Source organism: Poromitra crassiceps (assembly GCF_964638095.1).
Source record: "Poromitra crassiceps genome assembly, chromosome: 30".
In the NCBI taxonomy this organism is placed as follows: Eukaryota; Metazoa; Chordata; class Actinopteri; order Beryciformes; family Melamphaidae; genus Poromitra; species Poromitra crassiceps.
In genome coordinates, this window is record NC_139652.1 from 6,446,586 (window position 1) to 6,590,764 (window position 144,179).

The following is a 144,179-nucleotide window of genomic DNA, read 5'->3' on the forward strand; positions in this document are numbered from 1 at the left end:
GGTGAAACAGCCGGTCAGCAGGCTCTCGATGGTGCCTCTGTAGAAGTCCCTGAGGATTTTGGGCCTCAGGCCAAATTTCTTTAGGCATCTGAGTCTGTGTAGTCGCTGTTGGGCCTTTTTGACGACGGTGGCGGTGTGGCTGGCCCACGTCAGGTCCTGGTGGATGTTGACTCCCAGGTACTTGAAGCATTCCACCCTTTCCACCACTGTGCCGTGCACACCGCCTAACTGTTGATTTGTATAAGTGTAGGCTGGCTAAAACATTTTTCAGATCTTGGGTAGTTGGAGAAATTAAGTTGTGGTGGTTTGAGTTCAGGCCGCCTGCAGGCTGTGATAGATTACCAGGGATCAGCATTTTGGCTGCTGTCCGTGGTGCTGATCAAAGACTGGTTTGCAGTGTTTGGAGGAGAGGGGTGGGTAGGGCCCAGAGCAAATATTTGCACCGGGGCCCATGGCAATGACGTTACACCACTGGTATGTGTAGGCCTATATGTATGAAGGTACATAGGTATGTGTGTATATGTGTATCCACCTTATTTCTGAATGCCCCGCTGTAAAATAATTATGGGCACAAGGTCCGGTCTAGAATGTGACTGATTGTTGCAGCTGGCGCATTTCCTCAAAACTCCGACGCTGGAAAAAAAGTTGCTTGTCACAACACTCGTTTGACGACTTATTTGAGGTAATGTAATAATGTTATCTATCACATCCGCTATTTCTGTTGCTCTTTGAACAACTCGGGATATTTATCGGCGAGATTTCTGCCCAAGCTGGACGTGATTTGCTCCGTTCGTGGTTCGCCTACCTGCCGGTTTGAAACATCGTTTACAGACGGTCTATGTTGTGTCCGTGTCAGCAACGTAACGGTGGGAGGGGGCTGGGAGGATCACACCGGAAGAAGCGTCCATATTTCACGTAAGGCATCATGGCAGCTAGAAATAAGGTGGATATGGATTGTGTGTGTGTGTGTGTGTGTGTTTGTGAACTTGAACACCTGGGAAATGACCTGTGTGCCTGAAGTTTTGTTTTAATCAGTCAAGCATCCATTATTGTTTAGGAACCCAGGGAGATGTCATCATCATAAACCTGACAATTTGTTTTTTACCCAGGTGGCCGGAGGCAGGAACAGTGGCCACCTGGGTAAAAAAGCAATGGCAGGTAAGGGTTTGACACAATGATGACATTTGGGCCTGGGGCAGTGAAATACAGGCTTACCAGGTGTTGTGTGGGAAATTAATTGCTTTGGTTAAATTAATTGAGTTGAATGGCAGGGGATCTTGCACTTTGAAAACAGGCTAACATTAATTGGCAACAGATACAGCAGGGTCATTATTCACCACATGCTACCTTAGTTTGATACTTGCAGAAAAACAACAATACATCAAATTAATATATGGGAATAAGCACTGTGCAGTTTCAAGAACTACATTGACCAAATATGTCAAAACACATAATTCAGTTCCTTACCTAATATCTGACAGAATTTCTTATTGTGATCAAATGTAATATTTTAATAGGTTAAACCTCAACATCCAAAGGGTATCAGAGGCTCATCATTCAGTGCCGAGACACAGATGCGCTGGTGTTACTTATTGTGTTTGCACACCAACTGAGCCAAGAAATTTGGATGAACGCAGGAACAGCCAAGAACCCACGCTACATCAAAGTTCATGATATCAAAATGCCAAATGAGATGCTTAACGGTCTGCTGGCATTTCATGCTATCACTGGATGTGACACTACCAGCCAGTTCACCGGAATAAGAAAAAGGACTGCATGGAAAGTGTTACAGCAGTGCCCTCATCTTCTTCATAACTTTGGTGAAGATGAAGTACCACGTCCAGCTACTCTATTCTCGGCACAACCAGGCCCGTATCCAGGGTTTCGAAATTGGGGAGGTCCAGACATGGCAAGGGGAGGCGGATTCGGATTCGGATCCGATTTTTTTGTTTTTGTTTTCCCCCTTTTTTAGCCATATTTAGAGTAATATATAATTTTAAATTAAAAAAAAATCTCTCCAGGTCTCTGCACTATCAAACAAAGGTTTGGAAACAGTCACCATAGTGACCCAGCCACAGCTGCCCTCACCAATCAATTGTGGTTGGCACATGATGGATGGTATGCTGGTCCCTCAGCTTTGAACCAAGGAACCTGTACAGGCCAGAAGCTTGGATCTGACCACCTGTGCATGCAAGGAAAGTGGAAGTCAGTGCAATACCAATTGCCGAATATATTGCAGTGGGGCATGTGGGTGTGCCTGTGCAGCTTGGTGCAAGAATACTCAGGTACAGCTAGCCACATCAATATTGAGTGTTGTCACGTTATATCCAATTGCATTGTTTCAGCCTATTTAGCATGACATTGTTCTAAATGCTCATATTTTCAGTCTTGTATTATTAGGCATTATGTTATCTCCCTTGGTGTGATGCATGTTTTGCACTGTGTAAGTAAATGTATACTCAAAACAAAACGGTAAATGTTTCTGTCCTGTGCCCTGACCAGGACTCGGACTGAGCACTTGGACTTGGTCCCCAGGTGCCTCCTGGTGGCTGCCCAGTGCTCCTGCAGCCCCTGCAGGACGACAGCTTGTATGGGTCAAATGCAGAGAAGAAAGTCTACCGGCGACCACTGAAAAATGTATGTGTTTGGAGTGTTGAATTTACCGTGTGGCCAATAAAAGTGACCAATAAAGGACCTGATTAACCATGTTTTTTTCCACACACAAAACCCCCCTAAAATAGGTTGTTTCAAATGTATTTTATCATACAACTAGTTATTGCTAGTAGTTACTAACCCTAACCCTAAACAAGTGAGACAGCAGTTGAATTTGCGTGATATTTATACTTATGATCTACACCTGAGTGATATGTCAGTGAAATATGATTGCAGTCTGGTACATGAAAAAGTCAAATAGCACCAAAGGCCACCAGAGGTTACCATCTACCACCCCACAGGTATTACCTTTCATTTGATACCAAGTTTATGTATATGGCCCTTGTGGTTGTGGAGATATTCAACATTTGTGGTGGGCATGTCATGTTGAGCAGGAAACCTGAAAATAGGCCTAAAAGTGCTCCTAAAAGTCAGATTTACTTTCCAACTTGACAACCACCCTAGAACTTCTTCTATGGGTCCCTTCTAAGACAAAAAATAAATAGGTTGTCAGCTTCTACCCAAACATGTGCACAGAAGTCTTAATGGGAGCACTTTTCTGAATTGGCCCCCTGACTATAGCCTTCATTGTAAATAGCTTCAGCAGTAGTTTATGACAAAAGCCATGACAATGATGCAATGTCCATTACAGTACAGTAACTGGAGACACCAGCTGATCCAATTTATAGTCACTCACTGTCTTCATTAGTCTAAGCATGGGTTGCACAGGATTGACCCTTCTGTCTCATCACTATGTGATACATGTAGGTGTCAGGTCTTAGAGGCTACACTGTCCCATGCTTTTTGGTTGTGCCCTTTGTGCCCTTTGGTTGTGCCCTTTGTGCCCTGCCTATCCGAATTCTGGGCCAAAATATTTATTTTCAGGTGTGGCTGATGGACATGATCTCTGTTATACAGATGGAGAGACTCAGGTCCCGGAGAACCAACTTGCTCAAAAGGTTCTCAACTAACTGGGACCTGTTTTTTGCCTACTTTTAAGAATGACAAGTGACTGAGGTTAGGGGTGGCTGGTGTCTCGGGCCCCTTGCGTGGGATCCCATGCACATTGTCTCTTTCAAGCACATGAGCACCTTATGCGGCTGGTAACACCACGTCGATGATGTATGTATTTTTTTCTTTTCCTGTGTCTGAGCCTGTTTGTCTTTTTCGTACTGTATATTGTTCTATAAAAAATTAAAATAAAATATTAAAGAAAAAATTGAGTGGACATGAGCGAGAGTCACCCGGTGTGTAGTAAAACTTGCAATTTTCAGCATGTAGCAATGAGCTAGTGTCGTCGTTGTTACACAGCGGCGGAGGCATTTCAGATCGACAGATTCGACACACAGGGAGCGGAAAGGAAATCCATAATGGTCAGAGCCGGTCTGTCGGAGCGGTTGGAGCCAATGGCAGAGCTTAGGGAGCAGGAGAGGGATTTTCTTCCACTGCCGACGGAGTGGAAATCTCTGGCCCTTGAGTTCCGGTTATTCAGGCATTCAAATGAGCCTGCCCCCAGAGGTTAGAGAAAAAGGTTTTTCTTTTCTTTTTTTTACCGTTTTTTTCCCAGATTGTGTTTTGTGTCACTTTCGTGACATCATCAGTGATGTCATTAGACATGACATAATCAGTGATGTCCAACACCTGTCGGATCAGGGGGATCAGGGGAACCGCATAGAGCCCGTCCCGGGGCCACGCGTGCGCCAGCGCGTCGTGACCCAGCGGGGGGCTGTCCTCTTGGATCAAGAACCACAGTGGGCAGTGCGCCGGGCGCCGCGATGCGAAGAGATCGACGTGGGCGCAACCGAACCTGGCCCAAATCTGTTCCACCACCTGAGGGTGGAGGCACCACTCCGTCTGACGGGGATTGCCCCGAAACAGCAGGTCGGCCCCGAAATTCAGCCCGGCCTGGCACATGAACCGCTGACAACGAGAGGAAACGGGGATACGCCCACAGGTGAATCTCCGCCGCTAACCGGTTCAGCGCCTCTGACCGCACACCGCCCTGCTTTTTCAGGTGGGCGATCGCAGCTGTATTGTCAGAGCGGATCAGAACATGACGCCCATGTATGAGCCGCTGGAAGTGAACCAGAGCCAGGCGAATTGACTCCAGCTCTAACACGTTTATGTGTTGCGAAGCTCCTGAGCTCCCCACCGGCCGTTCGCCGAAAAGCGCCCGCAAACCGCACCCCATCCCCAGAGGGAGGTGTCAGTGGGAATGACCAACCTGAGCGGGACAGGGCCCAACCGAGTGCCTCTCGAGAGGTAACGGGTGTCCGCCCATATGACCAGCGCCCACAGGGCCAGACACGTCAGAGGAACCCTGCGATGACGGTCCCTGGCCGGGTCCAGGCGATGCCTGAGAAACCAGATCTGGAACAGGCGCATGTGTAGCCTCCCCAGCGGGAGCACATGCACCGCTGAGGCCATCAGCCCCAACATGACTGTGCTCTGATGCACTGACACGGAGGGACACAGACTTAGCGTCTTTGCCGTCCGCACTGTGCGAGCCTGTCGCTCTGGCGAAAGGCGGGCCAGCATGGCCCGAGAGTCCAGCTCGAGCCCCAGGAAGGTCGCCACCTGCGCTGGGACGAGGCAACAGTTCACCAAAAACCCCAAGGTCTGCAGGTGATCTGTCACCATCTTGGTGTGTTCCATGGCATGGACCCTCGAGTCCGCCACTATGAGAGCGTCGTCGAGATAGAGGAAGACGCGAATCCCACTTGCGTGGAGGGGAGCCAGGGCTGTCTCCACGCACACCGTGAAGGTTCATGAGCTCAAAGACATGCCGAATGGCAGGACACATAATCCGCAAGCCTGTCCCAGGAAGGAGAACCTCAGGTATTTCCTGTGCCTCTGAACCACGGGGACATGGAAGAATGCATCTTTCAGATCCACGGAAGTAAAGAAATCCCCCGGGCCTCAACGCATTGAGGCGGGGGAAAGAGAGCATTCGGAAAGGGAACTTCCTCAGCGTCTTGTTGAGACGCCGAAGGTCCAGAATTGGACGCATGGAACCGTCCTTCTTTGGCATGGCAAAGTACCTGTGATAGAAACCCGAGCGCACCTCTGCCTTGGGGACTGAGCGAATCGCCCCCTTGGCAAGCAGCGAAGTAACCTCCTTGTGGAGTATGTCCAGGGACCTCCCCTCCACGGCCGAATCGGGGACACCGTCAAACGTGGGTGGAGGTCTGGCAAACTGGAGAGCGTAGCCCTTCCGAAGGGTGCGCCATAACCATGGGGTCGGAGAACATAGGAGCTCCCAGGCGCTGAGCCTGTCAACGATGGTCTCTCATAGCCAGAAAGAGCGGAAGCCGCACCTTTGGTCATGTGTATATTGTTGGGCACCGGGACCTGATCCGATGCCCCGATGGGGGGAGAAAATGGGGGGAGCAGGGCGTGAGAGGCTGCGCCCACCCGCCGCATGGCCCGCTCTGTAGATGCTGGGCATGCTGGGGGAACATCCCTTATGCAAACCCCGACTACTGACGCACCCCGTGGGTGCGCTGGATCGGAGTAACCCTCCCGCCGCGCGACCTTCGCGGGCTGGGAGGACTTCGGGGACGAAGTCCTCTTTCGAGCCCGACCGCACACGGATATGGGCCCTGATATGGGCACCGAGGATGGTGGGCTTGTCCCTAAAGGTACAAGCCGAAGGCTGGCCCCGAGGCCAGACCTTGGCGAGTTGCCGTCCCTGCCGGGCGCGTAGCGCCAGCAATGGGCGGACTGAGCAGGTCCCTGCTGAGCTCCAAGCCGAAGTTGGGCGCTGAGCTCCAACGACGGCAGGCTCATAGTCCCCCCCTCCCCCAAAGAAGGTGACTGGGAGGTGGCCGGATTCCCAGCCGCACGCGCACCCCCACATCCACGCTGCTGGGGATGAGGGCCGTGCATCCTGGTCGGCCGTGGGACCCAGGACGGGCCCACTGTGGCCGGGTGGGGCGTAGCCATTGAGGGGGCACGACCCTGGGGGGGCCGCACCCACTGGCGTGGGGCGGTTCGAGGAACGGCGGGCCCCGGAGGGCAGCTCAACGAACGCTCCTCCCCCGGAAACTGGCGGCCGTCCCCTCGTTGCCGTGGTGGCATAAGGGACCTGACCGCAGCGGAGTCCCATTGCTGCCTCTCCAGCTGTTGAGGGCCATGTTCTCTACTGATGGCCCGAAAAGGCCCTCAGGAGAAATCTTGGCCCCGAGCAGCCTCCTCTTCTCCGGCTCAGACAACTGCGTAAGGTTGAGCCAGAGGTGGCGGTGCGTGAGAACAGAGAAGGCCATCACCTTACCACTGTTCTGAGGCAAGCAGTCCACCATACGGAGGGCGTAGTCCGTGGCCATCCGGAGCTCAGTATACATTTCCGGAGATGGGTTACCCTGCAGCTCCCTCAGGAGGACACCCTGGTAACCCTGTAGGATGGCCAGGTTATTCGCCATGGCGGCGGACTGACCCGCCGCCAAGTAAGACTTTTCGGCCAGCTTGGCTGTTAACTGGCACGCCTTTGAAGGCAGTGTCGGCCTGCCGGAGGTGGAGGCCAGATGAGACGCCACCACTTCCTCCAGAGGGGGCATTCTGGAGAATGCCAGCCATCCCTCGCCGTCGACCGCAGGCAAGCGGCGCTGCGGGCGGGATGCCTGGCATGCCTGAAAATAGCACCCCTGTAGCACTGAGGCAGGGGGCTGGGGTGGGTCGGCCCAAGCGATGCCCAGCTTAGCTGCGGCCCTGGACATCACCCCGCTAAACTGCTTCTGGTAGGGCTCGTTCGCTTCCGCACGGGCTTCCTCCTCTGCATTAGGAGTGACGGTGGTAGCACCGTCCCAACCCTCTTCCCCGCCGGAAACCTCCTCCTGGGGGATATCGACTAGGGGGTCGTACGTGGGGAAATCCCCCCGCTCTATGAATTGAGGCATGGGCTCATTGCCCCACCTAAATTCAGACTGCTCGTCCTGCTCGGACTGGCCCTGAAGGCCATGAGCAGCAGGGGCTTCACCCACGACAGGGCGGAGAGATTCAACGGACGCGCTCCTCTCGAGAGGCGTACCGCTGGGAGGAATGTCCTCCTCAACAAAGAGCTTAGCTCTATGATGCAGCACGGCTATCTTGAAAACAGCACAGAGGCTGCAAGACCGAGGGTTCAAAAGTGCCCGTGCAGCGTGCTCGTGCCCAAGGCAGAACACGCACCTATCGTCCCGGTCAAAGTCGGCCAACGTAGCTTTGCGCACGGCGCACCCCCTCGCTGACTCTCCCTTCTCCATGCTCATAGCACGAGAAACAGCAAGCTAACTAGCAGCAAGCTCCCGCAGGCTATACCTGGTTAGCGGGAGTACCGTAAGAAGCTAGGAAACTAGCGTGAAGAAGCTAGGCAGTAAGCCACCCGGAGGCTAGCGAACATGCACGTGCAACGGTAACGAAAGCAGCTAATAGCCTGACCCGAAGGGAAGGCAGCACAAGTGTGAAAACCGAAGAAGCTAGGCAATAGGCCACCCGGAGGCTAGCGAACATGCACGTGCAACGGTAACGAAAGCGGCTAATAGCCTGACCCGAAGGGAAGGTAGCACAAGTGTGAAAACCGAAGAAGCTAGGCAGTAGGCCACCCGTAGGCTAGCGAACATGCACGTGCAACGGTAACGAAAGTGGCTAATAGCCTGACCCGAAGGGAAGGTAGCACAAGTGTGAAAACAGAAGAAGCTAGGCAATAGGCCACCCGTAGGCTAGCGAACAAGCACGTGCAACGGTAACGAAAGTGGCTAATAGCCTGACCCGAAGGGAAGGTAGCACAAGTGTGAAAACAGAAGAAGCTAGGCAGTAAGCCACCCGGAGGCTAGCGAACATGGACGTGCCTCGGTAACGAAGCGGCTAATAGCCTGACCCGTTAAGGGAAGGCGGCAACACGCCCTGCTGGAGAACAAGCGTGAAACCACTAGCACAGCTATCGTAAGCAAGAGAGACAAGCGCGAGCCAAGCTTACTAGTCACTCTAGGAATAAACTCCTCGGCCGAGGAGAAGCTAGTTGATGCTATTCGCACAGATGCAAGCTAGCTATCTAGTTAAGAACTGAGAGCGGCAACACACTCGAATTAATACCCTCAGATTCAAACGTTACTCCAGCCGGGGTGAACGCAGCCAGCTACACGGCGGTAGCCTAAGCAGAATGTGCTAACGACACAATAAAGGCAAGATGCTATTCGCACGGATGCAAGCTAGCTATCTCGTTAAGAACTGAGAGCGGCAACACACTTGAGTTAATTCTCTCAGAATCAAACGTTACCCCAGCCGGGGTGAACGTACAGTATGCAAGCTACACGGCGGTAGCCAAGCAGAATGTGCTAACAACACAATAAAAGGCAAGGCGCCCTTAGCTTTTGATGAGCTTGTCCGTCGCCGCTGGTGAAGAGATGCAGGAACGGGTCCCCGAAGCCTGAAGAACCTCGTCTACCGTACGCCTTGTTTAGTCGGGCAATAAGACGGAATTAGCTCGGCTAGAGAGCGCAAACGTCAAGTTAGCACATGGAGCTCAGAATAATACGTCCTCAGCGGGATGGAAGAACGAAGGAGTGGCCCCCTGGAATCTGGGCGGACGTGACGTCGTCACGGGGAAAGGAATGTGGGTGGCCGCCTCAGTTCCAGGGTTACCACGCCACCTGTGGGTAGGTGGTTTGGTTTTATATAAAGATCATTTTTGGAGCAAAAATAATATTCTTCCAGTGGCTGCGTGCGCAGCGAAGATGGCACTAGAGTGAGAGCTTGAGTTCGAAACGAAGTAAAACTGTGACTTGTAGTACAGGTAAAATATCTATTGGAAGACTGAATGTTATGGAATACAGTTGTATGTTCAAATTTATTACGATAAACCCCTTCAGATGTATCATCTCCTTTTCAATGAGGTCCTAACATGATATCACAATCACTAGGCCTACATAACATAAATACACTAACATAATAACACAATCACTAGGCCTACATAACATAAATACACTAACATAATAACACAATCACTAGGCCTACATAACATAATATCACAATCACTAGGCCTACATAACATCATATCACAATCACTAGGCCTACATAACATAAATACAATACTCACTCATTAGAATGTATAGGATTTATTTTAATGCCTGTATCAAGAACACCTATGACATGTATATCTACATTACAGGTAACATATATATGAATGTTATGGAATACAGTTGTGGGGCATTTCACCCATTTCTAGCCAAATTTTCTAGCCTTGACCGCTCCTTCATCCCCCATTATTTTTCAAATGACTGCAAATCACACATTCAAATATTGAATGCAAAAACGCCACAATTGTATGTGAATGAATAGGCTACGACTCATACAGTCAAACCTCATGAAGAACTTTCCAGTTTTGCACCTCCCTCCTCTGTCCTGTCCTCCCTGTGGAGCCATGGAACATCACTGTTCATGACTATTTGTCATACTTTAATATCTATAAATACTGACGCAAGCTCTGCCCTGCTCGTGTTAGGGTGCATCTGCTGCTGCGTCCACAGTTTGTGTCTTAAGGTCCTTACACGCAGTTTTTTCATATATTTTTCAAACCTACATCAGTCAATGCATGTTTTACTGAACGATAATGCGCCGTTTTACAGTATTTGTTCAGATCAGGGTCGATCTTTCAGAAGTTCGCTTCCCTCGTGTACTCATCTGTTGCTGTGATTGACAGGTGGGTTGAAATTTGCATCGCAATTTTGTGCTGTATGTATATTCACATTGCTCTTGTTGTGTAATGGCCTTTAGTGTGATGTCCACCCAAAGATGGCCAGAGCAGGGTTGTGCCCTTCTGCAGCAGCTGCTGCTGGTGGTGGCATCTCTCTCTGGGGCTGAGGAGCCGGTGTGTCGGCAGATAGGGGAGCCGGAGATCCCCCAGCTGTCTAAGAACGGGGACATTCTTTTGGGTGGAATCTTCCCTTTCCACAGCAGCTGGAAGGACAGACAGGACACCTACATGCACAGACCACCGCCACTGCAGTACACAAGGTAAATCACACTGCAACAAGCTGTTTGACATACTGTAAGTAAGATAGAAGATTAGAAGAACTGGGTAGATATACAAAATGGATTAAAAATAGGTTATGAAATAAGGTGTGAAATAAGAAATGTTTGCTCACATAGTTTCACTCACTGACTATAACACCAACTAGGGATGTCAACGGTTAACCGTTAATCGATTAACCGTCGCTAACGTCGTTGTTCGGTTATTGCTGTCGGTCTGAAATTTATAAGTTTATTGAATAAACTTATAAATTTCAGCAAAGCCAACAAAAAATAAAGGCATAATTCTAACACAAAAAGCATTAACATTTCAGCATCTAAATAGACACGCCTTGTTTGGGCATGAGCTCATTGAGTAAATAGACAAAATTTTTTTTTTTTTTTTTTTTTTAATATTAAAAAATTATGAATTAACCGATAGGTTAATCGATTATTAGCGTCGGTTAATCGAAAGTGAAATTAACCGAAAATTGACATCCCTAACACCAACTATTTATAACTGTCTGGGTCAAGTTTGGATTTCAGTGAGTTCCAGTTTGCTCTGGCTATGCTCTTTGCCATTGAGGAGATTAACAACAGCACAGACTTGCTGCCTGGCATCTTTCTGGGCTACAGGATCTATGATTCCTGTGGCTCACTTGCGAGGGCAGTAAGGGTGGCACTGGTCTTGGCTAATGGTAATGAGAATATATCCACAGCCTCCAAGGCACCCTGCACCAGACCGGCCCAAGTGCTGGCCATTATAGGAGAGAGCTACTCCTCTGCTTCCACGGCTATATCCACTGTCATCGGACCGTTCCATATCCCATTGGTGGGTCGTTTTTTGTTTTGCTTTATAATCATGTGCTGTAATGGACCGTGGCCACAGTTTAATCTATTTATTTTTGTTTTATTTTCTTGATAATAGAGTCATTATTATACTGCAATTTGTCTAACTGCCCTCAGTAAAGGCAGTTTTAAAAGAATGACTGTGCTCTCTGTTTTCCTGTGCACATTGTTTTAGAATTTTGCATCCTCATCTTGGGAATATTCCTTTCTACTCCCTAGATCAGCCACTGGGCCAGCTGTGCTTGTCTCAGTGACAAAGTCCGCCATCCATCCTTCCTCAGAACAATACCCAGTGACTTCCACCAGAGCAGAGGTCTGGCTCAGTTGGTCAAGCACTTTGGCTGGACTTGGGTCGGGGCAATAAGGAGCAATGATGATTATGGCAATAAGGGCATGGCGATATTTACAGAGACAGGCCAGCAGTTGGGCATCTGTCTAGAGTACTCTGTAGCCTTATTTAGAACAGATCCACCAGACAAAATACAGGCAATAGTTGACATTATCAAAGCTTCCACTTCCAAGGTGATTTTCACTTTCCTCTCCCCCCCTGATATCGAAGCACTATTACATGAGATGGCCCCCCACAACCTGACTGGGTACCAGTGGGTAGGCACTGGGGCCTGGATCAATGATGCCCACATTGTAAATATGAATGGACAGCACCACATCCTGGACGGTGCTATAGCGCTGTCCATCCCCAGGGTCCACGTCACAGGCATGAGAGACTTCATGTTGGATGTAAAGTCTCTCAGTTCAACTAGCGATGAATTGTTCACAGAATTATGGGAGACAATGTTTGATTGTAGGTTCAAGCAGGTGAAGGGCTCAGGAGGGAATCAGAGAGACTGTACAGGATCTGAAGATCTGTCTGGGCAGCAACACGTTTTCACTGATATGTCATACATGCCCTTTTTTAACAATGTCTATAAAGCAGTGTATGCTGTGGCTCACGCACTACATAGTGTTCTTGGCTGCAAAGAGATATGTGACAATAAGGTACAGCCAGATCCATTCATGGTGAGTTGAACACTGAAGTCTGAATTTTAATGCTATTGTTTAATAAATTATTGCATGTGCATCATTCTGCAGAGCAAATACGAGGTGGTTTAGATTGAATGGAATAAGTAAAGTATCATCTATCTACTTAGATTTTGCAGCACATCAAAAAGATTCAGTTCAAGACAAAGGAGGGGGAGGACGTTTACTTTGATGAGAATGGAGACCCAGCAGCAAAGTATGACATCATAAACTGGCAGCCGGACGAAAATGGCAGTGTGGAGTTTGTCAACGTTGGTTTTTACGACGCATCTTTACCTGCAGGAAAACAGCTCAATCTGCACACTAAGTCCTTAGTTTGGGCACAGAACTCAGAACAGGTTAATACTGTATGATCATTCATGGATTGTTAACCTGCAGGATTATTAAATGGTGACTTGTAAAGACAACAGCATATCAAAGTGTATCTCATGCTGCTTTTTTGTTCCTGCAGGTGCCTGTGTCAGTGTGCAGTGAGAGCTGTCCCCCAGGAACCCGTAAGGTCCTCCAGAAAGGAAAGCCGGTCTGCTGCTACGACTGTATACCATGTGCAGAGGGAGAAATCAGCAACACCACAGGTACTATTATTTAATGGATCAGAATATAACGCCTGTAAATTCAATATCAGCAATCAAATAAATATTAAAATATAATACCAATGTTCATACATTTATATACAGTAGAATTCATAGTAAAAATGAATTTCAGGGGTTAGGGTTAGGCAATATTCTGGTCGCTGAAGTGGGGCCTCCTCTGGTCATTCGGGGCGCGTGTTCGGAGGGAGGGGAACTCGTTGGAATAGCGTGATCCTCCCATGTGCTATGTCCTACCGGTGAAGCTTCCTCTGTCAGGTGAAAAGAAGCGGCTGGCTAACTGCCCATGTCTTGGAGGAAGCATGGAGCCAGTTTCGGCTCTCCCCAGATCGGCAGAGGTTGGACTTTTAGTGTGACGGAGTTTTAGGGCCATGCATGATGAAAAATAAAAATGACAGGAGCCCCCCCCCCCCCCCCCCCCCCAAAAAAAAAAATAAACATTTTGAGAAAAAAGTTGAAATTTTGTGAATAAAGTCGAAATTTCTTGATTAAAGTCGAAATTTCGACTTTAATCTCAACATTTCGACTTTATTCTTGAAAAAAAAAATAGCTCCTCTGATTTTTTTTCCCTCTTCTGTCTGGTGCTTAAATTTCGACTTTATTCACGAAATTTAGACTTTATTCACGAAATTTCGACTTTAATCTCAACATTTCGACTTTATTCACGAAATTTCGACTTTATTCACGAAATTTCAACTTTAATCTCAACATTTCGACTTTATCCTTGAAAAAAAACTTGCTCCTCGGATTTTTTTGTCCTTCTGTCCGGTGCTTAAATTTCGACTTCATTCACGAAATTTCAACTTTATTCACGAAATTTTGACTTTTTTTTCTAAATGTTTTTTTTTTTTTTTTTTTTTACTAAAAACAAAAATCCTGTAATTTTTATTTTTCATCATGCATGGCCCTAAAACTCCGTCGTAGGAAATCTCATATCTGTTTTGATTTTAACTTGTAGATTCCATCACCTGTGAGCGATGCCATCCTGAATTCTGGTCAAACGAGAAAAGAGATGTGTGTGATAAGAAGGAGACAGAGTTTCTATCATATGAAGAGACTATGGGGGCACTGCTCGCGGCAGCGGCCCTGTTAGGAACATGCATGACTGCTACGGTGGCTTTCAATTTCTTCAGATACAGGAACAGCCCCATAGTCAAGGCCAACAACTCTGAGCTGAGCTTCCTGCTGCTCTTCTCCCTGGCTCTGTGTTTCCTGTGTTCTCTGACCTTCATCGGCCGGCCCTCTGAGTGGTCCTGCATGCTGCGACACACAGCTTTTGGGATCACCTTTGTCCTCTGCATGTCTTGTGTTCTGGGGAAAACTATAGTGGTGTTACTGGCCTTCAGGGCTACACTTCCAGGGAGTAATATCATGAAATGGTTTGGCCCTGCTCAGCAGAGACTTAGTGTTCTGGCTTTCACTCTCATTCAGGTCCTGATTTGCATACTTTGGCTAACTATCTCCCCTCCTTTTCCTTACAAGAATTTTAAACTTGTTAAAGACAAAATCATCTTAGAATGTGCATTAGGCTCAGATGTAGGCTTCTGGGCTGTGTTGGGGTATATAGGAGTTCTGGCTATGTTATGTTTCTTTCTAGCTTTTTTGGCTCGGAACCTGCCTGATAATTTCAATGAAGCCAAATTCATCACCTTCAGCATGCTGATATTCTGTGCGGTCTGGATCACCTTTATCCCAGCGTATCTCAGCTCTCCAGGGAAGTTCAGTGTTGCTGTGGAAATATTTGCAATTCTGGGCTCCAGTTTTGGACTGCTAATCTGTATTTTTATTCCAAAATGTTACATAATCTTATTGAAGCCCGAAAAGAATACAAAAAAGAACATGATGGGTAAAATGCCATCAAAATCACCATGACGAGTGAATACAATAGGCATATTAGAATGACAAGAACTTGTTTCAATAAAAACACATTTAATCATGTATACAGTACACTATTTGTTGTTGTTTGGGTTAATTTCTCAGACTGGCCAATGAGCTCTTGCAAACCCAATGCATTTTCTTCTTTATTTGATTGAAGAACAAATTATCTATCTTACACTTGAATCAGAATGTCAGCCATTGAAACAGTACTACAGTATTGTATTGTACTATTTTATCTGACCAAAAAAAAAAAAAACGCTGCAGGTGTCCGGTAGGCTCCTGAGGCTGTGAGAGTTCAAAGCCCCTTGTTTTTGAATCTTTATAAGAGCCTTGAGCTGTAGAGCTGTTTAGCCTGGCCTGCACAGCAGAGCAGAGATATGCCATTGCTGGTGCTGCTCCTCTTGGTCCTGCTAATCGGGAGAGGAGACTGCGTGTGCCGGCTACAAGGGTGCAGGCTTTTACCTAACCCTAACCCAGATCAAATCAAGTAGATGAGCAAGATCAAATCTCAGGCTAGTGTGACCTGTAGAGTGAACATATATGTGCTTGTATGTGCTTCAGTGGTGGCTGAAGACTCAAAAAATTGGGGAGACAGGAGGAAAACCAACACACGACCCAAGAAAAAAAACCTAGTAGCCTATATGGCTGAGCTGGACCGTGTGTGATCTGTTTATACTAGGGGTGTGCATCTTATTATCTTCCCCTCTCAGATACCATATGCTTCTTGATAATAAAACAAAAAACATGGCGACACTAATTCGTTATGATTCCATCAATCTCAGACACCGTACAATTCCGTTTAATTCAACTAGTGGAGTGGACTCGTGGGAGTTGGACCCCCCCGTGGGAGTGACTGTGTTTCAAACACATCCAGGAGATACACCAGCATACACCACGTTTAACCAGTTATCTTAATATGACGTGAGGTTCAGTTAGCTTTGCAAAAAACAGCCGGTAGAAATACTTTTTACTTTTATACTTGAGTAAGAGCCTGTATTTTAATTTACTTTTACTTTTACTTGAATAAACAAGTTGAATCAGTACTTCTCCCCGGGAGCCTGGGACGCCTTAGGACGCCATCCAGAACGTCCACTCTTGCTAGAGGGTAACTTCCACACCCCACACTAAACTCTGAAACAGTGGTTATAGCCCTCGCTTCAATGATTGATTTTTCCAGAATTTTCATATGTGGGTACTCCTGACGATTTTTGCCCCTTTTTAGCAAGAGACCATTGTTGTCTGAATCCCAGAGGCCTTTAGACACAATCCACTGAACAAGCCTGTGTGGAGCAGAAGAGGTGTGTGGAAAATGTCAGCCAGGGACATCTGGTGGGGATCGAGGATGACAAGGATGATGAAGATCCTTCAACTTAAACTAAGTATGAACATGGTTTGAAACTCCCTGTCGTGGAAGATGCGGGACAATTTTGGTGCCATCAAGACTGTACTGTTTCTGTAGTGTTTCCTTAGTATGTGTGATACTTGGTCTTTATTTAATCATAATAATAATATTACTGGACATGTTAAAACAAAAAATCTATTAAATTTTTTCCCAGCAAAATCAAAACTATTATGTTAAATTTTTCAACAGTTTGAAGAAGAAAGTCATACAGAAAGGGTATTAAGACGTCTGTAAACTACTAATAAACATAATCACACGTGGGGACTTTCGGTGAACTTTATTTCATAAAACTAGTGATCATGGCATTAATACCAAATGTCATGGTGCTACTTAAGCAAATACAATTTGAGAGAGGTATAAGAAACTACAGTAGTCAGAAAAGAAGCCTGTGGTCCAACTCTGCTCAATTAACTGGAGACACCAGCTGATCCAATTTATAGTCACTCACTGTCTTCATTAGTCATGGGTTGCACAGGATTGACCCTTCTGTCTCATCACTATGTGATAGGTGTCAGGTCTTAGAGGGTACACTGTCCCATGCTTTTTGGTTTTGCCCTTCACTATCCGGATTCTGGGCCAAAATATTTTTCAGGTGTGGCTGATGGACATGATCTCTGTTATACAGATGGAGAGACTCAGGTCACGGAGAACCAACTCGCTCAAAAGGTTCTCAACTATCTGGGACCTGTTTTTTGCCTATTTTTAAGAATGACAAGTGACTGAGGTTAGGGGTGGCTGGTGTCTCGGGCCCCTTGCGTGGGATCCCATGCACATTGTCTCTTTCAAGCACATGAGCACCTTATGCGGCTGGTAACACCACGTCGATGATGTATTTTTTTCTTTTCCTGTGTCTGAGCCTGTTTGTCTTTTTCGTACTGTATATTGTTCTATAAAAATTGAAAATAAAATATTAAAGAAAAAATGGAGTGGACACCCTCCTCTCCGTCTTTCCTGAGGATGGTACTCCACTCATCCTTCTGGGAGACTTCAACATCCAGCCAGTAACCTTACAATCTCTGCCTTTCCTTAACTTCTTCTCATCCTTTGACCTTTACCTCTCTCAATCTCCTCCTACTCACAAAGCAGGGAATGTGCTTGACCTGGTCTTCACCAGATCCTGCTCCACCTCTAATCTCACTGTGACTCCTCTTCCTGTATCCGACCACCACTTTATCACCTTCTCCCTTCCCATCCCCCTCCCCTCCTCCCACCCATCTCCCCCTCACTCTACCACCACCCGACGCAACCTAAAAACTCTCTCACCCGACTCCCTCTCTTCTACCGTCCTCTCCCTGCTTCCCCCTGCCGAGCAATTTGCTCTCCTGTCCACTGACGAGGCTTCCACCACTCTTCTCTCCTCTCTCTCCTCCGCTCTTGATTCTCTTTGCCCACTCACCACTAAGCCTGCCCGATCTTCTCCCCCTTCTCCTTGGCTGACTGAATCTCTGCGAACTTATCGAACTGAGCTTCGGGCAGCTGAGAGAAAATGGAGAAAATCACATCTCCCTGAAGATCTCTCTTCCTACCACCTTATCCACTCCAACTTCACCTCTGCTGTCTCCAAAGCAAAAACCTCCTTCTTCATCTCTGAAATCCAGTCCTCTGCATCCAACCCCAGTAAACTGTTCTCCACCTTCTCCACGCTCCTCAACCCTCCCTCCCTTCCCCCTCCCTCCTCCCTCTCTGCTGATGATTTTGTAACCTTCTTTACTAAAAAGGTGGATGACATCAGCTCCTCCTTCCATCCTCCAGGCACCCTCACTAACACTCCCGACTCCAATCCTGCTTCCCAGCCCCCTGTCCCTGGATTTCCTTCCTTCTCTCCCCTCTCTCCCGATGAAGTGCTTAAACTCATCAGCTCGAACTGAGCACTGCCCCCTCGATCATATCCCTTCCTCTCTCCTCCAAACCATCTCACCTGACATATCTCCCTTCCTCACTACCTTCATTAACTCCTCTCTGTCCTCTGGTCTTGTTCCGCCTGCTCTAAAGACTGCAAGAGTCAAGCCTCTGCTTAAGAAACCCTCCCTTGACCCTACTGCTATTCAGAACTACAGACCTGTCTCTTTTCTCTCATTCCTTTCCAAAACCCTCGAACGAGCAGCGTCCGAACAACTTTCTCTCTATCTCTCCCAAAATGACCTCCTGGACCCTCTGCAGTCCGGTTTCAAGGCTTCTCACTCCACTGAGACAGCTCTTCTTGCTGTCACAGAGGCACTTCACACTGCTAAGGCCTCATCCCTCTCCTCTGTTCTTGTCCTCCTTGACCTGTCTGCTGCCTTCGATACAGTCAACCACCAAATCCTTCTTTCCACTCTGTCTGACCTCCGCATTTCAGGTTCTGCACTCTCCTGGTTTGCTTCCTACCTCTCGAACCGCTCATACCAGGTCTCATGGAGAGGATCCCTCTACAGATCCTGTCCTCTTACCACCGGTGTCCCCCAGGGCTCAGTCCTGGGCCCCTTACTTTTCCTTCTCTATATCAGATCTCTTGCCTATGTGATCTCTTCTCATGGCTTTTCTTATCACTGCTATGCTGATGACACCAAGCTTTTCCTTTCCTTCCCCCCCCTCCGACACTCAAATCGAGGTTCACATCTCTGCATGCCTCAAAGACATTGGCGACTGGATGTCTGCCCACCACCTCAAGCTCAACCTTGGTAAGACAGAGCTACTCTTCCTCCCAGGGAAAGACTGCCCTCTCGCAGATCTCTCCATCTCCATTGACAACACCACTGTACTTCCCTCCCAAACAGCTAAGAACCTTGGGGTGATCCTTGACAACCAGCTGTCCTGCTCAGCCAACATAGCTGCTACAGCACGCTCCTGTAGGTTCGCTCTCTACAACATCCGCAAAATCCGTCCCTTTCTCACAAGAGAAGCGACTCAACTCCTGGTCCAGTCTCTTGTCATCTCCCACCTGGACTACTGCAACGTGCTCCTGGCCGGCCTACCTGCCACCGACATCCGACCGCTTCAGCTCATTCAGAACGCTGCAGCCTGTCTGGTATTCAACCAACCCAAATTCTCTCACATCACTCCCCTCTTCCAGGAGCTCCACTGGCTTCCCATCTCGGCCCACATCAAATTCAAGTCACTGGTACTGGCCTACAGGGCTGCACACCAGTCAGCTCCCCTGTACCTGCAATCTATGGTCAGGTTCCAAACCTATCAGCGCTCCCTTCGCTCCTCCACCAGTGCAGGTCGCCTCGCCCCTCCTTCGCTATGGGGGCTCAAAAGTCGCTCACCCCAATCTGGACTCTTCTCATCCCTGGCACCTCAATGGTGGAACGAGCTTCCACCTTCGGTCAGGACGGCTGAATCACTGCCGATCTTTCGGAAAAGACTAAAGACTCACCTTTTCAGGCTCCATCTGGGCCCTTCTTTATCTAACTTCGTTCTCTCTCTCTTTCTTAAAAAAAAAAGATTTTTTTTTTATACTAACCTAAACTTGTACCACTAACCTAAACTTGTACCACTGTTCCTTCAGAAGTTGTAGTTGTCATAGACTGTACTCCATAGTTGATTGCTCTATTGCTGACAAACATGTGTTATTGTAAGTCGCTTTGGATAAAAGCGTCTGCCAAATGACGTAATGTAATGTAATGTAACGCACCCAGTTGAGTAGATAGCTAGCTTGCACCTGTGCAGTTAGTATCTTGTGTGCTAGCACATTAGGCGCAGGCTACCTCCGTGTAGAGCGCGCACGTTCACTCCGGCTGGAGTAACGTTAAGAGAGAGTAGTAGCTAAAGAGCCGTGCTCTCCAGCTTAGCTAGATAGCTAGCTCGCACCTGGCTAGCATCTGACATCTTGGCGTAACTCCTGCAATGAACCAGGTGGCTGCCAAGAGAAAGGGGGGGACAGCCAGGTGCTGTGAAAGCTGTGATGCTACGCTGGCCGGTTTCGATCGGCACGATGACTGTGTGTTCTGCCTGGGGCATGAGCATGCAGCTCAGGCGCTGCTGAAGGCTAGCTTCTGCAGCATTTGTGACGGCTTCAACCTGGGTGAATTGCGAGCAAGAGCTGCGCTCTTTGTCCAAGAGGACTAACCGCCCAGCGGCGCGCTCCCCGAGGGAGGTGCATCCGCGGGGGGCGCGCCGCGAGAGCTTGAGTTCGAAACGAAGTAAAACTGTGACTTGTAGTACAGGTAAAATATCTATTGGAAGACTGGATGTTATGGAATACAGTTGTATGTTCAAATTTATTACGATAAACCCCTTCAGATGTATCATCTCCTTTTCAATGAGGTCCTAACATGATATCACAATCACTAGGCCTACATAACATAAATACTCACTCACTCACTCACTGCATCGACTCAGGCCGGGATGGCCGCCGTCGGGCACGATGTTGGACCTTCCACACGTCTCGTGCTTCCATCAGGCAGCGTAGCTCCCCAGTTGTTACAGCTCCGCAGTCCTCTTTTAGGGTGTTGACCATGGTCTTAATTGGTCTTCCTGGGTTCATCCTTCCATGAGTTGGTTCCCACAGAATGACTTGGCTAGCAGGCAGCTCAGGGTGTCTGGCGCAGTGGCCAGCTAGCTGTAGTCGCCTGTCTCTTATTTTACTAGTGAGGGATGGTAAGTCATCATAGAGTTGCTTATTTGTGATGTGCTGTGACCAGCAGATGTTAAATGCCATTCGCAGCATCCGCGTGTAGCATCCGTCTATAGATCTTGATGTGGCCTTGGAAGGGGTCCATGTCTCGCACCCATAGAGCAGTATGGTCTCTATGGTAGCGACAAAGATCCTTTTCTTGAGCCCCCGGGATAAATTTGAGGTCCAGATCTTCTTGGTGTCATTGAGCGCCTTCCATGCGAATGCTCGTCGCACCTTTATGTCTCGCTCTGAGCTCTCCATGCGGGCGCCAAGATATTTAAAGTCATAGACTCGCATGAGTGGGGCTCCTTCCACGGTCCTCAAAGGGGCATGGTCCGGTGTGTTGTAGGCCATATATTCTGTTTTCTTGGCATTGAGGTGCAATCCCACTTTATTGCACTCTGTCTCCACTCTTGATAGAAGTTCCTGAGCATCTGTTATTTCGTCTGACAGCAAGGCGATATCGTCTGCAAAGTCCAGATCGGTTAGCTGTATCGGGCCAACTCTTCTGGACTTCCTTGGTGTGATGGTGAATCCCAAGTCTTCATGGTCATTGACAGCTTGCCGGAGGGCGTAGTCAAGTACCATGATGAAGATGAAGGGGGCGAGAGTATCACCTTGCAGGACTCCTGCAAGCAGCTCAAAGGTATCCGTCTCACCATCTGGGGAGACAACATGTGCTGTGGTGTTAGTGTAGGTGGCCTCAATGGCTCCAAGAAGACGTGGTGGGATTCCATAGGCATTCAAGATTCTTATCATTTTCCCCCGGTGTACAGAGTCAAATGCTTTCTTGAAGTCAATGAATGTCAAGACAGCAGGCAGGTTGTTCTTCTTTACCTCCTCTATGATTCTTCGTAGAGCGAGGATCTGCGAGACTGTAGTGCGTTTCTCACGGAATCCATTTTGGTTCGGCCTGAGTCTGGGGTCGATGGCCTCCCTTATCCTGTTAAGGATAAGCCTGTTGTAGAGTTTGGCCAGATTACAGGTTAGGCTGATGCCACGGTAGTTGTCTGTTTTAGATAGTGTGCCTGATTTGGGGACAGGGATGATGCTAGTGTGCGACCACTGATCTGGTTTTTCTCCTTCCATTAATGCAGTGTTGCAGAAGTTCAGGAGGATGTCATCCAGATCGCAGTTTTTCAACACCTCTGTGGGGATTCCATCTGGGCCGGGTGCCTTTCCTTGTTTTAGTGTGTTCTTGGCCTTTGTTAGCTCGGCCATGGTGAAAGGTCCGTCATTGATGCAGGGGTTGGTGAGGATAGTTGGGATCTCCTCCTCTTCATCTCTCACATTTGGCGGGTTTCCTAGCAGGTTCTTAAAGTGATTGTACCACTTCTGCACTCGATTTTCTGGGGTCTTACCCTCGATTTGGCCCCCCTGTGACTTCTTTCTCCCAGTCACCTCATTCACAAGGCGCCATGCTTCTCCATATTGTTGTCCCTCATTGGCAGTCTCTATTTCACTGATCCGCTGGGCTAGCTCTTCCTCCTTGAGCCGATCGTAGATGGTATAGAGGTTGGACTTGGCGGCTTTGATTTTAGTTTGGTGTTCTACTGACTTGCTCCTGCCAGACTCTCTATAGCACTCATTGATAGTGCTTCGTGCCGAAACGACATCTGGATGTTGAGAGATGAGGCTCTTCTTGATGTTTACTCTCTTTGGCATAAATACACTAACATAAATACACTAACATAATATCACAATCACTAGGCCTACATAACATAATATCACAATCACTAGGCCTACATAACATAAATACAATAATCACTCATTAGAATGTATAGGATTTATTTTAATGCCTGTATCAAGAACACCTATGACGTGTATATCTACATTACAGGTCAAATATATATGAATGTTATGGAATACAGTTGTGGGGCATTTCACCCATTTCTAGCCTAATTTTCTAGCCTTGACCGCTCCTTCATCCCCCATTATTTTTCAAATGACTGCAAATCACACATTCAAATATTGAATACAAAAACGCCACAATTGTATGTGAATGAATAGGCTATGACTCATACAGTCAAACCTCATGAAGAACTTTCCAGTTTTGCACCTCCCTCCTCTGTCCTGTCCTCCCTGTGGAGCCATGGAACATCACTGTTCATGACTATTTGTCATACTTTAATATCTATAAATACTGACGCAAGCTCTGCCCTGCTCGTGTTAGGGTGCATCTGCTGCTGCGTCCACAGTTTGTGTCTTAAGGTCCTTACACACAGTTCTTTCATATATTTTTCAAACCTACATCAGTCAATGCATGTTTTACTAAGCGATATTGCGCCGTTTTACAGTATTTGTTCGGATCAGGGTCGATCTTTCAGAATTTCGCTTCCGACGTGTACTCATCTGTTGCTGTGATTGACAGGTGGGTTGAAATTTGCATCGCAATTTTGTGCTGTATGTATATTCACATTGCTCTTGTTGTGTAATGGCCTTTAGTGTGATGTCCACCCAAAGATGGCCAGAGCAGGGTTGTGCCCTTCTGCAGCAGCTGCTGCTGGTGGTGGCATCTCTCTCTGGGGCTGAGGAGCCGGTGTGTCGGCAGATAGGGGAGCCGGAGATCCCCCAGTTGTCTAAGAACGGGGACATTCTTTTGGGTGGAATCTTCCCTTTCCACAGCAGCTGGAAGGACAGACAGGACACCTACATGCACAGACCACCACCACTGCAGTGCACAAGGTAAATCACACTGCAGCAAGCTGTTTGACATACTGTAAGTAAGATAGAAGTTTAGAAGAACTGGGTAGATATACAAAATGGATTAAAAATAGGTTATGAAATAAGGTGTGAAATAAGAAATGTTTGCTCACATAGTTTCACTCACTGACTATAACACCAACTATTTATAACTGTCTGGGTCAAGTTTGGATTTCAGTGAGTTCCAGTTTGCTCTGGCTATGCTCTTTGCCATTGAGGAGATTAACAACAGCACAGACTTGCTGCCTGGCATCTTTCTGGGCTACAGGATCTATGATTCCTGTGGCTCACTTGCGAGGGCAGTAAGGGTGGCACTGGTCTTGGCTAATGGTAATGAGAATATATCCACAGCCTCCAAGGCACCCTGCACCAGACCGGCCCAAGTGCTGGCCATTATAGGAGACACCTACTCCTCTGCTTCCACAGCTATATCCACTGTCATCGGACCGTTCCATATCCCATCGGTGGGTCGTTTTTTGTTTTGCTTTTTACACTGAATGTATAATCATGTGCTGTAATGGACCGGGGCCACAGTTTGATCTATTTATTTTTGTTTTATTTTCTTGATAATAGAGTCATTATTATACTGCAATTTGTCTAAACTGCCCACAGTAAAGGCAGTTTTAAGAGAATTACTGCTAATGTGCTCTCTGTTCTCCCGTGCACATTGTTTTAGAATTTTGCATCCTCATCTTGGGAATAATCGTTACTTTCTACTCCCCAGATCAGCCACGGGGCCAGCTGTGCTTGTCTCAGTGACAAAGTCCGGTACCCATCCTTCCTCAGAACAATGTCCAGTGACTTCCACCAGGGCAGAGGTCTGGCCCAGTTGGTCAAGCACTTCGGCTGGACTTGGGTCGGGGCAATTAGGAGCAATGATGCTTATGGAAATTACGGCATGGCGATATTCACAGAGACGGCCCAGCAGCTGGGCATCTGTCTCGAGTACTCTGTAGCCTTATTTAGAACAGATCCACCACACAAAATACAGGCAATAGTTGACATTATCAAAGCTTCCACTTCCAAGGTGATTTTCACTTTCCTCTCCCCCCCTGATATGGAAGCACTATTACATGAGATGGCCCCCCACAACCTGACTGGGTACCAGTGGGTAGGCACTGTGGAATGGATCATTGATGCCCACATTGTAAATATCAATGGACAGCACCACATCCTGGACGGTGCTATAGCGCTGTCCATCCCCAGGGTCGACGTCACAGGCATGAGAGACTTCATGTTGGATGTAAAGTCTCTCAGTTCAACTAGCGATAAATTGTTCACAGAATTATGGGAGACAATGTTTGACTGTAGGTTCAAGCAGGCGAAGGGCTCAGGAGGGAATCAGAGAGACTGTACAGGATCTGAAGATCTGTCTGGGCAGCAACACGTTTTCACTGATATGTCATACATGCCCTTCTTTAACAATGTCTATAAAGCAGTGTATGCTGTGGCTCACGCACTACATAGTGTTCTTGGCTGCAAAGAGATATGTGACAATAAGGTACAACCAGATCCATTCATGGTGAGTTGAACACTGAAGTCTGACTTTTAACAGTATTGTTTAATAAATTGTTGCATGTCCATTGTTGGAGAAAAATATAAGTTCCATGCCATTTCCTAATCAATAAGCTATATTTGCATACACATAATTATGCTATAAGTTAACATGACATCTGACACATAGATTCACCCATGACATTTCACACATATAGAATAGAGAGGACTTCTCCTTTTTGCTGAGACCTTGGTCACAGTGCGTCGTGTACCATAACAACTGATAACTCTCTCAGTCAGACTGGAGCAGCGCACACACATTTAACCCCCCCTCCTCTCTCTGTTTCTCTCTGCCTTCCTTTGCCTATAAAGCGTATGTCAAATTGTGACATCGCGGCTGAATATTTGACTCTGTACATTGATCAGAAATGTGTACATTGAGGTTCAGCCCTCTGACAATACATATATTGCAGAGAATGTTATGGTAAATAAATATACTTTTATGAGACATCTTCCTAGACTCATGGCTTCAATTTATTTGGTTTAGATAAGCTGTTATACATGTAGCGGATGTAGAATTTTATTCTCTATCATCCATCATTCTGCAGAGCAAATACGAGGTGGTTTAGATTGAATGGAATAAGTAAAGTATCATCTATCTACTTAGATTTTGCAGCACATCAAAAAGATTCAGTTCAAGACAAAGGAGGGGGAGGACGTTTACTTTGATGAGAACGGAGACCCAGCAGAAAAGTATGACATCATAAACTGGCAACCGGATGAAAATGGCAGTGTGGAGTTTGTCAACGTTGGTTTTTACGACGCATCTTTACCTGCAGGAAAACAGCTCAATCTGCACACTAAGTCCTTAGTTTGGGCACAGAACTCAGAACAGGTTAATACTGTATGATCATTCATGGATTGTTAACCTGCAGGATTATTAAATGGTGACTTGTAAAGACAACAGCATATCAAAGTGTATCTCATGCTGCTTTTTTGTTCCTGCAGGTGCCTGTGTCAGTGTGCAGTGAGAGCTGTCCCCCAGGAACCCGTAAGGTCCTCCAGAAAGAAAAGCCGGTCTGCTGCTACGACTGTATACCATGTGCAGAGGGAGAAATCAGCAACACCACAGGTAGCCTACTATTATTTAATGGATCAGAATATAACGCCTGTAAATTCAATATCAGCAATCAAATAAATATTCAAATATAATACCAGTGTTCATAAGTTTATATACAGTACAATTCATAGTAAAAATGTATTTCAGGGGGCACTGTGGCACAGTGGTAGCGCTGTCGCCTCACAGCTAGAAGGTCCTGGGTTTGATTCCCACCTGGGACGCTGTGAGCGCTGAAGGAGTGCGTGCCCGTCCGCATGTCCTCGAGTGCCCACCGCCCGTGTGGGGTCGTCAAAAGGGCCTTTCTGTGTGGAGTTTCCATGTTCTCCCCGTGCCCCCTGGGTGTTTCCTTCATATAGGAACCCCTCACCAAAACATGCAATATCCTGGTCGCTGAAGTGGTGGTGCCTCCTCTGGTCGTTCGGGGCGCCTGTTTGGAGGGAGGGGAACTCGTTGGAATAGCGTGATCCTCCCACGTGCTATGTCCTACCGGTGAAGCTTCCCCTGTCAGGTGAAAAGAAGCGGCTGGCTACTGCCCATGTCTCGGAGGAAGCATGGAGCCAGTTTCAGCTCTCCCCAGATTGGCAGAGGGTAGAACAGCAACCAGGATAAATAAATTAAAATTTGCACTAATGGGGGATAAAAATGGGATAAAAAAATATGGAAAAAAAATATTAATAAAAAAATGAATGTCATCATCACATTTGAATGTCAAATTTTGGATAACTGTGTACTGTAGTCTTGTTCTGATTTAGAGAAAATGGTTGATTAGCATTATGTGATTATAATGATTCCAAAGTTAGGCAAAACTTTGTCGAGGTAATTACTGGCATGTCCATTTTTAAAGGGGTGCCTCTCACAGTATGACATTTTCTACGGTATTCCCCAAGGTCCTGGTGTCTTAATGTGGTATTTTGGAGAGATTTTTGACCTTTTGTAATTCAAGTCCCACTTCTGATTGTTGAAATATCCTTTCTTGATGTGAGAGGTCATCCACGGCCCACTAGATGGCGCTCTGAGGCTCAGTGATTGAGAAACACTGTGCGCTGTTCGAATATGGAGAGAATAATTTTTTTCATCACTGTAAAGCCACAGCATAGTAAAGAGTATATTCATCTGATGTGTGTAGTTCTTCATATCTACTAGCCTCTTCATTTTGCTCTCAAAGTGCACCAGATTGATGCATTTTACTTTAAGATGTACAACATTTTCTTCACGGGGGGCACAGCCCCCTCGGACCCCCTGCTGGGTTATGCATTGCTATCTCATCCTGCACCCCCTAATTGCAAAGCCTACAATCAAAAGTGTTTAGTTTTTAAATTGATTTTTTAATGGCTCGCTTTGTGATGTACTGTCACGTTCAGGGCTGGACTGCAATGTAATTCTACCGGTGCAATGGCCGGTGGGCCGCTCGCTAGTGGGCCGGTCAGGTTGGTGAAAAAGTATGTATTATGTATTTGAAAAAAAAAAGAAAAAAAAAGAAAAAAAAAAAATTGGGGGGGAACTGAAATGTACCCAGGCCCGGGCCCGTGTGGCGATTCGAAATTGTGGGCCTGTCTGACACATGGCAGGTAGCTTTTTTGGTCCCAGTCCAGCCCTGGTCATGTTACTTGCTTAAAAATCTCAACAATGTAGGAATTAAGGTCTCTAAAGACCCAGACCCTATCCAACAAATGCTTCGTCGTTATCATGTCATTATCGTCGTTATCAGAGTGGGCCGACCAGAGATAAATATTCCCGGGCCACTTTTTTTTACCCCAGTCCGCCCCTGTCAGGAAATCTCATATCTGTTTTGATTTTAACTTGTAGATTCCATCACCTGTGAGCGATGCCATCCTGAATTCTGGTCAAACGAGAAAAGAGATGAGTGTGAGAAGAAGGAGACAGAGTTTCTATCATATGAAGAGATTATGGGAGCACTGCTCGCGGCGGCGGCCCTGTTAGGAACATGCATGACTGCTATGGTGGCTTTCAGTTTCTTCAGATACAGGAACAGCCCCATAGTCAAGGCCAACAACTCTGAGCTGAGCTTCCTGCTGCTCTTCTCCCTGGCTCTGTGTTTCCTGTGTTCTCTGACCTTCATCGGCCGGCCCTCTGAGTGGTCCTGCATGCTGCGACACACAGCGTTTGGGATCATCTTTGTCCTCTGCATGTCTTGTATTCTGGGGAAAACTATAGTGGTGTTACTGGCCTTCAGGGCTACACTTCCAGGGAGTAATATCATGAAATGGTTTGGCCCTGCTCAGCAGAGACTCAGCGTTCTGGCTTTCACCCTCATACAGGTCCTGATTTGCATATTTTGGCTAACTATCTCCCCTCCTTTTCCTTACAATAATTTTAAACTTGTTAAAGACAAAATCATCTTAGAATGTGCATTAGGCTCAGCTGTAGGCTTCTGGGCTGTGTTGGGGTATATAGGAGTCCTGGCTATGTTGTGTTTCTTTCTAGCTTTTTTGGCTCGGAACCTGCCTGATAATTTCAATGAAGCCAAATTTATCACCTTCAGCATGCTGATATTCTGTGCGGTCTGGATCACCTTTATCCCAGCGTATCTCAGCTCTCCAGGGAAGTTCAGTGTTGCTGTGGAAATATTTGCAATTCTGGGCTCCAGTTTTGGACTGCTAATCTGTATTTTTATTCCAAAATGTTACATAATCTTATTAAAGCCAGAAAAGAATACAAAAAAGAACATGATGGGTAAAATGCCATCAAAATCATCATGACGAGTGAATACAATAGGCATATTAGAATGACAAGTGCTTGTTTAAATAAAAACACGTTAAATTCATGAATGCAACACAATACTTTCTCGTGCTCACGAAAAAGCGAAAGATTTTTTTGTATTGCGTGCGCACCAGAAACGATCTCGTGCACACCAGAAAGTATCGTGTGCGCACGTGAAACTATTTTGTGCGGACCAGAAACTATCGCGGGCGCACCAAAAAGTATCTTGTGCTCACGAGATAGTTTGCTCAATTTTTTGCCCATGTTACTTTAAGGGCTCAGTACAATATCAACAGAACGGCACACTACATGCCTGACTGCTGTCACACTGAGCGACTGTTATCAGGGGGGGGGGGGGGGGACTATTGAAGACGGAAATACAGCAAGGCAGCCAACTAAGCTGCAGCAGCAGGACAGGGTTTGACAGGGCCAAGGCGAGTCCATGTGGACTGATGGTCCAAAACCTTCATGTGGACTGATGGTCCACATGAAGGTTTTGGTGGGCATGAACCCTGATGCCCTGACGCCTGCTGTTGCCTGTTGGTCGCTTGGTGCTTGCAGCTTGATCGGCTGCTGTATTTCTGTCTTCAATTGGTCAATTTCAAACTGGGCCCTCCTCTCGTCGCTGCTGTCCACCGCTCATCGCCTTGCAAAGCATGCTGGGATACCTGGCGATACGCCAAACGTCGCTGCAGTCTGCACGGTAGCGTGAGAGACAACAGCAACAGGATGAGACTGACTGATGATCAGTATGTATTTGAACCAGTTATGCATCGCAGGGAGGGAGCAGCCTGCAGCTTAAAGGGTAGCTAAACCCCAAAAACCTTTTTGGTAACGCTTTAGAATACAGCCCGCAAATAACCATGTACCTAGTCCTACAGGGTAACAAGACTGTAGTTATAGTGTAACTACAGGGTAACAAGACTGTAGTTATAGTGTAACTACAGGGTAACAAGACTGTAGTTATAGTGTAACTACAGGGTAACAAGACTGTAGTTATAGTGTAACTACAGGGTAACAAGACTAGTTATAGTGTAACTACAGGGTAACAAGACTGTACTTATAGTGTAACTACAGGGTAACAAGACTGTAGTTATAGTATAACTACAGGGTAACAAGACTGTAGTTAAGGGGTAACAAGACTGTAGTTATAGTGTAACTACAGGGTGACAAGACTGTAGTTATAGTGTAACTACAGGGTAACAAGACTAGTTATAGTGTAACTACAGGGTAACAAGACTGTACTTATAGTGTAACTACAGGGTAACAAGATCTGTACTTATAGTGTAACTACAGGGTAACAAGATCTGTACTTATAGTGTAATTACGGGTACCATACCGTTAGAGGAGGATCACAATGGAAATAAGCGTGTGGCTTTATTGTGGACTTAATCTTATTGTGGACTTAATCCTCGGCATGTATGTAAACTGTCTTCATTTGAAGCTTTTTTTATGTGGATTTTACATTGTGTCAAATAAACTACTACTACTACAGTGGAGCAGAAAATACAAACAAGAGATATGATCAAATCAGTGAAGTTTATGTGAAAGTAGGTCAAATCTACGTTTCCTTTATGCCTTTGGTTTGATGGAACGGACATCACCTGGAAGGCAGTTCCATAATACTATAGCCCTGTATATTACAGCCTTTCTTTGCAGGGGTGTTCATAATGCTGTCATGACACTGTCATAAGCACCCGTCATGAACATTAAGGAGGCTTTATGAATGTTCATGACTGTTGTCATTAATGTGTCATGAGATGGACGAAAATACATCAACAATTATTCTGATACAAATTACAAAATGTATCAAAATACAAATAGAGTGACCGACTCAGAGTCCGACGAGACGCAGCGGCCCCCTCGCGCTCCACTCGATAGAGGCAGACTGAGCGGGCTGCGGGGGCATGAAGGTTTTGTAAGAACGGACAACTGCAAGCTACTTTATGATGGGATATCCCCAAGTAGTCATTGGACGGTAGTCATTTCGGAGCGATAAGCACCGCCCACTTCAAACCCTGCCTCAGCAAAGGTACGGAGGAGGAATACTGTTTCTGGTGTAACGTGCGCTGTGTATATTCCCGGGCATCTCTGCTTGGCCGTGGTGTGTAGCACAGAATCAGATGATGTGGACGACAGCAGGCGCTCATAGAACTTTGAGAAAGAACAGCAACCATTAAGCAGGTGGAAACACTGGCTGGAGGGGGGGCTTTAAAGGAACACTCCGCCCATTTTCAACCAGCTTTGTATCATTAGAACATCAGTAGGATATCGGAAAACTGTAAACGGTTTTGAAGTCTGTCATTTCATTTGACAGTTATTGAGTGTTAAAGTGTGGACCAGTGACATCACTGGTCCACACTAACTCAAATGAATAACTCATTAACTCAAATCAACTCTCATTAACTGTCAAAGTATTCATCATTCATCTAGTTTGACAGTTATTGAGTTGATTTGAGTTAACGAGTTATTAATTTGAGTTAGTGTGGACCAGTGATGTCACTGGTCCACACTTTAACACTCAATAACTGTCAAATTAAATGACAGACTTCAAAACCGTTTACAGTTTTCCCATATACTACTGATGTTCTAATGATACAAAGCTGGTTGAAAATGGGCAGAGTGTTCCTTTAAGGCCTTCATTTCCGCAAAACATTGAAAAATGCTTTTTCATACTTTCTAATGACCTGCACTGTGTCTAGTGGGGAATGTTTGATCTTATCAATCATATCCTGGGCAGGAAGTGTGTGACGGTCATAGTGGGCGTGACTCTGTTGCCTCTCTTGCTCTTTCCAGTCTTGCCGAGGCCAATGTACATGCCAGGATGGGCAGCCGACTCATACGCATTATAATGGTTGGCCAGGAGTTGCTCCTTGAACTTGCACTCCTCACTGTAACGGCCCTGAGGAGAGGGGGGAGCAGGAGAGGGAGACCCGGACAGGGATGGAAGAATGAACGGACAAGAGAATGATGAGAAGAGATTATTTTTCACAAAAAATGTGTCTATATCAAATCACAGCCAGGTGTTGAAGCGGTGCAGGTTTGCACAGTTCGGCCCCTTCTCCCCCGCTCCCCTCTCCATAAGCATAGGCTACTGATTGGTCTATCCTCTTATGCTACAAGTGGACATCGTGCTACAAACCGGACACCTCCACGGCCCCTCTGAATCTAAATTTAAAATGTAGAATGTAAATTGTCTATCAAATATAATACATTTTTTACGTAATGTAATTTCACATAAGGTCAACATTTATTTTTGGCCCACGGCCCTCCATGCAGATACATTGTTGACCCTTCATAGGAAAGAATTTGGGCACCTCTGATCTAAGCAATATCACACAAGGAGTGCTGTTGTACTGTATATTGGCTCGTATCGGTCATAGAAGATGCCGGAAATATGGTGGCCTTGAAATCACAATGTCAAATTGGAAAAGACATCAAGAAATCAAATAAAAACCATACCAGACTATACACTCAAAAGTATTGTTTTAACACATTCACTGCCAGACGTTTTTTTTTTACTGTAGTTAGCTTCTGCCAGAGGGGTTTTTTGAGGATTCTGGCTCATCTTTCAAGACCCGAGGATTCTTTTCTGCTAAGATTTTGTGAACACACAATATCTCAAAAGAACTAATAGAATGTGTGCTTTCTCTGTCTAAAATAGTTAGTTTGTAGAGTTAGTAGTTATGTAAGCATTAGCAGTTGAATACAGCATGGTTTCAGCGTCAGAAAAATTATTCAGAGATAAACGGCTTTTTGTGAAATTCGATAGAACAGTCACTTTAACCATTCATTTTTGGCATCAGTAAGACGTCAGACATCTAAACAATAGTTTTGAACAGTAATTTCCTCCATAACAGCAGGAAACCCCCCTCTGCTTCCAACTCCTCCCTCCGTGGGCGTTCTTCTTGGCTGCAGCGGCCGTCACAAGCTTGTCACCAGTCTCACTGCTTTGCTGCTGCTGCTGCCTGTCTGCGCGGCCGCTGTTTGAGGAAGTCTGGATGGACTTGCTCGCTTCTTGGAGTTTTGGTTGAGAGCTTTGATAAAGCTTTTGCGATTCTGGTCATATTTATGCTGCGTGTTTCAAAGTGTGTTCCACCTGTAATCTATTATGCAAATTTGCAATCCCGCATCGCCAGCAATCAGCGCGAAAACGAAAGCGTTTTCCCCCATCCATTTTCATGAGAATGGCTGCTTTTTGCTTGCCTTCCTCTAGTCAGGAGAGCACTGTCGCCACTTAGTGGGTCGGTGGAATGGGTTGTAAACGTTCGGTGGCTCCAATAATTATATAAGAGATGTAAAAGGGTTAGATGCACATCCCACGGTCAAAAAAAAATAATTCATTTTTTTGACGGAGTAATACGTCAGTGGCAGTCAACCGTTGGATTTTTTTTGACGGAGTAATACGTCGTTGGCAGTGAACGTGTTAATTAATTTCACTTGGTTTGCAAGCAGCTAAACAAAGGCTTAAGCTGAATACATTTATAAATGCTTGGATGACTATTGATGACTACAAGCAACATGGACCGTGCGGTACTGTCATTAAAATGTTTGGATAAAGTAAACATGGAATTGGGAGGGGATTAGATCTGGATTGTCCTGCTGTACTCAGTTATGTAAATGTATGATTGTTTGCCAGTGCTGTAATTGAGGAGATATGGATGACCCCTCCTGTTAAGTTATTTGATTTATTGATTTGTTTTTGTATTTATTTATTTTTGTATGTATGCATGTGAATATGGGTTGTCCTGATGAGTTCTCACCGAGCCGTAGAGTTTCCCCTTGTTGCTCATGGCGACAAAGAGACGACTCCTCACACCAAACAGAGTCAGCACTCCTCGCTCCACCGGGGACATTTCTAGAAGACCTGGGATAAGAAGTGGGACAGTTAGTTACCAACCAATAGTGAAAGACTGCTCTCGCTCCTTACTCTGGAACAACAAAACATGGCGTGATAGACAGACAAAACATTATGAATGGCAGACAAGGTGCAGTAGATAGACAGTTTTGTAAAGATGGGACACGCAGTTGATTAGTTATGGCTAAAACCCTTGGGTGGTGTTCGGGTCTGTGGGACCCCTTTTCAATGTTTACTAAAATAAAATAAAACTATGCAATTAATTATTTTTTCAACCTGATACTCTAGGCTCACTTTCTGTGAAGGACATATTAAAGATCAAATTTGCATTTGTCTTTGAGTTCCCCGGAAAAGCGCTATATAAAACGTATGTATTATTATTGATCTGTGCAGTGTGCACGCCCCTACACACACACACATACAGTATATATATATATATATACCAACTGTACATGAACTTTTACATTTGTTGTCTGCGCAGCCCCACCACACAACAGCTTTTAGCTATGTTTAATTCAAGGAAAATGACGCTGGTGTGTGAACGGAGCTTTTCCGCCGTGATGGGCGTGGCCTATTTCATGCAGTGTCTCTATAGCCCCACGCTTTGTCTTTGTCTCTCCCAATCGAAACAGACAAAGGAATCAAAGAGTAGCTTACTGTATCTGCTTTCATGATGCACGCCTGTGATCTTCCCATCTGGTGAGACTTGGATGTGAAAGCCAATGCCCACGTTACAGTAGAGCCTCCTGAGTCTCTTAATGCCCTGCAGGTAGTCGGTGTCCTCGCTGTTGTCCCAGGAGCTGCTGTTGACTGTCAGGGCCACACTGTCTCTGTGAGCGCCGACGAGGACCGGGAGGAGAGGAGCCCCACGGGAGGAGGAGCCATACAGGAGGATCCCGTACACCAGCACAGGTAGCAGCGATGGTGGAGACGACATCCCCTGCTCATCAGTCCTCTGCCTGAGATACGTACTGTATACAGATAATGTACGTGTGTATTATTCCCGAGCAAAGGTTAGACCTGTTATGTCCAAACGTTGAAGGAACACTGCTCGGCTGCAGCCTCTCTCGGAGAGACGCCTTGATTTCAATTAGATCCTGCAACTGCACTCTCTAAAGCTGAGATCTGAAGAAACAAAGTAGAAGCTGGAGTTGAGATCCTTGGAAGGAAGTGTGGTCAAATCACTCTGGATCTCTGCTCGTGATCATCCCGTCTACGGTCCAAAGATGCTGCAGGAGAAATGATCATGTTCTTGACGTGTGGCTAGTTTTCATTCGACCAGGTGAGTCTTGTCCAGAGATTGTACAGGGGGATGCGATCCGTCTCCAGCTTCCCCACATTGCTTGCTCCTCAGGGTGCTCTTCAGCAGACAGACAGCACACTTATATATCCTCCATATGACATGCCACACCACCTGCTGTCTGTCTCTCTGTGTGACATCACACACACCGCCTGCTGACCGTCTCTGTGTGACATCACACACCGCCTGCTGTCTGTCTCTCTGTGTGACATGTGACATCACACACCACGTCCTACTGTCTTCTCTCTGTGATTCACACACTGTGGGAGGCACGGAAACACACAGAAATACACACAAACACATGCAAGTAAACATAAATATGTTTACAGTTGTACTGTACTGAAGTCCATGGTGAATGGTTCTGTTTTGGGTCCGCATGATCAGAACGCTAATGTGCTCACTGACTTGGTGAAGCAGATAGCGGTTAGCATTGGGGAGAATATCGTATCCTGTCTTGAGTCTAGAGTTTTGGGGGGCCAGTCAGAGCCGACCACCAGTGCGAACATGGGTCACTCGGCAGCGACCTTTCCAGGCTTAACTTGGTAGTTAAGGCTGACATTAGCGAGCCACAATCGTTCAGGGGGGAGGGGGCGGACAAGGTGTCTATCCACGAGTGGGAGGGGTCTGTTAGGCCGTACCTGAGTAAGAGGGGTGTAGTGTCCTCTAGTAAGAGAGTGGCGTCAGCGGAGGACCAAAATGCGAGACTCATTAGCCAATGAACAGCCAGGAATGGGTCTCGCACTACATTTGCATGATAAAATAAAGCTGATAATGTACAATTTGATTCAAGGGATGAAAAACCCTTTCAAAGTACAACACAAACTGTCTATTTTGCTGCAACTCGACAGTGCTGCTTTTTTTACTCAAGAGTTCCACTTTCTACTTCCTGGAAAAAAACTGGTCCATTGGAGTGAATGGAGATGTCGGAACTCTTCTATTATACGGCTCTGGAGGGGTGTGGCTCTAGGACCTAGAGCGACGCCCCTCTTACTACCTAGAGCTCTAGGTGACCAAGCTGCTGATGTGCTGGGCAGGTTACAGGGGAGGACACGTGATGTTGTCAGGATCAACCCCACTGTTCATCTCAGTTTGGGTCCTCAGTGACACAGTGACCTCTTTCATGCCCCTAGTGGACTTTTCTGACACAAAGCCCCGCCCCCTTCCCAATGAGAATGCGGTTGTTGATTATTGGATCCGGCTCAACAAAGCTATTGACAGCGCCGAGGATGGATTAAAGAGACAGGGCAAGGTTCTAGACCAGTGGTCCTCAACTGGTCTAGGCTCACGACCCACACTTTTCCTAGTCATTAAGTGGCGAACCAAATTTCAGATTCCTCAATGCCTATCTGCTTCTTCAACAAGTTGAAACCGGTGACGCTCGGAGCTACAGTAGCAGGACATGTTTGGTACCAATGGATGACTTAGGCCTTCTAGTTTCAGAGGATACCAGGATCTTCACTCGGGCTTTGAAAGTGAGGCCTATGAAAGACAGCAATCTTAGGACACCGGCGTTCTCAAAGAAGACGTCTTTTTCATACACACATCCGCGACCCACTCCAAATGGCGCCGCGACCCACTTTTGGGTCCCGACCCACCAGTTGAGAACCACTGTTCTAGACAACCCCTCTCGTGAAGTGACTGTTATGTTCATTTCCCACTGCCCTAACCCTGAGCTGGCACTCGTCTTCAGCTGTAGGCCGCTTGAGGAGGTGCAGCGCCTCCAGCAACGCCGGCCCACTCGGCCACCTTGTGTTGCCCACAGGGGTCTTCCTCAGCCATCCTCAGGCTGTGGGTGACTTACCTGCTGCTCAGCCTACGCCTGCTGCCACGCCCTTTTCCGCTGGAGGTCAGTCGCTGGAACATGCCAGCACCATGCTTCAGTCTCTCTGTGTCTAAGCATAGAGACACATTGCAAACAACAATCCATGGTCAGCACGCACACACACAGACACACACACACACACACACACACACACAGCAGTAAATGGTTGATATTATGTGACGTGTGGTGCGTCAGAGCATTGCAGGGCTCCTGCACCAACACAACACACTGAGACTCCAACGGAGAATGCAGAGAGAGAGAGATAGAGAGAGAGAGAGAGAGAGAGAAGGTCCAATGAGCCCACCAGGAGGGAAAGCTGATAGCTGTGGTGACGTGGGCCGACCATTTACCAACATTGCCGTGTTGATATCAAACCTCGTCAGCAGAGATCACCTAAGACGTAAAGAAGAAACGGTGACAGAGTGAGTGTGTTTACGTACGAGTGACGTATGCTTGGTGCGTTTAGGTTTTGTCTGTCTGCCTATAGTTTGGAGTGGACGTCCAACTTCCAACGTTGGAAACCCGCATTAGTCTTTTGCTTGCACCTGTGTTTACCCTGCCTTTTCGACAACAAAACGACATCGGTGGTGGATGAGTTGAGTTCCCTCCCTCCCCTGATATGTGAAGCACTTTGAGTGTCTTGAAAGGCACTATATAAATCCAATCAATTATTATTATTATTATTATTATTATAATTATTATTGTGATGAACCAAGCTTATCTCTACAATAGCAGACGGGCCCAGTGAGCCCAGCTGGATCTCCACAACAAATTGGTTCTTGGAACTTATCTGTGAGGGGTCCAGAGACCTCCTCCTGTGTGCCCGGCCGGATCTCCCCTACAGTAATACAATACAATATTCAGTTGAAGAACATACTCCCTATGTAGGCTTAACCCTCCATCCTCTTCCTCTTCTGGAACTCTCTTTTCCACACAGAGGTATAATGGTCCCCTCCAACCTACAGTTTTACACACACACACACACACACACACACACACACACACACACACACACACACACACACACACACACACACACACACACACACACACTATCTTTGCTGCTTGTGATGGGTGAGTAATAGGTTTGCCAGTGGCTGTGGTTATGACGATGCCAGTGTATGAGTCACACAGCTCCCATGGTGCAGCAGCTCAGTGAGTGGGGATGGGCATGTAGGACATGAAAAGTAGTCTGACTCAATGGAACTACGCTGCTTTTCAAAACTTCAAAGTACCTGTCGTCGCTCTCTAGGGTGACCAGATCCCAGCCAATCAAATGTGGGACAAACAGTTTCAAGTCTCGCGAGAGTTGCCTGCCTTTATCAGGAAGTGTCCAGCGCGCAGCGGGACTATTGCTATTCCTGTGACTCTGTTGTTTACCACAACTGAAGACAGGGGTAGCTAGTAGTCGCCTGTAAGATTTTGTGAAAAAAGGCTGAATAGTTTTCTGACTTCATGGATATAGATGATGACGATGGCCACCCTTATTTATTTGAGCTGCAGAGTGAAGATGAAGAGCTCATCGAAATTGAAGAGCAGACAAGGAGAGAGAGAGAGGAGCAGCAGCCCAGGGACAGACACGCTGCTGCAAGGCCGAAAACTGTGGTGACTGGTGGTGTTCCTGTGGATGCTGTGACCCAATGTCCACAGAGGAAGAATGAGGCCAGATGATGGTCTGGATGTGTTGCAGATAGTTGGACCTGAGGCCAGATGATTGAGGTCTGGATGTGTTGCAGATAGTGGGACCTGAGGCCAGATGATGGAGGTCTGGATGTGTTGCAGATAGTTGGACCTGAGGCCAGATGATGGAGGTCTGGATGTTTTGCAGAGAGTGGGACCTGAGGCCAGATGATGGAGGTCTGGATGTTTTGCAGAGAGTGGGACCCGAGGCCAGATGATGGAGGTCTGGATGTGTTGCAGATAGTTGGACCTGAGGCCAGATGATGGAGGTCTGGATGTGTTGCAGAGAGTGGGACCTGAGGCCAGATGATGGAGGTCTGGATGTGTTGAGGCAAGATGATGGAGGTCTGGATGTGTTGCAGAGAGTGGGACCTGAGGCCAGATGATGGAGGTCTGGATGTTTTGCAGAGAGTGGGACCTGAGGCCAGATGATGGAGGTCTGGATGTGTTGCAGATAGTTGGACCTGAGGCCAGATGATGGAGGTCTGGATGTGTTGCAGAGAGTGGGACCTGAGGCCAGATGATGGAGGTCTGGATGTGTTGAGGCAAGATGATGGAGGTCTAGATGTGTTGCAGAGAGTGGGACCTGAGGCCAGATGATGGAGGTCTGGATGTGTTGAGGCAAGATGATGGAGGTCTAGATGTGTTGCAGAGAGTGGGACCTGAGGCCAGATGATGGAGGTCTGGATGTGTTGCAGATAGTTGGACCTGAGGCCAGATGATGGAGGTCTGGATGTGTTGCAGATAGTTGGACCTGAGGCCAGATGATGGAGGTCTAGATGTGTTGCAGAGAGTGGGACCTGAGGCCAGATGATGGAGGTCTGGATGTGTTGCAGATAGTTGGATCTGAGGCCAGATGATGGAGGTCTAGATGTGTTGCAGATAGTTGGACCTGAGGCCAGATGATGGAGGTCTGACTGGATGTGTTGCAGATAGTTGGACCTGAGGCCAGATGATGGAGGTCTGACTGGATGTGTTGCAGATAGTGGGACCTGAGGCCAGATGATGGAGGTCTGGATGTGTAGCAGATAGTGGGACCTGAGGCCAGATGATGGATGTCTGGATGTTCTGCAGATAGTGGGTGCAACACATCAACACCTGATTGATCAAATGTTGTTCTGCGTTTTGCGGCTCTACAGTTTCCACTTGTTGCACCTCTAGTTCTGATCCCACTATATTGTCTGTTTATCAACAGAGTATTTCTGGGGCAAGGTTGTTTACACATTTAAAAATAAGTTTTATAAATGAAAAGTCAACAAAACCGTCAAAATTTAGTAGCATATATTTCTGTAGAATAAATGGTCAATGGATAGAAATTGATGTCCAACGCTGCACCCAATGTACAAATCAGGTTCCGTCTGTCATTTGGTGATGTGCTGACCAGCAGAACTGTACTCCATCTGAGGAAAATGTCAGTGAAACCTGTTAGCTGAGCATTCTATGCATTGAATTGAACGTTGAATTGATTGAAAGGATCTGTGCTGTTCCTAGTTGTGTCACTTATGTAGCTCTTTCTTCTTATTATTTTTGCTTTGCCTGCGTCTTTTAGTCTGTTGCAATACTGGTGTGTTAAAGGCACGTCAGATCTGATTTCATGTGGCTACATAGACCTCATACCCCAAATATAGCCATATCTATGAATGCCTTTCTTATGTAAATGTCAAGTTTCCCCTCTGGCATAAATAAACACTCCCAGTCCGTTTCAACAATACGCTCTAATGTGCCCTGGCCTATATTGTGATTGACCCATAAGCAACAAGAGTGTCAGCATGTGGTCCTCCCACGTCAGACACCCCGTCCAGACTACATACGTCAGCAGTGTTGGGAAAGTTACTGAAAATTGGTAATTAGTTACAGTTACTAGTTACTTCTCTCAAAAGGTAATTTAATTACTTTAAAGTTACCAGTTACTTCAAAGTAATTAGTTACTAGGGAAAATAACTTTTGCGTTACTTTTAAAAGTCCGCTTCGATTGTTATTAATGCACACATTATGTTAGTGTTGCTGTGCCACAGTGTGGCATTGAACATTCACTTATTGGGGAGGCTTATAGCCTATCAAGGTCCTTAGCCTCTGGGGCTCTGGCTGCAGCTCTCTCCCCGGACTAGGTCTGAGGATCAGAAACTGGGTAATCCTCTGAAGTTGTCCGTTATTTTCATGTCCTAAAGTAACTAGTAACTAGCCCAGTTACTATTTTAGTAACTGTAACTGAGTTACTGAATTTGAAAAAGTAATTAGTTAGATTACTAGTTACTGAAAAAGGTAGTTAAGTTACAGTAACTAGTTACTCCCAACACTGCACGTCAGCATGTGGTCCTCCCACGTCAGACACCCCGTCCAGACTACATACGTCAGAGTAACGCAGAGAGAGAGAGAGAGAAATCCCTGGGATTTCCCAAAACCACCCACACCCCACAAGCCCCCCTGGACTGGGAAAGGCCACTAGACGCCCCAGTTTTTTTTTTACCAATATTTAAAGTCTCCTGGAAGAACACGGGGGTGTTGTTTGACCGCCTACAGAGCACATATAATGACAGGAGGTAGTGAGCATCCCTGGGGATTCCTCCGTCTCTGCGTGTCATTTATTTTTGGAGCACTTACGTATGGTCAGGATGCTGTGGACCCCGTGAACATGCTGTCACTGTTGTTTATGTATCGGCCAGAACACATTTGACCACATTGCTGATTATACAGGGATTATTTATCCCAGAGGCAACATTTACAAACAAAAGACGATTACCGAGTGCTCACTGGTCGGCTCCAGGAATGTGAGGTGCTCCTGAAGTACAAATTTATATCCAAGGCTAAAGCATCAGCTTACTTCAGGCACTGATCTCACGCTGAGACAAGGTGTAAAGGTTGAAATGCCTTTGTTTTCTAGGGCATAATAAAGTTAAAATGATCACCGCCGACCGGTTTCAGCCACGCAGGGCCTTCTTCAGGGCGCGTAGGAAAGATCAGGAGTGACGCACAGTGATTTCCTATATAAACAATTAGCCAATTAGTGGCCAGGTGAGAGCAGTGAAACAAGATTACATTAGCTTATTCTCAATAAGTCACATGAAGAGAGATATTAAATAATATAACCATCAGGCTTAAAGAGACAAGTTAGTTAAGTTATCCTTTATTTATCCCCTTGGGGAAATTCATCCTCTGCATTTGACCCATCCTCTACTAGGAACCTTCCTAGAACTATGAGCAGTGGGCAGCCACTGTGCAGCGCCCAGGGACCAACTCCAGTTATTTTGCCATTGCCTTGGTCAGAGGCACTGACAGGAGTATTAACCCTAACATACATGTCTTTCTTTGATGGTGGGAGGAAACCGGAGCACCCGGAGAAAACCCATACGGACACGGGGAGAACATGCAGACTCCACACAGAAAGGACCTGGGACGGACCAGGGGTGACTTATTGAGAATATGCTAATGTAACCTTGTTTCACTGCTCTCACCTGGCCACTAATTGGCTAATTGTTTATAGGAAATCACTGTGGTTCACTCCTGATCTTTCCTACGCGCCCTGAAGAAGGCCCTGCATGGCTGAAGCCACGAGGCGGTGATCATTTTAACTTGATCGTGCACTAGAAAATAAAAGCTTTTGAACCTTTACACCTTGTCTCAGTGTGAGATCAGTGCCTGAAGTGAGCTGATGCTTTACCTTAGGAGGCAACATTTACACTTGTACACATGGCCTGTTATTGCATCAAAATGAGGCAGATGCTATTTGCGCCCGTGTGTAAATAGCTCCGTTGTAGGCTCGCCTTGTTTGAGTAGCCTACCTGCTCTACTACACAAACACAAGACCTCAAGTCAAGCCTTTACAAACCTTTTCAAGTCATCAAAGTACAAGTCAGTCAAGTCCCAAGTCACCAGAACCCAAGTCAACTCGAGTCTCAAGCCTTCTCTTCATGCAGCAATGCACTCTCATTCAAACTGTGAGTGGAGTTAGTCATGTCAGCGGCAGTCTGTCATACAGGCTTCTTCACTGAAAGAACAACACAGAAAAAAATATGATTTTTAATCCTGGGTTTATTATTGGTTATCTGTGTGTGAGTTAATTAAGGCACATCAACAGCGTGTTTAACATCCAACTCAGAAAATAAAATACTGTGGTACAAAAATAAGTAAGACTCGACTGATTCTGATTCGGTTTAACATCTATGTAGCGTTAATTAACTAAAAAAAGAGCGTGCGCTGCTGAAGACTGAGAACAGATCTGACAGTAAACCATCATATCAGATCATTACTGTACTGCAGCTGCTTCATATTTCCATACGGCTGACTGACTGCATGAAGATCTTAGATGAACGAATACTCTTATCAATCTGGACAGCCAGAGTCTATCAGTCTGACGTGACAACTGAACAAAATAAACCTGTCAATCCACTGAATCCAAGCTAAGGTCTAGTATTCAAGTAGAACAATAAATTCAGATCTAAAACCACATTCTGAGGAACCTGAAATAACCGTTTGTTTGCATCCCTTTTTTGTGAAGGCTAAAAGGAAAAAAGTGCATTAAAACCAGGAGAGGATCCACTGTGTGTGTTTTTAAAGTCACAATGAAAGTGCATTTTTTGAGATAATTTGGTGTCCGTAACTTGGCATTGGAGAGGGACAGGACATGGGGCCAGATCATTGTTGATGTTATGTGGTATCAAACGAAAAGGAAAGTCATGGCATTCTGATATAATATACAACAAAGTAAAATTTTTGTTTTTTTTGGCATTTGCTGTTAGCTAGCTGTTAGTCTCTGCCCAGACTCAAATATTACGTTGAATCGCTGCGCTCCGCATGCTACATAAATGAGTCTGTGCCACTTCACAGCCACTGCTGGGGGTTGAAATTGAATGGGTGACAGGTCGTAGCACCGATGAGAGAGCGGTTCGAAAAATGGGCTGCGCCTCCCGTGTCGTCTGATCGCAAAGTCGTTACTGATTGGAGAGGACTGAATCCACCACTGGCATATGACTGGCCAAGTGAACGGTTCCCTCCCATAAGCAGCCGGCTGAGGAGGAAAGTGTCCCAGACCCAGAGAGAGCTCTGCAGCATGCAGTAACGTAGTGTATCAGACCCAGAGAGAGCTCTGCAGCATGCAGTAACGTAGTGTATCAGACCCAGAGAGAGATCTGCAGCATGCAGTAACGTAGTGTATCAGCGTTAAGAACTCTCATCAGTCTGGCGTTGAGACTAGCTAGCTGTTAGTGGTCACGCAACATCCTGCAGCTAACTAACAGACTGAAGTCATGTCTGGTTTCATTATGACTTTAAGCAGTGCAGACCTGCAGCTTCAAGTCAGTGAAGGTAACTGGCTGCTGCTTTCTTCACCTGAAAACAGCTTCAGACTGGAAACTGATTCTGTCTCGATCAGTCTCTCTGTCCATGACTGTATCTGGAACTGCCTACTGCACATACTACTGACGAACACAGTACACAGGACATGCAACATACTGCGTTTCATAGTATGTAGAATGAAACTGTTAAATGGATTTAATTTGCAGTATGCTAGGCCAGGCTTAGCCAGGTTCTGGGTTTGGAAAGCACAAGTAAACAATAGCCCGGCTAATGGCTAACCTCCGCTACTGTGTGTACTGTAGCATCCCCTTATGCACTAAAAAAGAAGAGAAGTTATAAATGTGGGTTTTAGGATTTTCCCAAAGATGAATATTTTGTTGGAGTAGTTGGAGCTACTTCTCCCGGTGTTTATGTTGCTTTATACCATGGTCTGGGTGAATACTCGATTATGATTGGCTGCAGGGTGTCCATTCATTTATGATAATGTACACCTAGCTATTAAGTAGTTCCAGGCAAATGGTCTGTTCACCATTCATATCAATGTGACATGGGCTCGACAGAGCCATTTGAGCTCTATACCACCGTTAACTCATTGAGTGCCAATGACGTCGATCGGCGTCAAAGTCAATAGTAACGTTGAGTGCCAAAGACGTCGATCGGCGTCAAATGCGTTTTTTGACGGTGGGACGTGGATCAAAGCCTCAGGCATCTCCTGTACAAATATTGTAGCTATTGAAGGTGTATAACCTATTTTACGGACTCATTAGGTGGCGACAGTGCTCTCCAGATTAGAGAAAGGTCAGGAAAACAGCAAGAAAAAGCCCCGTGATGAAAGAGAAACCGCTCATGCTGCAGCCAGAGCCATATAGATTGCTCTGGCTGGAGCTGACGTTGGCTGCGAACAGCAGTCAATCCGTGCCCACAACTGAGTCCCTCTGTCTCTGCTGTATAGTTTCTCCACACGATTAGCCGCCAGAAAAGCAGCACCCGACGCCGAAGGGCCAAACCATTCTCAGAAGTCCGGTTTGGCTTTTCCGTGTCGCGCTGGGAGCCGGCGCACAAAAACGGAGCACTCCGAAAATAGACGCTGGGTGCGTGAGGCTGTGTGTTAGTGTGGGGAGGAGTTTGCAGCTGAGGGGGGGAGAGGGGGGTGGGGCACGCACGGCACCACACAACTACACCACGTCACTACATCAGAAAATATTAGCTTCAGACTCAGTGAATGTGCTTGAAATGCTTCATTTCACAAAAGGCTGAATATTTCAGCTTCTAATTTGAAACGCCTGTTTTTGCTTAAAACAACCTATATTCTCCGGCTCATAACTGAAGAATGGAAAATGGTATCAATAAACTTTTTTTTACTGATGATAAAATAGAGTCTCCTCGTTCTTTGTGCGTGTTCGGTGTTTACATAGTAATATCACACAATATTCTGTGGGCCTCGAGAAATCACTGAAAACGCTCTGAAACTCTGGCACTGGGAGCGTCCGTTCTCCAAAAGTGGCTGGCACTCAATGAGTTAAGGGTTAATATGGCACTTTTGTAAGTTTAGAGAAAAATTTAGTCGGTCAAAGTAACTATTTAGATTACCCCTGTGTGCTCAGTTTATCAAAATAACGGCTAGATTTTTGATTTTCGGAGATCTGATGTTTATGTTAGTCAGCTGACAGAAGCCGGCTCTCAGCTGTCAACTGTCAAACCCTCTGTTTACAACTGCAGCAAGCCAGCCAGGTGCTCTGGGAGAGCGCACGCGGTCTATCATTGAACGCACGCGCCTTTTACGTCTTACAAGACCCGCAGACGTTAACGTAATTCCCTGGAATGCTTGTTTAAGAGCCAGTTGCATTCTTAGACATTGCTGTTTGATTTATTTGGTATGTTACATACAATTGGCCAAATTATTAGTTAGTTTATTGTCTAGAAATTCTGCCAGGTGCACGCACTAAGCAGCCATTTTATCCAATGATAGCGTTATCTTGAGCAGCCGACGGGACTATTTTGTCTCGCTGGTTCTCAACTCATATTCAAGGTTATGAAAACTAGATTTTGATTGCAAAATGCATGAAAATATAAATGAATAGTCTTGTTTTGTTTCTTTGGCAAGTCACCATGGTATAAGCGGGTTAATGCACGACGAGGTGTCCATTATCAGAAATTAATGGACTTCGTGGAAACAACCGTCCTCGGCTTTCGCCTCGGACGGTTCACGCCTCCACGTCATCCATTAATTTCTGATAATGGACACCTCGTCGTGCATTAACCCTTACTTGGAAGCCAAACGGTATTCTTGTTTCAATCAAACTGGGTGTCTTTTCATATAACTTGCTGACAAATGGTGTAAATACACTGTAATACAGAGTACCGTAGATGTCCTCAATGCACAGTGCGCTTCACGTGTGACATCATCACCTCCGCCAAAGAGGTTACGTTTTCAGTGCCATTTGTCAGCAGGATTACAGAAGAACTACTGGGCAGATTCTCACACAAAAATTGTGGAAGGGTATATACTGTAGCATGTGCCACTCTCCAAGTGCACTTCTAGTTTGTCATGTATTTGCTATATTGCCTTTATTTTTGTTATTTCCCATTAACTCAGAAGTGATTTTATTTGGAAAAGACAGTAGAATATAAATTGTCCGAAAGGTAATGTACGGCAACCATTTTAGGGCATCCTCGTCATTCAGAGGTTTGGCTGTCATTCCTCAGTCTAAGCGTTGTCAGTTGTCATGTCTCCTAGTAAACCATGTCGAGTGTGCTCTGAAACACCTTCAGTCCTCACACGAAAACGCTGTCATTCTTCCTGCATTACTGTTTCACTCCTCACACGTCAGTCATCGCACAATACGGCGTCAGTCGTCAGTCCTCACTCGTCAGTCATCACTCCTCACGTCTCACATGGAAATGCTTTGCTCAATTCACGGAGGCATTCTTGCGGTTTCCCCATTACACACGGAAGAACAACCAAAAACAACGAATGACAGCGTTTTCATGTGAGACGTGAGGAGTGATGACTGACAGCTAGTTTGAGTGATAAGTGAGGCACGTTGCAGGAGGAATGACAACGTTTTCGTGTGAGGACTGAAGGTGTTTCAGAGCACACTCGACATGGTTTACTAGGAGACATGAGACATGACAACTGACAACGCTTAGACTGAGGAATGACAGCCAGACCTCTGAATGACGAGGATGCCCTAAAATGGTTGCCGTAGTAATGACAAAGGTGCAGTAGCCTTAACACAGAACACAAGGAGATAAACAAGTGATAAGGAGGAAGGGGGAGAGTATAACAGGAGGTTAGCTCCAGTCCAGAGGGCAAACAGGTATTACCTGCATTTATTTGCGTCTAATCATTTTGAGTTTATGTATTTGCTAACTTTCTCTTGCTAACGTCCTGGTGCTACAAGAGTTTGTGAACATTCCCCCCTTGGCAATATCTGCATAATTTCAATAAAAGATGTCAATGGTCTCATGCCTCCTGTCATTTCACTCATACAGTAGCATGAGTCGGTCTAATTAGGTTAGTCTGATAAAGTAAAATGTAATGAAATGAATGTATCAAGACAAACCTGTTACCGTCCCAGCACTTTGCATCGCTCACAGTAGGTGAGGTAGACTAATAGAATACTGGAGATTTTTTTCCCACTCAGCACGAAATCTGGGTATTTTTTGCATACTCAAGATTTTATTTTTGTTTGCATATTGCATACTACATGCTACATTTTGGCTAAATAAGCACGTACTGCTAGTATAGTAGGCGGTTCCAAATACAGCCTGTGTCTCTGTCTGTGTCTGTGTTAGCAGCAGGATGGAGACAGAGCTCCTCTAACCCGTTAAACTCCTGCAGTCACAGCGCGGGAAACAATACTCAAATAACCTAAACCTAACTAAACCTAAGGCTAACTTTACCTAACTAAACCTAAACTGACCTAACTAAACCTAACATTACCTAACTAACCCTAATACACCTGACCCACTCCACCCTCTCAACTCTCAGTTGAGTCTCAGGTGTGGGGTGCTGCTGTCTGACCGCCAGGCTCCGCCCAGGTTATGAGGTGAGTCCAGGGGGGGGGGGGGTTCCTCATTGAGTGGGCTGTTCAGTTGTTCAGAGAGTCAGCTGAGCTGTCAGTGTGTGATGTCATGCCAGAGGGTGGGGCTAGTGTGGGCGTGGCTAGTGTGGGCGGGGCTAATGTGGGCGTGGCTAACAGGTCCATGTTATCGGTGTCAGAGTGAGAGGAATCCGTGGAGCTGGGAGTGTGTTTGTCTAATGTCTCTCCTGGAGTGTGTGTGTCTGCTGACTGTGGTGTGTGTGTGTGTCCTCTCTCTCTCTCCTGGAGTGTGTGTGTGTGTGTGTGTCTTCTCTCTCTCCTGGAGTGTGTGTGTCTACTGACTGTGGTGTGTGTGTGTGTGTCTTCTCTCTCTCTCCTGGAGTGTGTGTGTCTACTGACAGTGTGTGTGTGTGTGTGTGTGTGTGTGTGTGTGTGTGTCTTCTTCTTTTTCTTTTCTGATTTCCCCCCCATTTTCTCCCCAAATGTAATTGGCCAATTTCCCCCTGCTCCACCCTCTGCTGATCTGGGGAGAGCCGTAGACTAGCACCATGCTTCCTCCGACACATGCGCAGTTACCAGCCGCTTCGTTTCACCTGACAGCGGGGAGCTTCACCGGCAGGACGTAGCACGTGGGAAGACCATGCTATTTCCACCAGTTCCCTTCCGCCCCAAACAGGCGCCCCAACCGACCAGAGGAGGCGCTAGTGCAGCGACCAAGACACATACCCCTAATCCTGCTTCCCACCCGCAGACACAGCCAATCGCGCCTGTACGTACGCCCGACCAAGCCGGAGGTAACGCGGGGGGTGAGGCGAACCTGCGACCCTCGTGTTGGTAGGCAGGGAATCTACCGCTACACTACCCGGACGGCCCGGTGTGTGTGTCTTCTCTCTCTCTCAGAGTGTGTGTCTTCTGACAGAGTGTGTGTGTGTGTCTTCAGACACAGTGTGTGTGTCTACTGACAGAGTGTGTATGTGTGTGTCTACTAACAGTTGTGTGTGTGCTCTCTCTCCTAGAGTGTGTGTGTCTACTGACAGTGTGTGTGTCTTCTGTCTCTCTCAGTGTGTGTATGTCTCCTGTCTCTCTCAGAGTGTGTGTGTGTCTTCTATCTCTCTCAGAGTGTGTGTGTCTTCTGACAGTGTGTGTGTGTCTTCTGACATAGTGTGTGTGTCTTCTGACAGAGTGTGTGTGTTTTCTGACACGGTGTGTGTGTCTTCTGTCTCTCTCAGAGTGTGTGTGTCTTCTGTCTCTCTCAGAGTTTGTGTTTCTTCTGACAGAGTGTGTGTGTCTTTTGACAGAGTGTGTGTCTCTTCTGACAGAGTGTGTGTGTCTTCTGACAGTGTGTGTGTGTCTTCTGACAGAGTGTGTGTCTCTTCTGACAGAGTGTGTGTGTCTTCTGACAGAGTATGTCTGTCTTCTGACACACTGTGTGTGTCTTCTGTCCCTCTCAGAGTGTGTGTGTCTTCTGTCTCTCTCAGAGTGTGTGTGTCTTCTGACAGAGTGTGTGTGTCTTCTGTCTCTCTCAGAGTGTGTGTGTCTTCTGACAGTGTGCGTGTGTCTTCTGTCTCTCTCAGAGTGTGTGTGTCTTCTGACAGAGTGTGTGTGTCTTCTGACATGGTGTGTGTGTCTTCTGTCTCTCTCAGAGTGTGTGTGTCTTCTGACAGAGTGTGTGTGTCTTCCGTCTCTCTCAGAGTGTGTGTGTCTTCTGACAGAGTGTGTGCGTCTTCGGGCATAGTGTGTGTGTCTTCTGACATGGTGTGTGTGTCTTCTGTCTCTCTCAGAGTGTGTGTGTCTTCTGACAGAGTGTGTGTGTCTTCTGACAGTGTGCCTGTGTCTTCTGACAGAGTGTGTGTGTCTTCTGTCTCTCTCAGAGTGTGTGTGTCTTCTGACAGAGTGTGTGCGTCTTCGGGCATAGTGTGTGTGTCTTCTGACATGGTGTGTGTGTCTTCTGTCTCTCTCAGAGTGTGTGTGTCTTCTGACAGTGTCTGTGTGTCTTCTGACAGTGTGCCTGTGTCTTCTGACAGAGTGTGTGTGTCTTCCGTCTCTCTCAGAGTGTGTGTGTCTTCTGACAGAGTGTGTGTGTCTTCCGTCTCTCTCAGAGTGTGTGTGTCTTCTGACAGAGTGTGTGCGTCTTCTGACAGAGTGTGTGCGTCTTCTGACATGGCGTGTGTGTCTTCTGTCTCTCTCAGAGTGTGTGTGTCTTCTGTCTCTCTCAGAGTGTGTGTGTCTTCTGTCTCTCTCAGAGTGTGTGTGTCTTCTGTCTCTCTCAGAGTGTGTGTGTCTTCTGACATAGTGTGTGTGTCTTCTGACATGGCGTGTGTGTCTTCTGTCTCTCTCAGAGTGTGTGTGTCTTCTGTCTCTCTCAGAGTGTGTGTGTCTTCTGACAGAGTGTGTGTGTTAGTGTGTGTGTTGTTCATATCTGTGGGACAGTCCTCAGCGGGGCAGGGTGTGTGGTCTGGTGTGTGGATGTGTGTGTGTTCCAGGCTGTGACAGCGCACCGGCGGCTCTCTGACGCGCGGCTCGGCAGGCGGTGGCAGGGTGTCCCCCCGCTTCAGACTCCGCCTCCCTGGAGCCACCTGAGGAAAAAGAAGACGTTGTCAGGAGACGACCGGTAAAGACTTAAAAAAGAACAAAGGAAACGACTGGGACTTTCTTATTGGGTGGGACAGAGCAGCAGGACAGAGCTGCAGGACAGAGCAGCAGGACAGAGCAGCAGCAGCAGGACGGAGCAGCAGGACAGAGCTGCAGGACAGAGCAGCAGGACAGAGCAGCAGCAGCAGGACAGAGCAGCAGGACAGAGCAGCAGGACAGAGCAGCAGCAGCAGGACAGAGCAGTGGGGCAGAGCAGCGGGACAGAGCTGCAGGACAGAGCTGCAGGACAGAGCTGCAGGACAGAGCAGCAGGACAGAGCAGCGGGACAGAGCAGCGGGACAGAGCTGCAGGACAGAGCAACAGGACAGAGCAACAGGACAGAGCAGCAGGACAGAGCAGCAGGACAGAGCAACAGGACAGAGCAACAGGACAGAGCAACAGGACAGAGCAGCAGGACAGATCAGCATGACAGAGCAGCGGGACAGAGCTGCAGGACAGAGCAACAGGACAGAGCAGCAGGACAGAGCAACAGGACAGAGCAGCAGGACAGAGCAACAGGACAGAGCAGGACAGAGCAACAGGACAGAGCAGCAGGACAGAGCAGCAGGACAGAGCTGCAGGACAGAGCAACAGGACAGAGCAGCAGGACAGAGCAGCAGGACAGAGCAGCAGGACAGAGCAACAGGACAGAGCAACGGGACAGAGCAGCGGGACAGAGCAGCGGGACAGAGCAGCAGGACAGAGCAGCAGGACAGAGCAGCAGGACAGAGCAGCAGGACAGAGCAGCAGGACAGAGCAGCAGCAGCAGGACAGAGCTGCAGGACAGAGCAGCAGCAGCAGGACAGAGCAGCAGGACAGAGCTGCAGGACAGAGCAGCAGCAGCAGGACAGAGCAGCAGGACAGAGCTGCAGGACAGAGCAGCAGCAGCAGGACAGAGCAGCAGGACAGAGCAGCAGCAGCAGGACAGAGCAGCAGGACAGAGCAGCAGGACAGAGCAGCAGCAGCAGGACAGAGCAGCAGCAGCAGGACAGAGCTGCAGGACAGAGCAGCAGGACAGAGCAGCAGGACAGAGCAGCAGGACAGAGCAGCGGGACAGAGCAGCAGGACAGAGCAGCGGGACAGAGCAGCAGGACAGAGCAGCAGGACAGAGCAGCAGGACAGAGCAGCGGGACAGAGCAGCAGGACAGAGCAGCAGCAGCAGGACAGAGCAGCAGGACAGAGCAGCAGGACAGAGCAGCGGGACAGAGCAGCAGGACAGAGCAGCAGCAGCAGGACAGAGCAGCAGGACAGAGCAGCAGGACAGAGCAGCAGCAGCAGGACAGAGCAGCAGGACAGAGCAGCAGGACAGAGCAGCAGCAGCAGGACAGAGCAGCGGGACAGAGCAGCAGGACAGAGCAGCAGCAGCAGGACAGAGCAGCAGGACAGAGCAGCAGGACAGAGCAGCAGGACAGAGCAGCAGGACAGAGCAGCAGGACAGAGCAGCAGGACAGAGCAGCAGGACAGAGCAGCAGGACAGAGCAGCAGGACAGAGCAGCGGGACAGAGCAGCAGGACAGAGCAGCAGCAGCAGGACAGAGCAGCGGGACAGAGCAGCAGGACAGAGCAGCGGGACAGAGCAGCAGGACAGAGCAGCGGGACAGAGCAGCAGTGGGCCCGACAGAGTTTACCTGTCGGCTGTTTGTTGAGCAGACAGATGAAGGACTGGACCCTCTCTTCCTCTGCTGGACTCTGCAGAGAGACACACACAACATCCACTTTAAAGGAGCAGTTCACCCAAACATTCAACTTCAGTCACCTTCCAGGAAACAAAGGAGGGACTGCAGCACACTGATATACTTGCAGGTTTTATTTGTGCAAACAAGTGAGTAACGTTTCACCACGACTGTGTCTTCATCAGAGTCACAAAACATGAAGCAACATAGTCCAGCCATTCCCAACCTGTGGGCCACGAATGTATTGCAAGTGGGCCACCAAATCATATGCAAAACATTGCGATCTTTGTAGAAAAAAAGTAATTATTATTATGTATGAGAATGCATTTCTCCATTGTTTAGATACCAGTAAAAAGCTCAAGTGCACAATAATAAAGTGCCTATGCACTGAATCAGTATCGCATGGTCAGATAACAGTATAAGACAATGATGTGTGTGGGAGATCTGGTGAGATGTATGTGTGTGGGAGATCTGTGTGTTGTGTGTGGGGGAGATCTGGTGAGATGTGTGTGTGTGTGTGGGGGAGATCTGGTGAGATGTGTGTGTGTGTGTGTGGGGGGGAGATCTGGTGAGATGTGTGTGTGTGGGGGAGATCTGGTGAGTTGTGTGTGTGTGGGGGAGATCTGGTGAGATGTGTGTGTGTGTGTGGGGGAGATCTGGTGAGATGTGTGTGGGGGAGATCTGGTGAGTTGTGTGTGTGTGGGGGAGATCTGGTGAGATGTGTGTGTGTGTGGGGGAGATCTGGTGAGATGTGTGTGTGTGGGGGGAGATCTGGTGAGATGTGTGTGTGTGGGGGATATCTGGTGAGATGTGTGTGTGTGGGGGAGATCTGGTGAGATGTGTGTGTGGGGGAGATCTGTGTGTTGTGTGTGGGGGAGATCTGGTGAGATGTGTGTGTGTGTGGGGGAGATCTGGTGAGATGTGTGTGTGGGGGGGAGATCTGGTGAGATGTGTGTGTGTGGGGGAGATCTGGTGAGATGTGTGTGTGGGGGGAGATCTGGTGAGATGTGTGTGTGGGGGGGAGATCTGGTGAGATGTGTGTGTGTGGGGGAGATCTGGTGAGATGTGTGTGTGTGGGGGAGATCTGGTGAGATGTGTGTGTGTGGGGGAGATCTGGTGAGATGTGGGTGTGTGGGGGAGATCTGATGAGATGTGTGTGTGTGAGGGAGATCTGGTGAGATGTGTGTGTGTGGGGGAGCTCTGGTGAGATGTGGGTGTGTGGGGGAGATCTGGTGAGATGTGTGTGTGTGGGGGAGATCTGGTGAGATGTGTGTGTGGGTGGGGGAGATCTGGTGAGATGTGTGTGTGTGGGGGAGATCTGGTGAGATGTGTGTGAGGGAGCTCTGGTGAGATGTGTGTGTGTGGGGGAGATCTGATGAGATGTGTGTGTGTGGGGGAGATCTGGTGAGATGTGTGTGTGTGGGGGAGATCTGGTGAGATGTGTGTGTGTGGGGGAGCTCTGGTGAGATGTGTGTGGGGGAGCTCTGGTGAGATGTGGGTGTGTGGGGGAGATCTGGTGAGATGTGTGTGTGTGGGGGAGCTCTGGTGAGATGTGTGTGTGTGGGGGAGATCTGGTGAGATGTGGGTGTGTGAGGGAGATCTGGTGAGATGTGTGTGTGTGGGGGAGATCTGGTGAGATGTGTGTGTGTGGGGGAGATCTGGTGAGATGTGTGTGTGTGAGGGAGATCTGGTGAGATGTGTGTGTGTGAGGGAGATCTGGTGAGATGTGTGTGTGTGAGGGAGATCTGGTGAGATGTGTGTGTGTGGGGGAGCTCTGGTGAGATGTGGGTGTGTGGGGGAGATCTGGTGAGATGTGTGTGTGTGGGGGAGATCTGGTGAGATGTGTGTGTGTGGGGGAGATCTGGTGAGATGTGTGTGTGGGAGATCTGGTGAGATGTGTGTGTGTGGGGGAGATCTGGTGAGATGTGTGTGTGTGGGGGAGATCTGGTGAGATGTGTGTGTGGGGGAGATCTGGTGAGATGTGTGTATGTGTGCGCGGGACAATTGTTCATGGCGAGAATTCCCGAGAGTTGTGATGTCACTTGAGCAATTGTCTTCTTATTGTGCCTTCAAGTTGTCTCGTATTTACCATGAATACGACATAAATCCTCTTGAACTCCCTCATGTGGTATTCACGACTTAGTATGTGGAATGTTTCTGAAAGCTTCGAAGATCACGACTTGTGACGTGTCTTGTTACGTTTTCACAAAATGGCAGACATGCAGACACCAACCAATTTTAGAAGAGGACAATTGCTCGAGTGACATCACTGATGACATCACAACTACTGCCTGATGACATCACCCAAATCCAGACCCAAATCTCGGGTGACAGTTGAGCAATTGCAAATGCATTCAACACACACACAACTGCCTGACTGACATCACTTCCATCACAGTTGCTCGAGTGACATCACTGATGACATCAGATCTCACGAGACTCGTGAGGCTCGAGTCGCCCAGGTGACTTTTCACAACTGCCTAACCCCCTTCCAGGTGACTACATCTCAGGTGAACTCTCACACAAAGTCACTCATAGAAGCGGTTGCACTGCTTAACAAAGCTTGAAATAAGGTCCAATTGTAAAAATAAAAATAAAATAAAAAAATAATTCTTCTTTAAAGTAACGTTAGCACACCACATCGCGAGCTGGTTTCATTTTGTAGTTTAGTTACAGATAAATACAAATTTCCCCCCAAAACACTTAAAACGAGGCTGAAGTTAATGCAACCTTATAAAAGTAACGTTAACTTCATAACCCAAACAATTTAAGACCTGGCAAAATCCTATTTAAGACATTTGATATAAATGCAGTTGAATTGAATTTTAAGGCGGCTTACCGGCTGCCGGATGGCGCCGACTTCTGCCTCCTCCTTCCGGACCCATCCTGCTGCTTCAGACGCTGCACGAAGGAGTGAGCTGTGCACACGCACACACACACACGCACACACACACACACACACACACACACACACACACACACACACACACACAAATAGATCACTGTATTAGGGTCTTATGTGCATCCTATAATAAGAATACAGTGTCTGTCGGTGAGTGTGTGAGCAGAACTGTGTTGGGCCACAGCTATGCCATTTTACGCGAGATCGGGCTGAATCTTTCAGGAAGTGTAAAGAGCACCCCTGTGGGTGACCTAACAGAACTGGATTTTTTAAATTAGTTAATTAGTGCCGATTAATTGCCCTAATTCCCTTCTTCTGTGGTGTCCAATGGCAGTTGGCATCCTTTATGTTGCACTACCGCCTCCTTCTGGATTTATCCATGCACTGCTTCCTTACATTTTGCCTGCCTGGTTCCCTCTTCCTCTCCTCTCGCCCTAATTACCTTCTACTTCTTCTTCTTTGGCATTTTATGGCAGTTGGCATCCTTTATGTTGCATTACCGCCTCCCTCTGCATAGGGGGCACGGTGGCTCAGTGGTAGAGCTGTCGCCTCGCAGTCAGAAGGTCCTGAGTTCGATTCTCGCCTGGGACACTGTGGGCGCTGTGGTTGTGTTCCCCCCCATATCTTCAGTGACTACTGCCCAGGTGGGGTATCTCGTCGTAAGGGTCTTTCTGTCTGTGTGGAGTTTGCATGTTCTCCCCGTGCTCCCCCAGGGGGGTTCCTCCGTATATACTGTAACCCCCCCCCCCCACTAAAAACATGCAGAAGATCAGATCGTCATCGTCATCCGACCAGTGACGACAACATCCGAAGTCGGTCCCCGGGCGCTGTACGAGAAAGCGACCACTGCTCCTGGCCTGCCCCAGGAGGAAAGGACAAAGCCAGGATGGGTTAAATGCAGAGGACAAATTTCACCGGCCACCATCAGCATGTGTGTGTTGTGGCCCTCCGTGCATGTGTTGTAGTGTGTTGTGTGACAATAAAGACGGGCTGCCGTCTGAAATCGTCGTTTAAAATCGTTTAAAAAAATCGTCGTTTATCGTTTAATTCATCCACCCACTGTTTCCCCACACTCTGTCCTGCTGGTCCTCTTTGGGTCTCTTCTTCTTCTCTTTGTCTTACGGCGGTAGCATCCAGCTTATTGGTGCATTACTGCCACATTCTGCTCCCAGTATGGATCAGACAATCGACTAAATGCCTAACACACACACACACACACACACACACACACACACACACACACACACACACACACACACACACACACACACACACACACCTAAACTACTTCATACCCTACTAAAATCCCCTTACAAAAGCTAATAGAGTCCTGCTCTGCGATCTCGTGCTCAATAATCCCTTTAATGTGATTTCCGCTGAAAACAGGGTGTAAATGACATCTTTTCAAGTCAACTTGGCATCTCGGGGCTTCTGGAGCCTTGGATTACGCCAGCCTTTTTTCAATATTCAATATTCAATATTCACTTCAATTGTTTAGGAGAATGCTGTTGAATGCTGTAACTGTTCCCCTGAAAAATTCCTACGGATGTTTTGTGGACTAAAAATGAATTTGTATTTGGGGGTGAACTTATCCTTTTAACATATTGAATGATCAGCTTCGGGTGTTGATTTATTGCCAAAAGGGAATTTTGGAAATGAAGTGTTTTTGCTCTTGGTTACCCAGAGTTCCTTTGGGCACAGAGAGGAGTTTGATTGGCTCGGCGTCAGGAGAAAGTCCCGAGGCTTTCTGCAGAGTCCGCAGGATCTCCGTGTTCTGCAGAGGAGAGCAGAGTGATGTGACTTTTTCATTAAGGATAACAATAGAAACAAAATGAAAAATAGCTACAAAATTGAATACCTCATAAAATGGCGATGGCCTGTGTCCACCTAGCGTCTTTTTCCGACTGTTAAACGCTGGGCGTGCGCTGGGGAGCGCTGATCCCAGCGCACAATATAAGTCAAGTCAAGTCAAGTCAAATTTATTTATATAGCACCTTTCATACACAAAGGCAATTCAAGGTGCTTCAAGGAAGCAAGTCTGAAAGTAACGTTAGTTCAGCTTGATAGCTGACAGCTAGCAAGCTAACAACACAGGTAGGCTACGTTATTAAAAGCAGTAAGCACAACACTCACCAGAAATATTAAGTGTCTAGCCAATCTGCTCCCACAATTGAGCCTTTCTGTCTCTGTTTGCGATAGTTTATCCATATGATTAGTTGCCAGAAAAGGAGCACCCGACACCAGCGTCTTTCTGAAAAGTTAAATTATTCTCAGCTGGAAGCGCTGGGAGTCGGGCGCACAAAAACGCCGGAGCGCTGTGAAAATAGACGCTGGGTGCAGCACATTTTCTTTAGACGTCCATGTGCGCCCGCATACGCTCTCCCCCCATTGGAAACAACTGAAAAAAGACGCTGGACCTGAGGAAAAGACGCTAGGTGGACACAGGCCCTAAGACTTTTAAATACTTTTGAAGGGCCTTAATTTTTACTACATTGATTTATTACCTTTTAATATTTATATACCTTATATTAGGAAAATGGTTCCGCGAAACGTGTTTTGAGGTGAGAAATCAACCATGCAGCGAATCTGTCTTCATTCTACATCCACAACAATTTCAATTCAACTTCTCTCTCCCTCTCTCTCTGTCTGTCTCTCTCTTCCTCTCTGTCTCTCTGTCTCTCTTCATTCAAGGATTTGAAAGGAGGCTTGTCGCAGCGTGACTCTCTGCCTCTGGAAACTCGCGTCCAAACTTTTAAACTAAGTGTTGTGGATTCAGCAACATGGCTGATTTCTCTCCTCCAATGTTTTCAGAAACACATTTCGCTGAACCGTTCTCCTAATATAAGAGAACGTTTCTAAATGAGCCGCCATGTTTTTACAGTTCCATGGTATCCTGGCTGTATTCGTATCAGCAGAGAAACATCACTAATATAAATCTGCGTTCCTGACAACTCAGGTCGGAATTTCCCAGTTGAAATTTCTGACGTTTCTAGCAGAAAATCTCGACCTCGGAGTTGTCTGGAAAGTAGGATAAATGAATGTGTGTACAGTGTGTATGTGTGTATATTTTGTGTGTGTGTGTGTGTGTCCCACCTTGCCTCCCAGCTCGTAGGCACAGTCCAGAGGTGTCCTCTGCCTGTTGTTCCTCAGCTGAAGCTGCGCCCCACCTGACACCAGCACCTCCACCAGCACCTGGTGCCCCCCCCGCACCGCCTCATGCAGGGCGGAGTTTCCTTGCTGGTTCACTATGTTCACCAGAGCATTACTCTGAGGGAGGAGCCATCAGATAATAATTCATTTCAATTACAATAAATATACTGTAAAATAATATTAACATATATAAGCTGTATTATATATACCGTATATACACGGATCCTTTCCAAAAAATTTGAATATCATGGAAAAGTTAGTTTTTTCCCATAATTCCTTTCAAAAAGTGAAACCTTCATAGATTATGACTGAGAAGTCATAACCTCAGTCCACTCCCTCTGAATCTCCGCCAAATTAATCGTCTTTGCTTGACAATCCGCGGAAGCCCATGGTCATCCATGGTACATTATTTCCATGATATTCAAATTTTTTGGAAAGGATCTATATATATATATATATATATATATATATATATATATATATATACTTTTCTGCAGTGTTTATAACTGGTTCGCTGGGGGGTAAAAGCTTAAGACATCCCCAAATGTTATCTCAAATGTTTTAGTGAGAGAAGTAGCTAATGGCACCGCTAATCAAGCTAACAAGCGAAATACGTTTCACTTTCTATACTGTACATACTTCACAATAAAAGCACCCTGTTAGTTTGTCAGAGGAAAACCTTTAATTTGAAGGAGCTGTGCAGGAAATAGACTTAAAAGCTCCAGGCATTTTTCTTTTTACAGATTTCCCCCCCATTTGTATTTGACCAATTCCCCCCCGTTGCCCTGGTTGCTGCTCCACCCTCTGCCGATCTAGGAAGAGCCTAAACTAAAAGTTCCAGGCAACTTGACTCTGTGGACGCAGACACCAAAAATCCATAGTGCAGGAACAGGCCTTCAGAGGGTGCTGTGTGAATAACAGCCAGCATTCTACCTATTAGAAGTCACTGTACCTATCAAAATGATTAAAAAAAAAGCTATATTAAGGTAAAAGAGTTACATAATAAGCCTTTAATTATATATATACAGTATATCCTATGCATGCACACACGTGTGTGAGTGCTAATGTCTGTCGAGAGAGAGAGAATACCTGTAACAGGATGGTGGCTGTATCCAGGTTTCCACGGAGACAGGTGTGAATCAGAGGCGTGTTGCCATAGTGATCCTTTTTGTTGACTTTGGCATTGAACTCCAGCAGCGACCGCACCACCTCCACATGCACACACACACACACACACACACACACACACACACACACACACACACACACACAATAAAGACCCCCACAGACTGAAGTTCTACTTGTGTCTTCTGTGTCTGCAATTCTTAAAATGTATTTTTCATTGTAATTTTATGTGTAACTGTTATAAGACAGCGTTATATCATTATAATAATCGTTACTATTATAGCACTATATAAAATAAATTCAAGTTAGGAGTAAAAAAGCCTTCATGTTTGTATTTGACAATGTTATACATCAGGAGAAGGAACTGATAATTTAAGAAGGTTGTGTATCTCCGAAAAGCCATGTTTTAAAGGAATATGCCAACTTTTTGGGAGTACAGAAACCAAGATACACACTATCTTTACCGTCACTCTCCATACAGTATACAGTCAGTGAGCTACACTCCTTAGTTAGTACTGGGGGAAACGTTACAGCCGTTCAATGTCACCAAAAACACACATACACAAACAGCGGCAAAAAGCTCTATGTACATGTTGTGACTCGGGTACTCACCACCAGATGAAATATTAATCCAAAATGCAGAGAAACAATCTTTTTTTAAGGGAAATAGGTAGCCGGAACTACTTTCTAAACATGGCCGCCAGGCGAACAGTGCATGCGCGGCATAAAGCGCATGCGTTGAAGCGCTGTGTGCAGGCAAACAAGGAAGTAACTCAGTGTGGGGATTTACTACGAAAGTGACGTTTCACGGAAATATGGATTTTTGCCTATAGAGACACTGCATGTAATAGGCCACGCCCATCACGGGGGAAGAGCTCCGTTCATTTCCACACACAGCGTCATTTTCCTTGAATTAAACATAGTTAAAAGCTGTTGTGTGGTGGGGCTGCGCAGAAAACAAATGTAAAAAATCGCCGGTTAAAGTTTTTTTGTACTCCTGAGCAAAACAAGGAAGCCATTGAGAATTGGCGAGAAGAAAAATGTGGATCTAGCTGTCAAGAAGTAAGTTGGAGGGTTCATCTTCCGTATATACGATCTTTCTGTGCAACACGCAACCATGCACGTGACATAGGAGAACGCCAGGATTGGAGGGGGGCTTTCTGTTTTCCCCCGTCTTGGGCGTGGCTTCTGAATGATGACGCGTTACGCAGTGTCTCTATGATTGATGCCTACTATGCCTTTTTGCACCCATGGGAGTGGCCAGACTGCCCCTGGTCGAGGCTGCATTTGGACTTTGCTGGGCCTTTTATGGGGCAGATGTTTATGATAATGGTGGATGCAAACTCCAAATGGATAGAAGCCCACATCATGAGCAACATCACTGCCCCCAGAACCTCGGGCTGTTCGATTTGGCTCAAAATATATACGGTAGTCGTAGCCATAGCAGTTTGGAGCTAGAAGTGTATCAGACCCAGAGAGAGATCTGCAGCATGCAGTAATGTAGTGTATCAGACCCAGAGAGAGATCTGCAGCATGCAGTAATGTAGTGTATCAGACCCAGAGAGAGATCTGCAGCATGCAGTAACATAGTTTAGAACACGGCTCTCTCGAATACTCGATTCTGATTGGTCAATCAACAATATTCACCGGTCATTATTTCTCGACAACCGACCGCTGCTCTGCCACACCTGGATTAATCAGTTGGTAAGAGCATTTTGTCCGCAGACGCTACTAATTAGGCCAACCAGTTGCAGCTGTGGTGTCTTGTGTGCCAATTACGAATGAAACCGCTTTGTGTTGAAAACGCTATTAAAAAATCTATTTGAATAATTATTTTTGTCAGATTATTGAATGATTTAGTTGTAGGCCGTGTTCTAAGCGGGATAATGTATACTGAGCCGGTGATTACTGGAAATAATGACCTTCAGGTGAATATTAAGCCCTCCGCTGCGCGTCGGGCTCAATCATCACCTGTCAGTCATTATTTCCACAGTAATCACCGGCTCAGTATACATTATCCCTTACTTAGAACACGGCTCTCTTGAATACTCGATTCTGATTGGTCAATCAACAAGATTCACCGGTCATTATTTCTTGACAACCGACCGCTGCTCTGCCACACCTGGATTAATCAGTTGATAAGAGCCTTTTGTCATTAAACACTACTAATTAGGCCAACCAGTTGCAGCTGTGGTGTCTTGTGTGCCAATTACGAATGAAACCGCTTTGTCGTTGAAAACGCTATTAAAAAATCTATTTGAATAATTATTTTTGTCAGATTATTGAATGATTTAGTTGTAGGCCGTGTTCTAAGCGGGATAATGTATAGACGGTTTTAACTTGACAACAAAAACATTCTAAATTGAACCCCCTCTCACTTCCTGTTGCAGTGTTTGCTATGGACATAAAAGAAAAAAAAACATTCAAGTGCAGGACTGACCATTCCGTGAAAGCCGTCTATACAGCTGAGCAGCGAAAACAAAAGTAACTATGTCGAGTGAATATTTCTGCAGTTTGCCGAATGCTGAGAAAAAGGAAGTGCTGTGGGGTTGTGCTCTGGTGAAAACCGTCTATATTGAGGCGGTGATTACGGGGGAAATAATGACCGACAGGTGAATGATTGAGCCCGACGCGTAGCGGAGGGCTTAATCGTTCACCTGACCCAGAGAGAGATCTGCAGCATGCAGTAACGTAGTGTATCAGACCCAGAGAGAGATCTGCAGCATGCAGTAACGTAGTGTATCAGACCCAGAGAGAGATCTGCAGCATGCAGTAATGTAGTGTATCAGACCCAGAGAGAGATCTGCAGCATGCAGTAATGTAGTGTATCAGACCCAGAGAGAGATCTGCAGCATGCAGTAACGTAGTGTATCAGACCCAGAGAGAGATCTGCAGCATGCAGTAACGTAGTGTATCAGACCCAGAGAGAGATCTGCAGCATTCAGTAACGTAGTGTATCAGACCCAGAGAGAGATCTGCAGCATGCAGTAACGTAGTGTATCAGACCCAGAGAGAGATCTGCAGCATGCAGTAATGTAGTGTATCAGACCCAGAGAGAGATCTGCAGCATGCAGTAATGTAGTGTATCAGACCCAGAGAGAGATCTGCAGCATGCAGTAACGTAGTGTATCAGACCCAGAGAGAGATCTGCAGCATGCAGTAACGTAGTGTATCAGACCCAGAGAGAGATCTGCAGCATTCAGTAACGTAGTGTATCAGACCCAGAGAGAGATCTGCAGCATGCAGTAACGTAGTGTATCAGACCCAGAGAGAGATCTGCAGCATGCAGTAATGTAGTGTATCAGACCCAGAGAGAGATCTGCAGCATGCAGTAACGTAGTGTATCAGACCCAGAGAGAGATCTGCAGCATGTAGTAACATAGTGTATCAGACCCAGAGAGAGCTCTGCAGCATGCAGTAACATAGTGTATCAGACCCAGAGAGAGATCTGCAGCATGCAGTAACGTAGTGTATCAGACCCAGAGAGAGATCTGCAGCATTCAGTAACGTAGTGTATCAGACCCAGAGAGAGATCTGCAGCATGTAGTAACATAGTGTATCAGACCCAGAGAGAGCTCTGCAGCATGCAGTAACATAGTGTATCAGACCCAGAGAGAGATCTGCAGCATGTAGTAACATAGTGTATCAGACCCAGAGAGAGATCTGCAGCATGCAGTAACATAGTGTATCAGACCCAGAGAGAGCTCTGCAGCATGCAGTAATGTAGTGTATCAGACCCAGAGAGAGATCTGCAGCATTCAGTAACGTAGTGTATCAGACCCAGAGAGAGATCTGCAGCATGCAGTAACATAAGTGTATCAGACCCAGAGAGAGATCTGCAGCATTCAGTAACGTAGTGTATCAGACCCAGAGAGAGATCTGCAGCATGCAGTAACGTAGTGTATCAGACCCAGAGAGAGCTCTGCAGCATGCAGTAACATAGTGTATCAGACCCAGAGAGAGATCTGCAGCATGCAGTAACATAGTGTATCAGACCCAGAGAGATCTGCAGCATGCAGTAACGTAGTGTATCAGACCCAGAGAGAGATCTGCAGCATGCAGTAACGTAGTGTATCAGACCCCAGAGAGAGATCTGCAGCATGCAGTAACATAGTGTATCAGACCCCAGAGAGATCTGCAGCATGCAGTAACATAGTATATCAGCATAAAAACCCATGGGTCTGGTGTTGAGACTATCCTCTACCCAGCATGCTGTGCTCCTACCTGGGAGTGGCTGTTCTGACAGGCCAGGTGGAGGGGTGTGGCTCTGTGGTTGTTGCGGGCGTTGACGTTGGCTCCGTGGCGAGCCAGCAGGGCGACCAGCGGGGCGTGGCCGTGCAGCGCTGCCACGTGCAGCGGGGTGAAGCCATCTACGCTGCTGCTGTTCACACCCAGAGTGCCTGCCTGCACCGCACACTGCTGCTACACACACACACACACGCATGCACACACACACAGAGACACGCACGCACACACACACACACACACACACACGCACACACAGATGCACACACACACACACACACACACACACACACACGCGCGCACGCGCATACAAACACACACACGCACACACACACACACACACACAGAAACGCACGCGCGCGCGCATACAAACACACACACACACACACACACACACAACATTAAAGCCCCCTCCAGTGTATTTAAAGCAGGACTAAACCCCAGCTTTTAACCATATGTCTTTGGGGGTGGTGTGTGAAGAATTCTGCTCAAAATTTCCACATTTGAGACCAAACTGTTGCCATTGTACCATTTGTATCATTTTCAGCAGCATAAGTTCCCTCTATAGGTCCTTACACACCGAGCACGTTTTTTTCGTGCGATTAATTCGCACGTCAATAATATTTTCCGAACCTATATCAGTCAATGCAACCGTGCATACCGACGGCGAAGTTTCGCTGAGCGTTATTGCGGTGTTTATTTTTTCGAACCACGGTCGATTTTTCAGAAATTCGCTTCCGACGTGTACACATCTGTGGCTGTGATTGACAGGTGGGTCAAAACTCGCATCGCAATTTCGTGCCGTATATTCGCATCGCTCTTGATGTGTAAGGACCTTAAGGGTTCAAACCTGCTTTTTTTTGTGCCCTCAAATGAATGGGATATTTGGTACATCCTGACGTCACGGTTACGCCAAAACCACCCCCAAATTGTGTTCTGGCGTAAAGCGAGTGGGTTTCAGGATGAAACAGTCTCGAGCCACTAACGTTATCTTTAGAGCACAATATTCCTGGAATGCAAGTTTAACTAAACAGTTACATGTCCTCTGCATTCTACATCAAATGAAGACATTACCGTTTGTTTTATTTTGTATGTTACATACTTATGGGCCAAGATATGTTACTTTATGGGGGAAGAATTCTGCCAGCTAAAGAAGGGAGTATAGGCGGCCATCTTGCCTGCAGAGTTTTCAAATCAAGTAGAATACAGTTTTGCCAAAAATCTGGGGGCTTTAGTCCATTGAGTTATATTTTAGTCCTGCTTTAAGATAGTAGAAACTGGATCTCTAGGCTTGATGCTCTTTTGTGTTTAGAGTATTAGAGAGGCTGGGATTCAAGCCTTGTACGCCAAGCACCAGGATAAACATCACTGCTCACCTGACAGATAGATTCTCATGGTCCCATTGTGTGGGACCTCAGGCCGAATATCTCTCACAAGCACATAGGCACGTTATGCAGCTGGTAATCACGTTGAAATATTGAATGTTGATGATGTTTTTTGTTTGTTTGTTTGTTCCCTGTATCTGAGCGGGTTCGTTTGCCTTGTTTGTACACGGTTCTGATAAACTGAAAATAAAATATTGAAAGAAAAGAAAAGGGGACAAGAAGCCACTACAGTATACAGTCAATGGTTCAGTGCTGACCTTCTGGTTGGGCGCGCAGGCAGGACACTGACACAGCGGGTGGCACAGTGCCGTCTGACAGGGCAAAGGCTCCTCCTCTTCCTCATCCAACCACTCCAACAGGTAGCGCACCTACACACACACACACACACACACACACATTCAAATTCAAATTTATTAGAAGGATAAACCCCTTGAGATGAACCATCTCGTTTTCGAGGGGGTCTTTAGCACAAATATACAGAAAGAAAACAGGTGTTACATAAAACAAACAACATACAAATACACTCATACATACACATAAGAAGCACTCCCAGGTCTAGCCACTCCCCAACCCCTTAGTCCCCAAAGATAGCATAATATATACAGTGAGAATACATACTGTAAGTGTACACATACCAAGATAAGGTGAAATTACATGCATGAAGTATCATGAGCAAGTTGTTTCAGCACGCATGCACACACACACACACACACAGGTGTAAACAGCATTGCAGTGTAAATGAATGGAGTGAACAGAAGTGTTTTCTTCGTCTCACCATCTCCACGTCTCCGTCTGCCACGGCTCGCAGCAGCTTCTCCACCTGCCAATCACAAACACACACAGCTTTATGCATCAGTACCACTACCTTAGCCAGCCTATCAGGGGGGGCTAGGCAAATCCCAGCCAGCCTATAGGAGGGCCAGTCAAACCACAGCCAGATGAGTAACGTCGCGTCACCAGGCTCTCTCAGAGGGGAGAGAGCCTGGTATGGGTTACTACAGGCAGGAAGACAGAAGAAGTCTTCCGGTGGCCTGTGCTGCAGTGTTTTCATTCCCCCACAGAAATGCAACAGTAGGCAGTCGCTATGAGTTAGAGTTAAAGTGTTTGTTTTTAGCCAACGCTAGTTACTCGCGTCGCCCATGTTTTCTAAACGGAATGCAAGAATTGAGCAGAATATTTTCCTGGAGCACAGCACTGAGCACGGTCAACCGCCCATAGCCGGAAGACTCTGAGCGAGGTTTTTCCATCCAGGCTATGGGAGGGCCAGTCAAACCACAGCCAGCCTATGAGAGGGCCAGTCAAATCACAACCAGCCTATGAGAGGGCCAGTCAAACCACAGCCAGCCTATGAGAGGGCCAGTCAAACCACAGCCAGCCTATGAGAGGGCCAGTCAAACTACAGCCAGCCTATGGGAGGGCCAGTCAAACCACAGCCAGCTAATAAGAGGACCAGTCAAACTACAGCCAGCCTATGGGAGGGCCAGTCAAACCACAGCCAGCCTATGAGAGGGCCAGTCAAACTACAGCCAGCCTATGGGAGGGCCAGTCAAACCACAGCCAGCCTATGGGAGGGCCAGTCAAACCACAGCCAGCCTATGAGAGGGCCAGTCAAACCACAGCCTCTGTAAAGTAAATAGCATGATCAATATGTATAAAATGAACTGTCAGAAGTGAAGTAACTGTAAGGTGGAGGCAGAGGTAACGTTAGTGCAGAGATGACAGCAGGTTGACCGGAAGTAAACAGACGTGCAGTTTGTAAGACAGATAGATGTCACACTACAGCAGGGGTCGGCAACCTATGACACGCGTGTCACCTCTGGCACGCGAAGGGTTAACCAGTGACACGCCAGCGCACAGCAGCATTTGAGTGTTTTTGTAGAAATGTTGACGCGCCTTGCCAAATTACCTATTTCACAACCATTTGCAGTTGCGCGGCCTGTTATTTAGGGTCTTTACGGTAGCGCCACAGTGTACTTAACTGCCTCTGATTGGTTGCCTCCTTGCAGCAGCAGAACTCAGACGCGCTAAGTACAAACAATGGCAGCTCCCCCGGCTAAAAGAGCCAGGCCTTTCCAGCCATCGTGGACAGAGGACTGGGGGTTTGTGCACATTAATGACCGTGCTGTGTGCACCTTATGTCTGGAAAGTGTTGTGCTCCGAACGACAAGTGTTAAACGCCATTTTGATACGAAACACAAGAACGTCTTCAAGGATGACACCGACAGTGCTGAGTCTGTAAAACGCTCCGTGTCCAGGTACGGGAAACAAACAAACACCCTCAAAACCTTTGTCACTGCTAAAAACCATGCCACGGAAGCAAGCTATCGCATTGCTCATTGCATTGCAAAACATGGCAAACCGTTCACCGATGGCGAATACATTAAGGAGGCTTTCCTGTCTAGCTCAGATGTTTTGTTTCATGGCTTACCAAACAAAGAGACAATAAAATCAAGAATAAAAGACATCCCCGTGTCAGCCAGAAGTGTTGAACGGCGCGTTGAAGAAATGGCAGAAAACGTGAGAGCACAGCAGACAGCTGGTTTGAATGAAGCCAGCGTTTTCAGCATCGCACTTGATGAAAGCGTGGATGTGAATGATATTCCACGTTTGGCAGTCATGGCAAGATACTGCGATTCAACTGTATTAAGGGAAGAGCTCTTCTGCTTAAAACCAATGCCTGAAACGACAAAAGGTGAGGACATAGCCAACGTTTTAACAGAGCATTTTCAGGAGCGAGGTGTTGACATTAGCAAGATTTTTGCAGTGACAACAGATGGCGCCCCCGCTATGGTGGGGAGACAGAGAGGGGCAGTCACATTCATTGAGGAACAAGTTGGTCACCCCATCATGAAGCTCCACTGCATAATACACCAAGAAAATCTCAGTGCAAAGATGTCAAAAACCGATCTTAATGACGTCATGGCTACCGTGGCGAAGATTGTTAATTTCATAGTTAAACGATCTGCTCTGACACACCGTCAGTTCCAGTCCCTGCTTGAGGAGTTTGACTCTGCATACAAGGATCTCCCTCTCCACTCAGCAGTTAGGTGGCTAAGCTGCGGAAAGGTTTTGGAGCGGTTTGTCAGCTGCTTTGATGCTATCAAAGCCTTCCTGGATGAAAAAGGGCAAGACTATCCAGAACTCGAGGACGAGAAGTGGGTTATGAAACTTATGTTTCTCGCGGATATTACTGGACACCTCAACAAGCTCAATCTCAAACTTCAAGGTGCAGGGCAAACTGTACTGGACATGTACGACACATGGGCGGCTTTTGTTGCAAAGCTGGCTGTTCTGTCAAGTGACGCTGCTACCTCAACGCTCCGCCACTTCAAACACTGCAGACAGCTGTCCGCACAGCACAACATCAACACCGCTGACATATGCAAATATATCAATGTGCTGGAGGCGGAGTTCAAAACACGGTTTCAGGAATTTCAGAAGTATGGAACCTTGTTTTCTTTCCTGATCAAACCCGACAGCTTTGATGGACATGACCTGGAGTTCTCTCTGCTGGACTGGCTGGACACACAGGACATGCAGATGCAGCTGATTGAGCTGAAAACGTCAACACTGTGGAAATCAAAGTTTGCAGAGCTACGGAAAGAGCTGGAAACCACAGCTGGGGTGATCACTGTGCTTGCATCGCCACCTGCTGGTTGTCTGTACCAGAGAAGTTCAGCTGTCTCAGGAACATTGCACTTGCTTTGCTGACAGTCTTCGGATCTACATATATGTGTGAACAGATATTTTCACACATGAAGAGTGTGCTCAGCCCCCATCGCAGTCGTCTGACCACCGACCACTCTGAGGCCTGTGTCCAACTAAAAGTGACGAAGTACGACCCCAAGATCACAGAGCTGAGCAAAGAAAAGCAGTGCCAGGGATCACATTGACTGGTAGGAATCCCTTTTATATTTGTAGCACACATGGCCTTGCAATCCATAATGAAAATGAGGAAATGTAAATGAAAACGGTATTAAATTGCAACTGTACATATAATTTACTGTGTGTTAAGTTGCTGGTCAACAAGACATGTAACAGCTGTCTGTTCTATCCCCGCCCATCTGGCTCCTCTCGCAGGTTAACAGACAGACGGGGAGACAATGGGAGAGACCTGCACTGAGAATGGACTCGTGTGTGTGTGTGTGTGTGTGTGTGTACTTTGTAAAATAGTGGATTTCATTGAAAAACTATGGGAGCTGTGCATATCTTTGATCTATTTTTGTTTTAGGTTATTGTTGAAGACCAATAATTCAGTAATATTTAGGGTCTTTACGGTAGCGCCACAGTGTACTTAACTGCCTCTGATTGGTTGCCTCCTTGCAGCAGCAGAACTCAGACGCGCTAAGTACAAACAATGGCAGCTCCCCCGGCTAAAAGAGCCAGGCCTTTCCAGCCATCGTGGACAGAGGACTGGGGGTTTGTGCACATTAATGACCGTGCTGTGTGCACCTTATGTCTGGAAAGTGTTGTGCTCCGAACGACAAGTGTTAAACGCCATTTTGATACGAAACACAAGAACATCTTCAAGGATGACACCGACAGTGCTGAGTCTGTAAAACGCTCCGTGTCCAGGTACGGGAAACAAACAAACACCCTCAAAACCTTTGTCACTGCTAAAAACCATGCCACGGAAGCAAGCTATCGCATTGCTCATTGCATTGCAAAACATGGCAAACCGTTCACCGATGGCGAATACATTAAGGAGGCTTTCCTGTCTAGCTCAGATGTTTTGTTTCATGGCTTACCAAACAAAGAGACAATAAAATCAAGAATAAAAGACATCCCCGTGTCAGCCAGAAGTGTTGAACGGCGCGTTGAAGAAATGGCAGAAAACGTGAGAGCACAGCAGACAGCTGGTTTGAATGAAGCCAGCGTAAATGGACTTCTATCGCTTCTATTTCTACAGTATAACAAGATTCTATTTTATTTTATAAGATTTTAATGATGCCTTCCAAGAAAACAGTTTGGAGTGAGATTGGCAGGTCTTTCTACTACTGCACCTGAGAACAGTAGTAGAACCTGAGGTCTGGTCTACTGCACCTGAGAACAGTAGTAGAACCTGAGGTCTGGTCTACTGCACCTGAGAACAGTAGTAGAACCTGAGGTCTGGTCTACTGCACCTGAGAACCATAACACAGGCAGACTATGGGGAGGGCCAGGGTTTCAAAATAAGAGTAACAGTTTTTTTCTTTTCTGTTTTATGCAGTACCTCGTTCATCTTGGCTTAATATATCCTAGATCCTACTGATTGGGACATGTTTATAGAATCTTCCTCGAATATTGATGAATTAACCGATGTTGTCAGTAGCTGGTCATCATACTGTGAAAATATTGTCATCCCAGTGAAAACTGTTAAAATGTTCCCCAACAATAAACCGTGGATGTCAAAGTCCCTCAAATTGCTCCTTAGCAGGAAAAAGAAAGCCTTTAGAGAGGGTAACCTCTTAGTTATGCGTGACCTGCAGAAAGAGATCAAACGTGCAATCTGGTCCGGTAAAAATAAATATAAAGTGAAAATTGAGTCTCAACTCCGTATGAATAACTTAGGATCAGTGTGGGACAGCATGAAAACAATCACTAAGGAGGGCGGCAGGAGAAACATCCAGTTAAATGGGTACAACTCCGATGTCCAGCTGGCTCAGAGTTTCAATGATTTTTATGGTAGATTTGATGTTCATGATTTTAGTGAGAAACACCAGGTGATCAGAGATAGCCTCCGCCTGGCTCCCCCTGTAAGCCCCTTCTTTGATGAACATGATGTTGTCAAGTGCTTTAAAGCGTGCAAACCCAAAAAAAGTCCTGGCCCGGACAATTTGGGTGGGCGACTTTTAAAGGTCTGTGCTGACCAACTAGGCCCTATTTTTAATTATATTTTTAGTTCATCACTTTGCCAGCAGAGGGTGCCATCCCTATGGAAACAGTCCACTGTGATTCCGGTTGCCAAGAGCAACAAACCAAAAACCTTGAATGACTTTAGGCCAGTAGCCCTAACCTTGCTTGTCATGAAGCAGTTTGAAAAGTTAGTAAAAACTGAGCTTGTAGCTAAAACTGAGTGCTTGCTCGACCCCTTTCAGTTCGCTTATCGTGCGAAAAGAGGCGTGCAAGACGCTACAGCCACCTTGCTGAACCTCCTGTACAAACACCTAGAGGGCAGCAAGAACCACGCCAGATTGCTTTTTGTTGACTTTTCATCAGCATTCAAGTCAACACCATTCAGCCACATGTTCTTGTTGAAAAACTAACTGACAGCTTTGGTCTAGACCCATGTTTGGTTGGCTGGATTTTAGATTTTCTTACCAACAGATCTCAACAGGTAAGAGTAAATGGGATACTGTCTAGTTTTCTAACATCTTCGACTGGCTCGCCTCAGGGTTGTGTTTTATCTGCGTTTCTGTACATTTTGTATACCAATGATTGTCATAGTCGCTATGCCGATAGATTCATTATCAAGTATGCTGATGATTCGATTATCGTCAGCCTGCTTGACGATGATGAAGTCGGCCATGGCCAAGTCATTGATGACTTTGTATCCTGGTGTGAAGATGCCTTTCTGCAACTCAATGTTTCAAAAACGAAAGAGATTTGCATTGATTTTAGACGCTCCCCCCCTGTTCCGAAAGGTAGTATTGTTAATGGTCAGATAGTTGACCTGGTCACTGAATATAAATATCTGTGCACTGTAATTGATAGCAGGTTGAAGTTCGATCTAAACACAGAGTCGCTGTGCAAAAAGGGTCAGCAGCGCCTTTTTTGTCTCCGGAAACTTGCCAAATTCCAGGTAGACAAGACCTTGATGAAATTGTTCTACAGCGCTTTCATTGAATCGGTGATCACCTTCTCTATTGCTTGCTGGTATGGCAGCCTCGACATCAAGAATAGGAACTCCCTAGGGAGAATCGTGAAAACGGCTTCTAAAATAGCCGGAATCCATTTTAGGAGCCTAGACCACATTTTCAACTTGCAGTTGCTGAAAAAAGCAAGGGCTATCTGCTCAGACAATGCCCATCCGCTGTGCTCTGAATATGAGCTGCTTCCATCTGGCCTTCGTCTTCGTGCTCCCTTGGCCAAGAAAAATAGATATAGGAATTCCTTTGTGCCTGCTTCGATTCAAGCTTTAAATGCTACTTAAGAGAACATACAGTAATGTAACATCCATTTGATGTTTTTATTTATTTATGTTCTACCATACAATAGTTATATTGTAGCATTTACTTTCTGTAATATGTAGCGCTGTGTAGCTAAGTCTCCTTCTTAGACTGCCTTGCATTTTGCACTTATCGGTCTCTAATGCACTTTAAACTACACTGGCACTTTTGAACTGAACTTACTTTGCACTATGTCGTGGTCTATTGTGTCTCCATTTTGTTTTTATGGTTTTATGGTCTTTTATGGTTTTTATGGTCTATTTGTGTCTGCACTTTGTTTTCATGTTTTTATTTCGAGTCTTGTGTGATTTTATGACTGTTTTGTTTTTTGCTCTGCTGCAACCCAAAGTGCCCTTCTGGGACATATGAATAAACTTGAACTTGAACTTGAACTATACACTTATTTGAATGTCCTTTCTGCATTGTGTTCTACTTAAAGTATCACTTGGTTTTTGATCTAATCTGAACTTGTGTTTGTGTTCTTGTTTTTTTTATGGATTTGGCGGTGAGCCGTTTGTAGAAGCCAGGTGAGATTTAGTCGTCGTACCTCTCTGTGTCGAACCCGTTCTCCGTCCGGTTTGACCTCCGAACCCAGAGAGGAGGAGCTGGAGAGAGACGAGTGACGACTACTGCAGTCTGAGGCCAGAGGAGAGCAGCTAGGAGACTGAGGAGAGGAGACAAGGAGAGAAGGGGAGAGGAAGAGAGGAGAGGAGACATGGAGGAGAGTGTCATTATCTGGTATGAACCATAGACTGATAGATAGATTCATAGATCTGAAACCGCTGAAGCTCGATTCCCAAACGAAAGAAAGAACATTTTTTAATTGATCGTTTCTTCGCATAGGGACATATACACATACAGTACATATAACATTTAGCAAGAAACGTCTGTCATGTATCACAACAATTGCCTAAGCTAATTTGCAATGCCCATGCCTAGATGGTATTAAAAGCACCTGTTAAAAGCAAAGTACGGTAAAATACAGTAAGACATAAACAAGGATATCATCAAATCAGTCACTCAGTCAATCAATCAATCAATCAATCAATCAACCAATCAATTAGTCAAGCAATCAATCAATCAATAAAACAACATAAACAATCATACACAACAGATATACAGTAGACACCCACAACACACAAACCATTCGTGGGGACATTGGCAGTTACTCTTCAGGAACTGCTTTAGGTTGGTTTTGAAATGACCCCAGCTACGATCCTGTTTAATGTGTGTGGGCTTTGAGTTCCATATTTTAACCCCCTGTACAGAGAGGGCTGTTTGTCCTAGGGAGGTTTTTCTAAATGACACTTCGCAGTTCCCTGTGACAGCACCTCTGGTGGTTGTGCCCGAGGCTCCCAGAGATTTTACCACATCGCAGACCTGATCATGGATACATTTATAGATGAGTTTTATATTAGCGAAACCAATAAATTCATCAAAACTTAGGATAGGATTAGTGGTTCAAACGTTATAAAATATTTTAGAACAATAGATATTTTTAGCCACGGGCAGCGGTCTCAGTCTTTCAGGGTTAATCAGCCTGATGTGAAGACTTGGGAAGAACTTTCTCCACCAGGTCACATGGGTCAACTCGGAGGTGTTGGATTTGTTAACGAGCCGGTGAGACAGAGGAAGTGACATCATCGGACTCACATCAGCTCCGCCCTCTCCGAGTTGGCGGCCATTCTGCTTCGACTCCAACAGCAGCAGAATCTACAGGGCACACACAGGAGAAAAAGAGTTCCATTATCTGTGAATATGAACCACACGTGTCTATTGTTTTCCCAACCCAGGTTGGATGAAACCACGCCCACTTCGGTATGACGTAAGCCTCGGATTTAAGCTGAAACAAGATGGCGGCTCATGTGGAAACTTTGTCTTGTGCCATTTACAGAGAGCGAGACAGAGAGAGCGAGTGCACACTACAGTGGACTGACCTTGGGGTTGAGTGCACAGTGCAGAGGACTGACCTTGAGGTTGAGTGCACACTGCAGAGGACTGACCTTGGGGTTGAGTGCACAGTGCAGAGGACTGACCTTGGGGTTGAGTGCACAGTGCAGAGGACTGACCTTGGGGTTTAGTGCACACTACAGAGGACTGACCTTGGGGTTGAGTGCACAGTGCAGAGGACTGACCTTGGGGTTTAGTGCACACTACAGTGGACTGACCTTGGGGTTGAGTGCACAGTGCAGAGGACTGACCTTGAGGTTGAGTGCACACTGCAGAGGACTGACCTTGGGGTTGAGTGCACAGTGCAGAGGACTGACCTTGGGGTTGAGTGCACAGTGCAGAGGACTGACCTTGGGGTTTAGTGCACAGTGCAGTGGACTGACCTTGTGGTTGAGTGCACACTGCAGAGGACTGACCTTGGGGTTTAGTGCACACTACAGAGGACTGACCTTGGGGTTGAGTGCACAGTGCAGAGGACTGACCTTGGGGTTGAGTGCACAGTACAGAGGACTGACCTTGGGGTTTAGTGCACAGTGCAGTGGACTGACCTTGTGGTTGAGTGCACACTGCAGAGGACTGACCTTGGGGTTGAGTGCACAGTGCAGAGGACTGACCTTGAGGTTGAGTGCACACTGCAGTGGACTGACCTTGGGGTTGAGTGCACAGTGCAGAGGACTGACCTTGAGGTTGAGTGCACACTGCAGAGGACTGACCTTGGGGTTGAGTGCACAGTGCAGAGGACTGACCTTGGGGTTGAGTGCACAGTGCAGAGGACTGACCTTGGGGTTTAGTGCACAGTGCAGTGGACTGACCTTGTGGTTGAGTGCACACTGCAGAGGACTGACCTTGGGGTTTAGTGCACACTACAGAGGACTGACCTTGGGGTTGAGTGCACAGTGCAGAGGACTGACCTTGTGGTTGAGTGCACACTGCAGAGGACTGACCTTGGGGTTGAGTGCACACTGCAGTGGACTGACCTTGGGGTTGAGTGCACACTGCAGAGGACTGACCTTGGGGTTGAGTGCACACTGCAGAGGGGACTCTCGGTTCTTGTTGCAGATGTCGGTTCTCGCTCCGTTCTCCAGCAGAACGTGGAGGATGCCCTCGTAGCCCCAGCGCGCCGCCATGTGCAGTGCCGTGTCGCCTTTCTCGTTATGCACATCCAGACACAGGCACGCCGCAAGGTCATAATACACCAGGGCCTTCACACACTGAGAGACACACACACACACACACACACACACACACACACACAGGCTCAGTGCATCTGAACACATCCGCTTACTAGAAAAGTGGAGAGTGCAGATCTCCGCCAGGCACCGCTACGGAAAATAACCAACCTGCACATTTAGAGAAAAAAACATCATTCAAACAACTTCACGTAGTGTGTTGTCTTTAATCTGCAGGAAGCATTTTCCAAAGGTAAACAACCCAGATTGATGATTTATAGTATAGACGTTTTTGTGAAATAGGCTCCACCCACCAAACTTTGGAAGTCGATTATATAAAACGGTGTTTTGTGCAGAAGAGTCCAGACATTATTTGTATAGGAGTAACAGAAAAGTAGTTTTGGACAAAATTCCAAATGGCGAGAAACCTCGAGGGCGGAGCTGGGCGGGCCCTCCATGGATAGATGTGGCTTGACCCAAGGAAAACAACAGTCAAGCAATAGTGTTTCTACGATTTACAACCACCGAGTTATGGCCTTTACAATTTTTAAATACTGCTATAGCACCCCCTATAAGCAAAATGACACCCACAAAATTGTACTGTACTAGCTCCAAGTACATACCTGTGCACCTGCACCAACTTTGGTTAGCATGGGACAATGCGTTGAGTTATGGGATTTTTGTGAAATAGGCTCCACCCACAAACGTTTGGAAGTCAATTATATCACAACAGTGCGGACTTTCAAAAAGTGCACATCAACTAGGCTTGCCGCGATATTAGGTGTTACCGGTGTTACACGGTGGTGAGGCATACACCGATTACATAACATACCCACCGGTAACACCTTCAACTCCACCCGCTCGTGACAGTTTCAACATGCGCTCAGCTGCGCTGGTGTATATTACAAGCGCTCCCTCTATCCTGGCTGTCTGAGTGCATCATATCTCTGGTTAGACAGACCAGCAACTGAGCAAGTAACGTTAGTTGTCCATGTTGTGAACACAATCCCCCCCTCATACACATGTAGGCAAGACCCTTATCTAAGCCTGGGTGTAATCTCTTGCCACTGCCATCTCTGGAAATGTGGTTTTAACAGAGCTAAATCTCCGCTAGCATTGATGCTAATATGTTAGCTAAACCTCCGCTAACATTGATGGTAATAGTTAGCATTGATGACTTAGCTGTGATAAAAGCACATGCTGATGCTACTCGGCTATCGTCATTGCCTGGCTTACTGCTGCTTGCTGGTCACGTTAATCCCATGGCCAGAAAATATCCCCAGATTTGTGGCTAATGATGTTAGTTTATCTATCTCCAGCAGGAGATCTGTCCCCAGTGTTTAACGTTATATGAGGCTGACAGACAGCGCTCACAACAGCGCGCAGCAGCAGGGATGGGAGGGGCTGACTGACTGGGGGAGAAACATGGGGTAGAAAGGACTGTGTGCAAAGTAGCCTAATTTATAGACCGACAAACGTAACCGCTCCAAACTATTCTCTGTGGTTAACCTGACATCCCTACCATGCTTGCATTGGTGACTATCTTGACGGGTGTGTCACTGAGAGCAGGTAAATTAAAAATACGGACCGTGAGGACTTTTTTTTACGGTGTAACCGGTAACACCGGTGCTGTCACGCGTTTATTACCCGGTGGGAAAATGTCCACACCGTGGCATCCCTAACACCAACATGAAACCTCTTTAAAGCACACCCGTTTTCTAAAGATGATGTAACAAACCAGCGTGATGGATTCAGATACGTTATGCGGAGTCTGCGCACCATACCTGCTGAATGGATGGCTCTGGATGTAACTTTGCTGCGAGCTAACATTACAGGTCAAGTTAACACCGTGGCTGTTCGTTGCTCTGTATTCAGAGTTGGCAACGTTCACATAATCTGTCAGAAAAGAGGTCAGGTTCAGCAAAGCGAAGCAGAGTTTTCTGTCCGTCTGTCTCCCTCCCAATCATCACAGGGCAGTCACTCGCTTTATCTTTCAGCCTCTGTTGTTGTGTGAGTCAACAGCGTGAAGCCCATCATGAAACTAGTTTTATTCCAAATATACCACGGATCTTTTCAATCTTTTAAACCTGCCGCAAGCGTAGTGACAGGACAGGAGTGTAAACACGCAACCTCAAACGCCTGATGCTGCTTCATCATCGTTAGGGAATGGTAAAAAAAATATATATATACCGATAGCAGCAAAGACCGTCCAGGACCTCCTCAATACTCCTGGTACCGACCAATCAGGAACCGGTACCAATTCAAATACCGGTGCTCTGTATCCATCCCTACTCACATGAGTGTAATTATTTCAGTTGAGAGCCTCAGTGGGAAACTTCAACCGTCTCAGAGTGTGTGTGTGTGTGTGTGTGTGTGTGCGCGCGCGCGGGTCTGTGTGTGTAAGTGTGTTTGTGTGTGTGTAAGTGTGTTTGTGTGTGTGTATGTGTGTTTGTGTATGACTCACGTCTTCGTGTCCGTACTTGCAGGCGAGGTGCAGCGCTGTGTTGCCATTGTTGTCCTGAGCATCTGTGTTGGCCTTGTAGTGCAACAGCAGCAACTACAGGAGAGACAGCAACACAGATACTTTACTCAGAGACAGCAACTACAGGAGAGACAGCAACACACAGACTTTACTCAGAGACAGCAACACACAGATACTTTACTCAGAGACAGCAACACAGAGACTTTACTCAGAGACAGCAACACAGAGACTTTACTCAGAGACAGCAACTACAGGAGAGACAGTAATACACAGAGAGACTTTACTCAGAGACAGCAACTACAGGAGAGACAGTAATACACAGAGAGACTTTACTCAGAGACAGCAACTACAGGAGAGACAGCAACACAGACTTTACTCAGAGACAGCAACACACAGAGACTTTACTCAGAGACAGCAACACAGACTTTACTCAGAGACAGCAACACACAGAGACTTTACTCAGAGACAGCAACACAGACTTTACTCAGAGACAGCAACACACAGAGACTTTACTCAGAGACAGCAACACAGACTTTACTCAGAGACAGCAACACAGACTTTACTCAGAGACAGCAACACACAGAGACTTTACTCAGAGACAGCAATACAGACTTTACTCAGAGACAGCAACACAGACTTTACTCAGAGACAGCAACACACAGAGACTTTACTCAGAGACAGCAACACACAGAGACTTTACTCAGAGACAGCAACACACAGAGACTTTACTCAGAGACTACAACACCACTACGCAAAGATGGAAGCAGCTGTGTAAAAAGTGATTTGAGGGGACGGGAAATCGACACTGTGGTTCCACTGATCACTACTGTGTAGACTCTGCTCCACTGATCACTACTGTGTAGACTCTGCTCCACTGATCACTACTGTGTAGACTCTGCTCCACTGATCACTACTGTGTAGACTCTGCTCCCAAAATGACGTCACCAGACCAAGATGGCAGCGCTCTGACCTGGGCTATTTTCACTTCACTTTTGATAATAAGTAGGAAGTGGAGACACATCGTCCATCTTGAATATGTCAATGATGACGTCCTGGTCGGCCCCTCTGGCAGGCTAGGTGTAGGGGAGACAGGGTATGGTATGTATGTTTATTAAAGATCCCTATTAGTCATTACCATAGTGATGACTACTCCTCCTGGGGTCCACTTCCTGTGTGTGTGTGTGTGTGTGTGTGTGTGTGTGTGTGTGTGTGTGTGTGTGTGTGTACCGTGACACCCTGGTGGCCCCTCTGGCAGGCTAGGTGTAGGGGAGACAGGGCATGGTAGTCTGTGGCGTTGACCGGCGCTCCTTTACCCACCAGCAGGTCAATTAGCTGGGCTTGACCTGGCACACACACACGCACACGCACACACACACACACACAGGCACACGCACACATGCATGCGCACACACACACACACACACACACATTTATTAAGTCCCTTTCAGACATGGAGTTATCTAGATGTTACCTGGGTGGTGGTGTGTATGTATGAACACAATTTGGTGAGCTATGCACACTCTCGAGACGCTCCTTTCACCCGGATCTGTCACTAGACAAGGGGGTAGTCTCAGGGGCGGGTTGGTCCCCCTCCCTATTAGGGATGGGCATCGAATTTCGAATTTTCGAATAATCGTTGTTATTATCAAGGTCGACTTTTATTATTGAAAGTCGAAATTCAAAAAAAGATTTTTTTTTTTTTTTTTTTTTTTAGTTAAATGTTGCATTGTCTCCCCTGATTCTAAGTAGAGTCGAATCGCTTGGTTTGAGCAAGTAAAAAATTTTTATAAGCATTTTAAGCAAGGTTTATGGAAAAATGAATGGCGGATGAAATCCCATGAAGAGGGAGAGGGGGTGACTTTGGCACCCCTTTGGCACTCAGACCTGAGCCTACTAAATATTTAATGAACCACTCATGATTGTCAAAACTGTTTTTTATTTTTGAAAATGTCAATGTCATGTAACATGTTCTTTACTTCAGTGGTGCAATGCTTGTTTGAGCTAAAAATCCACAGCAGAAGCTTTTTCTATTAATTAATAAAGCCTTAGACTTTTTTTTCTTTCTTTTTTTTTACATTTTTTTTCTTTTTTCGAATTTCGATTAAAAGTCGACTTTGGCCAGCAAATTTCGAATAGTGTTTTTGCTAGAAATGCCCATCCCTACTCCCTACTCACCACAGACAGCCCTACTCACCACAGACAGGTGTACTCACCACAGACAGCCCTACTCACCACAGACAGGTGTACTCACCACAGGCAGCAGCAGCATGCAGAGGAGTGTATCCTCGCTCGTCTCTGGAGAAGGGAGTGACGATGGACGGGTCGTTCAGCCGCCTGTAGACACACACGCGCGCGCGCACGCACGCACGCACGCACGCACGCACACACACACACACACACACACACACACACACACACACACACACACACACACACACACACACACACACACGTAAGTGTATAATCCTACTATCCTACTACAGAATGAAGGAAACTGTCTGTGTCATATGTATCTCCCCAACCAGTTGGCCAATCAATCTGAAAATTGAGTATTGGCAGAGGCAGGATCTAAAATTGTCCCCACATTTAAAGGGATAGTTCGGATTTTTTAACGTGGGATTGTACCACTGCATGAAAAACCTGCTTTCCGGGCAAGTAAATGAGCGCATAGGGACTCAATATGCGGACACTATGTGGTACTTTCCCCCACTTTGCCACAAAGACCTGCAAAGTGGATCTCTTTGCAGTTGTGCAAAGTAGGTTTTTGTTGCGGTGCTGTAGGAGGTACTTATGGATAGTCAGTGGCCTCCCGCGCGCGTGCGTGCGTGCGTGCGCGTGTGTGTGTGTGTGTGCGTGCGTGCGTGCGTGTGTGTGTGTGTGTGTGCGTGTGTGTGCGTGTGTGTGTGTGCGTGCGTGTGTGTGTGTGTGTGTGTGTGTTACCCGGACACCGTGTGGTCACACTGGTCACAGGAGCAGAGAGGGTGACACATCCTGACTTCCTCTTCACTCTCTCCTTCACTCAGCAGACGCTCCACCTCCAGAGCATTACCCCCTGCTATGTGCTGCACACACACACACACACACACGCACACAGACACACACACACACACACGCACACGCACACACGCACACATACACACACACACACACGCACACAGACACACACACACAATGTGGGAAACATGAGAAGAATATATATATATTTTAAAATGTTAACAATTGATAATCATGGGACCAATCACGGATCAGAGCAGAGCATGTGAGCAGAGCGGAGTGGTGATAATTACGGCTCCTCGCTCCCGGAGCGGTCCTTTCCACCCGCTCCAGCGCTCACGGCCGCTCCAGACCGCTCCACTCCATACAGATTTCACCCGCTCGCACTCACCGCTCCGCTCAAAAGAATAAAAGAGATAAAACGGCCAGGGTGTTGTAATTTGCGTTTAAACGCCTGGGCAATGGGCATTGCTTAATACAAATAACATGAGCTCGTTTCTCTTCCTTCTCGTCTCGCAGCAGCTGGCAAGAAAATAGTGGGCGTGCACATGGCCACGCACCGATGCATTCTGTTTCGAACATGTTGTGATTCAAACTGGAGCGGGACTGAGCGGTGCTGAGCGGGTGATCGGTGCCGCTCCAACTTTGGCTCCGGTACCGCTCTGGTCCCCGCTCCCCGCTCCCCGCTCAAGCCAAAATCCCCCCGCTCCGCTCCACGCTCCGCTCCGATGCTCTGGATCAGAGTGGCCACTGCCTGCATGGAGAGGCTGCTGCTGTAAATGTTGCTTATTCGTTGCGTGTTTGAATTCGGCAACCAGTCATAATAATTGTCATAATAACAGGTGAGGGCTACATTAGCCAAAAGTTTAAACGGGTGAGAGCTTCCAAGAGCTAACTGTAATTTTTACAGTGGATGGGCGTGGCTTCACTCAAACAGACAGTGGATGGGCGTGGCTTACCTCAAACAGACAGTGGATGGGCGTGGCCTACCTCAAACAGACAGTGGATGGGCGTGGCCTACCTCAAACAGACAGTGGATGGGCGTGGCCTACCTCAAACAGACAGTGGATGGGCGTGGCCTACCTCAAACAGACAGTGGATGGGCGTGGCCTACCTCAAACAGACAGTGGATGGGCGTGGCCTACCTCAACAGACAGTGGATGGGCGTGGCCTACCTCAAACAGACAGTGGATGGGCGTGGCCTACCTCAAACAGACAGTGGATGGGCGTGGCCTACCTCAAACAGACAGTGGGTGGGCGTGGCCTACCTCAAACAGACAGTGGATGGGCGTGGCCTACCTCAAACAGACAGTGGATGGGCGTGGCCTACCTCAAACAGACAGTGGGTGGGCGTGGCTTACCTCAAACAGACAGTGGATGGGCGTGGCCTACCTCAAACAGACAGTGGATGGGCGTGACCTACCTCAAACAGACAGTGGATGGGCGTGGCCTACCTCAAACAGACAGTGGGTGGGCGTGGCCTACCTCAAACAGACAGTGGATGGGCGTGGCCTACCTCAAACAGACAGTGGATGGGCGTGGCCTACCTCAAACAGACAGTGGGTGGGCGTGGCCTACCTCAAACAGACAGTGGATGGGCGTGGTTTGGCTCTGGCACAGCAGACTCATCCTCTCTCTGAACACAGCCGTGGTGTCGCTCAGCTCTGCTGAACCCTGCAACCACAGAGAACATGACCAGCTTCAGAACCTCCACCCAGCTGGACCCAACAGGACCAACCCACCTGCAGGGGGACATAGTGGGTCTGGGACCAGAGAGGGGACAGAGTCAGTCGGGGACCAGAGAGAGGACAGAGTCAGTCTGGGACCAGAGAGGGGACAGAGTCAGTCTGGGACCAGAGAGGGGACAGAGTCAGTCTGGGACCAGAGAGGGGACAGAGTGGGTCTGGGACCAGAGGGGACAGAGTGGGTCTGGGACCAGAGAGGGGACAGAGTCAGTCTGGGACCAGAGAGGGGACAGAGTGGGTCTGGGACCAGAGGGTAAGGTAGGACAGAGTCAGTCTGGGACCAGCGTGCATGTGTGCATGTGTGACCCACGCTGTGTGTCTGCTGCAGCTTGCCCAGGTTGATGTACTCCACAGCAGCCTCAAAGGTGCTCAGACAGTAGCTCAGCTCGTCTTCACTGGACTGACTGAAGCAGAAGTTCCTGATGTAGCACAGGTTGGCCATCCTGAAGACACAGACACACACACACACACACACACACACACACACACACACACACACACACACACACACACACACACACACACACACACACACAACCACTTTACACAAACTAGGCATCTGAGAGGTAAAAGCACTTCCCTACCACCCCAGAGACGCGGGTTCAATTCCCGGCAGCGGTACTTCCCGCTTGGTCAGGCGTTCCCACAGACACAATTGGCCGTGTCTGTGGGTGGGAAGCCGGTGGGGTATCAATTACCTCCGCCAGAGGTGAAGCCGGGGGAAGGTCATGTGATCGGTCGTGTGTGTGCGTCTGTCTGTTTGTTCCCTCCTCACTGGTGTTGGTGAGGATGCCTATAGGATAATAGGCTCACATCCAGACCCTATGAATCGCTATGCAAATTAGATTCATAGAGGTGGGACACCAGGCTAGACCTTTCCTGTCCTTCACTTCCTTGACCTTGTTCCACTAATTGTTGCTGCTGTGGCACCTGACTTTCTTCCAGGGACCAATGAAGTGCTATGTAATCGCATCTTATTTCTTTTCAAATACAACTGTACTAGTGCTGCTCCAAATATGCTGCATCCTGCTGAATAACCTCCATGTATGTTAAGCCTCTGACCTGACCTGACCTCGGTTTCCTGTCCAGGAGTCCCAGGGTCAAAGGTCACAGTGAAGCCCCTCCCACTCACCAGTTTGGGATCTCTGTCTTGACCAGCAGGTAGAGGATGACGGCCAGCAAGTCGTCAGCGCACACTGCCTCTATACTGACTGCAGAAGAAGAAGAGACATGGTCAGAGCACACCATCTCTACACGGAGTGCAGAAGAAGAAACACGCTCAGGGGTCAATGACAATAAAGCCTCTTTTTATATATATATTATTTTTTCAAATTCTCCACCCATTTTCTCCCTAATTGCATTTGGACTATTTCCCCCTGCTGCCCCGGTCGCTGCTTCTCCCGGCCCCAGACACCCACCCAGGCCAGTCCCCCTACCACCACCCAACCACTACCCAGCCCAGGTGCCTCTCTCCCGGCCCGACACCCAGGGCAGACCCTCTCTGCCGATCTGGTGAAAGCCATAGACTAGCCCCATGCTTCCTCCGACACATGCGCAGTTGCCAGCTGCTTCTTTTCACCTGACAGCGGGGAGCCGACCAGAGAACAAAAAATAACAACGGTTGTTATTTTTTGTTCTCGCTTAAACCAAATGTTTTATGGTCACTCAATTCTCTGGATCACGTGTTGGCTTGGTTCGAGCGTTAAAACTATATATATATTTGGATTTTTTTTTATTGAAATGTCTATGGCGAAAATGGACGCGGAACTTACTTCCGGGGCAAATGACGTCACGAAAAGTCACGTGCCTGTTGAGCTCTATGACTCATTGAAAATATTTAATATTAAATTTTGTATCATTATTTGAGAGAGATCTACAAATCTTTTCACTCAGTCATGAAGCTCACTTCAGTCATCTGATGCAACATTCTGTTTACTGTTATTACCTTTTTCCTTCACCCCTGACATTTGAGAACATACAAAAGTTGGGCAAAAGTTTTTCAATTATCTCAACAGCTTTAAAACGATTGGTATTTGTAAAATTGTGTTTATTTGAAAGGTTTCAAATTTAAAATAAGGTCATAGTACGGTATTTTATTTAGAATTCATTATCATTCAAATATAGTTTTGTCATAGTCTGTTAATTTGCAAGGACGGCCACCTGACATTTTAGAGGTTTGAGATGAAAAAACATCAAATAATAATAATGTTGTGAAAATGTATTCAAACTAAATAGGTTTTATGGAATAAAGTGACATGTCATGAATTGATTAAATCATTTTAAAAGGAATGTCATGTCCCTGACCCACACATTGTTGTGAGAAACAAATAAGGGCAGAATAAGTGTTTTTCACTATGCGTGTCTTATATAAGTTTGTTCAATTTGGTTCATTGATTGTGTTTAGTTAGATCTAGCTAGACACAGTAAAGTCCTCTGAGATATGCTTGTGAATTACGGCTATATAAACAAACTTGAACCTAGGGATGTTCATCAGTTATCGAAAATCGGTAATTGATCGTTAAGGAATGGAATCGATCATGTGAAATTTTTTATCCATTTTGTTATTATTAAAAAAAAAATAAAAAAAAAAATTGCGGACTAGGTTTGGGTGGAATTCGTTCCTCCTCGCCCCACTCCATTGCACAGCTGACTAACGTGAGGTGGAGCTTCATATAGTCTCTAGTTTTCTGGCTGGGCACGGGCCTTTGTGCCAACAAAACTGTTTTAAACATGGGGAATTCACACCGGCATGCGCCAGGGACAGCAGTGTTGGAGAGGAGACACATTGAAATAAAGAGTTCATTGAGGAGAGCACGTTGTCTTTCGTATTTTCTGCCATAGGCATTCATTTTGTAAAAAATAAATAATAATAATAATAATAATAATAATAATAATAATAATAATAATAATAAAATATTATTATTAATATGATCGATAATCGATAATTGATCGTTAATTTCCCCCGATTTTCGATTATGGAAATTTTTCAAAATGAACATCCCTACTTGAACCTGAATAGGACTACAGCAGTCCTGTACTGTATGTCAACAGGACACTCTGTCTGTCTGTCTCGCTACGTCCCAAATGAATAAATTGGTCCGTTGACAAACATTAAATCAGGAGGAGATGGTCTGCAGACAGACAGACAGACAGAGTTGTTTTGGGCCAATGAGTTTGGAAGGTTTCCAAAGCAAACTGGATAAACACATTAGTGTGTGACAGAGCCCGCATTCTGCCCACTGCTGATCTGATTAGAGAGAGGAGAGGCTGAGCCAGAGTTCAGCCTGCTGTCTGACACACAGAGAGGAGAGGCGGAGCCAGAGTTCAGCCTGCTGTCTGACACACAGAGAGGAGAGGCGGAGCCAGAGTTCAGCCTGCTGTCTGACACACAGAGAGGAGAGGCGGAGCCAGAGTTCAGCCTGCTGTCTGTCTGACACAGTGAAGGAATCTATTCTATATTAACCACACATCCTGTGAGATGAGCTGGCTGAGTTGAGTGGAGATGAGTTGTTGGTACCGGTGTGGCGTGGTGGCTGTGTGGCGGTCAGGGCGACCCGCCTCAGGCAGAGCATTTTGAGGAGGGGGGAGGTTTGCATGTTCAGCTGGCTCAGCTCCCGCTTCGCCCGGGGCAGGTTGATACTGGAGACAACAACAACAACAACAACAACAACAAGGACTTTAGTAATTGACCTATAAAAAGCCGGTATAGAAAGCAGAATGGTTTGAAAGGTTAATTGACAGTGGGAACAGCTCACCATGTCACCTGGCCAATTAACCTAGCAAGAATTTTCATGTTTTACTTCGTTTCGAACTCAGATTCTCACATCTGCTATAGCCTCCCCAGCAGCGCTGAACTGAATGCCTTTTTTCTCAAAAAGACCTTCCATAAAACCACCCAGGTGCCCATGAAGGCAGCCTGGGTCACCTCAGCCTGTGATTGGCGCAGCTGCCCACAGCCACCCACGTGTCACAGACACTATCTGCGCACACAGGGTGAGGATAGTTTGCGCGCATTCAGCCATCGCTGTAGGTGCCCTTCTCTGAGACCTAGCAATTAGCTTGTTATAACACTAGTTTACGTTAGCTCCCTCTCAGTCAAACGTCCGTCTCACTGCCCCCGTCGGATAAAGACAGCGGACGGGAGACCCTGACCGTTGCGCCTCCTCCGGCCAGCGGACTGCCTTCGCTTCGGGCGGCGGACAACCGACTCAGGAACAAAAGCTAAGTGCTATATATATTTTCTTCTTCTCACCTCGTGTTAGCTACTGGGTTCTGACCTTTTTAAGCTAACTCTTCTGCTAGCTTAACGATAGCCGGCCGGTTACTCGTTGTTAGCTAGTCTCTCTCTAGCTTGTCAGCTAGCTAGCTACCTCTGTCGCTAGCTTAGGCTGCTTCACCCCATTCGCTTAGCGAGGTATGGATCTGACAGTGGGACCGCTGCAGCTGTGCACCCAGTGCGGGGCCGGCTTGGTGCCCGACGACTGTCATAGAGCCTGTGTCACCTGTTTGGGGGCCAGGCACACGGAGCACGCACTCGCGGACCCGTTTTTCTGCATCCGTTGTGCTGCGTTGCCTCCCGCCACTCGCCGTTATTGGGCCTCCGTCTTCCACTGGGTTTTGCCCAGTGGCACCGCACCCAGCGCGGCCGCTGGTCGCCTCCGCGAGCCCGGGCGCTGTGACGATCCCAGCGCAGCCGATTCGGGGGTGAGTGAGCCGGCCGCTCACCAGGGGTTGGTGGAGTTTCACACCCAGCAGTGGTCAGAAAGCCAGGATGCACTTTCTGTAGGGCATGGGTCCACTTACAGCCCGGAGGATGTTGTCTACCTCCACCCGGATCTTAGCCAAGACAAAGTGAGTGCTATACAGGATGAGCCTGAGGCGGATCAGGAGGGTCCTGTCTGTCCTACAACCCAGATTTTCTGAGTGAGAACAAGGATTCTCACAAATTCGGCGTTGCTGCCCTTGCTTCACTTGGGGCGATGGCTGAATGCTTGGAGTGACTATCCTCAGCCTGCTGTGTGTGCAGATAGTGTCTGTGACACGTGGGAGGCTGTGGGCGGCTGCGCCAATCACAGGCTGAGGTGAGCCAGGCTGCCTTCAGGGTACCTGGGTGGTTTTATGGAAGGTCTTGAGGGGCATTCAGTTCAGCACCGCAGGGGCGGCTATAGCATATGTGAGAATGTAAGAAGCGTCTCTACCAGGAATCGAAATGGGGTGTCCTGCTTGAGAGTCCCTGTGGGCCACGTGACCCATAAAGTGACCGACCGACCGACCAACCGACGTTATAACGCCCCCACCAGGCCAATTACTGTCATGTTCTTAAAGGCCAGAACAGTGAAAATAATGCACTGTCCCTCCAAAGAGTGTGGTGATCTGACCTGAACTCAGGTTTGACTCCCAGCTCTTTCTGCTGCAGCTCCTGCAGACTCCTGCTGCTTTTGTTGAAGGCAGCGTCCTGTAAAAATCAAATCATGACATTTATGTTTTATACATAGACATAGATAATATGGACCTATCTATCCCATAGAGACACTGCATGAAATAGGCCACGCCCATCACAGGGGAAAAGCTCCGTTCATTTCCACACACCAGCGTCATTTTCCTCAAATTAAACATAGCTAAAAGCTGTTGTGTGGTGGGGCTGCGCAGACAACAAATGTAAAAAATCGCCAGTTAAAGTTTTTTTGTAGTCCTGAGCAAAACAAGGAAGCCATTGAGAATTGGCGAGAAGAAAAATGTGGATCTAGCTGTCAAGAAGTAAGTTGGAGTGTTCATCTTCCGTATATACGATCTTTTTGTGCAACACGCAACCATGCACGTGACATAGGAGAACGCCAGCATTGGAGGGGGGGTTTCCGTTTTCCCCCGTCTTGGGCGTGGCTTCTGAATGATGACGCGTTACGCAGTGTCTCTATTAAATGTCGTTTTCCTGGCGGAGTTCAAATGGTGGGTGTCACCATCTTGATTTTTCATCAGCAGAGTGGGAGGGAGTGGGTTGAGTCCTTCCGCACCTCACGTGAGATGGGAGTTTCCCAGAGCCACAGCTCCGCCTGCTATTGGTCCGTGATCAGCAAGCTGTGCGATCACTGGACAGGCAATCTGTCAATCACCCCCTTTTCTATCATCTATTTTACTCCAAAAGGGCGAGTTATATAAAATTTGACCCCCCTACAGTTGTTATGAAAAGGTGAAATTAGCTATATACTGTATATAGACCAAAACTGTGTTTCGCCCCTAACTGCTGCATCTGAACAAGCTGTTCAGTATGAAATGTATTAGGTTACATAATTAATGTATAATTTTTTTTTAAAGTAACACAAATGTACTTTTACTTTGAGTACTTTTAAATACGCTACTTTTTTCATCTTACTTAATTACGGTACGTAATTTCCTGGACTAGTACTTTTACTTGTACTTGAGTTAATTTTCACTAAAGGAACAATCCTTGTACTTGAGTAGGATTTGTCAGTACTCTTTCCACCTCTGGCCCTACCCAGGCCCTACCTAGGGAGCACGGTGGCTCAGTGGTAGAGCTGTCGCCTCGCAGTCAGAAGGTCCTGAGTTCGATTCTCGCCTGGGACACTGTGGGCGCTGTGGTTGTGTTCCCCCCCATATCTTCAGTGCCTACTGCCCAGGTGGGGTATCTCGTCGTAAGGGCCTTTCTGTCTGTGTGGAGTTTGCATGTTCTCCCCGTGCTCCCCCAGGGGGGTTCCTCCGTATATAACCCCCCCCCCCCCCCCCATTAAAAACATGCAGAAGATCAGATCGTCATCGTCATCTGACCAGTGACGACAACATCCGAAGTTGGTCCCCGGGCGCTGTACGAGAAAGCGACCACTGCTCCTGGCCTGCCCCCCGGAGGAAAGGACAAAGCCATGATGGGTTAAATGCAGAGGACAAATTTCACCGGCCACCGTCAGCATGTGTGTGTTGTGGCCCTCCATGCATGTGTTGATGTGTAACCGTGTGACAATAAAGACGGGCTTGTCCCTCTGAATCTTTTTTTTTTTTTACCCAACGGGCTTTTTCGGACCCGAGCTGAAACTGAGATCTCTATGCAGCAGTAACGCATTCTGATCATGTGTAATGAATAAACCTCTATGCAGAACAATGTGTTTAGTGTTACTGTCTATAAAAGAGAGAGACTCAAACCCACCTGACTAGCTTCAAGCGTTCCCACAAAGTTAAAGATTAGATCATGGATACCATGATGAAGATACATCTAGGAGACAAGCAGAGGACAGGCTAGGTTAAACACTGGATGGAGATCTGAGAAAACACAAGCAATGTTTGAGAGAACCAAATATATAAATATTTAAAAGTAGACATTTTGGCAATAGGTCTCTTTCATGGTAGTATATAAAGCAAGTAGCATGTACGTACAATAAATGTATAGGCAGTAAATCAAACAATAAACATTACAAATGTAAGAAGTAGGTGTCTTATCTATGAAGTAAGCACGTGGTCAGGGTCCAAAATTAACAGCCGCCAAGCGCCAAATGTGGGTACATTTTGAGTTTGGCGCATTAAAAAACTATAACGACCACACCCCAGATATATGCCTCCACCAAGAAGTGAGGAGTCAACATCCATGTCTGTCCAGAATTTGACATTTGAGCCAAATGCGAAGAGATTCCGTCAAGGCGTTACTGAGATATTGCGTTAACGAGCTTGAAAATGGCATTCGTGAGGTTACAGTGACCTTGACCTTTGATCACCAAAATGTAATCAGTTTATCCTCGAGTCCAAGTGGACGTTTGAGCCAAATTCGAAGAAATTCCGTCAAGGTGTTCCTGAGATATTGCATTAACGAGCTACCGAATGGCGTTCGTGAGGTAGTAGTAGTAGTAGTAGTAGTAGTAGTAGAAAACTTTAATGTCCTCCAAGGAGGCAATTTGTTGTACAGCACAGTACATGAGGACACAAACACATTAAAATAAAAACATACACAACTCATAAAAATCATAAAATCATCTGTAGTGGTCAAAAATACTACAAAAATACGCAATAATGCTGTGTATTAAAGTGCACGTGTTAGCAGCCCTGCATATTTAAAGTGCACGTTAGCAGCCCTGCATATTTAAAGTGCATATCTGATAACAATAAAACAACAAATAAAAACTTCAGCTTCCCTGAAACTCACATCTTATTTAGCTGGATAATTGACATGGGGATAAATGAATGTTTCGCTCTGTTGGTTCTGATCTTGGGGTATGTGTACCTCCGACCAGAAGGGAGTAGCTGAAACTCTGCTGACAGTGGATGGGTTTTGTCTGAGCAGACCTTGTCTGCCTTCACGGTCAGCCTAGTCAAGTACAGGTGGTACAGGTCAGCCTGCTGTTGCCCCATGATTTTTACACAGATCTTAACAATCTTTCCCAATTTATTTTTGGGAGTAACTTTGGAATGTCTGTACCAGCATACAATACAATAACAAAGAATACTCTCAATAAAGGACTTATAAAAAAGTCCTCACAGTGACCTTGAACTTTGACCTTTGACGACCAATAGGTCTGCATAATATGTTTGCATATCCCTTTAAGCCACCAAAAAGGTAATTATTTTTTAGTCAAATAATACATGATGCCGTTTTATGGCCGGTAAAAAATATTTCTGTCCGGTAACTTTTCTCAGGTTACCTGCCGTTGACAGATGAGCGAAAAAGTTAATTTGGGACCCTGCACGTGGTTATCTGTTGAACCTGACTGACTGCTATGGAAGACAGGAGTAGAAAATAAAAACACTAGAAGAAGTAAAATGTCAGGTGACTCATCGAACCTCAACCGCCTGTTTGAGCAGCGTCATATGAAGCTCCTGCTTCGCCAGAAGTTTCTAAACAAAACACAACAACACACAGAATAATCATCAAACCAGGAAATACCAACAAACAGGAAGTTATGTAACTCTGCGTGTGCTGCTGAACCAGTGGTGGAAAGTAGAACTAAGTACTTGTACTGCAGTAGGACAATGTGGTTCCACCGCTGCTACTCACCAGGCGAGAGTCTCTCAACAGACACTGAAGACATTTAGTATAGAGGCCGTTCACCGTGTCCTGAGGACACAAGACAAGAGACTCAAGTTCACTTTCACTCAGACAAACAGATTTATGCTCCAGCTCTCCTCACTGTCAAGAGGGAAAATCCCCCTAAGGCCACGTTTAGATGACAACGGTCTCTGCATGAAACGGCAAACTGTCGTTGCGTTCTGTCCTTTGATTCCGTGTATATACACAGCGTTTGTGATAAACGAGTCGTGTGCAGACCGGAGACGCAAATGTCAGCACCGACTCCAAGCAGCGTGAAGTGAGCCAGAATAAAACGGAAACTTACGGTTAGAACCTTCACAATAATGGCAGTTAAAGAATATCCTTATCGAGGCACACTGCAACGTTTTGATCCGAAACACACAGAACACTTTGGAGGAATATCTGCTGCCTTCGAAAAGTCCATTTTAACCGACTGCTCCGATTTTTATTCACAGTACCAAGGAATAGATTGATGCTTTTATTTTGAAGGTAAAAGCACGTCGCTTCTGGGAACTTTGTCTATTTCTAGCGGGATTGATGCAGCTTTATAGGACTAAACTTCAAATGAATTATCTACATCATAGAGTGACACGTTTGGTTACATTAAAGCAGGGGTTTTCAAAGTGTGGGAAAGTGAGCCTCCCCTCAGAGAACATAATATACACCTGCCGCTCCCCCCCCCCCCCCCTCCCCAATTATTATTGCCATTATTACCATTATTGTTGTATGGTCCACTCGGGCATGAAAATGTGCCGACATCTTTATCCTATATTCTTAAAGATTTTAAAACATATCAGGCTCTATCGATAGGCTCTATCGTCGCAAAAACGCTAATTTAGCGTTTGCGCTGGTTTAACGCCGCGCGCAATGCAAATTGGGGGCGTGCACAAGCGCATGCCTCTTAGAATTGTACTGGACATGCATGGGCGTGTCACATGCCAAACCAGGCGTTTCGGCACAAAAATGTGTTGACAGATGGCATTCTCCTATCGTCAGCAGCGCGCAATTATTATTCACTTTTTTCAGTTGTATTTATTTGTTTTTCTCTCTTCAGTTCTGTATCATGTAATTTTTTTATTTATGCTTGTGTTTTTGTGATAAGTTAATTTTATATTTTCCCCCACACTCCCTGTATTGTATTGTACATTGCTATGTTGTTAATAAATTTGGAGGAGAGGAAAGTCAGCAGGAAGCAGTAGGAGTAGAAGAAGAGTAGGCAGAAGGTGTTGGGTCATACGATAGTGTGTCTGAGGCCCCTCCTCTCCTGCTCTCTGAAGCTCTGTGTGAAGCCGTGGATCAGCTTGTCCAGTTTGAGAGTGTGTCGGCCCAGGAAGTCCCTGACGTCCCTCAGGCTGGTCAGACAGTACGGGGCCGCGGGTTCGAGCCCGGTCGGGCCTGGCGCCTCCTCCTCCAGAGGCCTAGAGATACACAGCAGGCTGAAGCTCTGCTCGCGCTCCGTGTAGAAGGTCTCCTCAAACAGGATGGGCACCGCAGAGCACGCCACGGGGAAGCCCGCGCCCAGCAGGAGGCGCCGGTCCTGGATCCTCACCTCCTGACACACACGCACGCACACACACACACACACACACACACACACACACACACGCACACACGCACGCACACGCACACAGGGTGGAATGCAGTGAGGATTCAATCTGATACAAGCAGCTCTACACTGGAGTACATCAGTAGAAAAACTCACATCAACAGTAGAAAGGAATGTAATACGTAAGGCTGAGTTCACAGAGTTTTACATTAAAACCAACAACAACAACAACAACAGAAATGGAGAAACTGATTAGATGTGTGTTGAATATCTGTCTGCTTGCCTAAGGCCGTGTCCACAGACAGCGTTTATTTCATGCCAGAGCACTTCCAACGCGCACAGACACACAGCGCACGGAGCTGACGCTGACAGTTAGTAGCTAACGTTAGCTAGCTAGCTAGCATACAAAGTAGATTAGCGAGCTAACACCAACCCAACAAGGGTTGGACTGGACTGTGAATAAAGTGAATGTGATGACCTGAGACTGGACTGTGATTAAAGTGAATGTGATGACCTGAGACTGGACTGTGATTAAAGTAAATGTGATGACCTGAGACTGGACTGTGATTAAAGTGAATGTGATGACCTGAGACTGGACTGTGATTAAAGTGAATGTAATGACCTGAGACTGGACTGTGATTAAAGTGAATGTAATGACCTGAGACTGGACTGTGATTAAAGTGAATGTGATGACCTGAGACTGGACTGTGATTAAAGTGAATGTGATGACCTGAGACTGGACTGTGATTAAAGTGAATGTAATGACCTGAGACTGGACTGTGATTAAAGTGAATGTGATGACCTGAGACTGGACTGTGATTAAAGTGAATGTAATGACCTGAGACTGGACTGTGATTAAAGTGAATGTAATGACCTGAGACTGGACTGTGATTAAAGTGAATGTGATGACCTGAGACTGGACTGTGATTAAAGTGAATGTGATGACCTGAGACTGGACTGTGATTAAAGTGAATGTGATGACCTGAGACTGGACTGTGATTAAAGTGAATGTGATGACCTGAGACTGGACTGTGATGAAAGTGAATGTGATGACCTGAGACTGGACTGTGATTAAAGTGAATGTGATGACCTGAGACTGGACTGTGATTAAAGTGAATGTAATGACCTGAGACTGGACTGTGATTAAAGTAAATGTAATGACCTGAGACTGGACTGTGATTAAAGTGAATGTAATGACCTGAGACTGGACTGTGATTAAAGTAAATGTGATGACCTGAGACTGGACTGTGATTAAAGTGAATGTAATGACCTGAGACTGGACTGTGATTAAAGTGAATGTGACCTGAGACTGGACTGTGATTAAAGTGAATGTAATGACCTGAGACTGGACTGTGATTAAAGTGAATGTGATGACCTGAGACTGGACTGTGATTAAAGTGAATGTAATGACCTGAGACTGGACTGTGATTAAAGTGAATGTAATGACCTGAGACTGGACTGTGATTAAAGTGAATGTGACCTGAGACTGGACTGTGATTAAAGTAAATGTAATGACCTGAGACTGGACTGTGATTAAAGTGAATGTAATGACCTGAGACTGGACTGTGATTAAAGTGAATGTGACCTGAGACTGGACTGTGATTAAAGTAAATGTGATGACCTGAGACTGGACTGTGATTAAAGTGAATGTGATGACCTGAGACTGGACTGTGATTAAAGTGAATGTGATGACCTGAGACTGGACTGTGATTAAAGTGAATGTGACCTGAGACTGGACTGTGATTAAAGTGAATGTGATGACCTGAGACTGGACTGTGATTAAAGTGAATGTGATGACCTGAGACTGGACTGTGATTAAAGTGAATGTGATGACCTGAGACTGGACTGTGATTAAAGTGAATGTGACCTGAGACTGGACTGTGATTAAAGTGAATGTGATGACCTGAAACTGGACTGTGATTAAAGTGAATGTGATGACCTGAGACTGGACTGTGATTAAAGTGAATGTGATGACCTGAGACTGGACTGTGATTAAAGTGAATGTGACCTGAGACTGGACTGTGATTAAAGTGAATGTGATGACCTGAAACTGGACTGTGATTAAAGTGAATGTGATGACCTGAGACTGGACTGTGATTAAAGTGAATGTGACCTGAGACTGGACTGTGATTAAAGTGAATGTAATGACCTGAGACTGGACTGTGATTAAAGTGAATGTGATGACCTGAGACTGGACTGTGATTAAAGTGAATGTAATGACCTGAGACTGGACTGTGATTAAAGTGAATGTGATGACCTGAGACTGGACTGTGATTAAAGTGAATGTAATGACCTGAGACTGGACTGTGATTAAAGTGAATGTAATGACCTGAGACTGGACTGTGATTAAAGTAAATGTAATGACCTGAGACTGGACTGTGATTAAAGTAAATGTAATGACCTGAGACTGGACTGTGATTAAAGTGAATGTGATGACCTGAGACTGGACTGTGATTAAAGTGAATGTAATGACCTGAGACTGGGCTGTGATTAAAGTGAATGTGACCTGAGACTGGACTGTGATTAAAGTGAATGTAATGACCTGAGACTGGGCTGTGATTAAAGTGAATGTAATGACCTGAGACTGGACTGTGATTAAAGTGAATGTGATGACCTGAGACTGGACTGTGATTAAAGTGAATGTAATGACCTGAGACTGGACTGTGATTAAAGTGAATGTAATGACCTGAGACTGGACTGTGATTAAAGTGAATGTAATGACCTGAGACTGGACTGTGATTAAAGTAAATGTAATGACCTGAGACTGGACTGTGATTAAAGTGAATGTGATGACCTGAGACTGGACTGTGATTAAAGTGAATGTGATGACCTGAGACTGGACTGTGATTAAAGTGAATGTAATGACCTGAGACTGGACTGTGATTAAAGTGAATGTGATGACCTGAGACTGGACTGTGATTAAAGTGAATGTAATGACCTGAGACTGGACTGTGATGAAAGTGAATGTGACCTGAGACTGGACTGTAATGAAAGTGAATGTGACCTGAGACTGGACTGTGATTAAAGTGAATGTGACCTGAGACTGGACTGTGATTAAAGTGAATGTGACCTGAGACTGGACTGTGATTAAAGTGAATGTGACCTGAGACTGGACTGTGATTAAAGTGAATGTAATGACCTGAGACTGGACTGTGATTAAAGTGAATGTGATGACCTGAGACTGGACTGTGATTAAAGTGAATGTGATGACCTGAGACTGGACTGTGATTAAAGTGAATGTGATGACCTGAGACTGGACTGTGATTAAAGTGAATGTGATGACCTGAGACTGGACTGTGATTAAAGTAAATGTAATGACCTGAGACTGGACTGTGATTAAAGTGAATGTGATGACCTGAGACTGGACTGTGATTAAAGTGAATGTGATGACCTGAGACTGGACTGTGATTAAAGTGAATGTAATGACCTGAGACTGGACTGTGATTAAAGTGAATGTGATGACCTGAGAGTGGACTGTGATTAAAGTGAATGTGATGACCTGAGACTGGACTGTGATTAAAGTGAATGTGATGACCTGAGACTGGACTGTGATTAAAGTGAATGTAATGACCTGAGACTGGACTGTGATTAAAGTGAATGTGACCTGAGACTGGACTGTGATGAAAGTGAATGTAATGACCTGAGACTGGACTGTGATGAAAGTGAATGTGATGACCTGAGACTGGACTGTGATGAAAGTGAATGTGATGACCTGAGACTGGACTGTGATGAAAGTGAATGTGACCTGAGACTGGACTGTGATTAAAGTGAATGTAATGACCTGAGACTGGACTGTGATTAAAGTGAATGTGACCTGAGACTGGACTGTGATTAAAGTGAATGTGACCTGAGACTGGACTGTGATTAAAGTGAATGTGACCTGAGACTGGACTGTGATTAAAGTGAATGTGATGACCTGAGACTGGACTGTGATTAAAGTGAATGTGATGACCTGAGACTGGACTGTGATTAAAGTGAATGTAATGACCTGAGACTGGACTGTGATTAAAGTGAATGTGATGACCTGAGACTGGACTGTGATTAAAGTGAATGTGATGACCTGAGACTGGACTGTGATTAAAGTGAATGTGATGACCTGAGACTGGACTGTGATTAAAGTAAATGTAATGACCTGAGACTGGACTGTGATTAAAGTGAATGTGATGACCTGAGACTGGACTGTGATTAAAGTAAATGTAATGACCTGAGACTGGACTGTGATTAAAGTGAATGTGATGACCTGAGACTGGACTGTGATTAAAGTGAATGTAATGACCTGAGACTGGACTGTGATTAAAGTGAATGTAATGACCTGAGACTGGACTGTGATTAAAGTGAATGTAATGACCTGAGACTGGACTGTGATTAAAGTGAATGTAATGACTTGAGACTGGACTGTGATTAAAGTGAATGTAATGACCTGAGACTGGACTGTGATTAAAGTGAATGTAATGACCTGAGACTGGACTGTGATTAAAGTGAATGTAATGACTTGAGACTGGGCTGTGATTAAAGTGAATGTAATGACCTGAGACTGGACTGTGATTAAAGTAAATGTAATGACCTGAGACTGGACTGTGATTAAAGTGAATGTAATGACCTGAGACTGGGCTGTGATTAAAGTGAATGTAATGACCTGAGACTGGGCTGTGATTAAAGTGAATGTAATGACTTGAGACTGGACTGTGATTAAAGTGAATGTAATGACTTGAGACTGGACTGTGATTAAAGTGAATGTAATGACCTGAGACTGGACTGTGATTAAAGTAAATGTAATGACCTGAGACTGGACTGTGATTAAAGTGAATGTGATGACCTGAGACTGGACTGTGATTAAAGTGAATGTGATGACCTGAGACTGGACTGTGATTAAAGTGAATGTAATGACCTGAGACTGGGCTGTGATTAAAGTGAATGTAATGACCTGAGACTGGGCTGTGATTAAAGTGAATGTAATGACTTGAGACTGGACTGTGATTAAAGTAAATGTAATGACCTGAGACTGGACTGTGATTAAAGTGAATGTAATGACCTGAGACTGGGCTGTGATTAAAGTGAATGTGATGACCTGAGACTGGACTGTGATTAAAGTGAATGTGATGACCTGAGACTGGACTGTGATTAAAGTGAATGTGATGACCTGAGACTGGACTGTGATTAAAGTGAATGTGACCTGAGACTGGACTGTGATTAAAGTGAATGTAATGACCTGAGACTGGACTGTGATTAAAGTGAATGTGATGACCTGAGACTGGACAGTGATTAAAGTGAATGTAATGACCTGAGACTGGACTGTGATTAAAGTGAATGTAATGACTTGAGACTGGACTGTGATTAAAGTGAATGTAATGACCTGAGACTGGACTGTGATTAAAGTGAATGTAATGACTTGAGACTGGACTGTGATTAAAGTGAATGTAATGACCTGAGACTGGGCTGTGATTAAAGTGAATGTGATGACCTGAGACTGGACTGTGAATAAAGTGAATGTAATGACCTGAGACTGGACTGTGAATAAAGTGAATGTAATGACCTGAGACTGGGCTGTGATTAAAGTGAATGTAATGACCTGAGACTGGACTGTGATTAAAGTGAATGTGACCTGAGACTGGACTGTGATTAAAGTGAATGTAATGACCTGAGACTGGACTGTGATTAAAGTGAATGTAATGACTTGAGACTGGACTGTGATTAAAGTGAATGTAATGACTTGAGACTGGACTGTGAATAAAGTGAATGTAATGACCTGAGACTGGGCTGTGATTAAAGTGAATGTAATGACCTGAGACTGGACTGTGATTAAAGTGAATGTGACCTGAGACTGGACTGTGATTAAAGTGAATGTAATGACCTGAGACTGGACTGTGATTAAAGTGAATGTAATGACCTGAGACTGGACTGTGATTAAAGTGAATGTGACCTGAGACTGGACTGTGATGAAAGTGAATGTAATGACCTGAGACTGGACTGTGATTAAAGTGAATGTAATGACTTGAGACTGGACTGTGAATAAAGTGAATGTAATGACCTGAGACTGGGCTGTGATTAAAGTGAATGTAATGACTTGAGACTGGACTGTGAATAAAGTGAATGTAATGACCTGAGACTGGACTGTGATTAAAGTGAATGTAATGACTTGAGACTGGACTGTGAATAAAGTGAATGTAATGACCTGAGACTGGACTGTGATTAAAGTGAATGTAATGACCTGAGACTGGACTGTGATTAAAGTGAATGTAATGACCTGAGACTGGACTGTGATTAAAGTGAATGTAATGACTTGAGACTGGACTGTGAATAAAGTGAATGTAATGACCTGAGACTGGACTGTGATTAAAGTGAATGTGATGACCTGAGACTGGACTGTGATTAAAGTGAATGTAATGACCTGAGACTGGACTGTGATTAAAGTGAATGTGACCTGAGACTGGACTGTGATTAAAGTGAATGTAATGACCTGAGACTGGACTGTGATTAAAGTGAATGTGATGACCTGAGACTGGACTGTGATTAAAGTGAATGTAATGACCTGAGACTGGACTGTGATGAAAGTGAATGTAATGACCTGAGACTGGACTGTGATTAAAGTGAATGTAATGACCTGAGACTGGACTGTGATTAAAGTGAATGTAATGACCTGAGACTGGACTGTGATTAAAGTGAATGTAATGACCTGAGACTGGGCTGTGATTAAAGTGAATGTAATGACCTGAGACTGGACTGTGATTAAAGTGAATGTGACCTGAGACTGGACTGTGATTAAAGTGAATGTAATGACCTGAGACTGGACTGTGATTAAAGTGAATGTGATGACCTGAGACTGGACTGTGATTAAAGTGAATGTAATGACCTGAGACTGGACTGTGATTAAAGTGAATGTGATGACCTGAGACTGGACTGTGATTAAAGTGAATGTAATGACCTGAGACTGGACTGTGATTAAAGTGAATGTGATGACCTGAGACTGGACTGTGATTAAAGTGAATGTAATGACCTGAGACTGGACTGTGATTAAAGTGAATGTAATGACCTGAGACTGGACTGTGATTAAAGTGAATGTGATGACCTGAGACTGGACTGTGATTAAAGTGAATGTAATGACCTGAGACTGGACTGTGATTAAAGTGAATGTAATGACCTGAGACTGGACTGTGATTAAAGTGAATGTGATGACCTGAGACTGGACTGTGATTAAAGTGAATGTGATGACCTGAGACTGGACTGTAATGAAAGTGAATGTGATGACCTGAGACTGGACTGTGATTAAAGTGAATGTAATGACCTGAGACTGGACTGTGATTAAAGTGAATGTGACCTGAGACTGGACTGTGATTAAAGTGAATGTGATGACCTGAGACTGGACTGTGATTAAAGTGAATGTAATGACCTGAGACTGGACTGTGATTAAAGTGAATGTAATGACCTGAGACTGGACTGTGATTAAAGTGAATGTAATGACCTGAGACTGGACTGTGATTAAAGTGAATGTAATGACCTGAGACTGGACTGTGATTAAAGTGAATGTGATGACCTGAGACTGGACTGTGATTAAAGTGAATGTAATGACCTGAGACTGGACTGTGATTAAAGTGAATGTGATGACCTGAGACTGGACTGTGATTAAAGTGAATGTAATGACCTGAGACTGGACTGTGATTAAAGTAAATGTGACCTGAGACTGGACTGTGATTAAAGTGAATGTGATGACCTGAGACTGGACTGTGATTAAAGTGAATGTGACCTGAGACTGGACTGTGATTAAAGTGAATGTGATGACCTGAGACTGGACTGTGATTAAAGTGAATGTAATGACCTGAGACTGGACTGTGATTAAAGTGAATGTAATGACCTGAGACTGGACTGTGATTAAAGTGAATGTAATGACCTGAGACTGGACTGTGATTAAAGTGAATGTAATGACCTGAGACTGGACTATGATTAAAGTGAATGTGATGACCTGAGACTGGACTGTGATTAAAGTGAATGTGATGACCTGAGACTGGACTGTGATTAAAGTGAATGTAATGACCTGAGACTGGACTGTGATTAAAGTGAATGTGATGACCTGAGACTGGACTGTGATTAAAGTGAATGTAATGACCTGAGACTGGACTGTGATTAAAGTGAATGTAATGACCTGAGACTGGACTGTAATGAAAGTGAATGTGATGACCTGAGACTGGACTGTGATTAAAGTGAATGTGATGACCTGAGACTGGACTGTGATTAAAGTGAATGTGATGACCTGAGACTGGACTGTGATTAAAGTGAATGTAATGACCTGAGACTGGACTGTGATTAAAGTGAATGTAATGACCTGAGACTGGACTGTGATTAAAGTGAATGTAATGACCTGAGACTGGACTGTAATGAAAGTGAATGTGATGACCTGAGACTGGACTGTGATTAAAGTGAATGTGACCTGAGACTGGACTGTGATTAAAGTGAATGTGACCTGAGACTGGACTGTGAATAAAGTGAATGTGATGACCTGAGACTGGACTGTGATTAAAGTGAATGTAATGACCTGAGACTGGACTGTGATTAAAGTGAATGTGATGACCTGAGACTGGACTGTGATTAAAGTGAATGTGATGACCTGAGACTGGACTGTGATTAAAGTGAATGTAATGACCTGAGACTGGACTGTGATTAAAGTGAATGTGATGACCTGAGACTGGACTGTGATTAAAGTGAATGTGATGACCTGAGACTGGACTGTGATTAAAGTGAATGTGATGACCTGGGATTGGCCCTCACCTTTCCATCCACAGTCCGGTAGCCGCCCTCCAGTGGCTGCAGCACATAGCTCTCAAACTGGGAGTCAGTGAAGGAGCTGAGGGTCAAACTCCCACAGCACGGAACCAGAACCTGCAAGAACACAAACCACCACGAGTAACCCAGGAGTCTGATATCTAACGCTTACTTTCATTACTGTTAACTAGTAGCCATTCTCTTTTAATTAATTGATTCATTAAATAATTTAGTCTTTGAAATGTCAAAATAATCAAAGTTCCAAAAGTGACTGTATAGCTTTCTCCCTGAAGACAGAAGGATGAATTTATTAAAGAGATGAAACAGAAAAGCAGCAAATCTGTGAAGCTGGAACCAGAAAGGGTTTGGGATTCTCACTGATAAATGATTAAACCATGAATTTACTCCTGGTGTATTTATGTCTTACAGAGTGTGTCAGTGTATAGTATATATATATAGTATAGTCAGTGTATAGTATACCAGTAGAGATGGTTTTCACGGAATTGTTTTGTTCGGGAACATTTTGGAAGCCAGCTTACGTCCAGTATAATGTCCTGTCAGCTATTCTACCAGCACACACTGCAACAGGAAATCAGATTGGGAAACGTAGAGTGTTGAAACCATCTGTAGCAGAGGGGTTTCTGTTGAAACCATCTGTAGCAGAGGGGTTTCTGTTGAAACCATCTGTAGCAGAGGGGTTTCTGTTGAAACCATCTGTAGCAGAGGGGTTTCTGTTGAAACCATCTGTAGCAGAGGGGTTTCGCAAGTGTGGCAGAGTGAGCCTCCCGAGAGAACATGTAGACAGCCGTGCCCCCCCCCACCCACCCCCCCAATTATAGACCCTTCTCACGGGGGCCATTTTGTGTCGAAAAGGCAGGGTAAACACAGGTGCAAGCAAAACACTAATGAGGGTTTCCAACTTCCATGATTGGAATTTGGAAACCCTCATTAGTGTTTTACCAGTTTTTTTTTACCGTCGTACCGAAATTGGTACCGAGTACCGTGGAAATTCACTAGTACCGGTACCGACTACTGAATTGTTGGTACCGTGACATCACTAACGCACACACACATGCACGCACACACACACACACACACACACACACACACACACACACACACACACACACACACACACACACACACAGCCTGATATTTTACATATGCTGTGAGTTCCTTGAAAAGCGCTTTATAATTCAAATCAGCTGTTCTATATGAAGATGATGATGATGTGTTGAAGTGCAGCTGGCTGTGACTCACGATGCCGTGCTGCTCGGCCGCTCGGCTGCACAGGTCTGGCCTCTGCTGCTCCAACGCCACGAAGAACGGGTTCTTCAACATGTTCTCATCATACACAGCCATAAGGATCTGTGTCCGATCCTGACAGAGAGAGAGAGAGAGAGAGGTGGGAGGAGGAGGGAGAGAGGAGGGGGAGAGAGAGGGGAGAGAGAGAGAGAGGGGAGAGAGCGAGAGAGGGGGAGAGAGGGGAGAGAGTGCAAGTTTTGCCACCTTGAGTGATACTGACAAGTGAAATTTTGAGCTCTGGCCCTCTCAATGGACGACCTCATTATATTTCTCTGTATGTAATGTGGCCCACCCCAGCTGTAGTCTGCTCACCCCAGCTGTAGTCTGCTCACCCCAGCTGTAGTCTGCCCACTCCAGCTGTAGTCTGCCCACCCCAGCTGTAGTCTGCTCACCCCAGCTGTAGTCTGCCCACCCCACCCAGCTGTAGTCTGCCCACCCCAGCTGTAGTCTGCTCACCCCAGCTGTAGTCTGCTCACCCCAGCTGTAGTCTGCTCACCCCAGCTGTAGTCTGCTCACCCCAGCTGTAGTCTGCTCACCCCAGCTGTAGTCTGCTCACCCCAGCTGTAGTCTGCTCACCCCAGCTGTAGTCTGCTCACCCCAGCTGTAGTCTGCTCACCCCAGCTGTAGTCTGCCCACTCCAGCTGTAGTCTGCCCACCCCAGCTGTAGTCTGCCCACTCCAGCTGTAGGCAGTTTTTACTTGACAACATAAACATTCTATTTCTAAATGGCCCCTAACTTACTTCCTGTTGCAGTGTCTGCTAATTTATTTTTATTTTATTGAACCTTTATTTAAGCAGGTAAATCATTAAGAACAAATTCTTATTCACAATGGCGACCTGGCTAAGACTGCTGACAGGAAATAAGTTAGGTTTCAAATTAAGCAATAAGCCCCAAGAGGCCCTGGTTTAAACTTTACACAGTGACTTTACAACAGCTAAGAGGTGTTCACCGTTAACACCTCTTAGCTGTAAACTGTCTGTATAGTGTCATGCAAATTAGCATGTGACGCCAGTTAACTTATATTCATTGCATACACTGCATCCGGAGCTGCTGAGCCACCCCAAATCACCACAGGGGAAATTCCTTGGCCGTGACCTGACAGCCTGAGCGGAGGTCTCTCACATGCAGAGCGTGACCGCCTCTCCACCTCCTCAGGCTCAGCACATGACTCCACATGCAATCCCCAAAACCACACAGAGCCACTGACAAAACCAGACAGAGCCACTGAGCAAACCACCCAGACCCACTGAGAAAACCAGACAGAGCCACTGAGAAAACCAGACAGATCCACTGACAAAACCAGACAGAGCCACTGAGCAAACCAGACAGACCCACTGACAAAACCACACAGACCCACTGAGCAAACCAAACAGAGCCACTGAGCAAACCAGACAGATCCACTGACAAAACCAGACAGAGCCACTGAGCAAACCAGACAGACCCACTGACAAAACCACACAGACCCACTGAGAAAACCAGACAGAGCCACTGAGAAAACCAGACAGACCCACTGACAAAACCACACAGACCTACTGACTTCATCACTGATCCAACCACACATCGTATTAAATTAGGATTTAGGATTTGAATTGAGGGAGATTAATTAAGTTCCAAATGAGACAAAGCCTCCCACCTGCTCTACACTCATGTCAGTTAGTGTAAAACCAGATGTGTAAGACCTATTGCAAAAGACACGGGTAGGCAGGGCCGTGTCTTAAGCAACGGGGTCATGTGATTAAGCAACGGGGTCATGTGATCCATAAACGCCTGTGAAAAGTGCAGCTGTATATAGGCATGTGTGTAACTTGTGTTGTGTTGACAGTACTGGCAGCAACCCATGTAAAGGGCTTGCCCAAAGGTTGGGGCGGGATTCGATCCACCGACCTCCTGCTTCCAAAGCGCACACGCTAACCAACCACTATGCCAAGAGGCGGTTAACGTGCCTTTATACTGGGGGAGTGAGTTTACCCAAACTACTCGCTAACACTCGGGACTCACAGTCATTCCGTTACATTATGCAATATGCCAATAATGACATTATGCTTTCAGGTTGAATCAGCTCTTCTGACTGAGGACAAGACCTGAATCTGAGTCATAATGCTCGTTAGTGGGCAGACGAGGAGCCACAACTTGATCTCTAGACATGCTTCTGCTTCTGATACACCACCCCACCAAACACTCTCTTTCATTAAGATGTCCGCTATAAGAAGTGATGCTCGTTGGCCCGATCCATGATTTGTTGTGTTGGAATAACCCAGTGGGACAGTGAGTGAACCCTGTGTAAAAAAGGTGTTGAATCGATGAGCAAGGCAACAGTAAATGGCAGGTTTCTGAATGGATATTCTCTCTAGCTGGGATGATGTGCTGCTGTTGTTTCGACACAGCAACTGACCGATAAGTTGCTTTAATACTCTCAGCGATTACAGTGTGTCTCTGAACAGATCAAACTCTGATCTCTGATCTGTAATCAATAACAACACAGTATGTCTGAACAACAGATAAGAGCTATCTCTGATCTGTAATCAATAACAATACTGAACAGTTATTGTTCTGCTCTGTTTGAACAAAGTGGTGCCAACTGACACAGAAGAAGTTAACGTGAACTATAATTGCAGCACTGATATTTAAGCTGTGACACAGCAGCAGGTGTTATACCACCTAACGTTATATGGTTATATTAACGTGTCAGGTGTTTTGGCTGTTAATGTGACACAGGACCGTTTTCAATAGCGTTATAACGTTAGCTTGCTGCTAACGAGCTGCTTCCCGATCAAACGCACCGACAGGACAGGACAGCACAGGGCTGACTGGTGTTTAGCTGGGGACACCAACTTTAGCCTGTCAGTTAGCATTAGCTCTGTTAGCTACAGCAGTTTGTTATTTCTTAGCTAGTGCTACAGTACAGACAGAGCTGCTGCAGCCCGCTAACAGAGAAGCAGACAGACAGCTAGCACAGTCTCACCCTCACCTGTCTGTCTGTCTGTCCAGCAGTCAGGGAGTCACGTCCTCAGCTCGCAGGAACACACAATATGACACGATACATCTGAGATAGGATAAAGATCTTAAGAGCTGTTTACCTCCTCTACCAGCCAGACATGAGACAAGCCTTTAGTCTGGGTTGCCAGGTCAGCTGCTAACCAGCAGCACCCAGCCTTTGGTCTGGGTTGCCAGGTCTGCTGCTAACCAGCAGCACCGGCTCAGCCTTTGGTCTGGGTTGCCAGGTCAGCTGCTAACCAGCAGCACCGGCTCAGCCTTTGGTCTGGGTTGCCAGGTCAGCTACTAAGCAGCAGCACTAGGCTAGCTCAGCCTTTGGTCTGCGTTGCCAGACACCAGGGATTAAACACGTAGCCTAATCTAAATTGACAAAAGAATACAGATCTGTTACCTTGCTAATTGCTTAATTTACAGACTTTGATATTTCTTGCATACTCTTTTTTATTGTGAAACATCCTAAACATTTTTTTTGAACCAACGAACTCTGGGAACCAACGATTCTTCAAGATTAAGAATAAAGGATTTTTAATATAATTCAGAGTGGTATCCCTGCTAGAATAAAGGATTTTTAATATAATTCAGAGTGCCTCTGATGTCTCCTTTTGCTGCCTTCAACACCTGGGGAATTTCCTGCAACCACACTGGACAGCTACCTCTTTTTTATCTTCAAGATTAAGGTTTGAATGAAATAAATTGCATTTCGTTTTTTAAACTGTCCTGACTCCACGCTGGGAGTGGGCTACACTATAGTATTAGAAAGAACAAGTGAAAAGAGCTCCATATTTTGAAATGGTATGGTACATAAATCAACGTGTCACTGTGTATCTCAGTGAATGATTAGCACAGCATGCTCCCATGCAGGAGACCTGGGTTCAAATCCTGGACATGGCACTGTTTTATTTACTTATTTTAATGTGTAAATTGGTAATCTGGACATAAATTATATTATAAAGCTGCTGAATGAACGTCGTCATGATGTAATTTTGCTTGTTGGGATAGCTTGGTGGCACATATTTGGAGCCCTCAAAGGGTTCTATAGAAGACATACCAGTAGCCTACAACAATAAGTAGTCCACACCAGTACACAAAATAAACAACAAAGATCACACCACAAAATAAACAATGATAATAAAATATTATAGGGATATATGATTCAGTTTCTGTTGTTCTAGTCTCACATCTAGTCTTGTATATGGGCAACTGAAGTTGATTTATCCACCTTTTTTTATAATGGTGCGACATGCGAGAAAACTGCCTCAGAAATGTATAGTTTACCCACCTTTTATGACCACTACAGCACTGCTCCACAGAAAATAAAGAGCTGAGCGACTTTTATAATCGACGTTCATTTAACACAAGCCAATAAGTAACGTTAAAACTCTATTTTCACCTCCAACTGAAATTCTCTGCTTAAGTCACAATGTATTAAAATAGAAACATTATGGAACCTTTTCCCTTAAACCTCTGACTGGATATGTTTATTTGTGTACTCCCGTTTGTTTTTATGTAATTATCTTGAGTTTCCCTTCTATGTTCTTCATATGCAATACATGCTGTTAATGTTTACCTGCATGTTTGTATATTGTCCTTTTGCGGGATGGGGGAACGATCCAGGCCATTCTGTTGAATGCAAAATATGTCAAACTCCATTCAACTCAACTTTATTTGTTTAGGTGTGCCTTGGGCTAGTCACAATAAAAGGCCCCTCTAAAGTGCACAGTTTGATCACAACATCACAATGACACAGGTGTCACAGGTTGTGAGGGAGCGCAAAAGCATGCTGCCTGCAGGAATGTCCTCCAGAGCTGCTGCCCGGGAATTCAATGTTCATGTCACCATAAGCTGTATGCTGCCTTCAAGTGACATGTTACGACATGGGAAGTCACGTATGAATCAATGGAAGTGAAGTAGTTGAACCACATTGTAGGGTTCTTAAAAAGTGTTGCAAAATGACAGAAACAAAGTAACAGAGCAAAGCCAGAGGCATAACTACCTCCTCTTTTAGTTTTTATTTGTATTTGACCTTTATACAGGGGCGGCCCTTGAGAGCGAGCTCTCAGTGTCAAGAGCACCCTGTTACAGCAAAAACAGTTAATAACCAGCCCTTCTCGATTGATTGATTTTATTTGATAATTGATTAAAAAAAAAAAAAAATGTAACATACAACTGCCCAGCAGGAATACATACATTTAAAAAAATCATAGAGGTTGAGAACACAAGAGAACACAATAAAACATCAGGGACCATGTTGGAAATAAGTGTTTATACTTTTACATGCTATCCCTTGGATCTTTTATTGTCTCTATCATTAATCAATCAAAAGTCTTATTTCTATTGTGGACTTTTTCTTACCCTATTAACTTAACCAATCATCACTCATCATGCCTAAACCATAACCAATCATCACTCTGCATGCCTAAACCTAACCAATCATCACTCCTCATGCCTAAACCTTTGCATGTGAAAGTTTTTGTCATTGCCTTGTAGTATTATGGCTATATATATATATATATGTATATTCTTTGGCCAAATTCATTTAAAAACTACATTTATTTTGAATGTGCTCATGTGCCATATCTGGTTTTATTTGGGGGAAGGGGGCGGGGATTTAAGTATAAAGTAACTCTGAAATCATGAAAATCAACTATTTTCTTAGCACCCCCACATATTGGTCTAGCCTGCCCCAAGCACCCCTTTAGAAAAAATCCTGGAGCCGTACCTGATCCTGCACTTTAAATCTGAGCCAGATGATTCGGGCCTATCCCAAGTGTTTTTATAGTGCTTTTATATTCAATTGTTTTTACATCATTGTCGTTGTGATTTTTCATGTTTGCTATGTATATTTTCTAAGCTCCTTGCATCCCAATTCCAATGTAGTTTCTACTGCAAATGGCAAATAAACGGACTGACTCTGATCAAACTCTCCAGATCTATACGACACTGACTACAGTATACACTCAGCCCCTCTTTATGTCACCACTATTGTATCAACAACTCTCCAGATCTCTATGTGGGATCTCATGCTCACATTGTCTCTTGCACATAAGCACCTTATGCGGCTGGTAGCACCACGTTGTAATGATGAATGTCAATGATGAATGTATTTCTTTTCTTTCTTTCCCTGTGTCTGAGCCTGTTTGTCTTGTTCGTATGTTGTTCTATAAAAAATATAAATAAAAATATATAAAAAAAACTCTCCAGATCTACAGTATGACACTGACTACAGTATACACTCAGCCACTGAGCTTGAACAGTAAGCAGTTAAGTATAGAGCAGTGGCTTTTCACGTCAAGGACCCTTAACTCATTCATGGCCAGTTTAGGACTGCCAATATTTAGCACAGGCCAAAGATTTTCATAATTGTTGGTCATCTTTCAAGACCCACAGTAAATTATCTATTAGCACCAAAGTGATTTGCAATACCTCAAAATGAAGATGTACGTCTCTGGGTTCACCAGGGAAAAAAAAGTGAGCTTTTAGCATGTTCTGTACTCTACTTATAGCCATTTATATACACCCTGTTTTCACCAAAAAGGTCTCCCTGAGAAGATAAACAGGAGAAAAGGCCATTTTTGTAATCTCAGGCAGAACTCGCTCTCAATTCTTTTATTTTGAACTGTATTGACATCAGACATGTAAATATTATTCGTTATGACACAAATGACAAAAAAAAAATATATATATATACACATGATGTGCTTTTTTTTTTACATTCAACAATACAGTTTACTCAGTGTGAGTGAGCAGACAGACAGACAGACAGACAGACAGAGAGAGACACACACACACACACACACACACGATCCCCCTTTTATCTTCGTTGCGTGATTTCTAACCCCACATAGGACAAGCAATAACCACGCCCTGTGGCGCCGGGATTGGCCAGGAGCAACACTGGAGGGCACGCAGCCCAGCGATTTCATGAACCAACTGAATAGCTCTTGAGAACGGACAGCGGGCTGCTGTGACTGCCGCTTCTGCCTTGTTAGCTGTTCGTGTGTTTATTTTGTTTTGTTCTGGTCCACCCGTCCTCGCCCATGTCTCCCTGTCCTATCCTCCCTGCTATTTGATCGTTCCCGTTTTCCCCTCGGCTATTCAACACGTCCTCACCGCCCTCTGGATTACCCGTCAAACTGATTGATCATTTCCTCATTCCTCCGATGATCAAACACATCTCTGGATTACTTTCTCCCGTTTTCTCCCGGCTGGCACACAGGAAGGCGACCAGCTCGTGCAGCGCGCCGAGGGGCGTTTCAATGGCGTTTCTCCTGTCTGCACAAGGAAGCGTTTATCCGTTTTCTGATTTTCCTCCTGCTCAATTTCAAAACAACAGCTGCGGTATGTGTTTGTTCACGTGTTGTCGGCTTGCCTTAGATGCCAGGGACCTGATACAATGTCACAGGCTGGGGAAGTGTTTGAACTACGCGCTGTACTAATAAAAACAAAAACACGTCATTGGCTGGGAGGGCTATTCCTGATAACACGTCAAAGACGTCTTTGGCCATGAATGAGTTAAACTGACACAAAGTAGACCACGGACCCCCATTTGATAAGATTTTGTCCCAGAGTCTCCATCTGATATGATTTATTACAGAAAGTGTATGAAACCAATGACCAAATTAGTCCTACTGTACATTCTGTCATTGTGTTGCTGATGGATGGAATTATAATGAAAATAAAGTATTTGCCTTTTTTCTGGGGATCCCCACTTTGAGAACCACTGGTATAGTCATCTGCTCCATGGTGTCACATATATCATTCATTCACCAAATAAATACAACATAAGACAGTTTGAGTTATGTTTAACATATAGTGTCAAAGAACATGTTTCAATCTGTTATGGTGCAACAGCAGATTGTCTTGTTTTGCATTGTGATGGGCAGAGCCCACTTTGACCATTTTGCATTGAGGCGTTACGCCACAGAACAAAGCATCAAGTTAAACATCAGGTCAAGTTTACAGAGGATCATTAAAGATAAAAGACATTATATAATAGTATATATTCCATGTAGTTAATGAAAAACTTTGATGTTTGACGTTCTCTGTCATTTCAGTTATTGCTGTTGACAAAAGGTGGTAACAAATGGGTGAGCCAGAAGATACTCTGTCTGGAATGTGCACATTTCTGAAGACCAAGAGACTAGGCAGCCATATTGTTCTCAAACAGCACAGACTGTGGTCAAATAAACAGATTGACTCAGTCATTTGTGTTTGTCAGTGCTGTTTGAATCAAAGGGTTAGGTTAGGTTAACAAACTAACCTAACCTAACCCTTTTTTTTACTGATTAATAAGTAACTCTTTTGCTGTCATATCAATGAAAGATTCCCTTCATTTACCAATAGTCACATGGTCTTTCAGACACCAGCGTACTGTAGGCGTATAAAGTCTCCCATCCTCTGTGGACTCTCCAACACACTCACCAAACGACCTCTGCAAGGTAAGTGAAGAGGCGGCCTGGAATAAATGTACTATCATGTAACCTTATACATTCTCTGTTATGTATCCATATTTTTATTGGAGAACATATTTGCGCTTGGTAATTTGAAAATGCTATTTTATGAATATTAGGGACGCACGAAAAAACCCTCCTATAGTGGAATTAACACATTATTATGCCTACAGTATGACCCACTGGCAAATGGGGACATAAATACTAGGGGTGGGACAAAATATCAAAATGTCGATATATTGTGATACTTCCTCTTGCGATACATTATTGATACACTGGCACTCGTATCGTGATACCATATTGTGATGCCATATCATGACATTTTATCCTGAAATGTGTATTTTTTGCATTCTTTTTGTTGTAAGTTTTTTCATATCAGTCCTATGAATAAATACATATTTACATAATTCCTGCTTTTTGCCTTTTTACGGGTATGTTTTCCTCTTCAGTTACACAAATATCGTGATAGGTCGCAGATGAAATTTCTTGCAATCTATAGATTATGGCAGAATCGCTGTATCGTGATACCATCGTTATCGAAAGCCAAGTATCACAATAGTATCATATCGTGAGTTACTCTGTGATTCCTACCCTAATAAATACAATGCTTTAATGTACACACTCACTGAGCAAAATAAGAAAATTACTTCAACTTTATATAAAATGCCATATTTTTTATTTATGTAACATTTTATTTCAAACAAAAAGAAGAGGCTTGGATGATGCTCTCCCTGAGACAATCCTGACAATATTGTGTTGGGGACACGCGGCATCGAGCATTTAGTCAAGCATGGAGCATTTGGCCATAATTACATTATCATTTTATCGGCCTGTCGTATCGGCAGAAATGTTCGTTTCGATATTTCATTTCAAAGCCTTCATCGGCCGATACCGACGACGTGCCGAATCTGCCGATATCATCATGCATCCCTAATGAATCTGGATTTGTCATTGACTGACCAGCTCAAGTGAGTTTGCAGTTGATCTAGATTCCTCTTCCATCCATTTCCAGCAGGTTTGTGTCTGATGTGCTGGATGCTGCTGATAATGAGGGTGACCGCCCGGGGACTGTTGTTAGTCCTGTTCACGCAGATCGCAACAGGAAGCACGGCAGGTAAGCGCACGCCATCTTGGATTAGACCATTTAAATTAAAGACCAGCCTGATGTTTTTCAATTCCTAACAGAAAATAGAGATTTTCTGTGGGTTAGCTTCTCCACACAAATCCAATATACAAGCAAATAATGGTAAACATGTCATCTCCTACCAGTGATGTAGTTCCTTGGGTCAGTCAGTAAAGAAATGTTATAGCGCCACCTAGAGGTGAAATGACACAAATTATTTTATAGTAGCTCAGCGTACATACCTGCACATTGCACAAGTATATGAAGTTTGGTTACCATAGGACAATGAGCAATTTTTGGTGAAGAAGGAAAAAATAACTTGTTTTAGACAATTCAAAATGGCGGAAAATCGTGTAGACGAAAATGTCCGGGCCTATATAGACATGGATGCAGAATGAACGGAGGAATCCAGGGAGAGTTGAAATTTGATTGTGGCCCATACGGTTCAGAAGTTATAAGCCAAAATATAAAGTTGCTATAGCGCCACCATTTGGTCGACACATGAGGGTCTGGCCTTAGTGGAAGGGGGGGGGGGGAGCATAGGAACCCACCTGCCGAATGTGGTTGCTCTGAGACTTTACATTTGGGACATTACCCAGCGAGCATTTTTCAGTTGAAAAGATGTTTAAAAAACGTTTAGGGTCAACATTGAAAAAGCATGCAAGGAAGGTTTAAAAGTTTACGTTTTTTCACCCACTATTTGCAGACGTTGATTGAACGTTCACATTTAGACAATATTTCACCAGGATCTTAATTTAAAAATGCAACGCCTCCCGCCGATCTCCCACATTCAGACCACTGTGCTCTACCAGCTGAGCTATCTATCCGTTCACTGAAAACATACAGGGCGCCAGGCACATAATACTCTATCTCTATCTCGTACACAACTTGTACATGATTGTATGGAACCACAGGCTAAACGATCATGGGACAGGTGTATTTCATATCATGTGTACCAGACTATTATATTATCTAACAAGACTGCCCTCTCCCGGGTGGTGGCGGGCGCCGCGCACCATGGGGCTCGATTACGCCGGCATGGCTGCAGACCAGGTCGGTGATGCTGGCATGCATGCTTATCGGTGGGCAGAGACTGGGCTAGAGCTACAACATGTGGTGTTTAGCGACGCTGGCACCACGCTCCTCTGCGACGTCTGGGTCAGGCCAGGCCCATGGTTCCGGTCGGGTTGCGGCGGCGGCGGGTTTTTGACACCATCCATGGCCTTTCACACCCGGGTGTGAAGTCGTCCGCAAAGCTGGTGGCTGCCAAGTTCATCTGGCCTGGACTAAAGAAGGGCATTAGGGACTGGGCTGGCCTGGACTAAAGAAGGGCATTAGGGACTGGGCTGGCCTGGACTAAAGAAGGGCATTAGGGACTGGGCTAGGTCATGTGTGGCCTGCCAGCACGCTGAGGTCCATCGTCACACCAAGGCCCCCCTTGTCCGTATTCCTGAAAGTCATTTCAACCATGTCAACGTGGACTGGGTGGGACGCCTTCCACCCTCGCACGGCTTCACCCACCTCCTCACCGTAGTGGATAGGACCCCCCGGTGGCCCGGAGGCGGTTCCGTTGTCATCAACTACGTCCGCGAAGGTGGTCCGGGCCTTCATCGGGTCCTGGGTCGGCACACCAGCCGACCGACCTCACCTCCGACCGGGGCCCACAGATCATGGTGGAACTGTGGAACACCATGGCAGAGGGGCTGGGCACGAAGCTCCATCCTACCACGGCGTACCACACGACGGCTGTGTGACTGTGCGAGCGGTTTCACTGTTCCGCCATTCGGGCCAGCCTCATCAGAGTGGGTTTCGGTGGACCGCCTCAAGCGAGCCCATTTGGACTTGGGCAAGCGGGTGGAGGTGGCTCCCAAACTGCCCTTTACCCCCCTTCAGCCCCACCTCCCGCCGGACATCCTGACCCGTCCGGGCCTCGGGGGTCCACTGTCACATTCACCTTATCTGGGTTTCCGTGATCCGGTAATTGCCGGACTTTTACCGTTATAATTATTCAAAGTCCAACAAATTAAAAATCTGCCGGTCACCAAATCCAGTGACGATAATCCCTTCTCTCAGCACAATCCCCTCTCAAATTACATTTCCATGCAGCTTCTCATATTAAATCGCACAAATGATTATTTCTATGTATAGGTTATAGTGTAGGCTACAGAAATGCATAGCATGTAATGTATACAGTTGGAACGATGGGGTAAAAGCAGAGCTATGAAAGGAACACACAGCTTAAGAAAAATACATCAAGATAAAAAAAAAAAAAAAAAAAAAAGCCATTGCATAAAAAATGTGTTTTGAGGAGAGACTTGCTGTTTTGGTTTTGGTTGGAAAAACTGCTGGAAATTCACAAGCGCATGGCAACTGTTGTGGCAACTTTTCGCAGAAACACTCTCCGATGCCAGATCGAGCCATGCCGACTTGGGCACCGCGCCCCGCTCTGTTCAGTCCCTCTGCGGCGGCGTGTCTTGTCCTGTCGGCACGGACTGCACCCGGGTCAACGGGACCCTCCTCTGCCCAGACCCCTGTGAGCACTACAACATACTGAGCGACGCCTGGCGTGCAACAGATAACCGACTACACGGTGTCGCACGGTGTGACCGAGACGTTAACTGGCGAGGCTGGTATCGCCTGTTCCTGGGCCAAACCAGCGCTCGTATCCCAGAGAGCTGCGTGGATAAAGACATGTGTGGAACCGAGGCTCCTCTGTGGATGACCGAGGCTCATCCCACACGTTCAGATGGAATTGTACAACGCAGCGTCTGCGGCCACTGGAACGGAGACTGCTGCCACTATTCCTCCCCTCCTATTCATGTCAAATACTGTTCTGGAAACTACTACGTCTACAAGCTGGTGACGCCAGACTCTTGCTCTCTTGCTTACTGTGCAGGTAGGCTATCACTCCAATCAATGTAAATATGTATTCATGTTAATGTTACAACAAAATACATCATATCTAATCCATATCCAAAACACATCTCAACATCTGAACTGTGTGAACACTCGTCAACTGAACTATGACACGTTAACAGTGTTGAGGAGCAGTTAACTACATGTAGTCGGGCTGCCTAAGTGAGGATTGGCCCGCCCTGCTGCTCCCGTTGGGAGGAGCAAAGAGGATTCCGAGCAGCCGAAGATGGCGAGTTCCGTCCCATGGGACAGTGTGCCCTCTGACAGCCGACACCTACCACATAGTGGTGAGACAGGATATATCTTGTGTAACGTTTGCTTGGAGTAATGAAGACGGTGAGCGACTTTAAATTGGATCAGCTGGTGTCTGCTATTAATTGAGCAGAGTTGGACCACAGACGTGGTCCCATCCTGTCCCATATCATTTCAGATAGATCAACACCAAGTTCCTCCTGCCACGCCTCTCTAATCCTCTCGGTGGGGGCCTCGATGCAATCGTAGAACAAACACGCAAACCTAGAAATAAGATGCCTGGAGTGGGGAGGGCTTAACAAAACCTAAAAAAAATCATGTTAATTTGGGACAACTTCAAAATCGTGAACCTTGGATCGAACACAATGTCTAGTTTGTATATATCTATAAAGATGTGTTTGGGGCAACTCAAATGTCCTCTTCAGAAGATCAAAGGATGCAAATTGGTCATCAATATACAGGTCTCCAATGGAGACCAGGCCCTTCTCACTCAGCTGCGATGTTCACTATAATGGTGGCCAAAGTTTTCTGTCGGTGGTCCACGCTTTCCTTGGCAGTCCCTTCTAAGATCCAGTCTACGTCCTCATTGAACTGCTGCCACTCAGCTCTCTTTGTGGATCGGGGCCATTGAATCCTTGGTTTGGCTGGTGGAGCAGAGTCAACTGATGTGGATGGTGCTTGGCGGCTCTGTGCATTGCAGGCCAAAGGAGTGACCAGTGGGCGACACTAGGAGGCTCTGAGCACTGTGGTTTGTCTCCGGGCTCATCCTGTGTCTCACCAGAAGTTGCTTCTGTGCTTTGTGTCGTCACCTGCGCTGTCAAGCATCTCATCCTGGCCTGGTGTATCCTTAAGCTCCTGATGTTCTTGTAGGCCTTGCCGCAGATATGCACTACTGTATTCTCAATGTCATTAGTCCATTGTCCTGTGTCACTAACCTTAGGTCCGGTTGGGGTGCTCATCACCCCACCCTCTCGGGCACCCTTGGGGCTATTTTGTCTTTGTGGCTTCTGTAGCTTGCTTGGGTTCTTCCTTTCAGAAGATGTGGTTTGGGCTGCCAACCCTCAGTTTCTCCAGCTGTCACCTCTCTATTCGTGGTCGTCATCCAATCCATTCCTAGTTGTCACTGGTGACACCAGAGTGTTTTTTTTTCTTCCTATATCTTCTGATGCTCATACTTGGACAGATCATATCAAGTCGCTAGTAGTTTGGGAAACTTTCACCAACATTACTTGCTGCGCTGCTTGTTTTTTCCATTTTGAATAGAAGTCAACAGGACAGCAGCACCTCCAACAGGACCTCCGGCAGTCTCTACCCCCACCCAGGTGACAGCCGGCTGCAGCAGCAGCAGCACCACACCAGACACAACAGCCTCTGAGGGGCAGGTCCGCCTGGGCGATGGAGGGAACAGCTCCTGCTCTGGCAGAGTGGAGGTCTTCCACGCTGGCCAGTGGGGCACGGTGTGTGACGATGCCTGGGACCTGAATGATGCCCGGGTGGTGTGTAGACAGCTGGGCTGTGGCAGGGCGCTGGCAGCACCGACTATGGCACACTTTGGCCAGGGCAGTGGACCGATCTGGCTGGATTACGTCGGGTGCTCAAGTGAAGAGTCAACGCTCACAGAGTGCACCCACCCAGGGTTTGGATTCCACTACTGTGATCACCACAGTCATCTGTGAAGGTGAATACAAATATGTACAGCTGCAGTACTGTCTCGCTATGCGACAGGCTGACAGTTGCATAACTTCTAGTGGAAAGGATTTTCTTTGCCACCTGCACCATAAACTGCTGTCTGCACTGTCCTCGTCTGTGAGCAGAAGATGTCCATTATAGTTCAAATGATGCCATCATCATGATGAAGTCCTTCTTCAACCTGTGTCTCCTATCCACAAAAGTGCGTTTCATGTCTTTCTCCGTCAGCTCCGGTGAGGCTGGTCAACGATTATTCGGACGACCGCTGTTCTGGCCGAGTGGAGGTCTTCCACGCTGGCCAGTGGGGGACGGTGTGCGACGACGCCTGGGGTCTGAATGATGCGCGGGTGGTGTGTAGACAGCTGGGCTGTGGCAGGGCGCTGGCAGCGCCGACTATGGCACGTTTTGGCCAGGGCACTGGAGCCATCTGGCTGGACGATGTCGGCTGCTCAGGAAGCGAGGCATCGATAACAGACTGCAGACATCGAGGGTTTGGGTCCCACAACTGTCGTCATAACGAAGACGCCGGTGTGATCTGTGAAGGTAATGTGTCTGCATTCTTTTCAGGGCTGATCCTCGAGGTCCGTGACAGGGCCCATATCCAGACCCTTGGCAGATTAAACAAAGATGAAACTGAAACTTAAACACAATTTAAAGGACGGCTTTACCGGTAATCAACCCACTTTGTATCATTAATAATCTTGGTAATATAAGCACATGAGCAGTGTTTACCTTCTCTCTGTGTTTTGCTCACGGAGATCGCCCATTTCCTCTTCTGGCAAAGCGCTCCATTTTGACGCGTTACAACGCGCCAGAACTGCTGGAGAGGCAGAATCTGCTCCGAGGGCGGCTGTTATTGTTTATTTGTATTTTGTAAGCATGCGCACATCCACGGAGAATCACATGGAGAGCCTCAACAAGCAATGAATGAATGAAGTGCAGCAGCAGCAGGAGCATTTTCTCCGTGAGGTAAACAGAGAGAGAAGGTAAACACTGCCCATGTGCTTATTACCGAGATGAGATACAAAGTGGGCTGATTACAGGTAAAGCCATCCTTTAAACTAATGTCCTCTAGAGAGAGTGGCGTCAGCGGAGGACCAAAACGCGAGACTCATTAGCCAATGAACAGCCAGGAAGGGGTCTCGCGCTACTTTTGCATGCTAAAATAAAGCTGATAATGTACAATTTGATTCAAGGGGGGGGGGGGGGGGGGGACCCTTTCAGAGTACAACACAAACTGTCTATTTTGCTGCAACTCGACAGTGCTGCTTAATCCAGGACCTTACTTCCTGGAACTCTTGAGAGTAAAAAAAAACTGGTCCATTGGAGTGAATGGAGATGTCACGACTCTTCTATCTACACGGCTCTGCTTTAAACAATTCAACCTCAAAACAATATAGATATCCTTAGTTTCTCTAAAGCCATGTCCCTTGGTGTAACAAAGTTCAGCTCTTTGGTATGGCAGCCGGTTGTGAGTGGCAATCCAAGGTGGTTGCCACTGTACACTACAGTAGTTCTTGCTCATGTATAACTGGTGAATTGACTTAATCTGTGAACATTCATTTAAGCCACACAGAGTGGACATCATCTTGCAGCACCATAAGCCAAAATGGCAGTCAAATGAATAGATGAAACCATTACTAAATACAGTTGAGAGAAAATGGATGACACCTACTAGTTAGTATATGCACAAAATAATCAGGTCAAACTAGACTGTGGAGCAGTGAAGAAATGGAAGATTTCCTTGTTAATTCTGGTGGCACTGTCTGGGACTTGCCGACGACAGACGCCTTGTGGGTTCACAGAAACTTTTCTTCCCGGTTTCGACCAGCAGGCGACAACACCACAGTCACGACAGACGCACCTCCAACCACCGCTGCCTCCTCCGCCCAGGTCACAGTCGGCACCAGCAGCCCGGCCGAGGGGCAGGTCCGCCTGGCCAATGCAGGGAACAGCTCCTGCTCTGGCAGAGTGGAGATCTACCATGACGACCAGTGGGGGACACTGTGCGACGCGTGGGACCTAAACCATGCCCAGGTGGTGTGTAGACAGCTGGGCTGCGGGAGGACTGTGTCAACAACAAGCATGGACAGTGTTACCAGTGTTACAGGCCAATCCATCTATCTGAATGATGTCGACTGTTCAGGAAATGAGCCATCCTTAGCAGACTGTAGGAGACATCAAGGGTTGGAGTGGCTCGCCTGTGTGGCGATCGTCTCTGTCGTTTGTGAATGTAAGTTATCTTGGTTTCTCTTTAGGAATGTATTGAAAATAAATCCTATGAGTCAAGGTTTCAGGATCTGCCTTCAGCAATGCTCTCTCACTTTGGTCTCACTTCTCGTCTTTTCTTGTTTCTCGCTCCAACTTCCTCTTTCTTTTCAATCTTTAGTGCCGCACCCTGTTCTGCAGGCTTCTCAGCTGGTTTGTGGGCGTGACCGGCTCCAGATAGGTCTGCGTTTGGCTGGCCTGGCCTCCTCTAACCTGAGCGCATTCTCCGCTCACCTGGCAGACCCCCGCTGCGCCGATGTCAGCGTGCGCGACGGGACGGTGTGGTACGGAGTGGAGCGCCGGGCGGGCATCTGTGGGAACACACTGACGGTGACGATCCGACCACTAACTAACTACTATCCTGCTCTTATCAGAGTACTTTGGAAACGAACCCTAGGGATAATCAACAAGTAGGTGTGCGTTAAAACGGTTTTAAGGCACAAGGAAGGTTTGCCTCCGCGTCGTGCCTTAAAACTGCTTGACGCACACCTACTCGTTTATCCCGCTTATAGCATGGCCATTTGCCAACAATATGAAGTACATTTTGTTTCTGGAAGGTTTTGCACTCACAATCGAAAAGGTTATGAAGCCAGAGGTTACTGTTGTCATGGCAACGAATAATTCTAGTCCATTTTACAACCAAGCTACAACAGTGTAAGGTTGGCTCCATCGCCGTACGCAGGCTAGTGTTGTTGCGGTCTCTGGTTTAGCTAACAAGTTTGGTAGTGTGTTATATTTGCTATTGGCGCTGGAAGTACTTTTAGGTAGGGGGTGCTGCAAGGCCGTAGCCACCGATTCAACTGGGGGGGACGGCTGCCGGCGCCCACAGGAAGCCGGAAAATTTGGCGCGACCTTAAATTTTTTTTGGCCACTTTGTCGCCAGATTAGAGGAATATTAACATTAAGATTAGACTGTTGTGTCATTATTCAGTCACCTTTTCTCACTCATCTCCATGTCACCACTTGCTCCCACTGCTGTGTTGGAATCCTCATTCTCTCTCCCACCCTTTTTGGACTTTCAGCCATATTTAGAGGAATATTTAATTTTAAATTAACATTAGGATTATACTGTTGTGATGTCATTATTCAGTGTCTTCTCCTCTTCTCTGCAGTATTACTCAATTTACCCTCAGGAATCAGGGACAGTGATAGCCTACCTGCTATTCCTCCCATATATCCAGGGCCAGATTAATAGTACCATGGGCCCCCGGGGCTATTCATTTTCTAAGCTATTCATTTAGCCTTTTAGTCATAAAGATTATATCTTCCAGACTGAAATGTTATAACAGAAGTGGAGTATTGGCCAGAATTACATGAACATTTGGACACTTATTCAGCGGGTATTTTGCATGTTGCGTTCAGGTGCACTGTAAAAAAGAAAAAAAAGAAAAGAAAATTACATCTCTTGCCACCAGGGGGTGCTGCAGCACCCACCGCACCCAGCTTCCCGCGCCCTTGTGCTATTGTGTTTATTCCTGCAGCATCCATTATTACAATGACTAATATCATTTATACCATGGTGTGGGTGAATGCTCGTTTCTGATTGGCCGGCAGGTGTGCATTAAAAGCGTTTTAACGCACACTTAGTCCAGTTCAAATGTAATCACATGCTCTAAATTAATCCGCTACCCAATCAAACAGCTGTTTAATCAAACAGCACAGCTAACATTATTCAACTCGCTACCTCAGCTTCTAGGAGCTGAGCGGACTAGATTCCCTGCACCATGCCGGCTCATATCCAAGGTTCATCCTATTTACTGGAACAGTGAACAACGTTTCTATTGCATGAGAAGCTGACGGGATGGTACTGATTGTTGCAGTTATTATTTGGTTTCCCCAAGTGTTGCTAGGTAAACAGTTATGGCTTGTGTAAAACCTGAGATTTTGATTGCTAAACTTGCACAAAAAATTCACAAATGCTTTAATTTTATATTGTTGGCAAATGACCATGGTATAAGCGGGATAATCAACTCCTAGGTGTGCGTTAAAACGATTTTAATGCACTTCGCAGAGGCAACCACCCTCCCTGCAGCGTCGGGTGGTTCTTCGCCTCCATGTCATGCATTACAATTGTTTAAGCTTTTTGTGGGGCTGCAGGTAGGTCAGACTTAAGGGCAGATGTTTTCAAACACCTTGAACCCAGGTTTCTCTAACCACTCGGCCACCCTGCTGCTTATCACCTGATCCTTCCATTCACTGATCATTCGATCCACCTCTATGTTTCAGACCAACAGCAGCCATGCCATCTACTCCAACAGTTTATTTGTCTACCCTGTAAAGAACCTATCCCTGGCCCTCCCTGTCAGTGTCCCCTTCTCCTGTGCCTATCCCTTGGACACCGACACCAGCCTGGACGTGGCTGTCGGACCCTACCTAGAGTAAGGAGTCCTTTCTCATTTTGTTCATGACTGGGACTACACATTTTAATACAATGAGTGGTGGAATGAATCTTGGATGTCCTACTCAAGTACAATTACTGTTATTTTGTTGATATTTTACTTGAGTAGAATACATCATCAGTGATGTCACAATGCCTATGTATGACATCACTGATGACATCAGGGATGGTATGACATCATTGATGAAATCACTGATGACATAGGTAATTAGGGCAATCACCGAATTAAAAAATCTGGCTCCGTCAGGTCAGCTCTTTACACCCCCTGAAAGTTTCAGCCCGATCGCACGTAAAACGGCATAGCTGTGGCCGGCACAAAAATGTAAACAGATTGCCCACATTGCCAAATTAATATAGATAGATTCATACCACATACATTTTTTATCCTTTCCTTTTTTAATTTTTTAATTTCAAACTCGGCACCTATAATAATTGCAAACATGAGAAAATGGCTCCATCTGGTAGAAAATAGTAAAAACCACAATTTTGAAGCCCAGAGTACAGGATGAATGCCTAACATAATATAATTCACAATTTTATGCTGTAATGGCAGTGGGGTATTTTCTTTTAAATAAATGTCTCTTTTAATATACATTAATTTCTAAGTGTGGTGTTTTCTTGACAGCCTCTCAGGTGGTGTTTCAGGCTCGGGTATCAAAGCCAGTGCCTCCATGTCTCTGTTCCGCACCTCCAGCTACACTGAGCCCTACCCGCCGGGCCGTGTGGCTCTGCCCCTGGGCTCCCTGCTCTACGTGGGTGTGTCCGTGGACGAGAGTGAGCCCAGCTTTGTGGTGGTTCTGGAGGACTGCTACGCTACTCACTCCTCCAACCCCGATGACCCTACTAGATACTCTCTCATTCACAACAAGTATGGCTCCTCCCTCTTAAAGCATACCTCATTGATTTTGGACTTACGGTATATAGGCCCAATTCCAATCCGCCCCCTTACTGCCTCAAGCCCTTAGAGGCGCGTTCACGTTAAGGGAGTGAGGGTTTAGGGATGTCCCACGGTGAAATCGCAAAGTGAATGAGGGCTCGGAGTGAGCCCTTTCTGCCCCCTTACCGTAAGGGAGCAGCTATGGCCACAGGGAACTGCCCACAATGCATAGCGTTGTGACGTATAAAACGGGGAAGGCTGCAAATATCTGTCAAAAAAATAAAAGAACACACGCGCGAAACGAACGCGGTGTTTGCGAGTGCGCTGGAATGCCTTAATTGACAATGAAACATTACATTAATAGGGATTTCAGATTAGACAAAAATATTATATCAGAGGAATGCAAGTAGTTATTTTACACAATCCTAGAATAATCATCGATCATTTCTATTACAATTGCAATCCACAACTTTTTTGATGAATGAGAAATAGTTTTACCGAATCTGTAGGCTATTGTACAGTATTGACATTGTGTATAATGTTGGGTGACATGTCATTATTATGCTTATTTTAATTATAATTACACATGTTGCAGATTGCAGATTTCGCAGTAGGCTACATTTATTTTTAAATGACCTGTTGTCCACTCTGTAGAGCCAGAGCCTGGATGAGAACAGACTCATCAGGGAGTATATCCCTCAAAGTGTCTTGACAATAAACAATATATAGCGAACCCCAAACGTGCCAGAGTCAACATCATCTTGTCAAGTGCAAAGGGCTCTGCTGTCCCAATCCTCTTATTTATCCAATGTGGATCCCTTCCACACTTGATGACTCAACCACTTTCGGCCATTAGAGGGACTGAGGGTTGAGGGCTTGAGTGTTTAGGGGGCGGATTGGAATTGGGCCATAGAGTAGCACAGGGATGACTTGGTAGGCCAAAGCAGAAGTTAACACTGCCTGGTTCCCTCGTCTGGATGGGGATTTTGGTTAACCCATTGATACCTGATGCAGCATTTGTGTGTGTATCCCTTTAAGACCGCGTGACGCGGTTCGCGGTCTTAAAGGGATACACACACAAATGAGGGATATACACGCAAATGCTGCATCAGGTATCAATGGGTTAAATGCCTGAAATAAAGACTGTGGTTAAGAAAAGTTTAGGAAACTGCGATCTTTGTGTTCAGCAAGAAAATGCTTCAAAAATCATAAAAGTTCATTTGTGAAGATGATCTTGCTGAACAGGTGGCCCAGTGATCATCAATCTGTCTGTCTACCTACCTGTCTGTCTGTCTCTCTGCAGGTGTCCCAGTGACCGCCGACGGGTGAGAGTGGATGAGAGTGGCGCCTCCTCCCGGGCTCGTTTCTCTGTCCTGCTCTTCCTGTTTGAGAGAGAGTACCGGGACGTCTTCCTCCACTGCAGCCTCAGCCTGTGTGAGCGCACCAGCGCCCCCTGCAGCCCTGTGAGTCACACGCTCATCGAGTCACACACTAAGGCAGGCTTTCCCCAACCTTTGGGCAGGCTTTCAGTATTTTACACTGATGAAAATCTGATAATACGCTACCTGGAGAATGCCACACCTAAGCCCCTGGAGGGTTTTTAGGCAATTCTCCTGCACATTCAATGCTGATTATATATTGTATTTTTTGTAATAGTTTTTATATGCGTAAATAAACAACAACAACCACCACCACCTTGGGGCGAGGGGACCCCCAAGTGGGGTCACATGGAATTCAAATAGGATTGCCTGAGATGTCCAGTAATTGATCAATACAAATGATTTAATCATAATAATAAAAGCACCATACACAATTTAAAAGAAGTGAAACAATCAGCAAAATGTAAATGTAAATATGCATAATTGTCATGATAGAGCCATAACGTCTGACCCCCCCGCCTCCCCATTAATAGAAAAGTCTTCAGTAGGGAGGTGCTGGAACTGAGCTTTAGGCCTATTAGTGGGGTCTGTGTTAACCAGATATAGTTCATATTTTTAGCCTACTTAGCTCTTTTTAAATTTTCATTATTGCTTAATTTGAGTCGTTATTTCATTGTTCTGCATTCATTTGCAGTAATTTGTAAACACAAGCTCACCTGTACATATCTACCCATCCATCCATCTTCAACCGCTTATCAGGGGTCGGGTCACGGAGGTAGCAAACTTCCCTTTCCCTGCAGGCCACATTAGCCAGCTCTGACTGACAGGCCAGCGGGGAGATATCATCTCTCCACCTAGACCTCTGTCTGCCCCGTGGTCTCCTCCCAGCTGGACGTGCCTGGCTGGAACACCTGTACAGGTGTAGCCTCAGCAGGGTGGGGCATCGATGAGAATGAGGATGACTCAGAGGAACCAATACAAGGGTTTTATTGAAAGTCAAATCCCTTGTGCTTGAGGATGTTGATGGCAGATGGTGACAGATGTATACCAGTGTCAGATCAAACAGAAGATATACAGCAGCAGATACCAGTGTCAGATCAAACAGAAGATATACAGCAGCAGATGTGTCAGATCAAACAGAAGATATACAGCAGCAGATAGCAGTGTCAGATCAAACAGAAGGTATACAGCAGCAGATACCAGTGTCAGATCAAACAGAAGATATACAGCAGCAGATAGCAGTGTCAGATCAAACAGAAGGTATACAGCAGCAGATAGCAGTGTCAGATCAAACAGAAGGTATACAGCAGCAGATAGCAGTGTCAGATCAAACAGAAGATATACAGCAGCAGATAGCAGTGTCAGATCAAACAGAAGATATACAGCAGCAGATAGCAGTGTCAGATCAAACAGAAGGTATACAGCAGCAGATAGCAGTGTCAGATCAAACAGAAGGTATACAGCAGCAGATAGCAGTGTCAGATCAAACAGAAGGTATACAGCAGCAGATGTGTCAGATCAAACAGAAGGTATACAGCAGCAGATGTGTTAGATCAAACAGAAGGTATACAGCAGCAGATGTGTCAGATCAAACAGAAGGTATACAGCAGCAGATAGCAGTGTCAGATCAAACAGAAGGTATACAGCAGCAGATGTGTCAGATCAAACAGAAGGTATACAGCAGCAGATTTGTTAGATCAAACAGAAGATATACAGCAGCAGATGTGTTAGATCAAACAGAAGGTATACAGCAGCAGATGTGTCAGATCAAACAGAAGGTATACAGCAGCAGATGTGTCAGACGGATGATTTGGAGTTCAAATAATGCACCTGGAGGAAGAACCACCAACAAGGGAATGGCAAACACAGCAGACACAAAGCAGCCTAGTGCAGGTGTAATCAGTCTAATTGGTCCAGAATTAGGGGCAGGTGTGCTTGTGTGAGGGAATGGTGGGTTATGGGATTTGAAGTCGCGAGAGTCACTTTTGTACAGCCGGCCCCACATTCACCTGTGAATATGTACTATAACAAGTGACTGAAGAAAGAGGAGTTTAAGGTAGAGTTCAGCTGACCTGGCCGCCCCATAGAGGCTGTGAAAGAAAGGGGGCAGGACGGCTGAAGGGGCACCACGGGTCCGGAGGGTGTCCAGGGGGCATGCAGGGCAGAAGGGTGGAGCAACCCATGGACGATGGCCCGGACACCGATGACACAGGCAGCACCCTTCCGGAGGCCGACCCGAATGCTGGTGACGCCGGCAGGTGTGCTCAGGGGGCCAGCCGGGATATTGGCAACTCCAGCTGGACCGTTCCGGAGGCCGGCAGCGAGGGCTGGGTGTCATGGGAGGTCGGCGACGAGGGCTGGGCGCCACGGGAGGTTGGCGATGGTGAGGGCTGGGCACCCTGGGAGGTCGGCGCCGAGGGATGGGCGCCACGGGAGGGCTGGGCACCACGGGGGCAGGTTAAGGTGCGGGGGGCACCTGGCCTGGAGGTGCCTGGGCCACCAGGACTGGAGACATGGGGGGCACCAAGACTGGCAGTGCGGGGGGTACCGGGACTACAGCTGAGGGGGCCACCGGGACTGGAGGTGCGGGGGGCACCTGGACTGGATGCTGGATGCTATTTGACCAGGAAGCCTTGTATTGTATAGTATGGACTAGGGGTGTCACAATATATCGTCCCACGAAATTTCGCGATAGTAAAACGTCACGATATGTATCGTTGAGATGAAATATCATATCGCAAAAAAAAAAAAAAAAAAAAAAAAAAAAAAATTTTTTTTTAAATAGACTAAGAAACGTCTTTGTTTGTTGAAGTTCAATGTGTGGAAAGTAGTTCAGTTGAACAAGTCTCTGAAGAGACACATGAGAAGTTATACAGGAGAGAAACCATTCAATTGAGTTTCTGGCAAAACTGTTTACTTGACAGGAAAAACTGAAGATGCCTAAAAAATAGATTAAGAAAAGTCTTGTTGTTTGAGTTTGAAGAAAAACTGAAGATGCATAATGAGAATTTATACTGCTGAGAAACCTTTTAGTTCAAAGTAAATCTAAGTGACGGTGTAACTCATTCTATTTCAAGATAAGCCTTATCTCCAATCTCATGTTTTTTCTAGTTGTTATTGTAATAACAATTTCCCACAACAGCATGTTTTGTATTTGTGCATTTCAAATAAAATACTACTTTTCCAGTCATATATTGTCATTATTCAAGTTTAAAAAAATATTGTTAAAATCGTATCGTATCGTATCGTTATCGTGAACCCAGTATCGTGATACGTATCGTATCGTGAACTGAGTGTATCGTGACACCCCTAGTATGGACCAATTGGAATGAGGCTGGGGCGTCATGTGATTACAGTGTGCGGGCAGAGCTGCTAAGCGAATAAAATAGTTGTATATAGAGCTCAACAGGCACGTGACTTTTCGTGACGTAATTTGCCCCGGAAGTAAGTTCCGCGTCCATTTTCTCCATTTCAATCAATCCAAATATACGTTTTAAGGCTCGAACCAAGCCAACACATGATCCAGAGAACCTTGAGTGACCATAAAACACTCGGTTTAAGCAAGAACAAAAAACTAATATGGGGGGGGATCAATTTAGTTCCCGTTGTTATTTATTGTTCTCGCTTAAACCGAATGTTTTATGGTATAACCTGTTGTATAACCCCCCCCCCCCCACAGGTTTGCTCCAGACGGCCATCTCGCTCCGTTTCCACATCAGCACCCATTGAGCCCCTCACCATTGGACCAATCACCTGTGAGTATGAAATACCAACGCAATCGCCAGAATAAAACCTCTGCATATCACGTGTCTGCAAAGCAGGGATATGTCGAATATCAATGTCAATGTGAAACAAGACGTTTCTAAGACGTTTCTAAGACATTTAACCTTTCTGCAAACCTGCAATCTCAATGTCAATTTGAAACAAAACGCCGGTACATTTGAAAACCTCACCTTTCCAACATTAAATGTGAACAAAACAACTTTGGTTATGTTTAGGCAAGTGAAACAACTGTGTAAAACAACCTAAAATCATGTTTCAAGATGTGCATAAAATACTCTACTTTTAATAATAATTTGTGTTTGATGGTTTTCCCCACAAAAAAGGTTAAATTATCTTATTAAAATCCTGAAAATTGACTTCCCCTCCTTCTCCCTCATTTAAAAATCCAAAGCAACCAATCATGGTTATCTCTAGAACATAACATAACAAAACTAGCCAATCACAGCATACAACTCACAAGAGCATACTGGGAGGTGTCCATATATGTATATATGTCAGTGGTTGTATCTAAATACAGTCTGTTACTGATGAGGGTTGTTGTGTCAGTGTTGTAACTAAATACAGTCTGTTACTGATGAGAGTTGTTGTGTCAGTGTTGTATCTAAATACAGTCTGTTACTGATGAGGGTTGTTGTGTCAGTGTTGTAACTAAATACAGTCTGTTACTGATGAGGGTTGTTGTGTCAGTGTTGTATCTAAATAGTCTGTTATTGATGAGTTGTGTCAGTGTTGTATCTAAATAGTCTGTTACTGATGAGGGTTGTTGTGTCAGTGTTGTAACTAAATACAGTCTGTTATTGATGAGTTGATGTGTCAGTGTTGTAACTAGTGTAGTGTCCATAACCATGTGTTTTTCTCACTTTTTTCCGGATCTTCAGGGGAAAAGCCACTGGACTGAGCCGGCAGACAGTCACATTCCACTTTCCTGTAACGATATTTAATCTCAGATGTCTTTTGATTAATAAGAGAACAGAACATATATTTATATAAAAAAAAGATGAATTGTATGAAATGCAATCACCCCGTTTTATCGTTTCTGTTATGATGTATGTAGGCTACAGTATAGCCTACCGTACATGGATCTGTTTTAGCTTACCCCTCATCAGTTTATGAAGCATTCAATATATTCATTCTATATAAATGCAGCCCATGATAATTTGGCTGCATGATGCATCTATGGATCAGAAAATTGAAAAATAAACGAACGAATATGATTTGGTGAAAAATCGCTTCCTAAGTTATGATTAGAAAAGGGCGGAATGGATGCAGAAAGGGGAAAAAGGTTCAAAATTGTGATTGTCTTTAGTTATCTTCCTACTTCTTATCTCTGTATATTGATGTGACCGCTACGCTGCATACAGACACTAAGACAAATTCCTCATATGTAACTTGCATACTGTGGCAATAAAAGTGATTCTGATTCTGATATTACTGTGGTTTAAAACCAAATTCTGAAAAGTGTAACATTCTCAGGATTGGGGGATTGAAAGGGACAAATTACAAAATACCATGTATCGATTGTCTGGATGGATGGGCCAGTTAATGTCTTAGGTGTTGTACTTCCAGAGAATGTATAAGACCTCTGAGTAACAGATGACCCACGCGTCTGGATTGATTGAACAAGTAACCGGCTCTTTTAATTGGATTTCAAGGTTACCAATTAGCAAATTATTATAATTAACACAAAACAGGCTGACAGCAGGTCTTACAGTAAAAACAACAAAACATTGTGAGCCTACAGTCAGCACAACACTGCACCACTTATTTCACAATTTCTCTATAAAACTAATCCAATAACAACAAAGAAAATAACTCACACATTTCTGTGCTGAATGAATGAATGTTCAACTCACAGCATCATCCATCTATAAACCTAGTGCAATAAGGAACTGTGGAGCCCCCCAGTGGTCACTTGGTAAAAAAAAGAGAAGGGAAATCAGTGGGCATGTTTTCTTAGCATTAAGTAAACTAGTGCAGTGCCTGTTCGCACCACTGCTGCACAGAGCACTGTTCGCTTGTTTACTCAAAGCTTACTTACTCAAAGAGACACCTTACCCCTGCTCACAGAGTGGCAGTGACCTTCAGTTGGTGTTCCCAGCCCAAGCCCTCACAGCTGCCAGCCAGCTGCCGTGCCAAACAATTTAACTTTCTTACACCATAAGGCAGAGGTTCTCAAATGTTTTTCAGCCAAGGACCCCTTACAAGATAGGAAATATACCAGGGACACCCTCATTCTGATTTGTGATTTTGGGCTAAGCTTAATTGTTTCCACGGTAATGTGCTTGACTTTTAAATTGATAGGTTTGTTAGATTAGAATGTAATCCATGAACCATTTTAGATTTAAAGCATAAAATATTTTCGAACTATGAAGCTTTTGCAAAAAAAAAAAAGTTTTTATTTTTATTTTCCTGAAAACTTTTCGCGGACCCCCTTGCAAAGTGCCACAGACCCCTGGGGGCCCCCGGACCCCCATTTGAAAACGTCTGCCATAAGGGACATTGCTTTAGAGCAGTGTTTCCCCAACTTGTTTGTGCTTCTGGGGAGCCACTTTTTAAAAATGACAAACATCACGACCCAATTCCCAATAGGTCTTATCTATAAATCGTGAGAAGAGCGAATTTGCGCATAAATGAAGGTTCCTGACAAGTTTTACTGCCATTTACGCTTGCTCTTATCTTGAATAGGTAAACCAACCATTTTGAAGATATATACGTTTGATAAATCACAACTTAGTTGTATGCACGTTATTGAAAACATATACACATTCAATATTTTATAAATGAGACCAAATAAATGCATTTAGGCAAGGTAAAGGCCTAAACATGGTCGTCCGTCCGCCTCGAATTGGAGCAGTCTCGCCGTCTGCCGGCGCCAGCTAGCCCTACATGCTCGGACGCCACTACGCCCTCCCTCCCTCCCTCCTGTGGAAGCTCCGTGTGAAAATGGCGGAGATTGTGTGCCAGGCAGTCTGAATGAAATTGAATGTAACGTTCCCAAGTCTATGTATTCAATGCTAAAAAACGACCCTCAACATTTGGGAAGGCTAAGCCACACAACTAGTTCGTTATAATCTAACATCATGCTTTGAAATGCGACTTTACGACGATAAGCCAGGGCAACGGCCAATCACAACTCTCCTGCAGCTGACGTCGCGCACGTATCGTCGCCGTGAAGTCACATTTTCGAGCAGCCCCCGTCAGCCGACGGGGCCCCCTCCCCGTAGGACGGCGCTCCACCCGCCGTCATACGGGGAGGGCGGGGCGAGGCTCTGACGGACGACCATGTTTAGGCCTTTACAGGCTATCTAATTGTTTTTATTTGCTCTCAGTAAATAGACAAAAAGACTGTGGAAGAAATTCTGCTAATTTATTTGGCAACCCAAGTAAAATCTCCTGCGACCCGCCTGTGGGTCCCAACCCAGTCTTTGGGAATGACTGCTTCAAGCAGTGATTCCCAAAGTGTGGGCCACTAGTGGGCCGTGGAGGTACTTTTCACGGGCAATCAAATGGCTGTAGCAGGGTCATTTCTCAAGCTACATTAAAGATCCTGTTAGAAGAAACTAGAAGACCTGAGGCATCCATTGCTATCAAGCATAACATGCTAGCTTGTCGGGAAGGGGGATAAATAACGCTCCAAACGTACACTAGATTTTGGCGAGGGAAAAACTATTTCAAAGGCGCCCCTTGACCTCTCGGCTCGAATAAATAAAAAGCATTAATAGCTTGTGGATTGATTTTTTCTGTTGTTGCTCATCACAGTTTGTCTCTCAACAAAATGTGTTCTGCACGCAAGCTTCTGATGAGTATGGGGGGGGGGGGGGATGTTTGTCTCAATTGTTGTATGGATTATTAATTATGATTTATACTGCTCTGTTAATTAAATTAAATATATAGGGAAATGCGTAATCTTAGTCGCGTATGTTAATCAGAGTTGTGATTGAAGGGTTGGGTGGATTTTCAGATTTCAAAGTGGGCCGCGGCATTCTTAAGTTTGGGAACTGCTGCTTTAGAGAAACCAATGATAGCCATACTGTTTTTAAGAAGTTGAATTGGTTTAATCTGCCATGGACCTGTCAGGGACTCAGAGGCCAATTGAAGATTGTAGTGAGCTGTCATCACCACCTAGACCAGGGATACTCAACTTGCTTTGCCCGGGGGCCGCTTTCGTGAAATGATAGAAGGCCAGGGGCCAGTTAATAAACAAACAAATAATAAATTTTTCTGTAGCGGATTGTAGGTTTTTGGGGTGTCAGCCAGAGTTTAGTCTGACAATGTTGTGCACACCGGATAGTTAGTTAGGTTAAATTAGTTAGGTTAAGAAGATACATAAGTGCCTGGGTAGCGAGCAGACGGCGGTACTTGACAATTTAGCAGCTAAATCATAGATTATTGAAAGATATTCTATATTCCAGACTGAAATGATATAACAGAAATGGAGTATTGGCCAGAATGACATGAACATTTGGACACTTATTCAGCGGGTATCTTGCATGTTGCATTCTTGTGCACTGTAAAAAACACACAAAAAAAAACACAGGGGTATCACAAGTTGAGTATCACTGACCTAGACCTTATCACCATCACCTAGACCTTATGTGAACCATAACCAGTATGTACCTTGGAGGCATAGGACCACAACCACACTAAGCCAACGGGCTCGGGGCACTGGCGGGGCATCCTCACTTGAGGTTTGTGTAGCAAGTGGGTTTTTACAAGGTGGAGTAGCCACACCCCCTATTAACCCTAACATACATGTCTTTGATGGTGGGAGGAAACCCACATGAACACGGGGAGAACATGCAAACTCCACACAGAAAGGACCTGGGACGGACCGGGGTTCGAACCCATGACATTCTTCCTGTGAGGCAGAGGTCAGCAACCTATTAGCACGGGTGCCACCTCTGGCACGCGAAGGGTTGCAATTGAAGTGCGCAATTGAGATTTTTGAATAATTGAATAATTGGGATTTTTTGTATAAATGTTTAAGTGCCCTGTCAAATTACCTACTTCACAGCCATTTGCAATTGCGCGGCATGTTATTTAGGTAGTGACCCACTTTGTGCCTCTGATTGGTAGGGGCAGAGAGCGGGTCACTACCGTAAATATCCTAAATACATGGCTCTGGGCAGCAGAAAGCAGATGAAAAATGCCAGCGCGCAAGACAGAGAAGGACCGTGCTGTGTATCTTGTATAGTGCTTTCATTTCAATGTGCTGATTTTGGAATAACGTACACTGTTGATGTGCGAGTCATTAATCTTGGTGTGGCACGCTGATTGACAAGCAAAATTGAAAATGGCACTTCATATCAAAAAGGTTGCCGCCCCTTGAGGGACAGTTCTAACCACTGCTACACCGTGCTGCCCAATCACATCAGTAGGTCTAAATTATGATCCCATGTGTTTTGGTGACAATATTAAATCTATTTACTCCCTATAACTCTGTGGGTGGCTGTGGTGTCCCTATTTGACTTTATTTTCTTTACATTATTATTATTTTTTTGTTTGTTTTTCAGACCCCCACCCCATTTTTCTCCCCAATTGTACTTGGCCAATTTCCCCCTGCTGCCGCGGTCGCTGCTCCACCCTCTGCCGATCTGGGGAGAGCCGTAGACTAGCACCATGCTTCCTCCGACACATGCGCAATTGCCAGCCGCTTCTTTTCACCCGACAGCGGGGAGCTTCACCGGCAGGACGTAGCATGTGGGAGGATCACGCTATTCCCACCAGTTCCCTTCCCCTCCAACAGGCGCGGCGACTGGCAAGAGGAGGCGCTAGTGCAGCAACCAGGACTTAATACCCTCAATGTCACTAGCCAATCGTGCCTGTATGGACGCCCGACCAAGCCGGAGGTAACACGAGGACACGAACCCGCGACCCTCGTGTTGGTAGGCAGGGAATCTACCGCTACACTACCCCGACGCCCGTATGGATTTCCATATCAAATATTTGTTTCTTACCAGGTGACCACTGGAGAGCTGTGTACAACAACAACAACCAAAGCAAAGACAAATTTTTATGCAGTCACTCAGTGAGCCAGTGCTTCATCAGTTGGCCTCTAGAGGGCGTCTGTGGCTAAGAGATGCGCTTCCCATACAGCAGCACACAAAATCAAAAGTCGGTCAATGTATAGAAATTAATCTACATCCATCTCTAATGCAAGGTAAGGCAAGCACAAGGCAAAAACTAGACAAATACAATGTGCACATATAATGATGTCTGATGTCATCACATCATTGAACTGAACTAGGGTTGTCAAAAAGTATCAATACAAAAAATTGGAAACAGATACAATACTAATTTGCAACAGGTATCGATAGTATCAGTAAGTATCAATACTGTACAACATTTTTGAAATGGATACAATATTCATTTGCAAAAGTATACCGGCAGTGCTTTCTTTGAATGAAAAATGAAACATACTAGTGATTTTTCTATCCCTACCATTGGTGGGTATCTGTTGCTTCAACAAGCTCAAAGTGTTGTGATAGGCTGATGACTAGAGCAGGGGTAATCTGCTGTGTAAGTGCAAAGTTTTATGAGTTTTTTCGGGCCTAGACTATGGAGAAGTGTGCGTCTTTCTGTCCATCTGTCTTCCTTTATTTTTATGCCTCTTGATGTGTAGTCATTTCCCCCTGTCGGAAATTAAACAGTATCGTTAAATCCCTAAACTGAACACGCACTGTGCAGGGCTGTAAAGGATCTGTGCTCGTCTCAGACCACAGGATCTGACTCAGGCCAGGCAGTTTGCCAGTTGGACCTGTGCTGTCTGTGTATCTTCCTGGGTGTGGGTTTGTGGTTTTCAGGCTGTTCTTCCAGACAATGGCAGCGAATGGAGAGAGAGAAAACAATGATCCAGTCTGCTCTACTGGACCAACAGATCACAGACTCACTGATTTCTGGCTGGAGGGGGGGGGGGGCTACAAAGGCTGTCGCTGAGTGAGTGATGAAGTTACACTATTGGTAGGGATTGACAGTTGATGCACTACATCCATGTGCCGTTAGCTACAGATCGATAACTGCTAAGTGTTAGCTACAGATCGCAAGCTGCTAACCGTTAGCTACAGATTGCAAGCTGCTAACCGTTAGCTACAGATCGCTAGCTGCTAAGTGTTAGCTACAGATCGCAAGCTGCTAACTGTTAGCTACAGATCGCTAGGACAGGAACGCCCTGCCGCGGCTACAGAATCGGCGCCAGATGAGTTTGAAAACAACAAAGCTCAACAACCCTCTACAGGGAATGTGACGTAAACAGGATAGCGTGATAGGGTGCACGGTGGAGGCTAACGCCCTGTAGCAATTTCCCTCATAGGCTCTCATTCCCTCATATGTGTAACTTAACGGTGCCGTGTCTATGTCTACAGCCCGCAATGCCTATAGCCCACAAGCAGAACCAGCTGAGCGAGGCAGCGTGTCGGTGGACCGGCTGGAGCTAACCTCTTCCACTCCCCACGCCTAAACCTAACCTCTCCCACCCCCCACGCCTAAACCTAACCTCCCCCAGACCCTAACTTTAACTTTCCCACCCCCCACGCCTAAACCTAACCTCCCCCAGACCCTAACCCCTCCCACCCCCCACGCCTAAACCTAACCTCCCCCAGACCCTAAACTCTCCCACTCCCCACACCTAAACCTAACCTCCCCCAGACCCTAACCCCTCCCACCCCCACCTAAACCTAACCTCCCTCAGACCCTAACCCCTCCCACCCCCACCTAAACCTAACCTCCCCCAGACCCTAACCACTCCCACCCCCCACACCTAAAACTAACCTCCCCCAGACCCGAACCCCTCCCACCCCCCACGCCTAAACCTAACGTCGGCATTGCGGGCTGTCGGCACTGCGGGTGGACCTCAACTTAACGTCACATCCTAAACGAGGTTGCTTTCACCTCCCGTTCTGGTTATTGATAGTTGTTAAACTGGCTGATGCTAATGCTAATCTCGGTAATATAAGCACATGAGCAGTGTTTACCTCTCTCTCTGTTTTCCACACGGAGATCTCCCATTTCCTCCTCTGCCAAAGCGCTCCGTTCTGACACGTTACGCGTCACAACGGAGCTGCTGAAGTTGTGCTGGAGGCAGAATCTGCTCCGAGGGCGGCTGTTATTGTTTATTTTTATTTTTTAAGTATGCGCACATCCAGGAGAATCACATTGAGAGCCTTAACGAGCCCTGATGACTTGCAGCTGGTGGGGGCGGAGTTTCTGCAGACAGGAGGAGGAGCAAATTCCCCATGAGGTAAACGGAAAGAGAAGGCAAAACACTGGCCATGTGCTTATTTTACCGAGATTATATATGATACACAGCGGGTTTATTACCGGTAAAGCCATCCTTTAACTTACTCTCTAAACGCCACTGAGTGACTGAAACATTAAATTTTGGTCGTGTTTTACGAATACCAAATGTACTAGCTAAACCGGAGACAGCCTGTGTTGCTAGCTGCTGTAACTTATCCTACGCTGCACTGCCTCGCTCTATGTGCAGGGAGCCAAGAGGGGCTATTTTATTTTGAACACTATTATTTATGAATAAAAAAGTTTTAAATTGGAGTGTGTCTATTACTTTCATATTGCTGACGCCATACTTTGTAACCGTTTTATAAAAGCAATAGCTCACGACAGGCGCCTGTCGTGTTTTCGCCCTCCACCTTTAGGTGCACGTGCACGACAGCTTACACGCACGTTCAACAGGCGAAGCACGACCCTTAGCTGTGATATAATGAGCATATACAGTAGCACGGCCTGTCGTGAGCTACTTCTTTTATAAAACAACCTTTTTCCTTTATTCCCTGTGTCAATTATGTTTTTATCACCACTCAATCAAAGGCTACAATTTCAAATGTAAACATGGGGTTTTTGCTATGGCAGGCACTGGGTTGCTATGGTGAGTAATTAGCTCGTTAACACTGCCAGAGCCTTTTTTACACACTCTCTCCCTCAGCATGAGGTTGGCCTATAGATGCGCCGTCTCTCGGAGCAGATCAAATGAATGATTTGTATCTGTAATTGATATTATTCCATAGCCTAATTTTGATAGAAGTAATATTCATATTGGTTTAAGTAAACATTTTGTTGGCGTGTTGGCTTTTATCATGGAGGAAGAGACAAAATCTTTTATCATGGAGGAAGAGACCAAACTCAAGACACTACCAGAGTCAGTGTTTTCACATTGGTCTGAGATTAAACAATTGGTCAGACAACCGGCAACAAACAGCAAAGCAATGATGCCATAATTTTTTTGGGAAAATGTTTATGATTTAAAAAAAATTATAGTCTAGTGAAAACATCAAACTCCATGCAAAAACCTGCCAATTCAATAGTCTTTGATATCGGCAAAGAAAATAGGTAGTAAAAGAACCTTTTAGGAATCGTTAGGATCTACTGGGTGACAAGTGATCCACTGAGGAAGTCAGACCTAACAGGAGGTCACACCTAACGGGGGTTAAAAAAATAAAATAAAATAAAATGCAATTTCCAAACCTGTTAGTGTCGTTTGGAACAAAGTGGATTTGTGAACAAGGAGTTTGAGTCAAAAGCTTCAGGCTCAAACTCAGTTAATCTGCCCACTGAAATGATTTAAAGAAAAGTGATTTTGGGGGAACGGGGGGGGATCAAAGTTCCAAAAACAAAAACTTGAATCGCAGTTTAAATCACAATACATTATTCGAACAAATAATCACAATTCGATTTTTTTTTGTCTGTATCTTTCAGCACAAGATCCAGATAAGACGTCCACTGAGGTGGACAGAACAGGTTTCAGTTAGTAAGGCCAAGGGTCAAGATGACCTGTGACCTCAGAGTGATGATGATGATGATGATGGCGGTGGTCTTCAGTCGCTCTCACTGCAGCTGTCTGAGTCCACGTAGAAGCTGTCTTCTCCTGTGTTCTCCAGAAAGTCAACGCCTGCAGGACACAACATGACATCACCCAACCACTCAACCACCTAGGGCCAACATCGCCGAGATGTTCTGAGAGGGATCAGCTCAGCACAGTGGAGTCAGCGCGGACTAAACAAGTGCAGCACCTTGGTAGAACACTCCAAACAGCTGTTTGGAGATAATATCTCCATGGTTTGAAGTAGGGATGTCCCGATACGGAGCCGATTCTGGCCTATTTTGCTGTACTCGTACTCGCCCGATACTGACACGGCCACGCGCCCGATACCACTTTACACCCACGGCATGCAACGTGACATTAACCTCAAAGTAGCAAGCCAGCGTCAGGCTCACACAGCTGTTAATGCATGCAGAGAAGCTTCACTATACCACCTGTTTGTTTGCATCTCTACCTGGAGCTCTTTGTGAGGATAAATAAAAAGCTATCAGGTCAGTAATCAGCTGATGGGGCTACAGCCTGCACCGCATCGCTCGCCCATTCACTGTCTGACTGCGTTAGCTCTGCAGTTAGCCACGTAGCCTGCAAAAGCTAGAAAACTTTCTGTTCAACTTACAGGTTAACATTAGTTGCTCTTCTAGCAGACAACACAGTGCTATGGAACAAGCAAAGGCTTACCAGATCGTTGTAATACATGCTACGTGTCCCGTAATTCATACTGCCTTAAAGTTTAACATTTTAAAAGTGGAACGTAACGTTAATGTCTGTGAACTTCGCAAACAATTGTCACAATTTCATTTCCGGTTTATTGGTTTTGCCTTCAAAATAAAAGCATGATAAAGTTTGTTTTTTACACTAAACATTAAAGTAGTAATCTAACTACAAGACCCAACATAATGAACATAAGAACACGAGGAACCTCTATTTTAATGTTTGAATGAAAATAGACCAGCAGAACAAATACAAAGGAGATGCACAGATATGTGGTTTAAAATAAATGGTTGATTCAGCATACTTCTTTATTTAATTGGAAACCTTATTTCCTTATTTAATGGGAAACTTTTGCTTCATAAGGCATCAAGAGAAGAGACTATCAAGTATAGGTGATACCATTATGCGAAATGTGTGTGGTCTTGCGAAAACTAGGTACTTCTGCAGATAATATATACTAAAGAAAATGACTAAAACCCATAATCTTGAAAAGTTATCTTTTAATTAACCATAAGGCGTAACAAAAAACGTTGTCGACCCCTAATTAAATACTCGGTATCGGTATTCGGTATCAGCAAGTACCCAGATGTCAGTACTCGTACTCGGTCAGCAAAAAAGTGGTATTGGGACATCCCTAGTTTGAAGGTAGGTGTGTGTTTATTTGTGGCTTTATAACATAACCGCTATGAAGCTATCAGAAAAAAAACTTTTAATCCCTGCTTTTCAACGTTTTTTTGGTGCTCTCTCTCCCCATGTATTGTCAAGCTCACTCGACCACAGAGTCTATGTAACCAAAGAAGAGTCCGAGTCGAGTCCACATTACCAGAGTTCGAGTCCGACTTAAACGCTACAGTGACTTAAACGCTACAGTGACTTAAATGCTACAGTGGCTCAGGACTGCTTAAGCTGTGTTCACACCGAGATATTTATTTTTCGCTCTGTCGCTTGATTCAACCCTTTGGAATCGCTCTGTTTAAATCGCTCGTCAACAGGCACACGAATTGACGGACATGTGGGGGCTATAACGTTACGCAATGTCATGATGTTTGTCCACTACGAGCCACCGTAGATGTTTACAAGCTAAGCCTATCAGCGTGCTCCTAATGCGAGCTCCATTCCGGTAGTACAGACTTCACTTCATGTCAGCTGTCAGCCTGTCAATGTGGTTTGTTGCCACACAATAAACCAGCGGTTTGTTCCAAGCCAGAGTGATCCTTGACTCGCTTTCACACGGCAGCCAATCAGCATTGAACAGCGAACGACTGATGCCAGCGTATTTTCGCTCGAGTTGGGATATTTCATCTGGGGCGACGAGCGAATTTTCTCCCTATCGCTCTGTCTCTGTCGCTCGGACGCCCAGCGATTTTTCTCCCGGGCGAATTATACGCTCAATCGCTCATTTGCATTGACTTTGTATGTAAACTCGATGCCAGCGAAAAACTTTAATAGGTCGGTGTGATCGCAGCTTTAGGTGTGACTACTGCAGACTTAAAGTGCATCATGGTGCAAAACATGAATACAACTATCTATCCCTGTTGGAGAAATCTTCTAGTGAATTAACAACAGAAGGGTCTCTCTGTTTTCTGAAAGACGGCCTTCATGTCTGCAGTGCAAAGCGTGGTTCTTCTTACCATTTGGTGTCTGCTCTTCCTCCTCCTCAACGTGTTCCATGTCGTAACTGACAAAAATACTCTGTGGAAACAAATATTGACCTTTTAAACTTTGTCACAGCTGTACTGTGTACTTCCGTATGGTAAATGTCCTGCAATTGTATAGCGCTTTTATCCAAAGCAATTTACAATGAGTAGGTACAGTACATTCACCCAGTCACAGAGACATGCATACACCGATGGCGGCAAGCTACCACTTGCTGGCACAACCATCCGGAGCAATTTGGGGTTCAGTATTTTGCCCTAGGACACTTGGACATGCAGACTGGAGGATGGATCAAACCATCGACCTCTTTTATCAAAAGCGGACGACCCACTCTACCTCCTGAGCTACAGCCGCCCCCTCATATGTACTAAACAGACTCGATATGAGACAGTATATGGGCGGCATTAGTGAAAATGGGCTGCAGTTCTGAGATGCTACATCGCAAGGGGCTACCCTTTAAATAAAATCAATATGTTCCAATTCAAAACTAAACGGCTTTAGCTCAGGAGGTAGAGCGGGTCGGCCAATGACGCAAGGGTTCGCGGTTCGATCCCCGCTCCCTCCCAGCTGCTGTCGCTGTGTCCTTGGGCAAGACACTTAACCCTCCTTGCTCCCGATGGTGTGTAGGCACCCTGCGTGGCAGCCTGCTGCCATTGGTGTATGAATGGGTGAATGTAGACTATCTACTGATTGTAAAGCGCTTTAGGATAAAAGCGCTATATAAATGCAGGCCATTCATGGATATATTAAATCTTCCAGGTCAGGCTGTAAGATGCAGGATATGCTTCTCGTTTTATGGGTTGATCATTTTAGATTTGTCACTGGAATATTTTAGATTTTGAATGTATTCAGTGTGTGGTTTTAATCCAGTTGTTTTAATCAGTCTATTTACTGTATGTAAAGCACTTTGAGGTGGTGGGTCTGGTACCTTGTGTGTGAGCAGTCTGGCCCAGGGTCCCGGCTGCTGTTTGAGCAGCCTGAGCACCGGCTGGTTGGACCTCATCTCCCAGCAGCAGCACTCGGCGGCGATGTGGGCGTGCAGCATCAGCGTGGCTCTGTAGTGCCGGCCGCTCACTGTGCCGCTAACAAAAGAGAGAGAGAGAGAGAGACATCAACTCACATGCTAACGCTAACACTGTGCCGCTGACAACAGAGAGAGAGACACATCAACTCACATGCTAATGCTAACAGAGCAGTCGCGTGGTTTGGTTCTTAGCGCAATGAGATCTCGTAAAGATCTATAAACAATATTTGTAATAATGCACCCGGTGTCATGGTTCAATTGGTTGGTAGTCGTGTCTGTCACATGTTGAGCAGATAATTGGCTATGTGTCTGACTTGGGGGTGTAGCCTCTCACTTTGAGGGGTCATGTTAATGACTTGCCATTTGTACTTAAAGTGTAACTAACCCCCAAAACACTTTTTTTCAGCTTTTAACCAATATATATGACTTTGGGGGTGATGTGTGAAGAATTCTGGTCAAAATTTCCACATTTGACACCAAACTGTTGCCATTTTACCATTTGTATCATTTTTCAGCAGCATATCTGGCATAAGCGCCCTCTAAGGGTCGAACACTGCTTTTTTTTTTTTTCTCAAATGAATGGGATATTTGACACGTCGTGAAGTCACGGTGTTCCCAAAGACTATGGGATTTCAAGATAATTACTCCCCTACCCCCCCTGTACCCTTTCGGCTCCTCAGAACTCCAAGCCTATTCCTATTGAAGTTTGCTCTTAAAATACTGAACCAAACGTCGTCAAAGTTGGCACATGTCTTAATTATAGTTAGTTTCCCGCTGAATGTGTCACTACTTTATTAATATCTTACCTGGATAAGCTCGAATGATGATGTATATATTATCAGTCCGAGTTGGAAGCAGCTGTCTCCAGCCCAGGCAGGCGAGAGAGAGTCGTACTGTAAAACCTCATGCACTAGCGCCAAGCTCCGGGTGCGCGCACAGCAGAAGCTGGGCTCTCTCGGTGTGTCTGTGTGTGTGTGCTCCAAGTCAAGTCAAGACTCCGTTTTGCTGCGCGGATTGGGTTTGACCGTTTGATCAAGCAAGTAGCTCCTGTGCTCTTAAAATACTGAACACCACGTTGTCATATTTGACATATGTCTTCATTGTAGACAGTTTATCGCTGAATGTGTCATTACATTATAAATATCTTACCTGGATAAGCTCTAATTATGTTGTTTATATTATCAGTCCGACTTGGAAGCACTTTCTCTCGGCCAGTCAAACGGGAGAGTCTGCACTCTCATGCACCCGCGGGGGCGCGCACACGCCGCACAGCAGACAGACTGTGAATGGGCGGAGGAGGAGGAGGAGAGATCCGACAGGCTACTCAGCTACTGTGCCCGTCTGTGAAAAGCGTCCTGTCCAGTCGCACCTTCGCAAAAAGATGCGGGATTCCCTCAATCGCACAAAGAAAAATCGCACACCAGCTATTTCTGTCTGTGTTTGTTTGTTGCTCCGTGAGGTTACAGAGCGCCCCATGCATGGAGGAGCCAGGCTGTTTCGCCAGCCAGGGCGCAGCCTGCAACTGCGCTGAGAGGAAAACTTTTGCACAACTTTCAACAAGAATCACGAAAAGCCCCAAAATGCAAATTAAAAACGGATTTCATTGCGCGGTTTATCTCTAGTTAGACGAGGGAATTACGTGGAGAAATCTCGCATTGTGTTACCCCAGAGCGAGAGGTTTGTCCTATTGTGGGTGTGCTGCTGTTAACGAGCCCATGTCACTATGCTCTCGTAACGTAATTTGACACCCTGCCATAGAGATACATGCAGAAAAATAATTAAATTTCTAGTTCGCCACTGAATTACCAAATTGATATAACTTTCAACCATTTTCAGATTTTCTGTTTCCATACAGACCAACAGCGTTGGCTAGTTGTTGATATTTATAAAGATATTGCCCCTCTCAAATAAATTATTTTTGAGGCAGTAGGCAAACTGTAATGGCGTCGATTTCCGAAAAAGAATCTTGACTTGAACACAGCCAAAGAGTCCAGTATAGACAAGAGCATATGTCATTTCTTGGTTTTTTCCATAGGTATTTTCAAATCACTGTTCTGATACATATCTAGGGGGTTAGTCCCCCTTTAAAAATGCATCAATGGAAAATAAATCTTTGCAGATGACACCACCATGTATGTCGCTGCGGATAAATCAGAGTCTGTTAATAGGCTGCTGCAAGATGAATTGATGCTCGTTTCCAACTGGGTAAGTGAAAATAAATTAAAATTAAATGTTACAAAAACTAAAAGTATAACGATAGTCTCCAGATATGCATCTAGATCAAATCCAAAACTAAATCTCGTTCTCAACTGTGTAGATATCGAACAGGTCAGAGAGGCCAAGCTGTTGGGTGTGGTAATTCAAGAAACGCTTTCTTGCTCGAAACACATCAACAACATGGTGTCTAAAATGAGCTGTTGTACCTCAATGATCAGAAGGTGTAGAAATCTGTTGACCAATAGTACAGCGAGGCTTGTACTACAATCTTTGGTCTTATCACGCTTGGACTACTGTCCAGCCATATGGTCCAATGCCTCTAAGCTTGACCTGAACAGACTCCAGCTTGCTCA

The 144,179-nt window shown here is 45.9% G+C and overlaps 3 protein-coding genes and 1 pseudogene across 4 annotated transcripts; 2 read left to right on the forward strand and 2 right to left on the reverse strand.

Annotated features, from left to right (window-relative positions):
• Positions 1-8,467: 8,467 nt before the first annotated feature.
• On the forward strand, positions 8,468-14,984 carry LOC310800684 (extracellular calcium-sensing receptor-like; the record flags this gene model as incomplete). Its single annotated transcript, XM_083663300.1, has 7 exons — positions 8,468-8,481; positions 10,420-10,641; positions 11,170-11,467; positions 11,704-12,222; positions 12,642-12,860; positions 12,974-13,097; positions 14,071-14,984. 7 exons carry the CDS (start codon positions 8,468-8,470, stop codon positions 14,982-14,984), a joined length of 2,310 nt encoding a protein of 769 aa, XP_083519426.1.
• Positions 14,985-23,426: 8,442 nt separating this feature from the next.
• Positions 23,427-29,029, forward strand: LOC310800685 (extracellular calcium-sensing receptor-like; the record flags this gene model as incomplete). Its single annotated transcript, XM_083663301.1, has 5 exons — positions 23,427-23,677; positions 23,862-24,159; positions 24,420-24,647; positions 26,198-26,321; positions 28,116-29,029. 5 exons carry the CDS (start codon positions 23,427-23,429, stop codon positions 29,027-29,029), a joined length of 1,815 nt encoding a protein of 604 aa, XP_083519427.1.
• A 2,726-nt stretch (positions 29,030-31,755) lies between these two features.
• On the reverse strand, positions 31,756-34,825 carry LOC310800686 (fibroblast growth factor 4 pseudogene; annotated as a pseudogene). The gene is made up of 3 exons: positions 34,546-34,825; positions 33,794-33,897; positions 31,756-31,932 (listed from the first exon to the last, which is right to left on the reverse strand). The product of its transcript is annotated as a fibroblast growth factor 4 pseudogene (transcript).
• Positions 34,826-35,441: 616 nt separating this feature from the next.
• Positions 35,442-103,313, reverse strand: ankrd27 (ankyrin repeat domain 27 (VPS9 domain); the record flags this gene model as incomplete). Its single annotated transcript, XM_083663303.1, has 31 exons — positions 35,442-35,448; positions 36,990-37,080; positions 38,803-39,758; positions 44,280-44,298; positions 50,457-50,604; positions 52,287-52,347; positions 55,171-55,249; positions 56,914-57,007; positions 58,327-58,500; positions 59,473-59,592; positions 63,733-63,930; positions 65,396-65,506; positions 65,914-65,958; positions 72,834-72,950; positions 73,940-73,999; positions 75,247-75,447; positions 77,870-77,962; positions 79,115-79,230; positions 80,139-80,221; positions 80,828-80,949; positions 82,460-82,555; positions 82,937-83,069; positions 83,759-83,837; positions 86,144-86,265; positions 88,005-88,081; positions 89,783-89,848; positions 91,405-91,458; positions 91,619-91,678; positions 92,889-93,203; positions 101,958-102,068; positions 103,212-103,313. The coding sequence occupies 31 exons, from the start codon at positions 103,311-103,313 to the stop codon at positions 35,442-35,444; spliced, it is 4,110 nt and encodes a 1,369-aa protein (XP_083519429.1).
• Positions 103,314-144,179: the final 40,866 nt, after the last annotated feature.